The 144,179-nt window shown below is 39.7% G+C and overlaps 3 protein-coding genes and 2 long non-coding RNA genes across 6 annotated transcripts; 3 read left to right on the top strand and 2 right to left on the bottom strand.

Annotated features, from left to right (window-relative positions):
• The first annotated feature begins 5,007 nt into the window (after window positions 1–5,007).
• slc48a1a (solute carrier family 48 member 1a) lies at window positions 5,008–9,197 on the top strand. Its single transcript, XM_034695885.1, has 3 exons — window positions 5,008–5,478; window positions 7,595–7,762; window positions 7,907–9,197. Exons 1-3 carry the CDS (start codon window positions 5,349–5,351, stop codon window positions 8,041–8,043), a joined length of 435 nt encoding a protein of 144 aa, XP_034551776.1. The 5' UTR covers window positions 5,008–5,348; the 3' UTR covers window positions 8,044–9,197.
• A 1,980-nt stretch (window positions 9,198–11,177) lies between these two features.
• LOC117821735 (solute carrier family 26 member 9-like) lies at window positions 11,178–22,721 on the top strand. Its single transcript, XM_034696214.1, has 20 exons — window positions 11,178–11,302; window positions 11,524–11,663; window positions 11,824–11,934; window positions 12,077–12,252; window positions 12,347–12,511; window positions 12,619–12,771; window positions 12,888–12,970; window positions 14,360–14,507; window positions 14,590–14,703; window positions 14,836–14,913; window positions 15,000–15,095; window positions 15,182–15,288; window positions 15,372–15,441; window positions 15,526–15,618; window positions 16,703–16,843; window positions 16,986–17,198; window positions 17,941–17,995; window positions 18,342–18,478; window positions 20,378–20,437; window positions 20,546–22,721. The coding sequence occupies exons 1-20, from the start codon at window positions 11,178–11,180 to the stop codon at window positions 20,555–20,557; spliced, it is 2,277 nt and encodes a 758-aa protein (XP_034552105.1). The 3' UTR covers window positions 20,558–22,721.
• A 233-nt stretch (window positions 22,722–22,954) lies between these two features.
• LOC117822174 lies at window positions 22,955–49,500 on the top strand. The gene is made up of 2 exons (XR_004633135.1): window positions 22,955–23,136; window positions 49,173–49,500. It is a non-coding gene; the product is annotated as an uncharacterized LOC117822174 (long non-coding RNA).
• LOC117822173 (transmembrane and death domain protein 1-like) lies at window positions 39,566–45,395 on the bottom strand. Of its 2 annotated transcripts, none has more exons than XM_034696851.1 (5): window positions 45,232–45,395; window positions 44,644–44,835; window positions 42,624–42,743; window positions 41,690–41,842; window positions 39,566–39,901 (listed from the first exon to the last, which is right to left on the bottom strand). In XM_034696851.1, exons 1-5 carry the CDS (start codon window positions 45,302–45,304, stop codon window positions 39,636–39,638), a joined length of 804 nt encoding a protein of 267 aa, XP_034552742.1. In that variant the 5' UTR covers window positions 45,305–45,395; the 3' UTR covers window positions 39,566–39,635. The 2 variants fall into 2 exon arrangements, with proteins under 2 accessions (XP_034552742.1, XP_034552741.1); XM_034696850.1 differs by having other exon boundaries at window positions 39,566–39,940; window positions 45,232–45,389.
• A 70,528-nt stretch (window positions 49,501–120,028) lies between the features above and the next one.
• Window positions 120,029–138,337, bottom strand: LOC117822175. The gene is made up of 3 exons (XR_004633136.1): window positions 138,229–138,337; window positions 133,804–133,898; window positions 120,029–120,126 (listed from the first exon to the last, which is right to left on the bottom strand). It is a non-coding gene; the product is annotated as an uncharacterized LOC117822175 (long non-coding RNA).
• Window positions 138,338–144,179: the final 5,842 nt, after the last annotated feature.

The following is a 144,179-nucleotide window of genomic DNA, read 5'->3' on the forward strand; positions in this document are numbered from 1 at the left end:
GGTACCAATACAAATACTGATACTAGACTATACAGTCATCAATACCAATACTGATAACAGTACCAATACAGATACCAATACTGATGTCAATGCTGATAACGATTCTGATACAGATCCCTATAGGCCTTCTGATACCCATAATGGTAGACTTATAGTGATACCAATACTGGTACTGACGCCAATACAGTTTCCAATACCGGTGCCAGTACTGATACCAATTTAAAGACCAATATGGATACTGATACCAATACTGATAAAGATACTGCATTATTGATGCTGTTATCAGTGACAGAAGAAAACTATCCATCCATCCATTATCTTGACCGCTTATCCCATTAGGGGTCACGGGAGGCTGGAGCCTATCCCAGCTGGCTTCGGGCGGAAGGTAGGGTACACCCTGGACAGGTCGCCAACCCATCACAGGGCCAGAAGAACACTAGTGTGTTGAAATATTGTGTTACTTTGTTCATACAGAAGAATCAGATGACTTACTTCCCACTTCTCCGGCGTACAACGTCTTGGTGGAGAAAAAATGTATTTCACTAGGTTCTCCATTGTGAGGATGTCTTGAACAGTATCTGTGTGAAACATGGAGAAACATGATATCATGACTTAATTTAAGAGTCAAGAAACCAGCATGGCAATACATTTTCATGCATATTCATCACCAATGGCAAAGTCGCTTAAATTCGCAGACTGTCAAACAAGGACAAGAGACCCTTTAGATTACTTGACTTCCTGTGCACCTCCAGTTATGACTGGATCATGGTCCACTGTGTCCTGCAGGCTGGACACGTTGCGTAAGACTTGTTTAAAGCCCGGCTATTGTTCCTGAGCAGGGCAGCCCTTCCTGTTCTGAACTCAGTGCCTGAGTTAAATTGCCTTGAGTTTCCATGCACAAGAACATACATTCTGTCCTGTTATCATACTTTGGTTTGCTTGTTCCTCCAGTTAGAAAGTCATACACAGGCAGTGTGTTCAACCTGTATTTTTACTAGTCCAGCACCTGTTGCTCCTGTGTGTTACCTCTGTTTCGAACATCACTGCCTCTTTCTTAGCGTCCTCCTCCATTAGTGCCTGTGGTGAGTGAATGGTGGATACTAAATCCCACAGACCTTCTTTTGATTACAACCCTCCCTTTTATTTAAGTTCACAACAGCCGATACATTACTCTCCTTGTACTTTGAAGCTACAATTAAAAGAATCTCAAAGAATCTTTCAGAAAAAACAGAAACCTCTTACCAAGTTTAGACCTCCGTGGAGTCATGAGGTCACTCCACTCACTGCTGTCCAAAGAAAGCCTATTTCAAAGCAGACCACACAGTAACTCCTATTTCGGTCGCCGCTGGTGAGTTTTCTGTGCTCTTTGCGTCTCTCTGTCTCTTCCAAATGCCTCACAGGGACTCAGAGATGCCAAATTAAGAATGTTCACAATGAAGGAATCCAGTTTTACTTCTCATGACCTCCTGAGGGAACGTAAACTAAATGGTTTGTCTGATAAAGAAGAGCACGTTGCACGATAGCATCTGACAGAGTGACTGTCTTGTTTGTCTGGTGTGCATCATAGCTCATCGTTAAGAAAAAGGTGACTGTTTTGACAGATTTATGATAGCTTTGCACTCAATTCGAAACGCTTCAGCCATTCTGATAGAGCAAAAACAACTTGCTCTGAGGCTAATCTACTCTGGAGGGGGATAATCTCAGGGTTCAGAGAAAGTAAAGCCCCCAAAAATGTATGGATGCTAATTGCTTTGTGGCCCTGGGATTGAAAGGAAAGCTCATTAACACAGTTGAAGTGTTGGATGACCTTCTTTTAGGATTTGAGAAGTATCAAGCAAAGAGCCACAAATCACAGGAGAAAATAAATCCAGGCTGCGGACACCTTGAACTCTGCTGTGACTCGGCTCCCAGGTGACTTTTTTTTTTGCAAAGCATGAGACTCACTTCAGACGCCTGTCTGGCATTTTGAAAATAAATGCTGCCCTCTGTTGAGACCAAACATGCCCTGCAATCTGAAAGAGGTGGAGAGACTCTGCATGCACCAACCCTACAATCTAAAAGTATTATATAGTCAGACTGAGGGATTTAGAACACTTGCACATGAAACACTGAATGAAAGCAAGCAAAAATGTATATTTAGAGATGTTTTAAATTAAAGATATGAAAAATATTTAAGCAATGACACTTATAAATGTATTTATTTTGTCAATGTGTATTTGTACACCTATGCTCTTTCTAAGAATTCAAATTTTTTCTTGTGTATTTTCTTTTCTCTCTCTCTCTCTCTCTCTCTCTCTCTCTCTCTCTCTCTCTCTATACCAATATTTATTTTTGTGTGTGTGTTGCTATTTAGGTCCTACGGGAATGGGAGTGGGATTTCCTGCAACACATCTACGCCCAGGGAAATGTGTTATCTGCCAACTGTCTTTGTTGTGCCTGTCTAGAAGAGCTCACACACACTCACACACACATGCACACACACACCTTTTCCTTTTCCTGTGCCTTGGTCAGTAACAGTGACAGACATACTTTATACGTTTGACCCCTCGGTCAGCTAAGGACTGAAGCAGACATGTTGAGAAAAATGCTTTAAAGACAGATGGAGAGAACTGTTGAATCTTGAGTTCACTATGTCTCATGTCTTTGAGCTTCGTTTAACACATCGACCACATGCTGAGCTGTCACATGGTCATGCTTGGTAAAAGAATTCACTTATAGAAGATTTGCATGCAAAATTTTAAACATACAGGAATAAATAACTTGCTCTATCCTGAATTTGGAGCAAAAATTTGATGAATATTTTTTTTATTATGACAAAAACTGCCCTTAAATCTTCTCAAACATATCTGAACTGATCAGACGATCCTCTGTTTTCAAGGCAAAAGACTGAAGTCAATTTTCCATCATATATAATAAAATAAATCCCATTAATATTATAAATATCAGAATACAGAAAATATTAGACATTTTTCTACATTAATCTGATAAGTGATAAGAGACTCACCTCTGGCTCTCGCTTGTCTTCACTCTGTTATCTCTCACTCTTTCAGCTCTCTCTGCGTTCCCTCCTCAGCTTACTCTCCTTTCATAACTCTGAGGATGATTTCTCAGTCATTTCAGTTTATGTGAGTTGTTGGGAGTGTTGCTGGACACGGCTTCCTGTATCATTCTGATTGGTCATGAAGAGAGTGCCCTGGGGCATGAGCTGTGTACAGCACTGAGACTCCATAGTGTGTGTGTTTGTGTGAGAGTGTGTGAGGACAACATCAGAATATAAGCAACTGCAAAGCTTACGGTTTAGTTTGCTTTCATTTCACAGTAAAACCTATGCGCTGTGGTTTAAATTTTTTGTGACATCCTTACTGCAGCAAAGATTAACAACCACAAGAAAGCTTTGAGGCTCAGCTGCTAGGCACACATATCAGCTTGCTTGAAAGTCAAACTATGAAACATACCCCCATCTGTCAAGGGTCTACTTTTATGGTAATAAAATGTTATTTTAGCTAACTTCCACTTATTTTTCTTGTGTGTGCGTCATATTTTATAATAATTTATGATAGTTATGCCAAGTTATTTCCATCTTGCAATTTATACAACTTGTTTTCCCCTTTCACTGACTTTAAGACATTGGATCTGTGAAACATCTTTGTTTATAGATTCCAAATGTTCCAGTCTAAATTAAGCAGCAAATATCTACAAGATTGTCTGTCAATGACTTTCAGTACACAAAAATGTACACTACCAGTCAAACGTTTAGAAACACCTTCTCATTCAAGGGTTTTTTATTTATTTTAATTATTTGAAACCTTGTAGATTAATTCTAAAGACATCAAAACGATGAAAGAACATATATGGAATTATTTAACTAACAAAAAAGTGTTAAACAAACCAGAATATGTTTTATATTTTAGATTCTGTAAAGTAGACCCCTTTTCCCTTCATGACAGCTTTGCACACTCTTGGTATTCTCTCAGTCTGCTTCATGAAGTGGTCTCCTGGAATGGTTTCTAATTAACATGAGCCTTGTCAAGAGTTCATTTGCAGAATGACTTGCCTTCTTAATGTGTTTGAGACCATCAGTTGTGTTGTTCAGAGGGGAGGTTAGTACACAATGGATAGCCCTATTTGACTACTCTTGTAATCCATATTATGGTAAAACCAGATTACTTCATAATGTTGATGTCTTCTGTATTATAATGCATAATATATTGTATTATAATTATCTTGCCATAATATATTATGTTATATTACATGATTATTCTAACTACAACTCATGGTCATATTGCATTCCCGTATTACTTTTTATCTATTGCTTAATCTGTCATTACCAACCATAATCACACCATGTCAACCTGTCACTACTGAAAATGTTTTAATACTGCCTGTAACTACTTCTATTTAATTTAAATTCCATTGTAACATTATATATATCTTAATTGTATTCTAGCTTTATTCATCTATTTTCATTTTTACTTATTGAAACTTTTCTCTTGATTGTACTTATGTCTGGGTTGCTGTAACAACTGAATTTCCCCCATGTGGGATCAATAAAGTAATATCTTATCTTATCTTATTAATCTAGAATGTTGAAAATAATTAAAATAAATAAAAAACATTGAATAAGAAGGTGTGTCCAAACTTTTGACTGGTGGTGTACATTATTTTCCTCCTTTTTTATTTTTAAAACCACAAAATTAATAGTTTTAGCACCTGAGTTCTACAGATGTAGTTCCTAATCCGTCCACTAGGGCGCAGTGTGTTTGAGAGTGAGGGCTATCATCTGTGCAAAGATATTCACAACACAAGTGATAGGCAACTGCAGAGCAAATTGTTGCGCATCCAAATTGTAGATGTACGTTTTCAGACTCATGTAGGCACAGCATTTCAAACTTGGAGTATTTCATCAAATTCAGCTGCATTAATAGTCTGAAAACAGTGAAGTAATTCAGTCCCTGGTGATATTTACTGGTGCCAGCTGAAGACAGATTTACACCGGGGTTTGGTTTCTCGCTCACATCTTGAGATCTTTGCGGTGTGTAGAAGATAAACACTTGTAATTCTGCCTGTTAGCTAGCAAAGCAAGACAGCTTAATTCTGATTCTCGGGGTGTGTTTGCTGCACCGGGCACACCAATTACCTTCAAAGCTGTTTCTAGAGCAAGTTGTGTTCACAGTGGGAGGTGTCGTTCAGCCTGGGGGACTTTCACTCAGTCGTTTTTCCCTGTCATCTAGGATAGTCGTTACATAATGTGTCGGTAATCTGTTAGCCGAGTAACACTTTTTCTATTTTTATAAGTGCTCTTATCTCTTCCGTCTGGAACATCAGAGGAGGCAGTGTTAAATTAAACCATGGCATTCAGTAGAGTTTACATCAGCATAGGATATGCTACCTTTGGCACCCTGGTTGGACTTTCAGCTTTCTTGGTCTGGAATATCGCCTACAAACAGCCATGGACAGCAGCGATGGGGGGCCTGTCAGGTATGTAAACACACCCTCAGGGTTCAATGTGCTTTAACATGTTGAATGTTTGTCATCTTCACATGATGGTGCCTTTAATTTAGGATCATCCTCAGAACAAGGCCTCCTGCACTGGTATCATACAAGATATCTGACATTATTCCTCTGTGCTTTTGGTTTCACTCTCTTGTCCCTGAAGTCTCTGCAGAACATTATTGAGTGTTGTTTATTGTTCTGTGTCTGAGGCACTAATTCTCTAATATAAGTCACATTTCTGCATATGACAGGATTTGGGGCTTACCCCCGCCCTCTGTGTGAATTAATGTCTTTCATTCTGTCCTTGAGAATTATAATTTCATTTCAATGTTCAATGTGATTAATTTGTATCATGTGGACTTCCTTGTGATTCATTAACTGACACATGTTTTATTTCCAAGGCTGATATTGATGTTTCAGACTGTAAGCTTATTTCATATTGTAAACAACAACATTGTTGGTTCAGATCTATAACATTATGTTACATTATTTATCATTTCTTTTAACCAAGATATATAAAGAGAGATGGATTTGGGGGTATAAAACACTTTAAAGTGCTCTACTGTTGACTATCTTGTCAATGGAGATGTTAGGTAACTTGCTGGTTCATCTGTTCTGCAATTTATTCTCAGAGACAATAATAATATGTTGTGATCATTTAATAATAATAATAATAACAATAATAATAATAATAATAATTAAATGAAATAAAATAATAATACATTACATTAATATTGTGTGTTGCTATAATAATAATGATGATAATAATAATGATAATAAAAAAAAATACACTAATATTTTATGTTAATATCACAACAACAACAACAACAACAATAATGATAATAATACAGAAATATAATCATATTTGTGTAAATATAATAATAATAATAATAATAATAATAATAATAATAATAATAATAATTAAAAAATACAATAATATTTTTAAAACATATTTATTAGAATGATATGAGTATAGTTTACTAGTACTACTACTACTACTTCTACTACTAATAATAATAATACATTTGATTCAAACACACATTTTACATTTAAAGCAAATCTCAAAGTGCTACAAGACAGGGCATAAAAAAACAAATTAAATAGCAATATTAAAAACAAAACCAGGGGCGCTGGCGGCCTAGCGGTCTAGGTGCCCCACATACAGAGGCTATAGCCCTCGTCGCAGAGGTCGCCGGCTCGATTCCCGGCCGCGACCATGTGCTGCATGTCGTCCCCCACTCTCTACTCCCCATGTTTCCTGTCTCTCTTCAGCTGTCCTGTCATAAAGGCAAAAATGCCCAAAAAACACAACTTAAAAAACAAACAACAAAGAACAGCTAACTGGTTTTAGAACAATGTGAGTAAAAACAAATAAATGCTCTTTGAAAATGAAAGACTTTAAGTCCTTTTTAAAGAAAAGGATTCAGTGGTCTGTGTTGCCCTCAGATGGTCAGGGAAGGCATTCCACAGGTGTGGAGCCACAGAGTGGAATAGCTGGTGTGGAGTTTAGTCCTCGGGTGATGGAGACAGTAGTTGTTGGTCTGTGGGGTGATCACTTCTCATGAATGCACTGGTGTGTCATAAGGGCGATTTTTCATTCTGTCTTGAGTGAAGTAGGAAGCCAGCGTAGAGATTTCAGGATGTGTGCAATGTGTTCATATTTGCACACTCTCATCAAGATCCTAGCTGCACTGTTTTGGATGTATTGGAGCTTCTGGAGGCTCTTGATGGGGATCCTGATGAGAAGTGTGTTAAAGTACTCTAGCCTGGAGGAGACAAAGTGTGTGGCAGTTCAACTGTAACAAGCATAAAGCAGTTCTGCTGTTATTTTTAAAGTTAGAGCAGAAACAATAAGATGGTAAATCAACGGATCCATGGACAATAATAATTGAAGACATCTGAAGCTTTTAGGACACTGTGGTTCATTTTCCTTGATGTTTTAGAAAGTAATAACTTAATCAATTGGACTGAGAATAAGTCAGTTACTTCCCAAAACAATCAGGTTGATTATTTTCTTAGGATCCAAAATGTTCCTTTTTGCTTTGCCTGATTTTTAAGATGTACTCAGTAAAGGTGTGTTTGTGTGTTTGTCTTTCCTCAGGAGTTCTGGCGCTCTGGGCTCTTGTCACTCACATCATGTACCTGCAGGACTTCTGGCGCACCTGGCTCAAAGGCCTCAAGTTCTTCATCGCCGTCGGTGTGCTCTTCTCTGTCGTCGCTGTGGCCGCCATCATCACCTTCCTAACTCTCGCCATCACACATGAGCAATGTAATCTCGAATTTTACTCTCCACTACATTTAGATTGAATTATTGATCATCAGCAGAACAGTTGAGAAAATATGTGTCATGAGCAACAGATATGCCTTTTGACTCGATGGATTTGTTTTCATCTCTGTGTCTTCTGTCTTCCAGCTCCCACTGACCCCAAAAGCCTCTACCTGGCCTGCGTGTGGAGCTTCCTCACTCTCAAATGGGCCTTCCTCTTGTCTCTGTACTCTCACAGATATCGCCAGGAGTTTGCAGACATCAGCATCCTCAGCGACTTCTAGTCAGTGCAGATTTTTTTAGGCCACAATGGACTTTGAGGGTTTTAAGCTGCCTGCTGGAGCTGGTAAAAAGCTTTGGTAACAAAGAGAGGGGGGAAAGCAGATATGGCTAGATTTAAAAGTCATCTGACTTTCACCACATGGAGTTGCACTTGTTTAACAAGCTCTGTATTTGTATTGTTTCCTGTTCCACTACTTTGTATGGCCCACATAGTATTTCTGTAAGTCTAAACCTCTGCTGCTTTAGAAGGAAGTGCTTGTAGTGATTATGGAGGGGATTTTCCATCAGGTTTTATCTTGGTTTGTTTGTTTATCAACTAACTCCTCTGCAAAAATCACCAAAACAGGCTTTTAATCTAATGATAGGTTGTAAAAGTGAAAGAAAAAACATGCTCAAAGCTAAACTCTTTAGAACCAAACTTAAAACCTCTTTCCTGAGACTTCCCCGATCAGGCTAGATTAACCTCGTTTACTGAGGTGCTTGAATGTTTTTACCCAAATGAGCTTTTTCATAGTTGCAGTTTTTAACCTCGGACTTGTCATTTCTCACTGTCTTACTCTCCATGTAATCAATCTCAGCTCATTCTAATGTCTTGAAGCACTTTGAGGATTGTTTTTTTTTAAAGTCACAGTTTTTGTCCTTCCTTCATAATCTCCTCATGCCTTATTTTCTTCAAACAAACTGAAGAAAATCAGGTCCTGTAGAAATTGTGCTGTTTATCTTTTCATCCACCAGAGGGAGACATCCCTTGTTTTCTGTCAAGAAAGCATCAGTTGGAAAATTCTTACATTCCTCCCATGAGAAACAAATGGATTTGATTGATGATTGCACTTTAGTCTTTGATAATGACACCCTTGTTTTGCACACAAATCCTGTTACAAAGGGGAGGGGAGGGGGGGTCGTGTCGTTTTTACATCTTTTCATCATGTTATCACCCTTTTTAATGATAGAACACTATTTATATGTATCATTGATTTAACAGTTAGTTGGATTCATGTAAGTCAGAATAGACTAGGCTTAACAATGTAGTTCCAGCTGTTGCTTATGTCTACCTTTTACCATGTCTAATTGATTTTGTCAATGAGAGAATGAATGCGTGAATGCTACATGCATAAAGAAACTGATCCCATTAAAGTTGAACTGATTCTTAATTTCAGCATGATGTCTTCTCTTGTGAATCAACAGTAGGTCATTCAGACATTCTTGAGTTGCATGATGCACTGAAGTTCTAAAAAAGTTTTGAAGCGTAGCTCCACCCATAAGGTGTAGAGGGCACTGAGTCTAACCTTAGAAAGGAATCAAACATGCAATTCACAAATCTGGGCCGAGTGCTGGCAGACGTACTTCAGTGACCAGGTCAGTGCTCTCTTTCTATACTCTAATCTTTTATACTAACAGAGATAATTAGAGCTTCCTGATGTACTACTAAAATTAAATGTTTTAACTAGGGTGATGAGTAAGGCAATTTTATTAAGACCTAAAATGTTTGCAGAATATAAGATTGTTGATCGTGAATGACTGTATACATACTGGTGTGTAAAAATGCTCTTTTTTTAAGAGCATTTCTTCTTGAATCTTCTGGAAACTTTAAAAAGTAACCTAAACGTTTTGGCATAAATTCAACCCTTTTTATTTTAAGTTATTTTAAGCTTTCAGATATTACATAGAAACACCATTTCCAAATTAAGTTGCATATTTTTACCAAAGGATGAATTCAATTTCTTATAAAACATTACCTGATATAGACTAGTTCATTATTTTAATCCTTTCACGTTCAATTTCATATCAAAGCCATGCAAAATGAAAATGACACTGCACTTTATCACAGCATTAAATAGCAACCTTATAAGTATAACATTCCACAACTCTTTTCCCTTAGGACCAGGGGCATGTTCAGATGTTGATTTTTTGGGGGTAGAAAAACTAGGACACAGACATGGACAGGGGTGGCCAAGTTACATGTGCTCACAGGCCATGCAAACAAACACAAATTAAAGCATTAACCTTCTTTTTCTTCACTATCTATGATAACTACTATCATTAAAGTACTGTACAGCTGTTAATTGGACTTGAAATGGTTTGATCTTATCTCACTTGACGCCAATGGCTCCATCTTAAATGAAAGACAGACCTCAGAAGAGTGCCTGTGGTTTTAAATGTTGTTTTTGTAATCACAAATTGCACTTTATTTGCAAATTAGTCACACTTTTAAATTATTGATTGTGTCTACATATGGTCTGTACATATGCTCCATGCTGTTGGGTTGTGCTATTTATTTTGACGTGTGCTGCTGACCTCTTGGCCAGGTCGCCCTTGTAAATGAGGTCTTGATCTCAATTGGTCTCATCTGGTTAAATAAAGGTTAAATAAAAAAATAAAAAAATACAAATAATATTTCTGTGTATGATATTTTGACATTAAAAAGAAACAACAGAGTGACATGTTTATCTTCCTTCCATAAATCTAACAATTTAAGATAGTGATAAAATGTGCTACATGAAATGAAATGCATTAAAAGCCACTGCCAGCTTGTTGCAGTACGTGTCAAGTAGTTCATTCTAACATTAGTCTCACCTCTGACAATGCAAAAAGCTATTAGCAGAGGATTTTGGATTGGCCAATCAGATATCAAAGGGGGTGGGGGGGGGGCAGTGCCACCTCTCTGGATACGCCCTACTCGTGTTTCTTGGAAAAAAAAAGTCATCCTTCTGTCTTTTAGTCTTTTAGCATAAAACAAGTCTGTGCCAGTGTGCCAGCGTCATGCAGTGAATCATTCTTTCTGACACACTCCCTGCCTGTGATTTGAGACATTAAAGTACCTTTATGGAGATACTCACTCTTCTTGTTAATGGTCTTGTTTGCTTCTTTCGGTCATAAAAAGGAAGCCTGTCTAATTTCAGTCTGTTTCATAAGCAGCTAAAAACTCCTCACAGGAGCCCTGAGTAATATTACCCTGACGATACCTGAATAAAAACACATTTTCTGCCTGTCTGAAAGATATTTGACATTCAATACACAACTTACTGAGCTGATGGATGTGTTTGTGGAGTTGTCAGATCATATTTCCTTTACTGCAACTTGGGAACATAAAGTGAGTTTTCTGTTGTCTCAATATGCTTCAATATATGTCATAGCCATGCCTGAGAACCGTCCACGTTACGTGATTGACAGACCGGCTTATAACCTCCCAGACTTTGACAGAGAGTTTGACAAGAAGACTCGACAATTCCCTGTCGGTGAGAGAGTGAAGAAACACTTCAGGTACAGAATCACAATCTCTCCACACAGTCAGCATGAACTACATGTCTTCATATCACACATTCTCCACCTCTGAGAAGCTTTTGTGTTGTGATCAAATGGAGAGGAGCCCTGTAGCTATGGCTCCATGTGACGTTCAGAGGTGTTATGGACTAACAACAGGAAAAGCTGAGCTCTTCAAAGACATTTCTCTTGTTCTCTCTCTTCTTGTTTGTCTGTGTCAGATGCTCTGTGAAGAGACTGAAAGGCTTGTTATTCAGACATCTGCCCGTACTGAGCTGGCTCCCGAAGTACAAAGTGAAAGAAAACCTGCTGTATGATGTCATCGGCGGGGTCAGCGCCGGCACCATTCAGGTTCCCCAAGGTCAGCTCAATCTCCTCTTTTAATGCATCTGTATAAAACCCTCTGACTAATGCTCCATGCTGCAGTGCTGGCTCCTTCAACAAAGCAGGTTTTTTTGTATCTATTGTAACACCACCATGGTTTATGTGACGGTTGTAAAGAGGTTTCTGTTTTTTTTCAGGCATGGCATTTGCCCTGCTGGCAAATCTCCCTCCTGTCAACGGGCTCTATTCCTCTTTCTTCCCCCTCATCCCATTTTTCTTTATGGGCACTGCTCCCCAGATGGTCCCAGGTAAATCAGAATGATTTATCTGCAGCGATTTTATATGATGACAGTGATAAGTTGCCAGAGCTGCACAGCGCAGATCAGCTGCCTGACTCTGCCTGCTATGCAGTGAAGAAAAAAGATGTGACACATTTCTTTCTACATCTAGGTACATTTGCTGTCCTCAGCCTCATGGTTGGAGTTGAGTGTCTGAGGCTGGCCCCAGAGTCAGACTTCAGTTATTTCAATGCCACTCTTAATGCTACAGTAGTGGACACTGACAGGATGGATGAGGTTCGACTGGGGATATCTGCAACTCTGGCTTGTCTCACAGCAATCATACAGGTACTCATAGCTCCACAGTCGAAGTGAAATCTGACAGAAATAAAATAAATGTGACAAAAAAGTGACACATTAAATCCTTCTTCTGTCCACATAGATTTGCCTTGCCTTCATGCAGTTTGGGTTTGTAGCAATCTATCTGTCAGAGTCCTTCATCAGAGGCTTCATGACGGCTGCATCACTTCAAGTTCTCATCTCACTGCTCAAATACATCTTTGATGTCAATGTTTCACCTCATAGTGGTCCGCTGGCCATTATATACGTGAGTCAGTCTTTCATACGGTCATTGGTCAAAGTCTACCAAAAACTCTTGTATGTTAATTTTCTAGCACCCATCCTAGTCTCACTCATCTTTTCTTTTTGTCGCAGAGGCTCATAGACATCATCCACAATCTTCCTGACACCAACATCGCATCTTTGATATTTGCTCTGGTCAGCATCGTCATCCTCATCGTGGTGAAGGAGCTAAATACACGCTACCGCCACAAGCTGCCCTTTCCCATACCTGTGGAGATCATTGTTGTAAGGAGTTGGTCATTTCTTTCATTTTATCTTGTAGCTGTTGCTCAGTCCTCATTTGTAGACAGGTGGATGGTAGTAGAAGTCTATAATAGTGGTTGATCTCTTTTTTCCTGCAGGTGGTTGCAGCCACAGCGATCTCAGGCTCTTTGAATCTTCCTGAGACCTACCACATGGACATCGTTGGACAAATTCCTTTGGGGTAAGCATTCTGCATATTCACAGGGCCGCTCTTCCTCTCTGGTCACGCACAGTGTGAGAAGCTCAGGTTCAGGTTCATTTATTTGTACCCATAAGTAAACTTGTTTTGCAGCCAGTGAGACGCTGGGTCATTACAGAATTACAAGACAGAACAAACTACTTAATGTGCTAAACATACTAAAATATCCTTAGACTAATACAACAATATAAATGATAAAATCAATAGACATGAAATGATAAAAGTGCTAAAGGTTCCATTTAAAAGTCATATCAGAAAACAATCAACCAATACAAACTATAAAATCATATGAATAAGTAAGAAAATCTGGACTTAAGTCTTAAAATTGGAGTTTGAGTCTAGAATTCTGAAATTAAAATAACCATGCATATTGCTGTGGTGGTCTAGGTTAGCAAAACATATTAACATTAGGAATGTAAATAAATAAAATGCTATAATTTCCTGCCTTTGAATGGCTCATAAATCATGGTAAGTGACACAGGGCTATGGTTTTAACTTAAAGAAACATATTTGAAAACACTATCAACACTTACGTTAGCTTAAGGGAAGAGGGATCACATCAGCCCCATCTTGGCTTTCCTCCACTGGCTTCCAATTCACTTTAGAATTGATTTTCAATTTTGCTTTTTGTTTTCAAAGTTCTGAATGGTCTCGCCCCACTTTATATAATTGACCTCCTGAGCCCTTACAAAACCTGAGGTCTTCTGACACGGGTCTCCTGGCAGTTTCCAGGTCAAAGTATAAACTGAAGGGTGACCACGCTTTTAGTGTCAAGGCCCTGCGTCTTTGGAACAGCCTCCCCTCCTCAATCAGGGCCGCGCCCTCTGTCGACTCTTTTAAGGCTCGCCTCGAAACACACTTTTATATTTTAGCATTTGAGTCCTCTAGCCCCGAATAGGCTTCAATCCCGAATGATGTGCTTTCCTTGTTGTCTGTTTGTCTCTTTTTGTATGTATTGTATAGCACTTTGGTCAGCTTCTGCTGTGTTTCTAAATGTGCTTTATAAATAAATTTGACTTGACTTGACGTAAAGTGGCTTACGCTGCAGCAGCTATCAACCAGATTCCTAGCAAACAGGGTTATCAAACTAACTTAAACTTGAATGTTCTCTAGCTAACGGTAATGGTGGATTTGCTCACAATACATCAGCACTCATTGAGTCTATATTTTGGCTTCACATCTCACAATGGGTGGACATGGAGGCACAGTGTCCATATAAATATACAGTCAATGGTAAATCAATCAATGCTTTGAGTTTCCCAACCTGTGCCTGAAGTTTAAGGGAAAGTTGCTGCCATGTAAATACAATTTTAGCTTTCTTTTCTTTTCATTTGCGATGTACATACTGTATATTTCTTCTCTATTGACCAGATTCCCATCACCAGTCCTACCAAAAGTGAGTCAATGGGCAGACATGTTGAGCACAGCTTTCTCTCTGGCAATCGTGGGCTACATCATCAACTTGGCTATTGCCAGGACACTCGCAACCAAGCATGGCTACGATGTGGATGCTAACCAGGTAGCAAAACTGCTTCTCTTTGCTTGCTCTTAACTTGTTCATCATTCCTTATTCTAAACACGCATGAATGTTAATATTACAGGAAATGTTGGCTCTCGGCTGCAGCAACTTCTTCGGGTCCTTCTTTAAAATCCACACCATCTGCTGTGCCCTGAGTGTAACCATGGCTGTTGACAGCGCAGGTGGAAAATCACAGGTGAGGGACTTGCTTATTGTAATCCTTCTCAAAAGTAGTTTTTTTCATTAAGAGCACCTCTAGTTGAAAAAATGGAATGGACTACAAGGAAGCAATATCTCAAAGTTGACGTCTGTTGCTGCCTTCTTGTAGTTTGCCAGTTTCAGTGTGATGATGGTCGTATTGGTTACGCTGCTTGCATTGGGCGTCTACCTGAGGCCGCTTCCAAAAGTAAGTATACAAAGGAGAATGATACTTAAAGAGATAAGAGAAGCATGTATGCATTGTCACTTACCACTATAACATTGTTTCTGCAGTCAGTGCTTGGAGCCTTGATTGCAGTCAACCTGAAGATCCCACTCCTGCAGCTCTCTGACCCCTACTACTTATGGAAAAAGAGCAAAGCAGACTGTGTAAGCCTTGGATGCAATATTGCAGCACAATGCAATGTTTTCATTTCCACATACTTGATCTAAGTCTGTTGTTCTTTTGTCTCCAGTGTGTGTGGGTTGTGACATTCTTGGCCACATTCTTGCTTGGCTTGCCTTATGGCGTTGCTGTCGGAGTTGGCTTTTCAATCCTAGTCGTCATATTCAGGACACAGCTGTGAGTGAATTCCACGAAAGACAATGCCGCAGAATGTTAAGTGTAGTGATGTGGTGCTCTATTTAATAATGTTTTCTTTGTAGTCGTAACGGGTCAGCGTTGGTTCAGATTGAGGCTACAGATATCTACAAGAATCCAAAGGTGTACAGCAAGGTATTTAAAGGAAAACTTTCTGGATTTTTTTCTCTGCATACCAGGAGGGGAATTTAATCTTATTTTTTCCTCTCTCCTCTGCAGGTCAATTCCATTCAAGGCATAAAAATATTGAACTACTGCTCGCCACTATACTTTGCGAATGCTGAAATTTTTCGCCAAAGAGTCATCAAAAAGGTACAGTAGAGTTTCTGTCATGATGACCACCTACAAGGTGTTTTTATCTGCAATGAAAGGCTCTTATTTTGCCATAATTTCTAAAGTGAATAAGTAAGTAAGTAAGATTTAATTATAGAACACCTCTCAAGAACATAAGTCACAAGGTGCTTTACAACAACAGCAATAGAAAACATTAAAAGGCAAAACAGAGATTTAAATTAAATCAAACAGGTCTTCAATTGCTTTTTGAACCTGTCAACAGTTTCCACAGTTCTGAGTTCCAGGGGAGACTGTTCCAGAGTTTAGGACCAACAACCTGGAAAGCACAGTCCCCTTTAGCTTTTAACCTGGTACGAGACACAACTAATAAGCCCTGATCAGAGGACCTCAGAGTCCTGCTGGAGTTATAATGCTTCAGCAGCTCCCTAATGTAGACTGGAGCCTGACCATTGAGCGCTCTGTACACAACAACAAGAATTTTAAACTGGATCCTACATTTAACTGGAAGCCAGTTCAAACGGTGTAACATGAGATCTCCTAGATGATTTGGTCAACAGCTTAGCAGCAGGATTTTGGACCACTTGTAGGTGGTTCAAGGATGCATTGCTAAGACATGTAAAGAGAGAATTACAATAATCCAAGCGAGATGACACAAAAGCATGTATAATCATTTCCAGCTCAGTTATGGACACAAAAGGTCTGAGTTTGGCGATATTTCTTAAGTGATAAAAAGAGCAAACCGGCCTTTCAGTTATGGGATGGCCTTTCCTGTATGTGTGTGTATGTTTTTAACGCCTGCCATGGTAGTCGTGAGGGCAGATTCAGAGGAAGTGATTGAAAGCATGCAGCCTGAAAACATCTGCTTACATTTTTCCTTGCAAAGTTTCACAGTAAAAGCATGTTTATTAGCCAGCTAAAAGGAAGAAAGATGAGATTTTTTTCCTTGGATATTTCTACATGAGCATATTCAATGGAAAATCAGCAAAGACACAGAATGTACTGCTTTGTCAAATGGGACTGTCAAAATAAAAGTCCCTCATAGCTGTTTGAGGTTGGTCAAATTTATGATATGTGGTTTAAGCAAAAGCATGTTCATGTTTAGACCGGGCTGGATCCTGGCAAACTCCTCGTGGCCAGGCGGAAGGTGTTGGAGAAAGAACTGAAGAAAAAAGCAAAACAGGAGAAGAAGGACAAAGAGATGAGAAAGAAGAATCAAAGCTCTTCGCTTGAGGTGACAGTTCAGGTGAGATTACTGATCCCAGAGCTGACACAAAGCTCTCTCATGGGTCCAGTTCTATTATCAATATTTTCTGTTAATCACAGTGAAGAGTATCTGAATACAACATGTGACGATTTCTTTGTCTTTATATTCCCTCTTAATCTAGACTATATCTCGACTTGACCTACAAAAGGACATTGATACTAAAGATGGCAGTCTCGACATACCAGTGCTTCCTGTCTTCTATGACAACTTGGGTTTTAGTGAAACTGAGCTGAGTGAGAACGTGCCTGACCCGGAGTTACCCTTCCACACCCTCATCCTTGACTTGGCAGGAGTCTGCTTCATAGACCTGACAGGCATCAAAGTGTTGATGAAGGTTAGAAGCCAGTTCGTAGTACCAGTGGATTCCACTATAAACAAATGGCTGGCAAAAGCAAGCATGTCAACTTGCATCTGTTCAAGTTATCCTGTGGCTAATGTGAATGTGATAGCACGGCATCCATGTTGCATTTGCCTTGTTCCCATTCAGTTACTAGTTGAATGCCAAGCCTATCCTACCCATGACTTAAAAACACGACTTCCATTTGCCGGAGTTTAGATTTTTTGATTGATTTGAAAAAATTATAATTACAGAAATAATAACGGTTAATATTGTCTTTATATGAATACAAATGTGTCTATTTCCTCAGCTATATTTATGCTGACATGGAGTAAAATGATGTATTACCTTCAAATCATGTAGTGTAATTGACTGACTGACATGGCTAATGTTAATTAGCTCGGGCTAGCTTGATTCCTGAATCAAAATTTATTTACTAATAACTGAGAGTGCAAATTCATAAAGCAGCTTTAAATAAAAGAGTTAGACTACACTTCACAGTTAAAAACATACATATTTAATTGTTTTATTTTAAATAGAATGTGAAAAGTTAGGTTTACAGGTACTGTTAGCTAGAATTCCCGAGCTAATGTTTGGCTTCAGCTGACATTAAAATTATATTTAGCTAATGTGAACTCTTTTTTGAATGAGTGGTTATTTGATTGAACCCTGGTCTCATTTACTGAACCTTTTAAACTTTGAATCTGTGAACACTTTATTTTATTTTCCTCCCACACAGATGAACTCAAGTTACACAACGCTGGGCATTAAACTATACCTGGCCAATATTCAAGGTAAGATATACAGTAGATGTAACAGAGAACAAGTCATTTACTCAACATAAAGTCTGTAAGATATATTGAGGGCACTGCTATAAAGAAAATACAACTACAAGTTAAAGATTTAATGTGTTAACAGTTGTCTATGTGTGCACAAGTTTTTTATTTCCCATAAGGTAATGAAATGATCCAGAGTAACTGTATTTTTGTAATTAATAACCCTTAAGCAGAATACTTCTCTTGCAAACACAGATTTTTAACCACTTTATTCTCCTGACACAACACAGACATGTCAAGTTGAAACCACTTGTTTTATTGTGATCCACTCCCTGTGTGGTATTTATTGTTGTCCCGCCTGCAGCCCAAGTGTATGAGGAACTGAAGGCTGGAGGAGCATTTGATGACGGGAACATTGCCAGCAGTAATCTGTTCCTTTCTGTCCATGATGCCGTTCTGTTTGCTGCACAACACTCCAGAGAAAAGCAAGACTTGACAAAGGTGGGTATGAAACAGAATGAAACAATGGAATCATACAAATATTTTACCTATATCATATCTAAACACTGACTGTGTTTGGAGAGCTCTATGAATGGATTAAGAAGAGCAGAAGAGCAAGATCTTCTTATTAGTCACACATTCCTTCCTGAGCTTTCGTCATCTTATCTGGTTCAACAAGGTCGATATGACACGTAAAATAATCCAACACAGTTACGGGTCAAACAAGGTCATGCTGCATTTAAGATGCTCTGTGTGATGCTTACAATTCACATTCACACTGCATTAAGTGATGTTCACAGCAGCTCCACTGTGTCAAAGCAGGAGTTATTATTGTTAAATTTTTTCTGAAATTCTGTTATTGGGACAGCTCTATCCATGTAATAATTAACAGATTGAATATGCACTGTTAGCTGAGAAGATACTATGCATTTTTAATAGCTATTAAAACAATGCCAAATTATGTCTGCTTAGCGTTACCCAGTTCTAAGTCATTACAAAAGTGAAGTCAACATGTTCATCACCTGCCCTCAGAACTAGATCATTGAGAACCCGCACTGAAGTCCTGCAGCTTGAAATGGACAACCATTATTAGTACTGCACACTACACTCATGTTGAGTGTAAACAGCCAAACAGCGGCTGTCAGTCTGCATTTTGATATAGTACACAGTAGTATATATGTCTAGTATATAGGGATGCACTGATATTTTGCCAGTTTGTTCTCAGACAGTCCTCGCCCTTCTTAGTCTCTTTTGTCAGGTTTGAATGTGTCCCTCTGACAACACCCTTGGCCCAGACTGCCCTCCCATTGGTCTAGAACCGCCACTGCCTCAACACCCAACAGCGTGTCATTATTGCTGCCAATAATCACGAAGCTCCAGCAGACCAAACAGCTGATCAATGGGCTGCAGGTGGAGGGAGACTAAGTTGTTACAACTGCAAAACAGTGCCAAATGAAGTAGCTTAGGGTGTTAATGTACAAATAGTATTTACTTACACTGATATTGGTATTGGGGTTAGAATTTGATCAAATGAGCTAAAATATGTGACCTCAAAATACATCTGGCCTCATTTGCAGCGGTGTACAGCCAAACTCACATGCTGTTCTTCAGCCTGTTCCTCAATGACAGGCATCTCCTGTATGTAATACGCTTACTATGAACAAGAACCTCATTCAACCCACTTACAAAACCAAGGGAACCCTATCCCTTTAATGCTTTGATATCTTGTGATTGACAAGGTGCTTTTGCAACCTGCCAATCATGATAGAGGTGTGTTGTGCCTTTGTTCAACATGTGATTACTCCTCGCTAAAACAACAAGGCAAATATGCCAAACTGGAAGTTTAAAATCCGGTCCACGAACGAATGAGACTTACTTAAATCCGCCTCTTATACAGTCTGTTTTTTGTGTGCATGTCTTGATTTTTAAGCTGGCATGAAACCGAAACAGAATGAAATGTGAGTTGCATACTTGTGAGTTCTTTAACAATAGGACGGTACTAAGGGACTTGTTGTAATAATGAATTGGCTTTTACAGCAGCCAGAAGAGCTGGTAAAAAAAACCCAGTTGAAATGATTAAATCACTATACAAGCCATAACCTCCGGCTAACTTCAAGGTCCTGCTTACCACGAGGAAGGGAAATAAAATATGTTTAAAGTTTAATTTGATGCAAAATTAATTATTCCTATGAGCACAGGATGAGTCATCAAAAATGGAATCTGTTTTCCACAAAATTACAAACTAAAATGCCATTATATCCATCCATAATACTGTGTTTTTGTAATAGTTCTGCAAGATACAGCTGTAAAGTTACAAAATCAGTGTAAGTTAGCAGTAAAAAAACAAACATAGTGATTTCTTGGTGACACTCAAATGTACATTTACTTTCTTGTCTGCAGGTAGAGAAGGAGAAAGAGGAGCTTGCCCTCCGTATTGAAGAAGACAACGATCTAGAGCAGGTACAGAATGTTCTTTTTTGCAGATAAAGGTGTTAAAAAAGGAAGTTTCACCTCCTTACTTTTACTCTCCGTGAAGCCAAAATGATAAAGTTTTTATTTCTTTTACAGGCCTATTTTTGATGGCTGAATTTTGCAGTGAAGATGCAAAAAGCAAACGTGCTGAAGACACAAACATTAATCTTCAATGCCACTGTGATTTATGGTTACCAATGTACTTTCTGTGCTTGATCTTCTGTCTTTAAGCTGAATATCTCACCTAAAGAAGTGTATTTTTACTTAGTAGATGAGAACGGTATTCAGTATTTGACTTCAGATAATAAGAGGGAACTTTGGGGGCCCAGTTAACCCTCCCCTCACAGCCAGCATGGAGTGAACCTGCTGACTGTGCAGTCATACTGAAGCAACAGTCTTGTAATTAACTGAGAGTGTGCATGGCCACAGCTGTGAAGTTTAGCCAGCTGAGCAGTCTGGTGCAGTCCCATAAGACCCTAAGAAAGCAAACACAAATGAAATAAGGAATAAGAACTGTCAGCACTTTCATGACTGTGTTATCTTGTAAAGTAAGTTTCCATTATTTCTCACAAGGAAGGAAATCGTCACAACAAACCATAACAAAGCATCAAATTGTTAGCAGAGTGACTTTAACAAAGAAATATGTAGGCCAAACATCTCATGTTTGTATGACAGGTGCCCAAAGACTTGCGGTGTCTGGCGTGGCATGCTGACAGCATGTTGGTATGCATGTGCTGCATGAATGGACTCATTAAGCTATTAAGAAATCAACCTAAGGTATTCTGGCACACATCTGCTCCTCTGCTCTTCCTTCTTCCCCTCTGCAGCAAATTGGCACCACACGTGATTACAAGGTTTCTATGGCCATCAGCTTTAATTTGACGCTTTGGGAAAGTCTCTCATCACTTAATGTGTGCGTGTGTGTTTAATTTCATCACCTGCAGCTCAACCCTTCTGTCTCCTTTCCTTCTTATTGTTTTCAGAGTGTCTATAAAAGCCCTTAGCTTGAGCATGATTCAATTAATCTGAAAACCTGAAGGTTGAAATAAAAAATGAGAGCGTCCTTTGTTGCATGTTTATGAGCGCTGCCACTCTCGTCATGCATTTCTTGTCTTTAAAGTTTCTCCCCAATCAAAAATGTACTTTAAAACATATTTAATTTAGGAGACAGTGTGTGTATTCAGTGGTTTTCCTGAACTCTGGTTATTATTTCTTAACGTGTTAACCAGGGAGGAATTTAGCCTGTTTTTACCTGTTCAATTTTGGTGGTTGTTAGTAGCCCCCAGAACTACTTTCCTCTGAACTAAAAGGTTCCTGTGCCCCCATTGTTGTCTGCGTTTCGACCGTGGGCTGAAGTCCCGGGTAGATTTTGCAAATCAGGCCAATGATGTATGGGGGAAAAAAAATTATATTAAGTAATATTGGAAATCTTAACAAAACACTAAACTAGTAAGCATTCCCAGGTACTCCCCCTGGGTTTCAACAACTGGGTTAACTCCACAAACACAGTAACTGTTAACTGAAAGTTCCAGGACTTTTGAAAAGTACTACCCCTCAAGCAGGGGCTATTCAGAGGGGGGGGAGGGATTATCTACCCCTGAACTAAATTTAGACCCTGGTTCCTCCGGTCGAAACGCACGTAGCTCAGGGATAAAGTCCCTAGATCCGGGGTAAAGTTCCTGAGGTGGAAAAACGCTTGTTGTTGTTTGTCTTTGTTGGGGCCAAAATGTGTATTTTATTTTGCCTTATTTTATCTCTGATTTTGACACAGAGTCACACGTGTTGAGTGTATTTTATTCCTACCTGAAACACGGGGCGGAGCCTTGGCTTGGTGTGCATAAAGCTAAGGCTCCGGGTGACAGGAAACAGGTTTGTATGGAGCAATCAGTTCTTATATCACTACTTACTGTACTGCATTGTGTTGGAGTGCAAGATAATGAGTCCCTTTGAGTTTATTAGTTTCTTTTAATTTTCTTTGGAGTCCAGATATTGGCTCAATCGCACTGTAAATAAATGGACGTGGTATCCAATTGGAAGAGCATTGGACATTGTTGCATCGACTGCAGACTGTGTCCAAAATAGTTCCTCATATCATACCTCATGGGCTCAATTTGTAAAATACTGGGTTGTTGAAATGAGTCTACATCCTAGCTGCTGTTTGTATTAAGTCTACTGTATAACCTGTACATCTTTAGTGACCTCTGCCGCAGGACTACAGATAAACTCTAAATATAAACTTTGTATATATTTTTTTTACTATAAATGTGTTACATTCTCTCTGATACATAAACTGTAAATAAATGAATGTCTATGAAAACATGACTCAAGTGTCTTTTTGCTTGTTTTAAAAACAACTAAGCCACTGAAATGTGTCACTGACCTCATGTGTCTTGTCTTGTGTTTCCTGTTTTATGTTGAACCCCACCCTTGTCTCTCATCCTAGGTTTCTTGACTTCCTGTTCCCCTGATTACCCTAATGTGCTTCACCTGTGTTGTTAGCTCCACTCCCTGTGTGTGTTTCAGTTCAGTCTTCCCTCCCCTCTGTGCCTCTTGTTCCCTTATGACAGTGTACCAGTATCCCCTCTTGTTTCTTGTGGACTTATTTGACTTTGATTCAGCCTGCTGATGTGGATACCTCTGCTGGAACTGTTTGATCACCTGGGACTTCTGAACTTCAGTCATCACCTGTGAGTCTTGCAGTGTTGGTCACACTCTTGGTTCAGTCTGACAGCCATGTCCAGACTGCACATGTCATAATAATTACACAGCTGTTGATCAGGCCTTTACTGTTTTTCAGTGGTAGAGTAGTTGAGATGTGGTAGATAACTTATTTCTCATGTCTCCTCATATCATTTAATTGATATAAAGTAGAACAACATAATATGATCTTGAGGGCCAGAGCGTGATGCTTGAGGAAAATGGCCTTTAGAGGATCTTTTCTTTGTATTAGCAAAATACATTCATCCATAAACGGTTATTTAACCCTTACTCAAATTTCTCAGCTACACATTTTCCACAGCGAAAGATATAATTATAAGTTGCACAGAAATAACACCACAATATTACTTCCACTCTATTTCTATGTTTGCTTTGAGCTTTTGTTTCTCTGGAGATACAAGTTGTGACCATCTGATGTAAAGTCAAGATCTGGAGGAAATGAAAATAACTTCTTATCAGAGGAAAATAGAGTGAATAAGATGTATGGATGCTTGTTTGCTTTGGCCTTCCACACTAAAGAACTGGCAGAAACATGCAAAAAGTGAAGTCTAGCCTTGTTTCCTGTCATTTGTTGTAGTAAAAGGAGGTGATTTTTGTTGTTGATTGTATTGTACGGTATTGTAAGATGAGGGGTCATCTTATAGTCAGGGCTGCCATATATTTCTATATATGTGTGGGGTATATCATCTGCAAACATAGTTTACCTTCCTGTTTGTTCAATAGAAGCCATACATTTGTGGATTAGGCCACACACTGTCTCTGCTCTGTCTGTTTAGGATTAAGGGTGAATCCCTGTTTGCAGTGCCTTGCTCAGGGGCACATTGCTTTGTTTTGTGCTTTTGAAACTCTGCTTTGCCATACAGCTCTTTGTTACTGCTCTTTCTCTTTACCTTTATCTCAATTTATTACATTTATTCTACTGATGCATTGTTTGTTCTCATGTATCTAATTCTCTATAATCTTTGTCCTTTTTCTCTTTTTAATTTGACCTTCATGATAGTGTGACAAATAATTAACCCTTATCAGTAAAGTTATAGGCACGAAAAACACCAGTCGTTCTAAAGGTCATATTATTAAACTATGAAATACTTCAAATTAATCCTTTTCTATTAAGAGACTGTTTGAATGCACAACATTTTCAATCCCTGTAATGGCAAGTTCCCATAAAAATTAATTTTACACCCCTTGCACATTCATCGACCATGATGGTTTAATTAACGAGGCTCCTTTTAGAAATTTGAGATAGGAAAGATTTATGTATTGACTTTGTTTACACGCCCACTGGTTTCACACTATTGAGACTAATTGCATGATGTCGGAGGGTATCTGCATGTTGAGCTGTGGGACCTTGTCATTGATCACTTACCTGCTTTTATGAAGAGCTTTTCCTGTGAGATTATTGAGTTCTGACCTTTCAGAATAAAGATTTAGAGTTGGGGGGTTTTATTATAAGGAAACAGGAAACCCAGTTTTATCAATAAGACTTTAGACTGGGTTCCTTAGGAAATTAAGTTGACAGAGCAACCAAAACCAGCTCTGGAAATTTAAATAACGGCTGCTTGACATTGATCAAGCGATAGCAGTTAGTGCTTTGCATATGCATTTTATAGCCTTACGTGTAGGAATCTGTTGTGCTTCATTAACAAATCGCTTCGCAGCCTGGGAATCATAAATCTTGATTGTGCCGTGTCAGCAAATTGTCTTTGGACAGGGTTTGTTTGCAAATGTACCGAGGGCAAATCTGACCACGATAGCTGGTATTAATTAATGCTGCATATTGTCTCATTGCAGTATTCCAACAGCAATTAAACGCACCAACAATAGAACAGTCTCTGGTAATTAATCATGGCATAAAATTATTGAGTCTGCGTGTCTGACTGGAGGATGGTTAATTATTTATTGTTGAATTAAGTCACAACCCTGTGTCTGATGGAAAACACTGCTCAACCTGCTCGCCATTTTTGTTTTCTCTTTAGCGACTTGCAAATGCAATAAGTTCTTTCATTTCACGGTGCTGTTGTTTCATTCAAATTAATCACTTTGTTAATTTCATCAGAAGATTTTGACCTTTATGGAACGACACAAGCTTGGTACAGAGTTTTCAAATGAGGCTGTAATCAAAGTTTGAGAATATTACATTCATATGCCTCAGCGCTGACTGCGGGCCTGGCCAGAAACATCATGTTTGGATGTCCATCAGTCCGTCCGTCCATCTAGTATAGTGAATGCAATCTCTTCAGAATACCTTGAGGGACTTGGTTTTAAATTTAGATGATTGGATTTTGGTGGTTAAAGGTCAAGGTCTATCATCTCTTAATCATTTTTCACCATAACTTCATTATTGATGAGCGCTATCATGACAACATTCCATATAATTGTGGGCAGGGATTATAGGCATGATATCGGCATTGGCAGATAAAAGCCTGGAAATTAATTATCGGCAATGGCGTACAATGAAAATTTGATATGTACGACCGATAAGGTGATTAATTCATTATGTGATGAAATGACAGCTTCAACGTGTGCTAGAAACAGAAAGCAGACACATTACTGAATGTCTATATTTGAAAAAAGAAAAGAAACGCTGGACTTGAAGATATTTTAAAAGCCATGGCAGAGATCCACTGGTGTTTTGGTTTAAAAAGCGATTCCTGTTGGACTCTAGCTCTCTGAATCAATAAATGTGCTCCGCTAGAGAAGATAACTTACAGCCTGAGAAATAGGAGTAAAACATTTTATAAGATATGGCAACCCTAGGTCCACATGGAAAACCTGCCATCTCACATGATGGACTGTGCCATTGTATAACAAAATTGTATTGAGAATGTCTTGAATATCACCTTTGAGTTGAAGATTCATTTTTGTCTCTCGTCTATTCTTGTAAAAAAAAAATATTAAATGATTAATTATTATTTTGTTTTGTTTTTCTATTTTTATTGTTATTTTGGAACTACCTACTGTCTGTTTTTATTCTGTAATATTAACTCCTCTCATACAGGCTTCCTTCTTTTCTTTTCTGTCCTTTGTTAAAGTCTATTTTCTGTTTGTTTAACCCTGTAACGCCAAGCGTATCATATTTCATACATACGTTTTTGAGACCTCTACATAATAAGTTTGATATATTTTTTCTGAAAAAAACCTGATGTATACAATTAGATACATGCAGTGCACAGATAATCCACCAGGTGTGAGTACTTAATGCACCCAAAGGAAGTCACTTGAGACATCCAAAATGGAAGCTGTGGATCAGTGACCCACTCGAGGTTTTTCAGGGATATTTTTTACCAATTTTGAAAAAGATTGGATGAAAAAAACTTTCAAATTGTTACTGAAACTTCAAGAGGAATAGTTACTGGATTGATGCAATGTTAAACTAATTTATATTTCATAACTTAATTTATAGTCAAACCATTTTGAAAATGTGTCCATCAAAATTGATACCCCAGTTATTTATTTGCAGACATGTCAATCATACTTTTATTAAGTTCCATATTTTGTGTTCCATAAAAGCAACATGGTCTTTTTGTGATATAAGAAAATGTTTAAATGACATAATTTGGTATATTTAGAGTAGAAATGGAGATATTAATATATGTATATTGTATTTTTATATATGCAACTTGCTGTATCATGGTGATTGATGACTAGTTGAATGTTGCCATGGCTCCCTAGTAAATAATTATCTTTTGCTCATTGAATTCCACTAAAAATGTAACAATTCAGAGAAGAAATATACAATTAATTTGTTTTATTTGCTACAAAATATGTATGACGTTTTCATGTAATATACAAAAGAAATATTTCTAGTTTTGAAATTACTTTGGGAAAAATTTGAAGGAAACTCAAAGCTTGATAGGCTAAAAAATGTTGGTTTTGTATGTTTTAGTTTGTTTAAAAAATAAGAAATTTTGAGCAAAAAATGTACACCAAAGTACAGATGTATCAAATATGATACAAATTAAAACTTATATATGAAAATTGCTATTTAGTTTCTTTTTTTGTATTTGTCAGAGGGTCCAGTAAACACTCCATTTTCAAATAATTAGAATTATCTGTCAATTATTTGATGGTTCAGGCTTTACAGGGTTAAATTTGAAAAGCAAAATAAAATATTAATACAAAAAAAAAGCAAGTAATAGGCAACTTCAGCTGCATGCATCCTTTACAAATGTCTTCTGACTATAATTCAATACTAATCTGAAGAGTATATTTTGACATTTTAATAACAAAATAAACTAGGATGAATTCCCAATGACTTCTTCTGTTTTCAAAAGCTGTAGTGAACTCTACAACCACTGACACGTTCAGTTATGTGTGATGTTATTAGGGACGCCAGGTGAATTAAAAACCCTGCGGTTACTCTACCAATCAGAATTGTTCAGAAGTGCAGGACCTGCCCTCCATAGTCCCTGGACCTTTGAAAAGTACTACCCCCCAAGCATGGGCTTTTCAGGGGGAGATAAACAACCCCAGAACTTCAGAAAATTTGACCCTGGTTCCTACGGTCAGAAAGCGCATAGTTCCTCAAAAAGACCCTGGGTAAAGTTCCTTTGGTTGAAAAGCACCTTAACAGAGTAGAGGAGGAATGGCGAGAGAAAATGAAACCAACAATACCACAAGAGTCATATAACTGTTCATGAATTGGTTCTGCTGGGGACTAAGCTCACCTGAGTGATCGTCAGTGTTTATTGGCAGGTTTAATGCATGTTTTCATTATAGCGTTGTGGGTGTGATGTCTGTCCTGTGATGCTACCAACCAGATGGCTTTCGTGCATATCTTGGTTACATCAGTGCATTATGTCAGCACTGTGTAGGTGGTCTTTTGGCTTCAATGCTCACAATGGGCAGAAATTAAGTGTTGTCCATTCTCCAAACGGAACAGGTGGAGACAAATATATGCAAGCTGGTTGCTCTTGTATTCTTCTGTATTATTTTCCTATTAAATGGTGACAGGAGTTTGTTTAAAGTTCATGAACATTGTTGTATAAGAGTAGGAACAAGTAAAATAACACTTAACAAAGATAACACATCTGACCTTCCCTCTGAACATAACCAGACAAAGATGGATTTGCAGCTTTTGTTTTTGACAGAAATGCAAATGAGTGCCATTAGTGAGCTGCTTTTTTTATTTTTCAATCATTCCATCAACTCATTAAACAGAGCGGCAGGTACTGTTTGCTCTCCTGTCCTCCTATTCGATGAAAACGGCAGCGTGATGACTGCAGATAGCAGCTCCTCACTGAGCTGTTCAGTATCAGCGGGGAAATTAGACGAGACAATGCAAAACAACGCAGTGTGGTGCAACGCTCAGGGAACTCATTAGAACAGTACAGCATGGGAGGAAGCCGCATGACGCTTTGCAACATGTCATCAGGGGTGTTGTGAGTGTTATTACACAATCATAATTTGATAGCTCGTGCACAATTACTTCATTAATTTTAGGAAGCTTGCATGATAAACCCAGGGGCGGAAAAAGACATAACTGAGGAAAATTTTCAATACAGTACTGTGAGGAGGAACTCATGATTTTAGTTTTAAATTGATCCACTGGGGTGTTGGTTTGTTTGTGTTCTGAATCATCATTTCAGGCGGGGATTGTGATTCTATGTTGCTCAGACTTTTCTTCAAAGCACTAGTCTGCATTTATTTGACACAACATGGTGAAGTGAACCTGCAGAAATATTGTAACTTGGACAGAGGGTAGAATCTGGATGGCCTTCTTGGTCTTTTGCATTAATGGCACACTAGGTGGCACTGTCTTAAAGCTACAACCCTGAATAACAAATACAAAGTGGTCCTACCTTCTCTGTAGCCTGAAATAATGCAGTTTTATGAGAAATATCTTCTCTCTGTGTCGCAGTGTTGTCTTTCATGAACTGTAGTGGGTTATGAATTGTTGTTTTGTTTGATGGGAGAGGACTATGTTCTACTTTTCCCTATTGGAGGAGGTTAGGGCCCAGTAGCTCCTCAGGCTGCTCTCACATCTGTGAACAGTCATTATTCCCTAGCTCCCAAGACCAGCCATAAGACGGACACTGACGTTTTTTGCCACAGTGTCAACAGGCAGAAGAGGAATGTGCAGGAACTAATTTTCCCAGATTGATTTGATATGGCGTGTGTGATCAGGGTTGTTTCTGGGATCAATTTTGCTATTAAGAATAAATCATGGTTGTAATGGAGTTTTTGACCAATCAGAATCAAGTGTTTAACAAGACTGGAAAATACATTTCTGATTTTTTGTGGCCAATTGTTTTATTGGTGGTTTTTCAGTAAGTTGTGATTCAGCCATTTCACCAATGTACGGTGGCCCTGAAGTGCAATTCAGAAAACACACTAGTCCAATCAGAGACGAGTCATGTCCCCCGAGGGTACCTACTTCTTCCGGTTTGGTTAATGTTGTACTGTTTTCTAAATTGCCGTAGTGTTTTCTTATTTGCAGTTTCCTGATTTGCCGTTGTGTTTTCTGAATTGCTGTTGTGATTTGCACTTCAGAGCCACCGTACCAATGCTCTAACCCCACCCTACCCCATATGGCAGTGTACATAGGGCAGTAAAAGAGGAGGACAGAGGACAGTTTTCTGAATTGTTTTGTTTACTGTGAATGTTGTTGGGTGTTTAGAGATTGCTCTTTGGTATGTTCTTGTGTTTGTCAATATGGTTTTGTGTAAAAATGTTCTTCTTAAATGTAATTTTAATTTAATGCTGTGTTTATTGAAAGCTGTGTTTTGTGAAATGTGATTTTGTTCGGTGGATGTGGTTGTATTTTGTAAGATGCTTACGGTAGGTTGGACTCATGTTTTCTGAAACTATTATGAGAATTGACCTTCGCTTCATGGTCACCATACTTATTGTACATTTCCGGATCTCCATATAATAATAATAATTATAATAAAAATACATTTTATGTATATAGCACCTTTTAAAAACATGTTTACAACGTGCTTTACAGAGTGCAAGACAGAGCGAGTGAAAACACAAAAGCACATGACAAAGGGAAGGAGAGCTAAAATTAGTTAAGTAAAAACAATAATAAAAACCATGCAGAAATTAAAAAGTCAGTGATGAGTTAAGAAGTAAAAGCACATTTAAAAAAGAGTGTTTTTAAAACAGGACAAGGATGTGGCTTGCCCGATCTCCTCCTGCATGTCATCCCAGAGTGACGGGGCCCTGACCGCAAAGGCCGGGCCGCCTCTGGTTTTTAACTTTGCCCTTGGGAGTTCCAAGAGGGACCTGCTGGAAGATCTCAGGCAGCAGTTGGGGACATACATTGTAAGGCATTCACTTAGGTACTCCGGGGCCAGTCCATTTATTGCTTTTAAAAGTGAGTGTTAAAATCTTAAAATCAATTCTAAAACCCACAAGCAACCAGTGAAGGGAGGCTACAATTGGAGTGATGTGTTCCCTTTTCCTGGTGTGTGTGAGGAGTCTGGCAGCAGCGATTTGGATTGACTGGAGTTTTGAGAGGTTGTGTTTGCTTAGGCAGGTGTAGAGTGAGTTACAATAATCTAATCGGGAAGTGATGAATGCATGGATGACAATTTCGAGGTTATGTTGTGAAAATATACACAGACACAAAGCCACATGTGGTCACATCTGCAGTAACCCCTGTATGTAAACATGTTTTTGCAACAGACACGGTTATTCAAAATTATGTTGGAGTTGTGGAGGACCGCCAAAAGACCCATCAGTTCCACTTCAGCTGCATCTTAACAGGTTGACACACTTTATTAATGTCAGGCTTGAAGAATTGACCTGTCAGCAGTGGGGTTCAGCTGACACTTGAATCAGACTTTAGAGACGTGTAGCGGCCGTGTCTGAGTGTCTACAAACGTCTGTCTGACAGAGCACGCTGAGGCCATTAACCACACACGCATTAGTGAGATTGCCCCCTACTTCAACTGCGTAATGCATCAGAATCATTAACACAGACATTTGCAAATTAGCTTTCTAGTGAGCTCCACATAAAAAAAAACACTCCATACAGTTTCCCACATCATACTCATTAACCTCAAAAACAAAGATAACAAATGGAAATGAAAGAAAAGTAAAGGGGGAACAAATGGGTTTGAATTTCAGTGTTTTTGGTTCAGAGTAGTTTGGTGTTCAGCACTTGTTTTGTTGTGACTCACGGGAGCAGAGGAGCCATGCCTGTCTGAAGCTTAAACACTAGAAATCGTCTGCTTGTGTCTCGATAAACAGACAGACCATGCAGCCATTATCCAAAGCCCTTTACTGCTTTTGTTTACCTCTTCATCACATCTCAGCTGTCAGCACGGCCACTCAACCTTGATGATGATTTATTATTGCAACCAATGAAAGAATGATATTTGACAAGAGGCTTATTGCCTGTACAAGAGGTGATAATATGAAACATATGGACAGCACATATTATAAAACATGATATTGATCCAATGGTTGGATTTTAATGAGTTTAGTCACCTCATGTAAACATATACTGCAGTATTTGATGACTTTAAACTTAAACACCATGCAACAGAAACATCCAGATCAACTGTTTAATTCTTTATGACTGAACTGCAGTTAAAACAAATCATGATTAAAAGAAAATGTCTGTTGTTGTGATTGCATGGATGTGTGTGTGCGTGTGTGTATATGTAAATATGTGTATGTGTACTCTGTTCATGTTCACTGTATAGCCATAAGGAAGACATATTTACTAAAGGAAGGAAATTAATCCTGTGCTAGGCTCATCTCATCTAGCTATGTAAATAATACCAACAATATCTATTGACCCTGTTGTTGTTGTTGTTGTTGATGTTGTTGTTGTTGTTCAGAACTGTATTTTTGTTTGTCTGTGCCTTGTTTTCAAATTATTTTAAAATTCAATAAAGATAAAGTTAAAAAGAACAAAAACAAATCATGAATAATAAGGGAAGGATTCACATATTGACATGCATTCAAATATGCAAGAAATTTCACGAACAGGTTTGGTGAGTTTTTTTTTTCAGGCTTGCAAAGTATTTTGGTTTTATTATTATGAGCATAGAAACAGATAAAACAGCTGTTTAACTGCATAATGTTATGACTGTTTACCTTTTTGTGTTGCCTAACAGCAAAACTTCATGCTGTTACTGCTTCCCTACAGCTAAGGTAAAGCAATAAAGAACAACAAATTCTGTCATGGAAAACATTGGACAACATTTTTCCAAAAGTAGAAATGTTTCTCAGGAAATCGATCCCAGTATTTGTGCAATCAAAGCAGAATTGATCATGTACCTGAGGATCTGTTGCATTTCATACACTGCTCTCTACATCTAAATGTACCAATGTGATAATTACCACTAGTAATGTATATCTGGAGGAAGTAGAAAATGAAATGCACTTTTTATTCTACTGTCCATCATATCATGATCTCAGGTGCCTCCTTTTCAACAAAATATCAGAGAACCATCCTGATTTGTTTTCCATGTCTGATGAAGATAGACTTCAGTACTTGTTTACTCACGAAGTGTTTCAGTTTGCTCAGTTTGTGTTGAATGCTGTTCAGCAGCGTAGGAGCACACTCTATGTCTGTTGTCACTGTCAAATGTCTGAAGTGTACCACTTTGCTTTTTAATTACTTTAGGTCATTGCTGGACATGTGCAGTATTGTAACTGCTCTTCTTTCTTCTTTTTCTTCTTATGTTGCTGCTCCTATTTTGTTTTGTTTTTGTAGTGTCTTGTAAGTCCATTTGGGCTGGGCACCTTTTTGGTGAATGACACGATAAATAATAACTAAACTAAACTAAACTAAACTAAACTAAACTAAACTAATGTATAATATTGACTATTAAAAAATACACTGGATGCATTGCAGACACTTTAAACAGCTCAAAAGCAATAAAACTGCAATTTCCAGCTCTATTTTTCACTCAATATCTATGTTGATATTTGTTGTAATGACCAGTCTTGACCACAGGATGGCACTGTGGCTTTACCCATGAACCCTGCTGAGCTGCTCCTGTCTGATCAGCAGAAAAAAAACTTTGAAGAAGTCTCAGATTTCCCGAAGGAACCCATGAAAGACAAAGTTGTGAGAGCTGGAGCTGAGGCGATTAAACAGCAAGTCTGACTGTAAAAAGAGCTAGAGTTGTGATCTTGTTTCCCTGTGATCCATATATATTGAGCAAAGGCAGACTGATGGCTGAGCGGGGACTTTCTGCACCTCAGTGGACCTGCAGATGAATGAAGATGCAAATAGAGGGAGGGGGAAGTTAAAGCCTTTAGTGACACTAAGCGCACCCCAGAGGCCCGAGCACCAGAACGCTCAGCCTCAGCACATCAAGGACTGAGCCCCTCCGTCTGAGCGTCCCCCTGGCACGCATCACATCCCGTCCATCTACATTTTCATCCAGACAAACACTCTACTCCGTATGCTGCGCCAGGCCAATGACAAGAGACAGATGTGCCCTCCTCAGAGAATCCCCTTTATAAGCTGCTGCTCCACAAACTATTAAATAACCCGAAGAAAGCAGCAGAATAAAAACCTGAAAAGGACCTATTTTACATGAGAATGGATACGCCTGGAAACCGTATCCTCACACGTTGGCTTCGCCTTGGCTGTAAATGTCAATTTCATGTCAGATCCATTCTCTATTCAAGCATGACGCCTGTGATTGCTTCATCCTTTTTGCATGAGAATGGCTTGAAATGAACGTTGGCTCTATTCTGGTGCTCATTTACGGAAGACAGTGAATGCATCTTTAAAGGCCAGGGATGGAGACAATCCTGTGATCAAGTCCTGCTCATCATGGAAGATGTTTTGTGCACTGCGCCGTGTACTTTTAAAGCTCTGCACTTCATGCTCCGAGTGTTTAAAGTTTTCTTTATCCAGCTTCCAGGTGGGACCTTGGCTATGCTAAGCAGTGTCACAACCATGATGCAGGCCCCGTGTGGCATGCTGTTTCTGTGAGTCACTCAGGCATACAGTACTCCAGCTTTCCCCTCCACTGGTTACAGAAACACAGGTGAGCCCACAGCAGGTGAACCTGTCACAGTCAGCACCTGCAGGATCCCGACAGCCAGCAGGGGAAAACTGAAGGACAGAGGAAGTTTTGTTGGGAAGAGTTGTGCTGAGCCACCTGGGAAGTGATGAAGGTGAAACACAGTGTAGTCCTAAACACTCACAGAGGGACTGACTAACTGTGAACAAAATGTCAGGACAAGGGCAGCACTGAGCTCACTGTTTAGTCGGTTGAATTGAACTTGGCTGCGGCACCACACCAAACCTCTTAATCAGCTTCCATGAGTGTCATATTTCACCTGTAGGAAGTTTCATCAGATAACTCTTCTCTAAGCTGGCCATTTAAACATTTCTAGCCAGACAGCTTTTTGCATTTCAAGTCACATCACTGTCTTTTCTGCTATATCATCCCACCAAATGAAGGGTTTTGGATAGCTGCTTAAGTGAATTACTGCTCAGCTCTCAGTTCCAAAACCACCAAAGAGTATCAGAGAAGATTTGATTTTTAATATGACACTGCTTTATTCACTGATTTGTAATTACTTGGTCTGTGTGTTTGAGGAGGAGGAGGTGGACCTTCTTTGAAAATAATTTGGCTTGGCATAAACCCAAAGCCTGAACTCATGAGGAATCCTAACCTTAAAATGAAGGAGCGATGCACTGATTGTGCAAATCAGGACTGAAACTTGTGTTCAAAATGTAAATGAAGCCAATTCCCCTTCTGATGCTCTTGCATTAGTCAGTGTTTCTTTTTGTCTGATTTTAAAATGAGCCATGACATTTAACGTGTTTAAATTGTTGCCTGTAGTAGTCCTTCCTCCTTAAAATGTCACTGAAGCATTAGGCAGACAGACTGCATGTCGCTGATCTTTCTCAGAGACGTCGTCTTACTCCCACACCGCCAACTTTTCTTTTCCCATTCAACAATAAACACAAACCAGTTTATCAACAGGCGACTTCTATACAAGTTTGCCAGCATGAAATTCATGTGATAAAGAAAAGATGCAATACTTTATAGATAAACAGCTACTGACATCTGTGCATGGCACATTACTTGCTTGATTGGCTGATGTTGGATAACAAAAGCAAATATTAGCCAATAATGTAGCTCCCAGGAAAGTTCAGGCAAGAAGACGTTATTTGTATTCACAGTAATAGTGTAATTCTGTTCTCCTCACTCACACTTGCTCTCTCCCTATTTCCTGCAGTCATTGTCTGGGGCTGTCATTGGTTGATCAGCTGTTTCATCAATAGCCTTTTCATCCAATAGCATGGTGGCACAGCCTCACTGTTAAGCCGCAGGTTTACATAGCTCTGTACCTACGCAGAAGCCACGAATGCTAGCTTGACTTGCACCTCCTCATAATTGCACTATGCTTCCAAACTACGCAACCTGCAAGCCCTGTGATTGGTCCACTTAGTGGCGGACACTGCCTACTGTGATCCAGTGGCTGATTATTCCATTCCCTCCAACATCTCCTGTCTTTTCTTCTTTACAATAATTAACAGTATGACCAGCTGCTTCTCAACATCTATCAGCTCCATTCCAACATAATACACTCTGATTCAGCTGCCAGAGATTGTAGTGGGGCACAGAAATCACACTGCCGACTAGCATTTGAACAGAGTATTGCAGAGTAATATGGCCACTTCAATGCACAAGTATGTAGTGCTCATGTTTGCCACTACAGCATAGCTACGTTGTAAAGTTAATGCAGAAGTCTAAACCAGGCTGTAGTCTTTCACTTTTTGCTCTCTTTTCTGGTCCAAGCAAGTAATGGGCTGCCACCACTGCCAGTGTCCAGACTCCATGGGGGGGAACTTCCTGCTGCTGCTCAGATCCTTAGATCTCAAAATCGTCCCACAGAGTCCACCCACCAAAGACCGTCTGTTGAGTCACGTTATTTTCATATTTGTTGCAAGAGATAACCTTTCATTCTTCACCTTGTCTCCTGATTGAACTGATGTTTACCTGATACAGAACATGCATTCCCTAAAATTTAGGCAAGGGCCCAGCAATTAGCACTTGGCACCTCAGCTTGTAGACCCTCTTGAGGACTAATGCGTGCTTTATTTCAACATGAAATGTTGTGCAAGCCTTTTGATCACCACATTTGTTTGTTTTGGAGAGATCACTACAGATGAGACTCCTGGTAAAAATCTTAAAAACTGACAACTGAAGAGTCAGTATTTTGTATTACTCTTTGAGATTTACACCCTGTGGTGCTGCTGCTTCTGCTTTGCTCTGTGTACAAAGATATGACTAAAATACAAATACAAAAGACATTTTTCTGGCAAAATGCAGGTCAACTTGAGGTCCTCTTGACTGATTCAAACCATCGACCTTTAGGCAGCAGCACTCGTCTTTACTTCATATCATTGGGTAACTGTATGAGCGGAATATGTGCAGATTCTTCTGAATTTAAGAGCAGTATACATTGTGTTTAATATTTAGTGGTTTTCAAAGTGGAGCCTGTGGACACCGATGGGACTTGTAACAGCTTTCAGAGGTCCCCAGCATTTAATGTTCCCTATAATTTGATCTGTAAGTTACACTATGACAGACTGTAAAACTATTCTGGTGAGGGATTTGATATCCTTCTGGTGATCAAACATTTAAAGGCAGAAATCCAATCATAAGGAGAGGCTTGGACAAAATCCAATCAAATGGAGCTCCCTGGTTTTTAGTCTGTCAGGTTGAAGACTTTTGAGAAGATTTTAAGATCAACTACGCAAGATTATTCCTTTAAGATGTTTCTGATCCAAAATGGATAACTTTGTAAATACACATAAAACAGAACGAATGATGTATTGTTGTCCATACTCAGAATGATGCCCTTTTGGCCTCCTGTATAGTTCCTCCTACAGTTCTGCTTGGCACTTTAATTTGTTGAAATGCTGATTTATGAACTAATTGTCTGTAATTGCTGCTTAGTGCCACTGTTAATCCATGCTGTCTGCCTCCTGAAGCACATTAGGCCAGATTTGTATAATGAACTAATTAGTTCAATTATGAAGAAGAAAGTAGGGGTAGCATAAAAAAAATGGGAACAAGAAGCTGGAAAGTAGTCCCGTGCCACAAAGTGTGTTTACTGTCTTGCTATTATGAAGCACACTCAGCAGACTGTATGAAAATAGCCTTGTTGTGAGCAAATAATTCCCTTTATTAAATCTCGCAGATGTCAGAGCTAATATGAATTTTCAGTTTGGTCTCTGAATGACACTTTCTAGGTTTGAGTAGCTGCAGCATCTCAAATATCAAAATAGTTTGGCTTGTAAAACATCGTTCTTAAAATAAAATATCTCTCTGTTTCCGATCCGGCTTTTAGTCCCCCACCAAAAGTGTCTCATTGTCTGCTAGCATTGTCATTGTTATTAGTCTTTTTGGATTGCCTGTGGAGGTATCAGCAGACTCCAAGGAAGCGAGCGCCAGGCTGGATAATTAGTCGTTCTTCAATGCCAGCCGGGCACATTGCCGTCACTTGGAGGGGAAATGGAAAGTGGCATCACTATCACAGTAACACCGGAACAACCTTTGGTGTGAGGGCTGGGATCCAATGCATCTGTCACACCACTACTGATCTACCCACAGGCATGACAATACCGGGTACACATCTAGAGATACACAGAGTGGATAATTAGTTTATCTGAAACGGAATTATTATCTTGTCATGTTTGTTATAATTTGTTGTGGTGCACTGGGATCAATACTGAGTTCCTGCATTGGTCCTCCTGATCATTGAAGACGACTGATTGGGAGATTTAGTTCTTTTGATCCATCTTTAACCCTCTGAACTCTGCCATTGATCTGTTGTGTTGTTTGTGTCATTAAAGAGGGGCTATTATGCTCATTGTCAGGCTTTATGTTTTCCTTCTGATAGCTTGTAGTAGCTTTACATGATCTAAAGCTTAAGAAAAGTTTATCTAACTCAGAATAGCGTCTTTGAAAACGCTTCATTTCATCTACTGTCTCTTTTCTTTTATTCTGGAGAATATTCTGAAGAGTGTTTGTCATTGTTTTGGATTATTGCAATGATAATAATTATACATTTGCATAATGAAAGCATATTTGTCCACTTCCATGTTGTTAAGAGAAGCAAAAATATGAAAAATATATCTAAGAGACATTTACAAATGCTAAACAAATTGGCAACTCATTTGTAATTAATTATGAGTTAACCATGGAAATAATGCGATTAATCACAATTTAAAAACTGTTTTTGAGCACTAGTTTTTATATTAGATTTTTTCATACACAATTTCGGAAACAACATTGTCTCTCAGTGAGACCGTGGTTACACTCTGCTGCCCATGAACTATAATGACATTCTAACCCGATGTAACACAATAACATCATCGGCATAAGTATGTGTTGATACAACAACCTGACACAAAAAAACAAAAGTGAAAGCTCTGATGTTCTTCTTTTAAGTGTGATTTGGGGGTTTTATGCCTTTTTATTTAGAGCAGGGGTGTCAAACATGCGGCCAGAGGTTCCAATCCGGCCCGTGGAACGACTTTGCAAAGTGAAAAAATTAGAGAGAAGACATTAACCGCAATTTTTCAATAAAAGTAACTACTATTTCAAATTTGTCCTCTGGGGGTCACATAAAATCATAGTGCTGATGGAGCGCACCTTAACAGCACTTTTTTCCAGGACTTTTTTTCACAAAGTGAGAAAATAGATGATTTGCTGTTTGCATAATCTGGTTGAGATTCATAAAGACATTTTGGAGCACTATAAGGTGATCCTTTAACTACTAACACTAGCACTACACCCCTGCATACAACACTGTCCAGCAAGCAAACTGTTCATGCTGGAGCTGTGGGTTCCATAACAGTCAACTTTACCTTATTCATTATTATAATCTTATCTGTTCTTTTGCTGTAAACATTACACTCTGTGTGTCAGGTGACTGGGTAACCTGTGTGTTTGGTGTGTTTGCAGCAGGTTTCAGGGCTTAAAGAGTAAAATATTTGGCCCCACTCATGGCAAAAAATACAACAGCTGTTTCTGTTGAAAGATGGTTAATTAAATGTGAACATTTTCAGAATGTCCTTGTACTTTTTTTGCACTAAAACAAAGGGAAGCATTTAGAGTTGTTATTTACAGGTTATTATGTTGTGATTTTGCTGGTCCGGCCCACTTCAGATCAACTTGGGCGGTATGTGGCCCCTGAACTGAAATCACTTTGACGCCGCTGATTTAGAGGATAGGACCGTAGATGGAGAAAGAAACAGGGAAGAGCGAGTTGGAGATGACTTGCAGCAAAGGGTCACATGCTGGGATTCCTGGGCTTCTTACCTTAAGGACTGCAGCCTCTGTACATGGGGTGCATGATTAAGCTGCTGGACAAACCAGGGCTCTGCTATAGGATTTTTCAGGATAAGTGATATCAAAGTGATCAATCAGAATACTAAAGGAAAGTACAAAACTGTAAATATTTTTCATTTATTTATGATTGCATGCAGTTGCAGTTTCACTTTAAAGGCGTTCAAGACAACTTAAACCCTCAAATTGCCTCTCTTATGGCCCCTGTCCTCCAAGAAGCTCCCCTCTTCCGACGGTTTATCCTCAACAAGCTTATTGCTCGAGCGAATGTTGATCCTGGGTTGACAGGTGTTCTGACTTCGATTAGAGATTTGGACGATGATGAAAAGTATAACAGCACCTGCTAGCAAGGTACCTCCAAAACCCAGCAGGAAGCCATTTAAGATTGGCAGAGTTACGTCCAGAGGTCCTTTCTCATATGGCGGCACAGGAGCCCGCTCTACAATCAGATCCAGGTCACGCCATGTCAGATCCCTCACTAACACACATACACACACATACACACAAATTAATATACAGCACAAACAGGAAGACACTATAACCATCTCCAAGGACTGTGGGAGTATTTCTTTTAAGGTTTTGGCTTGAATGGAACACCCGGGAGTATTTGAAAGGGGGGAAAAAAAGACAGGTGATAATTACATTTTTGAATTTTGAGGCATCCTGGGAAATACTCCTCATAGAGTTAGAAGGCTGATGTTGAGAAGTAATGAGTTGGAAGCATGCCCACGGCCACCAAATCTAATCCGGCATCTCATCTAAACACTTAATAGATTCAGGGCTCAGTGAAACATATCGTTTGTCATTCAGACAGTCTCCAGGGGGAGAGAGACCAAAAATGTCCTCTTGACATCAATAGCCAGAGATATTCTGGGCTTGGATATGGACACACATGCTAAAACTAATTCTAATTTTTGGTGTAACAAACTCATGTGACTCTTTCAAGTAGAATTGTTCCTACAGACAATATTTCCTACAATGCAGTATCAGGAGTCAACAAATATACTCGTCTGATTTTCACCACAACTTATTTACCCCCCAAAATTCTACTGTTTTTTTTAAATATTATCTCATACAGTCATTACAAAAACACCCACACCAAAAGGAGGGAACTAAGTGATTATCAAACACAATTCAAAGCTTTAAAATTGTCAAGTTATATTTAGATTTTTACATATGTATATATTCTTGCACTGGTCTGGAGGTGTACTGTATCAGCTAGTATTTACCATGTGTTTTGATAATGTATTGGCTTTGTATTCAGTAGTTAACCTACACAAAGAGCAGGGGAGAGCTGATGTTTGCATGCAAGTGAACAAGAGTTTGGACCTGAGTGACGTCCCACTTAACAACCAGATATTAAAATGAACGCTTTAGAGCTCCCCCTACTGACTGGCTGCAGTATAGGTCATAAGCCCCGCCTCCCACACAGATGGAACGTAGGTCTAATACACGTCAAATACATTTGTCATAAAATATATCAGCAGGTGTGCCCAATGTACAGAGGCTAGCTAGAGGCCCTCGTCACAGAGGTCCCGGGTTTGAGTCCAGGCCTCGGCCATTTGCTGCATGTCTTCCCCTTCTCCCTACTCCCATACAGGATCGAATTCAATATTTCTCAGCTCACCCATCAGTGCATCCATGGACACGCCCCCACATACCTGAAAGAACTGCTATACCCACAAACCACCACAAGAACCCTCTGCTCCACCAGCACCAACCGTTTCCACTGCCCTCGCACCAGACTCCGCACTATGGGAGACCTGGCTTTTTCCTCCGCTGCCCCACGTCTGTGGAGTGCTCTTCCCGACCACCTGAGAGCATCCACAGACCACTGACTCTTTTAAAAAGGGACTTAAAACGTTCCTATTTCAGAGGGCATTTCCCTAGTTTTTATTTCCCTGGTTTTATCCATAGTTTTTGTCTGACCCTTCCCTGCTGCTTTTACTAGTTTTTATTCAACTACAGTGGTTTTAACAAGTGTCTGCATCTTACTGTTTGTTTTTAACCCTATTTTTTAGCCCTTTGAGATTTGCTCCAAATGTAAAGTGCGTGATAAATAAAATACATTATTATCATTATTCCCAACGTGTCCTGTCTCTCCTCAGCTGTCCTATACTTTCAAGCAGCCCGTGAACAGTATTTGAAGGAACACTTTGAGGCTTGGTCTGAACATAAGAAAGAAGTGAATCCCAACATCTCTAAACTCTCAAATATAATGCCTTACCCTTTCTCTTTCTGACTCTCTTGCCTTCACTCTTTCCAGTCTTTGTGTTTGGTTGCACAGTAGGGACATTTAAAGAGGCGACATATTTGTGATAGTCTTCTACGTAGCGTTTCAGGCTCAAGACTTTGTCCTGGTTGATGTTCTTCCCAACTTCTGTGAAAACACAAGCACAGAGACAATCTGTAAGAACTACCATGTCGTTTCTAGTCCTCAGAAGGTCTCTCCTCCTAAGAAAAATTGTAAATTAGTATTTAATTGTTGTTTTCTTGCTGTGAACATAATTAGTTCTGGCAGGAGAGCAGCGTCTGTCCTTCAGTTCAGAATGAAAGAAGCAAATTTCTACATATGAGTACATCTTGTCAGAACTGCAATCAAGTGCGTGATAATTGCAGCATTCTGAATCCACAAAGTCTGCCCCCCCCCCCTCTATATGTCTCATAACTCATCTCTTCCCATCCTCTCCTTGTCTTTTTTTCCTCCAAAGCTGCTGATGAAAGGAACAGATGGTTTGTTCTGTGGCTTGTGTCAGCTCCACTGAGTCCTCTGTCAGATCATTTACACCTCCTTCCATCCAACGCCGCTCGACTGTGGAGTTGTACGCACACTGGACAGCAACACATGCCAGAGACTGGCAGCGTGCGAAAATATGCCACTTGTGAAGTTCCAATTAAAAAGAATCTGAAAGTAATGAAGCAATTACGTGCTGTTGTTAAAGTCGTGAGGAGGCCTTTTTGACCGAAATAAACCAGCCTTTGAAAGTACACTGCCATGCGCCAAAGTGAGGCTTTGTTCCAATTCTCTTTTGTCAGGGGACGTGCTGAGATGTCTCAAAAACACTTTGCTGTACATAAAAAGTGAGCCACTTTTCATGTTTAGGTCTAAAAGATGAACACCAAGTTCTTCTGTGTTCTCTCCGTCTCCATTTGCATCTTACCAATGGCGATGTCTGTCCTGCCGATGTGCTGCAAGGCGCGGGTGAGCCTGTCGTAGTAGGTCTGCTCTCCATACTTCAGCAGCCAGTCTGTCAGGGCTGTCCGGCACTGAGCCTCGCTATCTAGTAAACACAAAACATATGGCCGTCAGACAGACAGGTCTTTGGCTGTCAGCATGCTGCCAGAAAGTCCCCGAGCTGAGTTGGACGTGTGGGAAACAGACAGCTTTCAGGGTGGACTTCAGCTCTATCTCATGACAGCTTATAGCATTTAAAGAAGAGGTCAGAATACTCCATGTCTTTCTATTGACAAACTCAAGTCCATATGCTGAAAGATTTATGATCTGGGGCTGAATGCCTTCCTGAAGACCATCATATGTAAAGGAAATGGGACAAAATCCACAGATATAGTAATATATTCACTTATATCATGTCATGTGAACAAACCATATACCATATGTGTAATTTACATCAGAATGGAAACATAACCACAAGAGACATTCTTTCTTTCCTGACGCCATTTATAATACTTGGACTAAAGATAACAGTTAACTACTACTGTGGGGATATAATGTGATTAAATATATATTTATTAAAGGTGGAAAAGCATTGAGTGCTGTCATTTTGCCAGCTTTGACAATAATGGATATGGGATATTAGATAATATCAGATGATGATGTCAACACTGGTACAGTATGTGTATCAAAACAACTTCAAAAACCACTTAATTCAAAGATTGATGAATTTATTATCTTCTTAATTATACTTTTTAATAAGGAAGTGCCATTGACTGTACATAGAATAGACAACGGGCCTTCATTCCCACCCATTTTGAGATGTGAAGCCAAAAGACTGCCTTGATGGGCACTGACATAGTGAGCTGATGAAGCCAGAACTACTGTGGAGAACACTTCCCATGTTTTATTTGTGATTGTCTGCTAAATTTTACTACCACTACTTACTGTCTTGTTTTATTTCTACCTTTCTTTCAAATTGTTTCATCTTTTTGTTATGAAGCACTTTGTAACCTTGGGCTAGGAAAAGTACTATATAAATAAAGTTTATTATTATTCTGATTATAAAACGTAAGAGATGGCCTCTAAAAGTACTGTCTTCACTTTTACTGTTGTGCTTTCCAGTCTGAAAACAGTCTATGAGCAGTAGACATTTTATCTTATAATATTAATACATTTTCCTGCACATGTTAACTAGCAGACAATACAGTCCACAGTCCTGGGGTCGTCATTTGCATCAGGAAACGCACAAACACATTTTCCTACCACAAACACATAACTTTTATTTGAAGTCTCTCTCAAGCCAGCTGACACCTAATTTAGGTTTTGAAGTTAAATGATAAAGTCTAACCTTTTTATTACACTACATTAATTGGTTCGTTTTTTTCTAAAGCAACAGGAAGAAGTGTGAAAAAGGCATCTTAAAACTCTCTGCTCTAATTGGCCAATCCTCAGAAAAGTCCAGTTGTAACATCCTGAAGTCAGAATCAGAAATACTTTATTTATCCTGGCGGGGAAATTCAGTCATTAATTGTTGCCCCTAGACACAATAAGTAAGAATATCAAATAATATCAATAGAAAAAAGTAATGAAATAAGATATAAATACAAATACATATAACAATATAAACATAGTAATAATAAAAGTTTGTTGCCCACAGAAGTGCAGAATAGTTTATACAAATAATCTAATAAAATAATGCAATCAGGCTGTTGCTGAGCTGCTTCAATTGCCTTATCTTGTTCACCTTGCATTTAGGAAGGACTCGGCATGAGTGAAACAAACAACCTTGGTCTCTTACAAAGCTACTCTATTTAAAGGAAACATTCCTATTTATCACTTGACTTACAGTGTTGCCATGCTAATCTGTACCTAAGGGAGAGTAGCAACTAGAGGAAAGTTTGTAAGATTTCTGACAGAGATTATCTTTATTTGTCTAACCAAGAAGAAGAACTGTGGACTTTCACCCCTGTCACTTACATCACTTGCAGGTGATGATGAGTACAAACCTTCTGTAGATGAGGTGTCTCTCTTTGCTCGTGGTTTGAGATCCACTCGATTTCTTTCTGGTGAGAGGTGTTCAAGGTGCTTGAAAATATTCTCCTCTGGATGTGAGAGGGCGAACATGAGGTCCTCACACTCACTAGACGTCAACAACTCCACTAAACGCTCCAGCTGATGGACACCAATGTCCTCCGACACTTTAAAACAAGAACACACTTCTTAGTAATCCAAGAAGAATACTTTTTTTTTTTTTAGCAATTATGCAACAGAACTGCAGCTTGAGCTGAACCGTCATGTTGAGGCATGACTACAGTTTGCTGTTTATTCCAGTTAATGGAGCGTGATGCTGACACTGAACACAACATTTCTGCACCATGCTTGTGCTCTCAATTAGCAAGAGCTGCCTGTGTGGCGTGAAGCTGTCATATTTCCCTCCTCAGCTGCACAGAATAGAAACTGAATAATCAACATTTCACAACAGAGAAAAAGAACAATCAGCAGATTCAGCCTCTCTGTGAGTTTGTTTCTCTTTTTTTCCAGGAGATTTTTTTAAACACAATTACTGCACCTGCAGCAGGAACATTTGCTCTCACCTGTGTCCTCCCCCTGCGTTGAACTCAAAAGCAGACAGACGAAGATGAAGGGACATAATTTCCAGACTTTCATGACTGCATTGGAGTATGGACTTTATACAGTTATGCTGCTATCCATGCCTGAAGTTTACTTTCAAACAGAGGATCATTCTGTCTCCATGTCTTCTTACTGCAACAGTCAACAGCAGTCAAAAGATGCTTTTAAGTATATGCATCAGGAGACATCACTTTTTTGACTTACCTGTTCATCAAGCATTTTTTGATAATCAAATTTACATTTAATTTAATAAATGACAAAAATAATTCCACAGGCTATTTACTTTGACATCCATTTTAATTTGAAGTTCTGTTTCATTCAAAGGTTTTATTTGCATGAAACATTCAGGTGCAAATTAGTTTCATTCAGTCGTACATCTTGCAATTCATACAATCTAACTCTAATGGTAGATCAGTTTTACTGCCTCACCTGCTGTCCATTGAGCTCAGACTCTTCCTTCTTTGGTATCCATGACTTTTAATATTCTCAGTGACTGTATCTTTGGTCAGCATTGTTGTGCTGCTGATTGTAAGGGGATTATTTTAGGTGTTAGGTGGTTGAAAGCAGTACTTGTCTGAGGTTGAACAGTATTGGGTGTTGTGTGAACATCAACAACCTAACACTAGCAATATTAAAACATTAGCCCAGAAAACTAAGCTAGGATGACACTAATAAACAGTCATCGGCATTACAGCAGGCTATTAGCTAACATTTTTCTGCTTACACTACTAGAGCATGCTCGGAAAGCGAACATTACCCTTCTTACATAGAGCACACTTAACTGGTTAAAGTTTGCTATCATTAGCCTGCTAAAACTAGAGCAGGCTAGCTAGAGCTAACATGAACATTCTCACTGTAGAGCAGTGAGAGTAGTTTAGGAGTTTTTACTTGATAAAGGGATTAAACAATGTATTGACTATTCAAATTGCTATTGATTTATTTTCTTACAGATGGAATCGTGTATTTACTATTGTGAAGTATTTACAAAATGGAGTGTGAAAAAGGGCTAACATGATTTGAAAAGACATGCTTTTTCTATAGGCCTACTAGTGCATGTGACAGCTGAGCAGGGCCGGCCTGTGCCATAGGCAGTATAGGCAAATGCTAGGGGCGCCGACCATCCATATGGGGCGCCGCTAAATGAGTGAGGAAGAAAATTTGAAGATAACAGGAAAAACAATATTGTTTTATCTAATTTAATTTGGGTTTAAATTGTGGAATGATGCCAGTAAACATTTAAAAGCTTGTGATTCATTTTTGGTTTTTAAAAATAATGGTATGCAAATCAGTTTTTGAAGTCTTTAAGTGTTCGTGATTTACTATTTTTGTTCTGTTTTTGTTGTTTTCCTTTACACTTCGGAAGCTGTTCGCTTAATTAGATAGAAAATGTAGGCTAGGCTTAAATAAGCATTTAGCTTCTGCCTTTTCAGTCATCACTTAATACATTACTTTTGCTTTGTTTAAAGTGTCTACAGTGTGAAAATTATTGTGTTATATAATGACTGAATAAATTCTACGACTATTACATTATTTCCTTCTAAATATCAGTGTTATTACCATTTTATTAATGTTCTTTTAGACGTCATTTTTATTTTAAAACAAAGGAAACCTGTAAAACACAAAGCTGGATGGCAGTTGTCTTTCAGTGCATATGTGATGTGATTGTTGGAGTTGGTTACAATACAAGGGGCACCAGTTAAAATCTTACCTTGGGCACCAAGTCGGATAGGGCAGGCTGAGTTTATACTAAGACTTGCACATCTGGTCAAAGTTAACCAGACCACAAAACATAAACTGAGAATCTTCAGAGCATCTCGGCTTGGACTCAGCCTCCTCCCCTCTAAGCTCTGTTTATGTTATGTTGTCTGGGAGACTAGCATTGCTAGTAGCGCTGCACTTTAAAGCATGACATGTTGCTAATAGCTAAAATATACACATATAGATTATAGGATATAATTCCATTTCATTTAACCGGGACTTTGAGGGCACACTTTTATTTATAGGAAGAACCACATGCGTAACCATGGGGAATAAATTGCTCTGTGGTATTTTTTATTATTATTTTTATATTCTCAGCCCCCAAAGACTAAGAGGGACTGATCTGCAAAAACTACAAAGCTTTTATTCCACATATGGAATCTGTGTTATTGAAAAGAGCTTCATTGTGGAGTAGAAATTAAATAATGATGTTTGAAGTATGGAAACAGAAAAGACTATTATGTTTGTGTCTTCGCCTTTGATGTTCACTTCTTGAGAAAAATACTGAGAGTAGTTGAGATGCATCTCTTTAGCAAGGAGAAACACGTTTAATGACATGATTGTGTGGGCTACAGTGAGGGCATGTTTTAAATTGTTAATAAGCTTCATTTGCCAAACAGTAAAGGTTGTTTGTGTGGGCTGAGTCTTCAACTCTCCATGTTGGCTAATGAAAAAAAAAAACCTGCTCTGGGGCTGAGAAGCACTGAAAGTTGGGCGTGGGTGGTATAATGGCTCTGTGATGATTTGAGATGTTGCACTTGTAGGAAAAAAAAGAAACACAGGCCACAAGGTCGAGGAATTTATTCATGTTTGAAGTGCTCAGTATCGTAACGAAAAAGTCTACATGCATTACACATTTTGTAGTATTTTGCAAGAAAAAAACACACAAAATATCACAAACAACATGATCTTGAAAAAACAAACTCAACACAGTTTGAAGCATTCAAAATGGAACAAATTGAGTTAGCTCTTTCACTTTTTTTTCACTTGCCTCCAGGTTTTGCGAATGTTAGCTTGAGTAGCTTTATCCCCATGTCTCTTACACTTCACACCACTGAAATCTGGTTAAATACAGATACAGACTCCGGTGGAATGAAGGATAGAACACATGGAATAATCTTGCAGTCTGTCTGAAATATAACACAAAAATATGCATAAACAGCCATTTCTTTTCCCATGTTGAGATTGTGTTGTGGCTCTAATTCACATAAGTTCTCCCAAAGTGATGCACCACGATCAGCGTGTTTGTTGCAGAAGTTTTTAAGCCTTATTTTAAATGTTAAGCTTCAGGACGAAGGCCAACTCCAGCACCTGGTGCAGGGCGAGCGGTTGGACTGTGTGATTTACGAGGAAGCCTCCGAGGTTGAGGGGGAGGCGGTGGGTGCAGCAGGGATGGGATCTTGGCCTCTCCCTTTTTTTCTGGGCTGAAGTTTGAGCCTGAGACTGAACGAGACCAGGCCTGCCCCACTCTCTGTGGCTGCAGGCTTTCAGGCTTCTCCTGTTGAAATCCTCTGCTCTGGCACGTTATCACAGGCCTGAGCTGAATGACTGTTTAGTCATCGGTGATGCAACCCCCCCTAAAAAATCCCCCTCCTCAATCCCACCACTGCTGCCACCAGACACCACACAGCCTGCCTCACTATCTGTCTGCCTCAGAGTCCTGCTCCAAGGGAGACACAGAACCAACCAAACGCAGCGCTCACTCCGAACACCTGAGGCTTTCTGATAGTCAGACTTTCCCTTCTTTTATGCACTTACTTCTACACTTTTTCATTCAGCTGCTGCCCTCCTGTGCCCTTAGATCTCTGCTGGGCCATACTGAATCATGACCAAAAAAGCTTCTCCTGATCTTATCGTCTTTAGAAAATCTCTTTTCAGCACATTATTGGTTATACTTGGAGCCCCAAACAAATCTACCCTCTGAAGTATTTGCAAGATTAGACTTTTGTCTTCCTCTGTGCATAGATAAACACCTTACCTTCCTTAAAATGCATTACTCACCTTATTTGCTCCAGTAGCTCCCAGGCGATTCTGTAAATGCAAAACAAATTGCAAGAAGATTCAAAGCAGTCCTCATGGGGACTGAATGCACAGCTCTCAACGTGCTGTCTGTCTCCTCTCTGACTTTTTTCTCTACCTGATTCAGGTATTGTCTTTTTTAGAGAACTTCTTCGACCAATGAGATGCCAGCACCTGAGGAGGACCGCCCATCTGACAGCCTTTAGAGGCCGCCACACCCTGCCATGTGGCGAGGTTTCACTCCCAGGAATGATGAAAAAAGAGTCCGTAAACACAGAAATTAAAGTAAATGTATTCCCAAATCTGTTGTAAACAAACTTGAACACTTGAATATAATCATCTTTTAAAAGTGTGTTTGTAACAGACATTGCATCCTCTCTATTTGGAACGCTTTGAGAGAAAACACTATGGCAGGCATGGTCTTACAAATGAAATTAAATGTAATATTCCTCTAATAAGGGCCTCATGTTCATTATTTGATGAGTCTCTGCTGTAATTTGTTCATTTTTGTCTCGCTCTCCAGAGTAAGCCACATTCTTCATTAGGCCTGAGCATCTCTGAAGCATTTCAGAAGCCCTTCAGACCCATTAACATGAAAATATTTGAATGATAATTTGCAGCTGTTACAAGAAAAAAAAAAGAAGCTTTTGCAGCGAGATAAATAGCAAACATTCTTCCTTCTGAGCACCATTCAGCTTCAAGATCCACATTGCAATATATCCTAACAATGCAATTAACAGAGCAACCATCTGCACAATAATTACTGTACTTTCTTGGGGCAGAATTAAACCCAAAACACGTTCATAAAAACATTTTATTAATGAGAAACTTTGCTGCTCTGTTCCCTTGCTGCGAGCATCTCCTCCTTTCAGCGTGAATGAAAAATGGGGCGACACCCGACATCCCTCTCTCTGAAAGGACCGACACTTTGAAAAGCATTCCTTCCCCTCACAATGGCATGATTTTGGGGGGGGAGTGGGTGGGATGGGTGGGGGTGGATGAAGAGGAACAGCGGCGACACATTCCTAAGGTAGAGAAGCTGCAGCAGCCCTCACCTGACAAGATATTTCTCAGGAGAGTGCATTCATTTGAGCCCAATCTTCTTTATAAGTGATTTTATTGACAAGGACACCAATATCTGTGAGTTATGAGCTGTTGTTCCCCTGAGACAGACGGAGCTCTACCTCTGTGTTTCTGTGTGGGGCCAGATAGCTGCGGACAGTGCCACTTGTTTGAGGTAATCTTTTGGACCTCTGGAAGGTGACAGCTGAAAAACGAGCCTCTAAAAGCACTCCGCTGGAAGGCAGCCGCGCTCCTGCTTTACTAACCACACTGACAGAGATGTTACAGGAGGGGTTACTTTACCTCCACTGTCCATGTTTCTTCTGTGTCCTGTCTGAACTCATGTTTGACCTGCGACTAACTAGTCTTTTCAATCACGATGAATCAGCCAAGTGTATCTATCTTGTTTTAAATTACATTCTATTGATTTTGTATCTCCAAAAGAAGGCTGTATCCCTCATGAACAATCATACTGTAAAACACTAAAGACTCCTGTGATGTGCACTCTGGCTTAGGCTAATTTGACTTATTTCATGTCTTTAAATGTACTTCTAGACTTTCTTTGTACAGATAGTATTTTTATTTTTATTTAGAACTTTGGATTTGTGTTTAGGTTTATATAGTTATTGCCATTACTGTCTTGTTGTGTCCTTACTGTCTTATTGTTAAGTACCAGTGTTCCATTCACCACATCAAATGCCTTGCGTGTGCAAGCTCACTTGGCAATAAAGCTTTCTTGAATCTTGAATCTTGTAAGGGCCATTTAGCAGAACAGACTTGATAGAAATGGAATATAATCTTCAGCAGCACAAAACAGACAAACTAGTTATGTGTTTTTGTGTTTAGTTAGTGGCCACGTGAAATGGATTGGCTTGAAGATGAAGAAGAGTGGTTGTTGTGTGCAAGGTTTTGTGTTGTTAGCCATTTTTTGATTGTAAAAAACATGACAATTAGAGGATCATACTTGTCAAACATCACTGGAGCTTCTTGTCCTCAAAGGCCACCGTCATTTCACTGACTGGAGCGGTGAGCAAGGGAGCTTTTCAATCTAGAATCTGAAAGATACTGCTAAATATCCCCATTTCTACACACTGTACCTTTAAACCATCATTTGATGCAGCTTTAACCTGTAATATTCCCATTTCTGCCAAAAAATAAGAAAGGTAAAGATTAAAATAAAAGTATTCCCAGTCCTAGTACGACCAGATAACCATTTCAGGAAAGCCATAATTTTTCAAATAATTTTCTGAATGGGCAGAAAAACTTCAGCTAAAGATTCATCATTAAGTGTAAACATAGAAAGAGATGAAAATGTTTACTTTAATGAAGTTTTTCTGCTGCGAAAAAAAAGAAAAAAAAAGAACAATTGAATCTAAGTGAAGTTAGTATGCCTAAAATCCTTCTGTGACCAAACAATAGTTCAAGAAAATGTTCTATTTATTTTAAATATGTTGTTGGATCCCACAAAAACTCAAGTATGAGCCTTAAGACTCTCCATTGACTGTGATAAATGACAGAGAAGCAGCAAATCCTCAAGTGAAGTAAACACCCAGCAGATTTAACTCTTTCCAGTAGTGTTGTTTAGTTTAAAGTACCTATGCAAATAAACAAGTTAAAAACATTCACTCTTTCCTTTCACAGCCAGACTTTGTAACACTAGCAGCATGTAATAGCTTGCATCAAATGCATTAACCTTTGTCTCCGTTGGTCTCCAGCAGAGTGTCTGCTTGTTTTGAAATCTTCCTGAGATACGATCAAAAGCCCGTTTTTCAAACAGAAGCTCTTATCCCCCCCCCAAAAAAAATCATAGTTACAACAATTTTATAGACATTACTGAAGCAATATTGTAAAACCTAGACATCAAACACTGAGAACAACAAGGAGTTCACAAAGTGCGTTCAGCTGTTTCACAGGCTCTGCTGAGTAGTTTTGATGCTGCTGTTTTATGATCTGCTTCAGATCAGATTTGTTCTTACATGAGTTTAGTTTTATATGTTTAATGCACTTCATATCCGTGAGGGCTTTTGCAAAATTGACTCTTTAATGTTTCTCTTCTTGCTTAATGTTTCAAAACCGAGTAAGCCTGGAGGGTTTGGAATTTGAATAAACCATAAAGAAAGGCTGTTTCCTTTAGTTCAACATTTATTTTGTTGCAGAAGAAGAAAAATCTATCACAGTTTTATCATTAACATGTATCCCTTCCATTTATTCTTTTACTGACTGATGTTTCTGTTGAAGACACCCAGCCTCTGAGACATGTTTTGGGGTGAGCCCTGACCCTCACACAGACATGTATTGAATGAAGAGGTGCCGTATTTCAGTGACACTCCCTGAAGGCAGCACACAGAGAGAAGGCTGCGTTCAAACACGTCACTGTGAGGAATGTGAGCTTCGACACACTGTTCCCATAAGTAGAGAGCCTGTGTGTAGCACATGCATATCTCAGAGTGAATAACTTCATCACTGGGTTGCTTCACAGAATCCTGATTGTGATCACACGCCTGTGGTTCCCCCTGTAATCAATTCAATCTAAAACACAACAATGTCAATGTACAGTATGTGAAGAACCACTTTCAACTCTGACCCACGGCCTTTTGCTGGATGTCTTTCCTCACTCCCTCCTTCTCTATCCACTGACCTAAAATCACTCATTCGCCAAAAGACATGCCCTGAAGTTTTATGTCACATGGCAACTCATAGGAAAATACATTTAGAGAGGAGATCTCAAAAGGGTTTCATTTATTTCTCCTAGACAACAATGAGATCTGTTTGAAAGCAAAATGAGACTATAGCTTATGTCTCCTGTTTCTCATTCTTGCCTTCAGAAAAAAAGTTGCAAAAAGTCTCAGCTTAGTCTCCCTTTCAGTTCAAAAAGGAGATCTCGTCAAAATCTGAAATGATTCTCAGGTATTTCTCATTTTTTGTGACTCCGTTTGAGCTCAGGTGGAGAAATCAGGGAGCTCTCTCAATTGTCTCAATCTAACCTCATTCATTTTTTTTTGTCAGACTCAGTTTTTGGGTATCAAGTTGAGCTCAGATGGAGCAAAGAAAGAGCCTGAGCTCGTCTTTCCATGAACATTTATAGTGCCAAGCAAAATTAAGATTTCAATGTAATTGTCCACAAACTTACAATTCTCATTAAAACTTTTAAACCACTTGCAAGATCAGCTATTTAGATGTCAAATGGTCTGTTCTTTGACTTCACAATATGGTCATTCCTTTACAAGTCTGTTTGGAACAAAACAACTTCACAAAGATTTAGTGGATTTGAGAGAAATTGCAAAAGATAGAGATTTCATACCAGGTATGACAGACGATTTATTTAAAATATGGACCACAAAAGGGATTATTACAATTAAAGTAGTGGATTCTTTTGGGCCCTGGTGGCCTAGCGGTCTAAGCGCCCCAAATACAGAGGCTACAGTCCTCGTCGCAGGGGTCGCCGGTTCGATTCCCAGCCGGTCGACCATTTCCTGCATGTCTTCCCCCGCTCACAACTCCCCACATTTCCTGTCTCTCTTCAGCTGTACTGTCAAATAAAGGCAAAAAGGCTAAAAATATATGTATAAAAAAGAGAAGAAAATTAGCCATTAATGAGATCTCTCATTTAAGTCTCAAAAAAGACTCATGTCATGGTCTCAACTAATTCTCCTAGTGAATTTTAGGAGAAACTAATGAGTAATGAATGAGAACAATTTGAAACTTGAATGAGGCTGAAGTGAGAATCTCAATTTTGTCTCCGGAGACTTAGAAGAGAAATCCTTGAGCAGTAAAATTTTCCTCTGGGAACTTCTCCCTTTGCAATGTGGTGATGCTACTTACATCAAAGCTCTACGCTGATGACCCCATGATGGTAACTTCAAAATGGCACATTACGGTAATAATTCTATAATATGTATTGGGATAAAAAAGGCAAATGTACATGGAAAAAAACGTAATTTCTATAATTCTGAGTAGCTTGTGAACTAGACCAATCCATGGTGAGTGAGTTGCTCCCTGCTTGCTTGAGGCTCTGCGTAACTTAAGCTTTTGTCTCTTCATAGAGAGCTGCTTATAGTGTTTGCCTTAAGTATAGCCATAATGTGAATTTATACTTGGCTCCACAGTGTTTACAAACCTTCTGAATCCTTCTTTGTCAACCCTGAAAATGTCCGTAGGTCTTTGGCCATATATTCAGCGATACATCTTGTGATCCCAAGAGCTCTATCACTGCTATGGGGGAAAGCGGCTGAGTCTTTTGGCCTGGCTGGATTTTGCTCCTCGTATCTTCTTGAATCTTTTCAAAGGGGAAGATTTGTCAAGTAGCTTCCCATATTACTCCTAATCCCTGACATGTAGGTCACTGCAGTCTGGCAGTGTCTGCATATTGTTTTTTGTTTGTGCTTCACCTGTCCTTGACAAGATGGAACCAAAATGTTTCTCAGAACTCAAAATCATCTCTGTTCCACTCACGCCGGTGTCTGCCATTTTCGCTGTGCTAGATCTCATGCGGATAGCGATTGTCTCATTGTTCCCACTTCCTTCCACTCTGCTTCACTGCGGCTGAAACAAAACAACACTTTTTTCCCCATAAGACCTATCATCTCCACACCATTAAATTAAGACGCTTCTGTTATGTGATATCGTGAAATTGATGATACCTTCTGGGGCTTTTGGAGCCTGCCTCAAGTGGAAAATCAAGGAACAGCACATTTTTTTAGCACTTCCTTATTGGCTTCATTTCTCAAGACTGGAGATTGCCCCTTAGTTAAGCATGGATCCATCAGGATTAAATATTTTTTGTGTGAATATGAAATGATATTCCCATTTTAATTGGATTTATGTTACATTTTATGGAACAGCAGGGAGTGTTGGTCTTTTGAAGCTGTGTTTAGGGAGAGGGGAACAAGCTGTGTTGTCACAGTATTTTGTACATTTACTGTACTTTGTTTGTTTGAATATCAATAAAAGATCTCAAAGACAAATAATCAACTGAAATATCTTTGTGGAAAACAAGATCTCTGGTTAATTTTTCTAAATCAAAGAGTGACAAATTAATCAGGGATTAGGATTATAGAGTTAAATGCTAACCCCTGGGGGTCTCATTGCTTCCCACTCAGCCACATTGATAAAAGGACTACATTTCAAAAATGAAAGTGAGAGTTTGAATCAAAATCAATCTTTAAGATAAATGGCAGAGCTCTGTGTGATGAGGGAGTGTGTGATAAATGCAGACATTTGCATTAATCTGCATTAAGATGCAAATTACAGTATGTTGGGCTATAACACTAATTCAGAAATGTGTACACTAATGAGATACTTAATGTTGCACCAACATCTCACAGCTGCTATAGATACTCATTGTTTATTCATGTCTATAGCATAAAATATGGCACATAAAGAGCACACATTATTGTATTTGTCATCTTCAACTCCTACGCTTTGATACATGAGATGTCTCTGAACAAATGTTCATCATATTCCCGTCTTTGAATAATGAAACAAAGGCGTTTTCATGTTTAAATGATGGGATTGAATCCAGAGGCTTTTGACATTTATTGCAGTGTGAATGTTTTCATGTGAGGATCCTGGGTGTCGGCCCTCTGTCTGCAGGCTCTGTAGCCCGAGGCCGCCCAGAGGTTGTGTCTCCACCTTGATATTCCCATCAGCCCTTTCTCCCTCCCTCCCTCTGATGCCTCATTGGCTGATTCTGTTCTGACTTGCCCGGGCAGGAATGCACCTACCTACTAATGCACTTTTATGTTCAAGCAATTTGACAATGAAGAGTGCCATCGTTTTTGCAGCATAAATATTTCATTCCTCATTTGGATGCAGATTCGAGGTGTCACACCCAGAATACAAATGGGCCATCTCCCTCCCCTAGAACATAACCCGAGCCCTGTGTGAATATGATTTGTGAGAGTGCTAGACAAATATGGTGAGATGTGATTAGGTTTTATTGAGAATCACTGTCACTGTAAAAAAAACAAAGTAACAAATAATAAAGTCTGAGTTATAATCTAATTCTGTGGTTGAAAGTATTGCCAGCAGCTAAGAAATGTAATTAGAGTTGAATGTCCAACACTTTTTAAAAAATCACTTTTAAATATTTTGACATCCACCCCACTCTTTATTAAATTTGATTGGAGAACAGGGAGTTTGAAAGTGCCCAAAACTAAAACACTTAAACAGTTAACTCTTTATTTCTTTAGGGATGACTTGACGGAAACAGACTTTCCTTGCCCCAACAATTTTACTAAATGACTCTAACTGTAGAAGATAATATTTTGCACATTGCACATACATTTTGAGGTACTTAGGTATCCCTGGAGCACTTTCACTTTCTTACTTTAAACTGAGACATACTGCAGTGTTTACTCTGCTTTCACGTAAAACGTGTGATTACCTTAACCAGACATTTAAAAATGCTGTTTAACTCTATAATGCTTAAGATTATGCTAAGAGTCAATTAGTTGAACTGATAAGGTGTTTTTAATAATGTTATTCATGTCAATACAAACGCCTTCTCTAAGCACAACCCTGACATATCATTTTTAAAGTGATATTTTTTTTTGGAAACAGTTACTTGCACATCTAGCATCTAGCACATCGAGACATAGCAAAGCACCACTCATATGGAGAGAGTTTCCACTTTTGGCTCAGTTTTGGTCCCTACCACCCTTTAAGGGAAATTTCTGGCCCTTCAGCTGTTTAAGGGCCTGTGTCCACAGCTTTTATTGTATACAAAATCAGTAGTGTTGTGTTTTCAGTATCCTAAGTGCAAAAAAGCACTCTCAGATGCAACAGTTCATCTTTTGGAAAACCGCTTGTCAATTAAATGTATCCTTCATCAACCAGTCAAGATTTAGAAGGGGCCGAGCTTCTGATATCAACTTTGTAACAATGGTGGAGGTCCATACTGAGCAGAAACTACCCACACTATTTTTTCCTGTGGATATAATCTTGAGGTCTACAGCTGCTGCTACTACTACAGTGTGATTTATATAAATGTTCTTATGTTCTCTTTGTACAATATCTTTGAATGAAAGCAAATATGAAGCATATGGAAAATTTAACAATAGACTTTATGGTGACTACCAAGAGAAGCAGAAGTGCCAAGGGACAACTTTAATAAATGAGCTACAGTAAGCACTGGTGAGAAGCACTCTTGATTCAAGGTAGCCAGTATAAAAAAATGCTGTTAGTGGACACAGGCCTTAAAACTTTATTAGCTGCCTGTTGCTACAGTTGGCTGATTGTGGACTTAATCACTAAATCTAACTCTTAGTATTTGTCAGTGGATTTAGTCCCTAATCCTAACCCTTATTTTTTTGTCATTGGACTACATCCCTGATCCGAACCTTTGGGCTCACTCACAATGTACCCCCGACCCTTACCCTAACCCTAACCACTCGGGGTCATGCCTAACCCTAACCCACCATAATCGAAGAGCTTTCATCGCCCATAACAATGATCCAAAAGATGTTGTAAAGCTCTGTAAAGTTAGCAGGAACTGTAACTTTGTTTCAGTTTGTCTCCACAAGCAAACCCTTCTAATTATGAGAGGACATTTGACCCATTGTGGTTATGAGAATATTGATTATAGCCACTGAAAATAGAACGTGCCAACATTCTTCAAAAACTGCTATCAAGTAAGTCAAATTCTATGTTTTTTTTCATTACCACAAACCCTTGGGGGCCACTTTTGATTGACTGCACAACATAAATGCTATAAAATAATTCAGGAATTGCATTTACTGTGGGCAACTTGTCAAAAGCTGCATTCTAAAATGAATGTAAGAGGGCAGGAGGGAGCTGGATAATTCTCCCATTCATATGAGAGACAGGGGGTCCGTCAGCACCCTGTGTTTATGCACTCCTCTCTCTGACATGGGGTAATGAAACGTGCAGTAATAACAGTGGAGGGATGGCATCGCAGTGGGATTCATTGGAAACGCTCATTTTTGCTGCAACATTGTGCTTTATCTGAATATTAGTGGAGCGTGAATGGCTAGTCAGTGCCATCGTCGCACCACAGACACCAGATCAGCTCTTTCCTTGAGTCCAAACCATCAAGAAAACACATCATTCCTGTTGCCATGGGGATTAAACAGATTAAGGTGCAATAAAAGGCGTTGTTTCATTATGTTTGGCTGCATTAGTAGTCACATTTAGCAGAATGAGCAACATCTTCTTTGCCAAGTATTCTCTCTGAGTGAGATTACAACACAAAAAAGTTCCCAAAACACTCCCTTTTTTATGAGAGTGCAATGCCGCCTCATCAGTGAATGAGTCTGGGCTTGTTTCTGTGCAGAATACCTGTCTGCTTCTTCACTAAGCCTGCACATCTATAGAAACTGGGGACATTCCAGCTGGCTGGGGGTGCTTATTACTGCTGGTCTTGAATGGGAGTATATGAGGCTTCTGTGTGTGTGTGTTGAGGGAGGAGACTGTGGGCAGGCGTAGTTGAGAGGTCAACACTTGTATATTGACAAAGGTGAGATAGACATGAGCAACACCCTTTGATTAGCTTGTCCATTAGTTAACCCAGACGCATGGTGGAATAGACATGGTTCACTGGGGTCAAATATCATTCTGTCGATGTTTTGTCTGACAAAATGGGATGGTGGTGATTGGGGTTGCAGCCACAAATACCATCACACGGGTCAATTCAAGCTCCATATCTAGGTATTACTAAATTGTCTTAGTGCCTCAAACAAACTGCAGCTGTTCTGCAACATTAACTACATTATCATTTTTATTGCATATTATTGTAGCATGACCAAAAATGGGAGCAAAAAAGATAAACCTGGCTAGCATTGTTTTAAAAAATCTTAGCATTTGTTTATTTTCTTACTTTTGATTGCTTTATTTTGAAGGTTAATTTTATGTTGCATAACCATTGCTGCTACATCCCTCTTTCCAAACCCAACTCGGTCGAGGCAGATGTGTGTCTAACATGAGTCTGGTTCTGCTCGAGGTTTCTGCCTGTTAAAGGAAGTTTGTCCTTGCCACTGTAACTTGCTAAATGCTGCAAAGTGCTCTGCTCATGGTGGATTAAGAGGAGATCAAACTGAGTCTTACCCTGTCTTCATGTTGGGTCTTAGTTAATACTATAACATAGAGTACGTTCTAGACCTGCTACACTGCAAAACCTCAGAATCTTACCAAGTGAAATTGTCTCATTTTTAGTCAAAATGTCTTATCACACTTAATTTAAGATACATTTACTTAACAACATTTGAGCAAGATAGAGGGACTTGTTTCAAGACAATGCATCTTAAATATCTTAAGTCAAACAATCTTGAAATGATCTTGTTTTGAATTGTATTTAAGAAGAAACAAGGTTAATTTTACATTTCATACATTTTTCAAGCTGAGATTTTATTTGTAGAAGACGGATATTAATACTTGATTTAAGACAAAGCCTTTACTTGATTTAAGTAAATGCATTTTATTGGAGAATCTATCAGGAAACAACTCCATTGATAAAAGAAAGAAAAGTAGTTTTTTTTTAAGGGTGGGTTATTGTTTTCAGGCTCTGTTTCTTCTAAATCTGATAAAAATAAATCCTCAAACTACATGCACACAATGAAACACCAACTTTTGAGCATAGCTGGCTTATCCTAAAAAACAACATGACTGAATATTAGTATATCCAGCTAATTATGAGAAGACATTATATCTCAAAAGGCTCAAATTAAACTTTGTAATCTTATTAGTACAAGATGGTCTTAAACCTAGAGAAGTGCAGCTATAATACAACTCAAATTAAGGTGAATATATCTGAAATTAAGAAGTTGCCATGACATTTATTAGTGCAAAAATCTTTTTTTGAGTAAAAAATACTAATTGTTAGCATTCCTGGCTTATCCTGAGACACTAAGCTTTAAAATACTGGTAAAATATTGCTTAAAATAGGTTTTTTGGAGGGGCATTTTTTCCAGTGTATGTTTGTAAAAGCTGCTGCTTGTTGAGATTTGGTGCTATATAACTAAAGATTGATGATTGATTGGGGTTCCTAGTCATAATTTGAAACGTATGTTCACTTATTTTGCTACTAAATTAAAAATGTTTGGTGTAAGGATGTGTCAAAATATAAAATTGGAATAAATCGTACATTCATGTGCAGCCTCACTCTGAATTCCCAGCCCATAAAAAGAGCAGAGGGTTGTTTTTTTTCAGGTGTATTCCCGAATCCGTGTTTTGAAAAGCAGATTCACAGCTGGATCGATTCTTTTCCTCTCTCTTCTAACCTCAGAGCGCAGGGTTTGGGTACCTGGATGTGGAAAGTCAATAGCTTGTCTAAGGGGACTGAAAGGGGTCAGTGAGAGGTAATTTAGATTCTTTGGCCTGGAAAGTCAAAAGTTAATCCAGAGACAAAACAAGCTGCAGAAAAAGTGAGCAAAGTGTGACTGTGTGCACGCTGTGTTGGTTTGTCTCTTTTGTAAAGGTTGTGTGGTCAAATCCGGCAGGCAGTATGCAAGAAAGCACTGAAAGAACACAACAATAGCTTCTTCTGAATAGTCTATCTGAGCTGTGTGGATCAATAAGATAGTAAACTGGTCTCTAAATAAGACATAACATATGGCTGATGTAAAGTTAAAACAGATTCAAATGGAATTCAGTCATTTTTTTATGTGCAAACTCTGACAGACTTATTTTTTCATTAATGCTACAAGAGAAAAGAGAGTTAATTAGAAGTTGTATATACTGCTATGTAGATGAAGTGGTACCTTTCATTTTCTTAATTGAATAAACACTGTTTCTGTGAAAATGTGTAGGAGGTGTGATCATAACGCCGTGCTGAACCAACAATTCAGCAGCAACATTCAGAGAGCACGTACATACTGCCAGACTCTTTTCAAACACACCATTATCTCACCTGGAGAAACATAGAGCCTCCCCATAAAGCAGCAGGAAAATATCATGTATGAAAGTTTTATTGTGTGCTGATTATATATATTATATGTGGGCGGAGGTGTCAAAACACAATAACTCGTGTAGTAATCTACAAGCTATCACAATATCTTGAATTTGTTATGAACTTCTCAAACAAACAGCTTCATGCTGTTATCCAGGGCTATTCCAAAACACTTTCAACTGGAGCAGATTCTGAGGACCAGGACACAATAAAGCAGGCTGCACATTTTCAGCAGCACTCAAAATAATTTTTTTCTACCTTTGCTGAAGGAAAACCTTTTATTTAAGGTTACATTTTTTGGCCATTTCCTCCTTTGTTGACGTGACAGCTGAAGAGAGACAGGAAATGTGTGGAGTGGAAAGTGGGGGAAGATATGCAGAAAATCGTTGAGGCTAAAGGCTGATTTATACTTCTGCGTCTCCCCTACGCAGCAGGGGCTGACGCAGACATGAGCCCCACATACTTGTGCGTCGGTGTGTCTGTGTCGCGCAGCAATTCTCCGCCGAAACGCCTGAAGGCAGTGCGGTCTCTCTGATAGCCGGCCGCCTGCTTCCGGTCCCGCAACGATCTCTGTTTACTTTTCCACAGAGATTCAGAGCGTGTTATGTTAATCTACAGCTAATACATGTTGCTGTTTATCATACAGACATGATTCCATGAAGAATAGAGAGGAGGAGATGAAATACACGGCCGATGTCCGGGATCCCGGAAGTGCTGTAAATGCGGGAAAGACAAAGCCGCCGAGCGGACCAATCACAGAGCTTGCGGTCCGCGTCGGCTCTACGGGGAGTTACATTTTGGAGGAGGTGCACGTCAGCTACGTGTGTAGGCCTCGGCGTAGGTACGGGAGCTACACGGATCCCCGGCGTAGGGTACGCCGTTGATTCAACGCAGAAGTATAAATCAGCCTTAAGTGTCACACCAGCGACCTCTGTGACGAGGACTGTAGCCTCTGTATATGGGGCACACATAGACCGTAAGGCCACCATTGGGGCGGCTGTGGCTCAGCGGGTAGAGTCGGTCGTCAATCAATCAGAAGGTTGTCGGTTCGATCCCAGCTCCGGCAATCACATGCTGAAGTATCCTTGAGCAAGACACTGAACCCCGAATTGCTCACTCTGTTGTTCAGAGGTGTGTGAATGTGTATGAATGAGATTAGCTAATACTGAAGGTCCCTCACTACATAGTAGCCTCTACTATCAGTGAGTGAATGAGTATGAATGGGTGAATGTGATGAGTAGTGAAATGCGCTATATAAGTACAAGTCCATTTACCTGTGCCGCAACTAAGGGCAAACTTGAAATAGATCCAAATGGATGTAGTCAAATAGAAACATTTATTAATATTCCACATTTGAAATCAAACCTTAATGTGTGACCTATTTATGCCATATCCATTTTGTCTGTGGATTCATCAACCACTATAGGCATGTGGCTAGTAGTTTGTTTTGCCTCTCAGTGCAAACAGCATGTGATGTTTTCTGGGATGCTGACTGTATCCATCCTTTGACCATTACGACTACAGTGCACCAGCCTACATTTGGAAGTTAGTTTACAGCTGTATGTAGTAGCTGACTGAGCTTCTCCAATATCATGTCCCTGCCAGGACATTGAGATCATCTGGTGAGTTACTATTGGTCACTCCCAAAACGAGGCTTAAAACTAGAGGCGACCGAGCCTTTGTGGCGGCTTCCCCCTCGGCTCTGGAACAACCTGCCCCAACATATCTGCTCTGCGGGATCAATTGAGGTTTTTAAATCCTCTCTTAAGACTCACCTCTTCTCCCTGGCTTTTAATCAAGGTTGAGTGGACATCTGGCATAATCTTAATTACATTTTATTCAATTTTATTCTATCTTATTTTATTATATATTTGCACTGTGTTTATGTATTTTAGTATTGTATATTAATATTGTATTGTATGTTGTGTTTTTCATTTGTGCTGCTTTTGATCTGTACAGCATGTTGGTCAACCCCAGTTGTTTTAAACATGCTCTATAAATAAAGTTTGAGTTGAGTTGAGTTGAGTACGCTAATGAAGTAAAAGGGACAAGCTGTTGCATAGAACACCAACCTAGAAACTATATGTAAGTTGTTTCAGTATTTCTAGATCTCTTTGCAACTATTCTCAGCATTCATTTAAATCCAAAGCCTGTCAGGCCTGCTGCTCCTTGAAGAATGATTGGACAATTGCTGTCCTGTTGCAGGTTCTAGTGAACGATCAATTACAGTAAGAATGAAAAAAAAAGATAACTTTAAGTTGTGACAACCAGAGAAAGATGTTTTTAGAAAGGTCAGCCGCAGCTATAAACTTGTAACAAAATACATCCCTGCTGTCACTGTGAAGCTCATAATCCCTCAAAGGATTGTTGGTGGACCTGTGCAGCTTTTGGGATGTCGAGAATGAAACTAGCCCTTTTGAAGCTGTTTTCCTCAAAGTCTCCACATTTCAGGTTTATATGGAGTTACAGGATTATCCAAGCTAAGCCAGAGAGAGCACATTAGAGGTGACACCAAATTTTTAGCAGTGAGCTGGTAAAGAGCAGATGATCCTACATCAGAGAAGAAAATGGATTCACTGTGGATGTGGACTGCAGTTTCTATCCTGGGGAAATGGAAACAATTCTTTCCTGCAAACAAATGTGAATGATTATGTGACTTAAGTGAATTTAATAAATCAATTAGTGATTTATGGCATTATTCAATGATCTGCAGCTTAACTGTGGAACAGTGAAAGTGTTCTGACTTATTCAACATGTTCAGCTGTGTTGTGGGTTCATGTTGAATATTTCCATCCTAATTATGATAAGACACTGTGATCCACAGTGGATCAAATACTTAGATGGGAAAAAGTTGCTCAAGGAGAATAATCATCAAGGATGTTAAGTAACATTATTCTTAGCCTTAGTCTCTTATACCCTATTTATTAGGTTGTTTTTTTATTACTGAGCATGATGAAGGAACTTGTTTATTTCTAGTATTTTGTTTGTATTTGGTTGTTTTCTGGCTGCTGGCTTGTGTATTGTGTTGTAAATGATGTTGCTCTGAACTGTACGTTCCTTTTGCACTAAATTTCCCCTTGGCAGAAATTAAAGGTGACAAATTCCGCTCTTTTTCATCAATATATATTGGTCTAAGAGGTCCCCAAAACATGTCTTTAAAGTTTATGCTCAAAAAAACACTTTGAAATCAGATTTTGGCATGCCTGAAAAACCCTCTTCTTCAGCCCTGCTCAGAACGGTCGGTTTTCTCTCTGACCACGCCCCCTCAGGAAGTGGATATCCCCTCGGCTCTCCAGCACGTTGATCTAATGTTTACATGTTGGCTGAATATACACGGCTGCTAACAGACCCGCATAACTTCAACCCTCTGAATCTGATCCAGAATCTGATCCTGACGGAGAGGCGCCTGCAGCAGGACCTTTCTGAAGGATTGGTGACAGATTTAGTGTTTCTTGTTGTTTTATTTGTCAGTATGTCGACGTGTGTCTTGGTACACAACGATGAACATGTAGCTATGTGGCTCTGCTAACTAGCGCTAACACTTCTCCATGATAAATAAAAATCATCCACTAGATCTTCAAATCTGCAGACGTGGGGAGTGAAACCGACCTTTGTGTTTATTAAGACAGCCTACAACTAGCATGCCTCCCTCCTAAGCTCCTTGTTACCACACATTTGTGCAGGGAATGAAAAACAGAGGAGGAGTTGAGATGTATTTTATACAGTCTATGGGCTGAACAAGCTCCGAGCTCTGACTCCGTGACAGACCGGATATTGTTGTGACGTAACAAAAACACGGAAGTCTGAAACGGCTCGTTTCACACACATTTACAGAAAGGTGGAGAAATCAAAACAGGGGCAGAATGGATTTTTTTCATTTTCTGGGGGTTTGTAGACATGCCAGGGAAACATATTTCAGGTAGAGAACCATTAAAAAGTCGATTTTGCATGATATGTCACCTTTAAGTGATCTAATCTGATATTCTGAAGTGACTAATATCTCAGTGTTTTAGAGGGAAATTTCAATTCCAGCTAACCAACAAGTCTAAAGGTAAGAAAACACTCAGAACAAAGTAAAAACTGAGAACAGTTAATTTAACACAGCTTAAATCACAGGATCATATAGTCTGCAGAAGTCCAATTGGCTTACCGAGCGTAGCTAACAACTGCTAGCACCACCAAAATCTTCAGTTTTCCTTGCGTGTTACTGTCCATGTCTGTTGAGTAGGGTTGCAAATGGGTGGAAAGTTTCTGATAAATTTCCATGGGAAGTTAAGCTGGGGAATTTGGGAAATATTCCAAATTGGAAATTATTGGAATTTATGGGAATTAACTGGGAATTGAGGGTAATTTAATGGAAAGGTATCATATCCAAGCATAAATATTTGTTTTGTTATAAGCAGACATCCATCCAAAATAATAAAATTAAAACAGATTTATTTGTCAGTAGAACTTTATCAAGTGTTAAATATTTTATTGAACAATCAATTCTTTCATTGAAGACCAAAAACATGAATGTTGAGTTAAATATTACTCATCCCTCTGACCCAAACCATTCAAAAATTAACAAAAATGCAATCCCAACAAGTCCCATTCAAAATGTTAAATGCACAGTGCATGTAGGGGGCGTGGTCTCAATAGCCCTGCAGTAAGCAGTGTGCTATGTGCATGTGATTGAGGAATAGCATAGATATTCAACTGTACTTGCATGAAATCTGGTTGTTTGTCAGGATTATGCTATAATATATTTCCCCCAACTATATTCAAGTTCTGTCAGCTGTGTTCGATTCCATCCGGGTCGTGGAGCATTAAAGCATTATGGCAGTAGCTGTCGATCAGAGCTACCTACGCACTGGCTAGTGATGGGGGGCTGCTCCACAGCTCAGACACAACATATGACCGGCACTTTGGGCCTACAATGATAGAAATATAAATCATTAGTTCAACCAACTAGCTATTCTGGTGCTCACTAGCAAGGGTGCGAATGTTAAATATTTCAGTCAACTCTATACAATCATACATGATTATCTCCCCACTCACAGTGAATTCATATTTTTGAGCTAGACACTTTAACTTTTAACTTTTTTAGGTTTATTTTCAGCCACAGAGGACTCTAAAATATCTTTGTGTTTTGTGGAAAGATGTTTGATATAGTAGGGGATTTATTGATTCTGACTAAAACAGAATTTTCCCTCAGGAGTTTGTTCAAAACAGCTTACAGAGGATAAATGTGGACTTACGTTTATGATTCCGATACCAAAGCAACACAGTGTTTTGTTTCCATCTAAGAGTGATGCCATAATCCTGATCAGTAAATGAACAGCTGGTTTACAAATTGTCAAAGAAAAGGAGTAGATGCTGAAATGTATTACCTGCTTCTCTGTCAACATCCTGTTATTCCTGGGGCTCTAGAATTAAGCAGAGCTCCCATTTAGTCATTATTAAACCAGGTGCTCTCCTGAAACATGAAGTTAAAATGCAGGCGTAACATCAGCAAGATATCAGGCAGTTTAGATGTTCCCAGCAAGGATCGACATGTGATCGCATGCTTCATTGACGTTCTGTCACTCGCCCATGTTGTACAACCTCAGACAGACATGAGGGCACTAAAAGCTTTATTTATAGATCCAAGTTCTGTTGACTGATCGGGTGATAATAACATGTTTGTGCCCATGACTAACAGGGGTGATGTTTGGTTCACATGGAGCGAGGTGTGAATTGTGTGAATGTCTTATGGGATATTTCAGGCGGAGTATTTAGTTTTTCCCTGTAGAAGGGAAATGTAGAGTAAAGAGGTCGGATGTATACATGACTGAGAAGCATAGCAGATATGTGTGTGAGTGCTCTGGTATGCAGCTCACATTTTCATGTCTTAGAAGCTTAAATTGTTCAGACAGTACAAGTCATGTACAACATTTAATAAATAGACAGCATTCTTTTCAAAGTTGTGACCTTTCAGTTAAGACATCTAGATGTTTGCAAGTTTGAAAAGAGTACGACAGGTGGAAATGTACCACTAAGTGTCTTTTCTGCCAACTGTTAAACTTTAAATCATCTCAATATGAGAGAAATACTGTTTTGCATCATCAACACTGTCTGATCCTGAATGACACACTCCGGTCAACATTTTACCCACAGACGTCCCCCCCTTCGTTTTATTTCCAGAAGTCATTGGCACTAAATTGAGAGTTTGTAATCTTGCGTTGGTTATTTTCAGACCTCTGCTTATCTGAATAGAACATGAGCAGCAAAATGAGTTTCTGACTTTTGGAAATAAGAGCCCCGGCCGTCAGTTTTACATATTTATTTGGTAGCAAAGGTTGGAAAACGCAGCTGGGAAACTAAATTATGTATCAACATCTAATGCTGATTCCTCTTCATAGGCCATGCTCTCTGTAAGGGGAGAGGGCAACACTGAAGGCAGATGTATAGCTCAGCGAGTGCCTATTTATCCTTCTGGAGTACGCAGAGCCAGAATAAATACTTCCTGCTTTACATGTGGATAAGCAGAGTGCTCAGGATTTGATTGAAAGTGCTGCTATCTAAGCTGTGATAAATATTCATCCAGTGGCCTTTTTTATTCAGTTCTTGTGGAGCGGAGAATTAATGGGAGTTTATCTGGTCAGCTCCAAGATGCTCTGTAGATTCCTGACATTTGGGAGTCTGCTGTGTGGAGATGATTTTGTAATCTTGGAAGGTTGCGTGACCTGCAGAGGGTCAAAATCTACACAGACGAACTCAGAATACAGCTCATGTTAGTTAGAGACTTAGTTTACTGCTATGCCATTTCAAGGATACATTCAGTCTTCCTTTTTAAATCCTCCTCCCCTCCTCTTTGTTGCATATTTTCTCAGGTAGGAATTTTCCAGAAGTGTTCCTGCAGAGCTGTGGAATGCAGACAGGATGGAGCATGTCACCCTTTCTGGCACCATTTGCAGAATATACACACAGTATGTCCTCGAGTGTCTGTGCAAACTTGCTCAGACATAAAGACACAAGTTGGATAAAGTTCACTCTCCAGCGAGTGAATAAGCTGTGTGTAATGGTAGAGGTGGAAAAGCACACAAATTCTTTATCCAAGTAGAAGTTTCAAAAATGTCTCTGGTCTCTGGTAGAAGTTCTGGCTCAACTCCTTTAGTGAGTTAAAGGGAAAAGTTCAGGCTCTGATAAGTACTCCATGTATGAGCAGGAAACCTGGAGACAGCATGCCGGGTGACATGCATGAAAGTGGCAGCAGGTTGGATCGAACCCTTTCCTCCCACTATAACCCTCCTGTTATGTTCAAGGATTGACCCTTTTCAAAGTAAAAAAAAATAAAAAATGTTAAGTGTTTTTTCAGTATGAAACTTCTTCTACTTAACTTAATTAGCGTAATCAACATATAAAATAAAAATGGTTCCTTTCACATATTTGCAAACCCCCCTTAATGTTTATATTGCATAGATACTGTTCGTGGGTCAATTTGACCCGGCAGTCAAAGTGGAAGCTAAAAGGAGTCAGACATATTTCACCCCAATCACACACACACACACACACACGCACACACACGCACACACACACACACACACACACACACACACACACACACACACACACACACACACACACACACACACACACACACACACACACACAACAAGGGTTGTGATTAGGGTTGTGATTAGGGTTAGGGTTTGGGTTAGGATTAGGGTTAGGATTAGGGTTAGGGTTAGGATTAGGGTTAGGGTTAGGGTTAGGGTTATGATTAGGGTTAGGGTTAGGATTAGGGTTAGGGTTAGGGTTAGGGTTATGGTTAGGGTTAGGGTTAGGGTTATGATTAGGGTTAGGGTTAGGGTTAGGATTAGGATTAGGGTTAGGGTTATGATTAGGGTTATGATTAGGGTTAGGGTTATGGTTATGATTAGGGTTAGGGTTAGGGTTAGGGTTAGGATTAGGGTTAGGATTAGGGTTAGGGTTAGGATTAGGGTTAGGGTTATGATTAGGGTTAGGGTTATGATTAGGATTAGGGTTAGGGTTATGATTAGGGTTATGATTAGGGTTAGGGTTAGGATTAGGATTAGGGTTAGGATTAGGGTTAGGGTTAGGGTTATGATTAGGGTTAGGGTTACGATTAGGGTTAGGGTTAGGGTTATGATTAGGGTTAGGGTTAGGGTTAGGGTTATGATTAGGGTTAGGGTTAGGATTAGGGTTAGGATTAGGGTTAGGGTTATGATTAGGGTTAGGGTTATGATTAGGGTTAGGGTTAGGGTTAGGATTAGGGTTAGGATTAGGGTTAGGGTTATGATTAGGGTTAGGGTTATGATTAGGATTAGGGTTAGGGTTATGATTAGGGTTATGATTAGGGTTAGGGTTAGGATTAGGATTAGGGTTAGGATTAGGGTTAGGGTTAGGGTTATGATTAGGGTTAGGGTTACGATTAGGGTTAGGGTTAGGGTTATGATTAGGGTTAGGGTTAGGGTTAGGGTTATGATTAGGGTTAGGGTTAGGATTAGGGTTAGGATTAGGGTTATGATTAGGGTTAGGGTTATGATTAGGATTAGGGTTAGGGTTATGATTAGGGTTAGGGTTATGATTAGGATTAGGGTTAGGGTTATGATTAGGGTTATGATTAGGGTTAGGGTTAGGATTAGGATTAGGGTTAGGATTAGGGTTAGGGTTAGGGTTATGATTAGGGTTAGGGTTACGATTAGGGTTAGGGTTAGGGTTATGATTAGGGTTAGGGTTACGATTAGGGTTAGGGTTAGGGTTATGATTAGGGTTAGGGTTATGATTAGGGTTAGGGTTAGGATTAGGGTTAGGGTTAGGATTAAGGTTAGGTTTAGGATTAGGGTTAGGGTTATGATTAGGGTTAGGGTTATGATTAGGGTTAGGGTTAGGGTTAGGTTTAGGATTAGGGTAAGGGTTAGGACTAGGATTAGGTTTAGGGTCAGGTTTAGGTTTAGGGTTAGGTTTAGGATTAGGATTAGGATTAGGGTTAGGGTTAGGATTAGGGTTAGGATTAGAACCAGAACTAAACTTAAGCAAACAGAACCAGAACCAAACTCATGCAAACAGAACCAGCACCAAACTCAAGCAAACAGAACCAAACTCAAGCAAACAGAACCAAACTCAAGCAAACAGAACCAAACTCAAGCAAACAGAACCAAACTCAAGCAACCAGAACCAAACCAGAACCGAACCAGAACCGAGCGAGAACCGAACCAGAACCGAACCAGAACCGAACCAGAACTGAACCAGAACAGAAACAGAACCGAACCAGAACCAAACGCAAGCAACCAGAACAGAACCAGAACAGAACCAGAACAGAACCGAACCGAACCAGAACCCAACAAGAACCGAACCAGAACAGAACCAGAACAGAACCGAACCAGAACAGAACAGAACCAGAACCGAACCAGAACAGAACCAGAACCGAACCAGATCCAAACCAGAACCGAACCAGAACCGAACCAGAACAGAACCGGAACTGAACCAGAACCAGAACCGAACCAAACCAAACCAGAACCCAACAAGAACCGAACCAGAACCGAACCAGAACTGAACCAGAACAGAACCGAACCAGAACAGAACCAGAACAGAACCAGAACTGAACCAGAACAGAACAGAACCGAACCAGAACAGAACCAGAACCGAACCAGAACCAAACGAAAGCAACCAGAACCGAACCAGAACCGAACCAGAACCGAACCAGAACCGAACCAGAACCGAACCAGAACAGAACCCAACAAGAACCGAACCAGAACCAAATCAGAACCGAACCAGAACCAAACTCAAGCAAACAGAACCAGAACTAAACATTATGAATGTCCTCAGGTTGGCATTTAGAAAAATCAGATGCTTCAGCTTGGATGGGCTGGTCCAATTTCTCCTCTCAGTGAGTATTTGCCCTGTCTTTGAGAAGAACCCTAACCTGAACCCTCTTAGAAGGAACAGATGTAGCCGATACACAGCCTCCCCTCCATCACCTGTATCCTATATTCTCACATGTGATTGGCCGCATGGCTGCCATGCTGACCAATCACATGTGAGGATATGTGAAGTTCTGCTGTGAGCAGAGCTGGGGCTGAGCACTGAGAGAGCTAAGCAGCGAAAGGAAAAAACTAGGAAGCGGTTCTTGATGCGAGCCTGCTCTTCTGATTCACTATGAAGCCGATGCTTTGGATCATGACACATCACTAATGTGCTTAATCTGTGTTACAATTATGAGGGGGTCCTTGGACAATTTTCTCACCTGTAATGGGTCCCTGGCTCCAAAAAGTTTGAGAACCCCTGGTGTAACAGACATCAAGTCAGCTTTTGAGCAGGTCATGATAAATAGTAAATGGTAAATGGACTTGTAGTCATATATCTCTTTTCCAGTCTTCTGACCACTCAAAGCTCTTTTACATTACTCGCTCACCCAATGATGGTAGAGGCTGCTATAGTAAGGGACCATCAGTATTAGCTAATCTTATTCTAGACATTCATACACCGCTGAACAACTGAGGGAGCAGTTTGGGGTTCAGTGTCTTTCCCAAGGACACTTCAGCATGTGACTGCAGGAGCTGAGATCGCAGCTGTCAGCCATTAGAACAGTGAGGGACAAGTGGGAAGAGCAACTTCCACTACTCTATAACCCAGGCCCTAATGTCACAGTGGATGAAAGGCTAGAGGCATTCAGAGGTTCCTTCCATTTTAGGCAATATATACCTTCCAAGCCAGCTAAATACAGCATCAAAATCTGGGCAGCATGTGACAGAAGAGGTGTCTGCTGTTAATTTATCAACATCACTTCACAAAAAAAATTAAAAAAATTAAATAAAAATTAAATAAACAAAAATCTGTCATGTAAAACTATTGTATGTATATTTGGGTCTTTCAAATGTACATTAAAAAAAGCTTTAACATGAAACATGGACCATGATCTGTGAGGATTAAAGAACACCATTGCACTAAATATTGACTTGAATGGTTAGTAGTGGAGTTAATAATGAGATTAAAGAGTTCTGACACTTCTGGATAATTAAACATCCCCCGGGTCAAGTTGACCCCCGAACATTATTGCTGTCCCTAAGAAACAAACATAACAGGAAGGTTAAGACTATAGCCTCTGTACATGGGGCGCGCTACTTAACCACTTAACCAAATCGGCGCTCCGTGAAAACCAATCTTGAAAAGGCGGCAGTTTAGCTCTGCAGTTAAATCATGCAGCTCAGCAGCCTCGGCTTTGAATTCCACCCTTGCCCTTCTATCTTTCTTGTTTCCTACTGTAACTACCGTCCTACCTCTGAGTAAAGGGATGAGGTCCCTGAAATGGAAAGAAAACAAAGATCTGGATGTGTGGTGCATTGACGCAAATAGAAAATTATCTGTAGGGATTTACAGATTTCACAGAATCACAAGGACGGAAATGTCTCAATACTGTTGTGGACCTGTGATGGTATGAAACGATGGGTCCTCCAGGCAAAAAGTGTAGTGCTGTTAAAGCCGCAGTGGAGCAGAGCGGAGGGAAGTGTGAACTAAGGAGACCATCATTCTATGCATGCCTTCTATTCTTTGCGCGCCATTCTTGCTGCATCAAGCTAAGCTTTTTTATTTTTATTTTTATTTTTTTAAGTTATATTTTTGGCATTTTTGCCTTCATTCGATAGGATAGCTGAAGAGAGACAGGAAATGTGTGGAGTAGAGAGTGGGGGAGGACGTGCAGGAAATGGTCGACCAGCTGGGAATCGAACCGGCAACCCTTGTGACGAGGATTTATAGCCTATGTATGTGGGGTGCTTAAACCGCTGAGCCACCAGCGCCCCAGCTGCTTTTAAATCTGACTGCTGGAAGCATTCAGTTTCATCTCGCTCACCATGGATGGGTAGTCCTGCGATATCGTACAGGGCACTTGTTATTGAGGTATTATTGTATTTTGAAACTTTGTTCTTTGTTACATCCTTAACAGTTCCTATAAAATGCGTTACAGTAACAGTGCCTGTCTTGAACATGTAAGGAGAGCACAGCTATTTGCATGAAAATGTAGAAAATAAAAGAAAGAGTTGGTTGAAGATTAAAACCCAAGTACATGTACAGGTCCGGCTTCAGTACCACAAAGAAGTATTCATACTTTGTTTTTTTGTACCTCCAGTGTCTGTGAAAACTTGCTCAGACATAAAGACACAACTTGGATAAAGTTTACTCTCCAGCAAGTGAACAAGCTGTGTGTAGTGGTAGAGTGAGTTAAAGTTAGTGAGTTAAAGGGAAAAGTTAAGGCTCTGATAAGTACTCATTGTATGAGCAGGAAACCTGGAGACAGCATGGGGGGTGACATGCATGAAAGGAGCAGCACGTTGGATTGAACTCTTTCCTCCCACTTTAAGACTATAGCCTCTGTACATGGGGCGCGCTACTTCACCACTAAACCACTAAACCAAATCGGCGCTCCGTGAAAACCAATCTTGAAAAGGCGGCAGTTTAGCTCTGCAGTTAAATCGTCATCCTTAACAGTTCCTATAAATGCGTTAAAGTAACAGTGCCTGTCTTTTTTTGGGCTTTCTGCCTTTATTTATTTAGGACAGCTGAAGAGAGACAGGAAATATGGGGAGAGAGCAGGGGAAGACAAGCAGGAAATGGTTGCGGCCGGGAATCGAACCCCTGCGACGAGGACTGTAGCCTCTGTATGTGTGGCGCTTAGACCGCTAGGCCACCAGCACCCCAACAGTGCCTGTCTTGAACATGTAAGGAGAGCACAGCTATTTGCATGAAAATGTAGAAAATAAAAGAAAGAGTTGGTTGAAGATTAAAACCCAAGTACATGTACAGGTCCGGCTTCAATACCACAAAGAAGTATTTGTACTTTGTTTGTCCTATCACGATGTAGTGGTGGGAGGTTCAATACCATTTGTCATTTTAAAGCATGTTTTGTGAATACCTGCCCTAGGTTGCAAAAAATCTAGCTCACTTAGCAGATGCAGCAGCAATAAAAACAAGTCTTATTGTCTAATTAGCTCATCATTATCTCTGATGGGTTCCTGATGAGGAGTGTTGACAACACTTCACGCTGAACACCAGCGAAAGAGATGTTTCAAACTGAGTTTTCAGCAGAGAACTCAGTGAAAGCTTCAGGCTGACTCAAATAAATGTTGAGCCTCCACCTTCATCCCTCACCAGCTGAAGTTTCCTACTGAGGTTACTGCAGGAATTCAACAACACTGGATGATGCCTTTATTTTCTCCTGAAACGATGCTGACACAGGAGCAACTTGAGCTGCAGCTTTGTGCTGCCTCTGCTCCTCTCTGATCACTCCTGGTTAAGTCTGTGGACCTCCCCGCCTGTGAAAGCTGATCCAGTCCTGAGATTCTCTTTGAAACAGAAAGGTAATATAGTTTACCTGCCTCCAGCGGAGATAACCGTTAGCCGCTTCTTGACTCTCTTTCTATTACGTGGGAGGACAGTCAAAATGCATCAGTGCAACACATCTCCGCGGAGGTAATGGGATCTGAGACCCCGATAATGGTGGGCAGTTTGAAAGCTCATTTTAGCTGCGTAGTTAAGCTTTAACACCAGCATCACCTAAACCATTATCGGATGGGGTGGTGATAAGGATTAGCAGAGAGTTCTGAATTAGACAAAGGTGTCCTTTAATAAGGAAAATACTGAGTGAAAGCTCCTCCTGGATTCACCCCATTTACTCTCCTGGATGAAACAAAGTGAGTTACAAAAGCACAAAAACAAGCTGAGCTGCAGAACTTCACTGAAGACCTGCAATGAGATCATCAGGCTGACAACTGGGGGGCTGAAATGTGCTTGAGCGCCATCTACTGAGACAAAGAGGGAAATGTAAGGGGGCAAAAAAAGTATATTACACAAGAGGGCAACAAACAGAAAGCCATACTTATAAATGCTCTTGCAGATAAATATGACCATATGTATTTTCTGATGTATGACACAAAAGCACAAAATATGTTAGCACTGATGTATTGATGTTAAAATGCCATTTTATTGTTACATTATGGTCAAAGTAGGGTTTTATACTCTTGCCATGAGCTAAATCTGAGGTGTCAGAGGATGCTTTTTTGTTTTAAATCTCTATTTAACAAGGACAGCACTCTACACTTAAAATGAATACAAATAAAAGGCAGCAGACACAGAATTCAGACTTCAAACAAACAAATAAAGATGATTTAAAAAGCATGAAAGAAGAAAACCAGCTTCTGCCTTGACGTGCAGACATTTTTTTAATGTTTTTCCAATCATAGTGAGTCAGACTTCAAACATCAATGAGACAACAACTACCACAATATCATCTGTTGCAGCTAACAATGATTATAAGTTGTCATAGTTAGTATTGAATTAGTGTTGTAGTTGAGTCCTCAAACCTAGAATCTGAGTCAAGTCAAGTCCTCAGCACTCAAGTGTGAGTTGAGTCTGAGCTGAGACCAAGCTGCAACCTCCGGTCTCAAAGTATGAAGAAGAAAGAAGAAAGAAGAAACGTACTTTATTAATCCCCATGGGGGAAATTCAATTTTTCCCCTTGTGTTGGTCATGCTACACACACAGTTTGGTATACAGTATACATACAATTTTTATGCACAAACATGCAATTAAGGAGAGATGTCTGAGTGAGGATGCTGCCATCCACCTGCGCACCCCGAGAAATTGGGGTTTTCGTGCCTTGCTCAAGGGCACCTCGGCAGTGCCCAGGCAAGTGAACCAGCACCTCTCCAGCCACCAGTCCACTTGCCAAACTTCGTCCATGCTGGGACTCGAACCGGGGATGAAGCCCATGTGGAAGTGGTATAAACTGCAATTCATGGAGAATCCACTTGAGGCTGGCTGCAGAAACACCGGAAACCACATACACATCAATTCAAAAAAGACGATCTTTGCAGCAGAAATAAACATGTTTACAGCCTGGTTCAAAAAACAGCTTGGCTCTACGTAGCTAATTTCTCTATCGGCACACACTGTACATGGGGTGAATTTTTTTCTAACATGACAGTTCAGAAGATATTAAGATTACGATTTTTTGCCCAAATAAGGACATGACTGACTTGACTCCCGGATGGGAACACATAGCTGTTGGCTCAGAGGCTCAAGCCCCGCCTCTTACGTCACACTCTGCCTGGTTGAGTTCCGCATTTCCAATGTGGCTGCCGCCAATGATTGGCTTCAAAACTGCGCTCAGGAACAGATGGGTGATGTCACGGATACTATGTCCATTGTTTATTGGGGATGCACCAATCGGATCCTGGTATTGGATATCGGCCAGATCGGACTCAAAAAGCTAGATCGGATATCGGGGACAAGGGACCGATATATAGTGCCGATCCATATGGCAGATCTATTCATCTCAGCTCTATGCTTTTCTGTGTTTACAATAGCCATGTGCGTCCCCTACGTCATCAGCGCCGGCCGGTCTGTGCATTTTTGCCCAGTTGAATTGTAATTGTAATATCTGTTGGTTATGAAGATCTACTCACCAAACTGCTGGTACACATTTATAATCTCTTGAATAAAGATACTGTCAGTTTAATAATGTTTATTTTATTTTGGTTTACAAAGTCAGAAAAGCCTGAAGTTGCCAAAACATGATTCTATCCTCACATTAAGGAATAGAGATTATTAAATCAATACCAGGATCGGATCGGCTAGATACGGTATCAGCAGATACCAAAGCCCAGGTATTGATATCAGTATCGGGACCTAAAAAGTAGGATCAGTGCATCCCTATTATTTATACAGTCTATGGTTGAGACACCGCTACACTTGAGTCCAAAAATCCCAAATCTTCTGTCGCAGCCAAAACAAATTCCCATTCATAAACACAGCAACGTCTGAAGTTTGACAAAGTGCCAACATTAAACACAGCATTTGTTGTGGGATTACAAGCCTAAACTTTTGGCCTCTTTCAGCTAAATCTGCAGCAATCCATCCCATCATGCACTTTGAAATTTAAGTCCAGGTTTCACTGAGTGCATTGACTACGGCTGTCACATAAAGTGTGAGGAGTTCAAAGTACATTTCACTCTGCAATGTAGTGAAGTAGATTTGGATAGTAACCACAAAGTGTGAACGTTAAAGTACAGTACATGCACCTAAAGCTGTGTTGAAGTACTTATGTGAATTGCACATTATATCACTGTGTTCTCTTCTGAATAACTCCTCTTAACTGTTCATCTCTGGAAGTTATATCTCTACTTTCTGAACATCAGAAACTCTCTTGGACCTTTCTTACCTCGACTGTCTGCGGCCTCACTTCAACTTTAGAGTTTATGCTTTATAGGACCACAGAAACTCACTGTTTCTCTACACTGTGCCTGCAGAGCTGTGAAATGAGCAGCCTATACCGCCCTTGTTAATAGGAACCATGTATTTCTTCCATTTTTTGACATCTAATTTAGTTTTGCTCTTTAAATCACCCTAATACACACTTAGCATGGAGTGTGAGCACAGTATAAAGCAGCTCAATGATTACACAGTAAACCAGGAGAGGGAAACCATTCAGGGGAAATGTCTTGAATAAACAATATTACACAACTCCAGCACGTTCCATTCCATATCATACGCTTTAATTTATAAGGACTACAGAAAGTTCCTGTGCGAAATATGGATGTCTGTGTAATTATTTAGGGTGGGAGGACTCTCCTGAGTGGTATGTTTTAATATACTGACTCTTCCCACTATCTGCCTCCCTCAGAGTGTTCCCTTCTCTCCCTCCTGAAATGTTCCTTCCTGCTTTTGAAAACTCAGATATGGATTTTTTCCGACGAGAAGTGCAGAAACTAGATTTTTGTAACTTTTGAAACGTACAAATGGTTTTGTTCAATCTCTTCCCTCCATGTGAGAGTGGGCGAGCCATGCAGAGGTATTTTCTCCAGCCCAGGGAGCCGCATGAAGAAAAAGAGGAAAAAAAAAAAGGAATGTTGGCAATATTATTTCTGAAAAGCGAGCTGACGTTATTGCAGTTTTATGTGTCATGGGAAATCATTGTGTCCTGGGCTGCAGCAAATGATTATTGAGAGCTAATAGTGTGCGATGTTTAATATAAGGGAAAGAGGAGACAAAATCACTCATAGCACCTCAGGGAATAAATTAGGGCTGAGGGAGAGTGAGGGTGTGAGGTATCTGTGCACAGAGAGGATCTTTATTACCACCTGCCTGGCTTTGTGTTGTGTCATTACAGGGGCCCAACAAATTTCATACAGTACAGCTGCTTGAGAACTCTATTCCCACACTCTGCTGTGTTTACTGAAGCCAATACATCCAGCAAATATTGACCTGTGAAATGTAGTGGGATGCCATCGTGCCTGCAAACTCCTGAGGCAATCTGCAGCATTACTTCCATTTCTTCTGCCATATGTTTGACTTAACAAGTCCACACTCCTTTCATTATCCTGCTCGTGTTCTCCAGTGTAAGAAGCCAAACAAAGATGAATTTGCTGTCTGCAAACTGGATGTTACATAATTTACTTCTTTAACTCATAGGACTCGTGTGTAACTCGGCGGTCATGGATGTCAGGTCACAGAGTCTCCTCTGCATCACGGTCGGTCCCCAGGCAGGTTTCTCTCTCATTGACCTTCTGCAGGGCACTGTAGCGCTTGTGTGTTTGCAGCGTTGTCTCAGGAGGCCTGCCTGCGCCCGGGTGTGCTTATCAAGGAGTGAAGAAGAGGAGCTGCCCACCCCCCACCACCACCCTTCACTGAAGGGCACCTGGAGAGGCTGCAGCTCAGGAACGACTAACCAAGAAGCACGTGTGAATACAGACTGCAGAGAGAAGGAAGAAATGATCATAGCATATATTTCCTCATGCTTGATTATTAAAGTCCATATGAGGGACTTTATTTTACTTTGATTTGATGTGCGCCCCTTTTAGACAAAGCAGGACCACTTTTATTTGCAGATTTTGTCCTGTTCATCCAAGGAGGGTTTTAAACAGAAAACCTCCTCCTGCTGTCTAAACAGTTAACAGGGCTTGAAATTGCTACCATTTTTGTTGCATATGCACCAAAAATGTAATCTGTGCAACCTCAAAATGTCGTATGAACATTTGTGCGAGTGCAAATAATTGAGGTGTGACCTTTTCTTCCCCCACTTCTCTATAAAGCATTGTTGGTTAGTGATGTCTGCTAAGCACCAAACACTGTTCCAGTAAATCTAGCGCTTACAAGAATAACCAGGCATCAGTTTGACACTATTAACTTTTCATGCTGAGTTTAGGTTTGTTATCATCAGTGTTTAATCACTCCCTTTCACTGTGCTGTATTGTCTTTGCTGCACCAACAGCAAAGAAGGCTCACAGTTTTCAGATGGCAGAATACACTGTGATCACTGTAAAGCCTGCGGGACAGATGTTGCAGGTGACACTGTGTTTGTAGCTTATTGTAGTTGTGATGCTCCTAAAGTTTTGCTTGTGTCCCCAACTTCAGAAAGCTGGAGCACCTATGCTACAAAGTAAAGTCCGAGCCCTGGTTCATTGTAAAACTCACTAAAAGTGGGGCACCGTTGGCCTATAGGTCTCAGCGCATGTCCCATGTACAGAGGCTATAGATCCTCTTTGCAGAGGTTGCAGGTTTGATTCCAGCCTCGATCGTTTACTGCATGTCCTCCCCCTCTCTCTACTCCCCACATTTCCTGTCTCTTTTCAGCTGTCCTGTCCATTAAATAAAAATAAATAAAACCCACTAAAAGACTGCGATGGAACACTTTAAAAAGCTGGGTCCACAGTCTCAGTGCGGTGTTGATCAGATGTTTTATAGCACCTACCCTGTTGCAAAGAAAATTTATGTCACAGAAGTAGTCAGTCTTGTCCCTGATGGTCTTATTTGCTTTTTGAGCTCATAAAGAAACACTAGTATTAATTTCAGTCTGTTTCCTAACCAGTGAAAATCTCCTCACAGGAGCTTTAAAATAATTTGCCATATGTGAAAACAAAATGTTCTGTATTCCTCAAACGTAGTGCTGAGCTGAAGCCGAGGTTTACTGAGGATTACTTAGTTTTGCTTTTAAGCTAAAATACCTGTAAGAAAATAAAGCGTGAAATCCTCTTCATTCACAGGAGCTGATGTTCTCCTGAGCTGATACTGACAGCAGTCTGTGCACCTCAGCAAAATACAGCAACAGTGTCAAATGAGGCCACTGTTCTGGTCCTCAGCTAGTTCTCACCCTGCCCTGACCTCTGTTCTTCGTATTACCTCAGCTGACACAGAAACTCCATTCAAGTCCTCCACCTGAGTGAACAGCAAAGGGATGAGACGCCTATCTTTTTAATTAAACTTTCTTCATTATGAAACAGAATAATGTATTACTTGCAATACGAGCGTATTGTTCTGGATTAAGGTGCATTTTCATTCTTATTCTGTAGATTTTGATATATAAGCTATAAATTCACACCATGCAGTGAATGTGATTTAACTGCAGAGGAATGAACCACCCACTCTGCTTTTATAATGATCTATAAAACATAATGATATCATTTACTGTAATATCAATTATCTTTGAAGTCATTCCCATCAGACTGAACAGCTTAATGTGTTGTTTTCCATTAAGAAACTGTAAATTATTTAGAAGTTTTAAAAATCATCACACAAGTAACTGCTGCTCTCTTCTTTGGCTCGTTTAAATTTCTGCTAACACACACTTGATGAGCTTGTTATATCATTTTCAAGATATTGCTAAATAACAGAGCAGTTAACCTCTAAAGTGCATTACTTTTTCATAAGAACAAAATCATAATTCAGAAACCATCTGACACCATGACAGCATGAATATCAGCTCACACCTGTGTTTGTGAGCCAGAAACTATAAAAAACAAAATCTGTAAAATAAAACGATGGTTAACTTTATCATGCTTGTCATCTATGTACTCTGTATAATGATGGGAGAATCGGATCATAAGGTTTAATCTCTAGAGATGAGCAGACGGTGATGGTGGCGGTGTGGAGAGGTGTAGGATTACTCTATATTTAGAGGAACAACTAACGTTTGAAGTAACGATTCCAAAGGGAAATGTGACACTTTGACTGAGCTAATGTGAGCAACTTCATCTCTACCGGGACACGATGGAACTGATTTAGAGGTTAGACATGTAAATAAATAAAGAATCCCAGCGAGGAAGCAGAACTAAAAATATGAGATAAACAGGCTTGATTTGGATAAGTCAAACAGTCTTAGTAAACAAGGTCTACAGTAATGAATCAATCAACTGCCCTCTGTCTGTTGACAAATTATAACAGTGCTTAGATATCCCAACATCCTGGAATGCATCAGGAAGGATCAATCTTAAATTCATTCAACAAAGATGTAAACGTGTTTTCTTCCCCTCCTGAGGAGAGGGAAAGCTTGACAAAGATTTCTTTTTTCATTTAGAAAATCTGCATTATGTTGATTTTTCAGCACAATTAACCCTCCTGTTATGTTGCGGGTCAAATTGACCCATTTTAAAGTTCAAAAATCTAAAAAGGAATTGTTAATAAAAAAAAAATTTAAATGTAAAATAAAATAAACAAAAATCTAAGTAATGTTAAACTACTGTATTTATATTGAGGTCTTTCCGATGTACATAAAAAAAGGTTTAACATTCATTTTCATAAAAAACAAGTGAGTTATCCTCATTGAACTTTGATCTGTGAGGATTAAAGAACACTATTGCACTAAATATTGATTTTAAAGGTTAGTAATGTAGTTAATAATGAGATTAAAATAATGTTTATTGGGATTGTTTTAGGTTCTGACAGTTTTCTATAATTAAATATGCCCTGGGTCAAGTTGACCCAGGAACATTATTGCTGTTCCTGGGAAACGAACATAACAGGAGGATTAAGTTTCATAAATTCCATTCCAATTAAATCACAAATAAAGTGATTTCTTTTTGAGCTTATACCCCTGAATCAAGCCAGAGTGAAGCTTCTGTGTAACTTATTATTTACAGTGAAACTGAGACTTACCAGAAACAGATAAACAGGCTCTACACTAGGAGGTGTAATAAATCCAATATTGATGGTTTGAACAAATTAACTCACTTTTTATATTTCTAATTGAACTGTAATCAAAAATGTATTCATCACTAAGCTTCGGTTACAATAGAAATACCAAGAAGTTTGACATTTTTACCCAGAGGTAATTATTGTTGTCGGACAATAAAAGCAGATAGCGATGTGTTCTAAGCTTCTAAATCCATCTGCATGTGCATTACAGTGAAGGCTAAATCAAATGTATTTAAATGACATTATATATTTGAAAAATGCAAGCTTGAAAAAAAGGGATTACTCTAACACTTTTTGTGGATTTGTTAGAGTTTTATAATGTCAAACATACAAAGAAAATGTGGGCAAATTCCAAGAGTAAGACTAAAGTATATTTCTCTAAGACTTCATGAAGAAGAGAGAACCCTCTATATTTGTTAAAGTGTTGACATACAGAAGAAACCCCTCCATCAGTTCAAGTACTTGTCATAACAATGAATACATTTCAGTACTAATGAAACATGCACATTTAATAAGTTCATTAAAGAGATATCTGAGGGTTGTGTATTTCAGCTGGTCTGTGTGTCTTCAAATTATCCTCTAAATGCTGAAATGTCTGGAAATCAGTTTGAGGGACTTATTGACTCAGACGCTGCTCTTAAGAGAATCGGAGATGCTCACTGTAGCTGTCTGCGGTGACTTGTGGCACTCCGCAGGCCTCGCCCTCTGCTTCCTCTCACAATGCTGCAGGTCTCCACAGAGTGGCGGTGGAGCGAGCAGTGATTAAGTTGGAAGGTCAAGTAGAATTGATTCTCTACCCCCCTGCGGTACATCCTCACAGCACTAAGACTGGAGACAAGGACCAAATTGTTTAGGGGACCTCAGATTGTTTCGGAGACATTTTACTCCTCCTTTTTTTTGCATTCTATCCCTCCCACTCTCTCCTCTCTGCCCCTCTCGTAGGGTTTATTTTTGTCTGCTCTTCCTGCTCTTCCACTGGGGTGCTCTCACCCCCCCAACAGGACGACTCCAGCTGGAGGTCAGACAGGCGGTGGTCAGAACAAGGCGAGCCCTGCAGAGATTGGCTTAATTGAGCTCAATTACTTCTTGAGATGCATTCTCTAACCCGCAATGATCCCTTCTAATGATTCATTAGTGCATTAATCACCCATTTAGCTAATGGGAATTGCCCTCTCTGTTTTAATAGCTGCTACAAACAGAAATCATTTGCCTTTGGCGTGCAAGGTTTTTCTAATCTGCGTTCATTATGAGAACACCTCACAACTTTTGAATAACAGATTAGCAACAGCTTCTTCTTTTTTCAACAACCGAGCATCATTTGACACAAAAATTGTCTTTTATTATGTTTTTGTACCGAGATGTGTGGCCTGTTTTGTGCTTAACAGAGGAATGAAAGGCAGGCGTCGTGTATTTCATGTCATGTAGACAATATCTGAGCAGCGGGAGCTTCAATCTGACAACTCGTTCTGTTGTCTTAATGCTTCATCAAACAGTGACGGCGAGCTGTAATTGAGGGCCGAGCGTTTTTGTTTTGATAGTGCTGAGTGACACAAAGCTGACAGCACACATAAAGCTGCCATCAGTTACGAAGACGCCAACATTGTCTTCGTGTTTATTTGGATGAGCCGATTCAAAGACACCTGAGTGATTTCACAAAAGCACAGAAAAAAAGGGCGTCTTCAAGCGTGGATGTCTTTAAAAGGGTTAAAGAAGCAGAAAAACAGTGAGCACAAAAAGCAGGAGGTGATGGTAATTCTCTTCAATGTAGACCTATGAGCAGTTTAAGAAGCTTTACAAAGTGTATGTTCATAGAAAGACTGTATATAAGGGATTGGGGGTTGGCTCTGGTTTCATATGTACTAACAAAGCAGAAATGCCTCGCATTCTTCCCAGTCGCCAGTAGGGGGACGCTCTCATGATTGGAAAAATGTATTAGATGCAAGCAGCAACCTCCGGCCTAAAAATATGAGTCCAATGCGGAAGTGCTAAAAACTGCAGTTCATCGAGGATCCTCTTGAGGCTGGCTCTGGAAGTACTGGAAACCACATACACACCAATTCAAAAAGCCGATCTTTACAGCAGAAATAAACATGTTTACAGCCTGATACCAAAGACGAGTGTAGTCTGGATAGCTCATTTCTTGATCGGCACACACTGTACGAGGGGCGAATTTTTTTGTAACACTGCAATTTCAAAGATATTGAGATTACAAGTCTTTCAATGAGAGGCACAGCTGACTTGATTGACAGACGGGAACACTGTAGCTGTTGGCTAGGAGGCTCAAAGCCCACTTTCTTACGTCACAATCGCTCGACAGCAGCAATATGGCCTCAAAACAGCGCTTCAGAAACAGATGGGTGATGTCACGGATACTACGTCCATTATTTATACAGTCTATGATTGGATGGTATAAAACAAGATGAGAAAATTTGCCTTCTTCTGACTTGTGTCATTACCTCGGTAAATTAAATGTTCCATGTGATTTTTTTGGTCTAGATCCATACGATGTAAATCACACCATGCACCTAATCTTAGTGACATCACCAAGTGGTTTCCAAGGAGGTATTATGAAGCCCAAAAAGGTGGTCACCATTGGAATGTTGACTCCAGCTGACAACCTGTCACCTGGAAAACTGCTACAATGCACCCTCCTGCCAGTTAGATCAGCCATTGCTCTCATTTTGCTCAAATCTGCATGTCTTGTTGTCTTCTTGGCTATCAACACAGCCAATTTATAAAAACAATGCAACCCCATCATAGTTAGAACGATGTCTTGTACCCGGCTGAAACATGTTGAAATCTGTTGAAATCTGAATGTTTTACAGGCTCTATCAAGGCTTCCTTGGCTTTTGGAGCCTCAAGTGGACACTTGAGGACTTGCAGTTTGTTGCACCTGGCACTCGACACTAGATTAGCTTCATTTTCATCACCTCAGGTTGGTGCTTGTCTCATTTACTAGTCAGTCGTTATCACAGGGTGGTGTTACATGGGGACTGACCCAGGCATTGACAATAAAGTTTGGTGACTTTTACAGAGTGGATACTTGTGACTGACAGGACACTTAGGGATTTGTTAACCAGAGTATAGACTAAGAAATGCATGTCTATCCTATCATCAAAATACGGTCACTTCTGTTCCCTTGCAGAGGTTTCTACAGACTGAGTATGTGTGTGCCCTTGCATTATTTCCCTGTGCACCCCTGAGAGTGTACCAGAGATGTGTTTATATAAGAGAGGGAGAGATGAGGCCCACTGGGGCTGCAGGTTTTCTTCCTTCTTCTTAGCTACTCATCCTTTTCCACCTACAGATTGCTGTGCCATAGCTGGAAGTCAGCTGCCCCCCACCACCCCACACACACACTCACACACTATCGTAGGTGTTGGATTGAGGCACTCTGAATGTAAAGAACAGGTGTGAAATGTGCTGCTGCTGAGGGCCTCTCCACACACATCCCAGAGGACATGCAGACACTGAGCTCTCCCTCGGCGGGGCTTGGTTATATCCGTAAAATATAGGAACTGGGGGTGGAGTAGAGGTTTATTGGTGGGTGGGTTTGTTGGTTGTTTGGGTGGAGGGGCTGGCAGACCAACAAATGCAATCATGACGCAGGTAGTGGCTGCATGGAATGGTAATGCTATTATAATGGTTTTGAGGGAATGTCTTCATAAATGTCTGCTCTCTAGGGAGGCAGAGGGGGAGACGTGGGGGGCGTTTTTTGCGCAGCCGGGCACCATGAATAAATTCATGTCCACTCTTGTGTGCCGCTGCAGCCTCTGTTTGCTCATCTAGTATGCAGCCGCTTCTGCGTCCCCTCCCAAGAGACCAAAGTTTGTAAACATGAATAATAATTAGGAGCAGGTCGACGGGCAGGTAATCTGCATGTGGGTTCCAGAGTCGTCTCGCCCAGTGTGCAACGTTCGGGTGGCCCTCCATTAGCATTTTGTTTGCACAGAGACGCAGGTAACGTTTGATCTCTTATCCAAGCAAACAGAAGAGATGTAATTTTCTAATTGCTTTTAAAGGAGATTAAACTTTATATAAAGAGGACACTGAGTGACTAATAGATTCTATGACTTCCAGGCATCCTTGGTTTTCTTCCTGACTTTGTTTAACATTTATGATTCAGCATTTTGAGTTGTAAAAAATCAATACAGCATATTACTGATATACTCAGCATTGCAAAATTCTAAAGATAGACAATACAAGTAAATAAAATAATACTGTATATAAAAAAAGTTGTAATTGAATTATTGAGATTCAAATTAGATTTCCTCTACTGAAATGATAAAGTTAACTTGTCAGGACCCTTTTCAGTCTGTTTAAGGGACTTAAGAGGTTACCATGATAAGTTCCTCATAATAAACATAAACAAAATAATTCTGTTCAAACATTTCAACAGGTAACATCAAATTGTAAATAAACTAAGAGTTAATTTGCAAAAACAGATAACTCTGTTTTTATACATTTTCAAAAAACATATTTGTTTTTTATATATATTCTTAATAAAGTTACATTTTCAAGAAATATCTGATTAGGAAAGTCATTTTAACTCAGTCAAAGCCACCCAACCTCAGTTGATGATCATACCAAAAGCTGGTATTAGAAAAAATATGTTTTTTGAACATTTTTCAAATTTTTCAAAAGTGAGTTAACTGTTTTTGAAAATGAACTCTTCAAACTTATTCCTACAAAACAAAAATGAATATGTCATCATGGTCTCAAAGGCCAAAATGATATACAATAAAATAGATCTTAAAAGATCATCAAAAAGATAGAAAAATCACAGCCTATCAAAAAAAGAAACTCAAAATTTCTGGCTCCCTAATTGGCTGTCAAACAGGAAAAAAAAAAAAGTAAATAAATTGGTAGGTATTCTGTGCACACAGACAACGATGACAGTGACTACCCGAGCTTTACAAAATATGTGTGAGGAAAAGCAACTGTTAGACAAAAATAAATCCCTGAAACACAAAGAAACACTAAATCAATACGCAGCCCTTCATCAAAAGAGAACAAGTCGGAAAGCAAAGGGTTTAGTTGCTTAGGATGTTTGTTCAAAGAAAGATGACGTCATCATTTTTAATTTCAGTTTATTTACTCTCAGTGTTTGAAAGTTCAGCATGACATCTTGGTATAAATTGCTTTGCTTAGAACACCTTCAATAATCAAGCTCTCCACAGATATTAACATTCAGTAGAGTAGTATGTAGTCTGTACAGTCAGTCAGTTATATGCAGTGTTGAAGACATTTTAATGACAGAAAAAAATGACTTGGAGTATGATGAAAAGATTGAGACTTCATATATTTAGATGGAACAGAAGGGTTTGTTTGGACATCATTTTGCAGTTGGAAGATGTTCACAGATTGTTGTTAAAAAGCTGCAATTTTATGTAAGTGTATTAACTTTGTTAGAGTATACAAGTCCATAATGCATCAATCCTCAGTTTGAGCTCTGGCTCTTTGCAAAGGGGACAAAAAGTGTTGGCACAAAAATAAAGACAAATAAATAATCAAATAGGATCATGATACTCAGCATATTCCAAAATGGTGTTTTGTATTTTAGCCAAAGTAATGTGATAGTGTATCATGATGAGATTGTATCGTGACTGAAGGTATCATGATATTACACCGGCACATTGTGAAGATATTGTATCATGATTGAAGTAACATGATGATATTGTATCATAACATAAGTATTACAATGGGATTGTATAGTGGAAAAAGCATCATGAAAGTATTGTATTGTATTGTATTATTCATTTATTTTATTTAACCTTTATTTAATAAGGTCGGTCCCATTGAGATCAAAGATCTCTTTTTCAAGGGAGATCTGGCCAAGACAGTCAGCAGCAAAAAACACAGTTACAGATATAGACACACAGAGAACCAAAGTACACTTTACAAGCACAACGTTTGCCGCAGAAAGAGCAGTTACCTAGGAGGCAGTTATAACAAGATACACTAAAAACAACATCCATAATATTCAACTTCAAAGTCTTTCATTTTAGATTTAAGACCATTTAGTGACACCTGCTCCTTGAGTTTAAAGCCACTCTGCAATAAATTCCAGGCTGAGGGTGCAGAATACCTAAAAGGTCTTTTCCCAATTTCTAGGAAAGCTTTAAAAAGTCCTGGGAACGCAGTGAGTACTGCCCTGCACTTTTCTGTGTGATAAAGACACAGAGGTAGTGTGGCAGCAGACCAAGAATAGCCTTATAATTTTAGCGATTGTATTGTAGGGAATGTGCCATGGTAGTGGGTGGACAGAGAATAAATTAACTAGGGCAAACGTATATGTCAACAGAGCAGTATAAGTAGAGTAGTGCTAGGTGGGTAAGAGGGTCAGTAAAGAATTCAAGTGCAACAGGAAATAAATAATTTAACAACGCGTGAAAAAACACTGAACAAAAAAAGTGGTCAGTGAAAGTAAAACAACAGTAGACTAAATAAACAAGTATGCAACAGCTGTACGGTGTAACTTACACTGAATGAATAAAGTGGTTGAAGTGTGTGTTAACAGATACTACAAACAAAGGGCAGTTCAGGTGCATGACATAAATATGCATAGAGTTCCCAGCTGAAAGAGTATGAGTTGGAGATGAGGGCCGTTGGGAGTTGAGGAGTTGGATGGACTTGGTGATAAAGGTGGCCGTCCTCCTCTGTGTCCTGCAGCCAGGGCAGCGAAGCCAGCGTCCAGAGGGGAGCCACTCAAACGCTGGGAAGAAAGCGTGTGAGGGGTCCTGAATAATCTTGTACTGGACTACAGTATCGTGATGATGTTGTATGTGACTTAAAAATCATGATGGTATTAGGTTGTTGTTGTTTAAATATTAGGGGTGGCAGTAGCTCAGTCCATAGGGACTTGACTTGGGAACCGAAGGGTCGTCGGTCCCAGTATGGACGAAGTTTGGCAAGTGGACTGGTGGCTGGAGAGGTGCTGGTTCACTTGCCTGGGCACTGCCGAGGTGCCCTTGAGCAAGACACCGAACCCCCAACTGCTTGGAGTGCGCTGGTTGATGGCAGCATCCTCACTCTGACATCTCTCCCTAAGTGAATGTCCACTGCATGTTTGTGCATGACCAAAAAATAACAAGAGTGAAAAAAATTGAATTTCCCCCATGGGGATTGATAAAGTAAGTTTCTTTCTTCTATTGTGATATTATATTGATACTTAAGTATCTTGATAATATTTTATCATGACTCATGTATTAAGTGAAATATTGTGATATTTTTTCATGATTAGAGAATTAAGTTTATACTTTATTGTGATTTAAGTGTTCTCTATCATTGGATCATTATAAAGGTATCATAATATCATCTCACTGACAGTATGACGATACAGGTAGGGTATAAATTATTATCACCAGAAGCCCAGTATTTCTCACATGGGAAAAACAGTTTGTCTTTTCACTGGGTTGATACACACAGTAAGTCTCTACAGTAACAGTCTGGTAGTAAAATGTTTTAATTTCCAAACGTCCTCTGGTGTTAGTGTTGAAAATGTGTCCATTGTAAGAACAGACTGGTACAAGCTGGCAAACATCTGGGGGACGACTAAATGAGAACACATGGGTTTTAAAGATTTGATACACACCTCTCTGGTGGCACCAGGTTTCCTGACTTGTTAATAAAATGACAGGATGCTAATGATTAATTAAAATCCTGATTTTCATTATTACTGTGGCAGGAGAGAGGTTTGATCTTGAGGTGACTTTGGTGGAGGCGGAGAAATCAAGGCTTTTTGCTATTCTGCAGACATATACCCTCTCCTGGCACTAACAAGCCCCTGACAGCAAACAAATCTTTGACAAGTTCCCCCCTCATTGCCCGACCCCCTTTTATAGATAGTCTTAAGACTTTAATCCGGATCCAGTGACAGGCTCATCCTCGGTCAATAGGGTAAAGAGAAGCTCATGCGAGGGATGTGTGCACTTGTCCAAAGGCTGGTTCAAGCGTACATGCCCCGAATCTTAAACATGGGCTCACCTCAAGTGAAGGGTGTTGGAGAAGGGATTGACATATGTTTTATAAATTAGACCGGCTTTGATGTATTATTAAATACCCTACAGTTTAATCTCCTTGAATTTCAAACACTGAAAATGACCACCCAACCTATTGTGACAGAAGAGAGTTAGAAAATAAGTTTCCTCTCAGTTGATAATTCACTCTGTATTCAACCTTCAACCCCGTAACTCCTTTCTTGCTAACCCCTCTGAACTTCCAGAGAAGCACACTGTCTGGTGTATAACTCCTTTTGTTTTATATGTGCAGTATCTCCATCCTGTCCTCAGTGATCCATGCACAGTCACATTTCAGAGCCGTAATCTGCAGTGTGAGAGAGGATCTGCTGGTTATAGCGATGTGCCCTGCAGGTCCCAATCTGTCTTTGTTAGGCCTGCTGCGCGACGCATCACACCTGCCTCGGCTAAGACTGATCACCACTGTCGCCACCCGCCTCTGCAGCTGCAGCTAATATAACAATTCACGTGCACTTTGTAATTGTCACAAGTGGCACTTTAACTCTGTCTCCACAGAATAGAGATGACTCCCACCTTCGCAAAATACACTGAAACTCCCACAATAAAGGAGATTAAAGGTGTTTATGGGTAACATGTTGTGTAAACACAGGTGGGTGAGTTATAAGTGCATTAAATCAGGAAGTCTACGTAAGAACTGGCACCTCATTTGACTGTCTTAATTCTGTGAGACTTTATCACATAGAAAAGGAAGGGCACAGGTGTTACCATTACACATGGCTCTGTTCTACACAAATGTCCCACTGTGGATGTGAGCCAGAGTGCACTACAGAGAGACACTGACACTCAAGAAGCTGAATGAAATCCAGCTGTTACTGTCTTTATCACACATTTGCCTTTCCTATTGTGGTGACAATAGATGATTTGTTTTGAAAACCAGAAGACTGAAAGTACGGGTGCAAGATTAGTTGACATGGAAAAAAAAACATTGACAATATCAACATGTTTTTCATGTTGTGAGAAGACAAATAATTGTTTTCTGGAGAGGAGTTGCTGAGAAGTGAGCCATCTTGCATCTTAACTATCTCTGCTGAGAGTTGGGCATGCTGAACAGCGACCTGCACGTGACCTAGCAAAGTCATGGCCATAAACTTGAGCATTTTACACACAACGCTGCATAGATAAGAACTGCCTGTAGAACTTGCAAAGTTGAACTTACTAATCATTAGGGGCACATCAGCAATGCGCAACAAAGCATGTTGGAACTCAGTCTTTTAAACATTACCTGTGTTTTTAGATTAAAAAAAAATGTATTTATTTATTTAAAAAAAATGTTTGATTGAAATGTTTAAATAATACAATGACAAACACTAAGACATGTGCTCAAACAAATCCAAATACCCTAAAAAAAAATGTAAGATACAAGGAGATCTTGCTAGTTTGGAGATCAGGACAACTTTCTTTGTGATTAAATATTTCCCATAAGAAAGTAGGATTGCACTTTTTTTTTTAATCCAATGGCATGCTGTGTCAAAAAGCATTTGCTAAATCTGGAGCTCTGATTAAAAATGCTCTAGATAGATGATTATGTCACTAACAGTCCATTTTGCAATGTGCAACTGCATGTCTTCACTCCTAGCTTCTTTTGTCTTGACTGGAGGTTGTCACTTGGTTACAACTGTTAGCTAACATTACTATTCTTGTTCAGGTGTGTTAGCATTGATCTGATTGCTTGTAGTTACCACCTCCTGGCCAAAATGTCTGCTATTGGTTCCAGACTTGTATTGACAGATCTTTTTTTTAAAAATATTTTTCCATCATTGCATAATTTCAACCGCTCCTGTCAACACTTGTAAAACAGCAGGACATCTTGGGCTTTTTTTGATCATTCTAACCTGCTGTGCATTAAATTGAACAATTGCATGTTGTATATCACACACTGGCTGCCCCTCATTGTTTAAACATGGAGCACCTCTATATTGACTAGTTGTTCTCTTTATCAGAATGCCGATACTCATTATTGCTTATCTTGTCTTGATTATCCTCTGAGCTATAAAATCAATTAGGCATAATCCAAACCTATTGAAGGGTCAAGAGTTCATTCTGTATGATGATTTAATGTACACTGTTGGCCCTCTTAGAATCACATCTCTCACACATGTTTTCCCCTCTTAAGACCAGCAGGGGTTATTAAATTTTCCGAGCACAGCGAGAACAAATCTAATGTGCTAAATAATGGCATCACTTCACCTGTTTCTCAGTGGGAGAGTACAGGTCACCAAATGCTAATCACAAGGCTAATAATGTTAGATACAGTTGTAAGCAGGAGCTACACAGAATGGCAATGATCAATACAGATGAGCCAGTGTGAGCGGAGCAGCAGAAAATATTCACAGCAGAGCGTGCAGGTGAAAAGGTGGACTGCTTGACCGTGCTCACGTGGGATAATTGTAAATTTCCATATCCAAGGGCAGGCTGATTCACAAAGTACACACACACACACACAAAAACACACTCATACACCAACCAATCTTCATGAGACATCTTCAGGTTATTACTCTGTAAGCTCTCTGAATGACTCCATCTTTCCTTGCTTGGTTACATGATCAAATACAAAAGTGGTGAAAAGCAGTGTAAGAAAACAGAACACTGGAGTGGTAATAATCCCCTTATTTCCCCCTCGCAAATCCAATTTGAACAGCATATTGTGTCTGGATAGGTGTTCATCCTTGACTGAATTTGATGGAAACCCACAATAACATGTGGTCATGGCTGAGATAATGCAAAGTGACATTGCCATGAGTGGCTTTGTTTTCCACATTTTTCTCCTGATGTAATTTAATCACCTGTTGCAGAGTGAGAAACTGATGTGTTCATGAGAAAAAACATCAACACGTAATCTTAACAGTTTTTGGTAATTATATGCGTACACCTGTGAATCAGTGAGACACATCTCACATTATAAAAGACAAAGTCAGAACAGATGCATGTAGAGCAGCTACAACACTTTTAACAGTTTGGAAGTTCCTCTGTTCCTGTGTTGTCAGTATGCCATTCAGTTCATGGATTCTTCAGTATAGCTTGTAGCTCAAGGCGAGGCCTGAGGGGTGGAATGAGCCCTGCCTGAAATCTGGTTGGCCACCCAAAATCTCAAACAATGATTGGCGTAATGCCTTCTCAGAGGGCAGATTTAATGTTAGAATCTACTATTTGATTGGTGATGCAACAGGCTGCTAGTTATTTTCTGTAAATTTAATTGGAGAACTTTTCCCTTTTTTAGGGCTTGAGATTGTAAAAAAATAAAATATATACTAATACATCTATTTTAAAAGACAGATGTATAGGAGATGAATCATTCCATTAACAACTCACTGCACTGTCAATTGTATTTCTTGTCATTACTGTTGTTATTATTACTGTTAATTTCATTTTTAATTATATTGCTCCCTGACCACTCTTCTTTCCCTTTCTCTTCCTCTGTTTGTGTTTTTTTTTTAAATTTCATTTTCTCTCTGTTTTCCTCATTTTCTGTTGTAAAGCACTTTGGATCAACTGTGTTGTGTGTAAAGTGCTATATAAATAAACTTGATTTGATCTGATTTGATTTAAATTTGAAAAAAATTGCAAATTTCATGAAGTTCACTATTTTGTAATGTTATTTCATTAATGAATGCAACAAATTGCAAGCAAACTCTTGCAGCCTGTCTGCCAAAAATACATTTATTGGCAACGTTTGGTGCAATTAATTTTTTTTTATTTGGTCCCTTTGGACAAAATTTTGAGGCCATCAAGATTTAAGCTTATAAGATAAATGTGCTGACACTCTGCCGTTACTTTTAAAGTATAAAACCAAAGGTTTTATATGCGTATAATACCTTGATGTTAGTATTTGCCACCCCTGCAGAAGTCAGGCAATCCCAGTCCACAGAAAGTCTTGACATGCCCCTGTTATGGCCCCACAAAAAAATGACATGTTTTTTTTTGTTTCTGTAAAACCATAGGCTACATAGCTAAAATATATATGGTTGTATCCCTTCCAATTTTAACTTGTGTTTAGAGCAGAAAAGAGGATGAGCTTTCCTCTGTCAAAGACACCACAGCATAAAAAATGTCAGCAATAAGTGTTTTCCTCTGACTTATTTTAAAGCTTTATTTATTCAAAAGAGGAGATAAATTAAACTAGTCAAATAACACTCAAATAAAGCTCCTCCACTCCACTGCGAGTTGAAGGACTCACAGTTGGTACTGGTTTTGGTGCCCCTTGTTGATAAAGTGGGATGATTTATTCCTTTGCTGATCTTCTTCGTTCACTTTCAAACAGGCTCTCTTGGCAGTGTGGTGTGAGTTCCCTTGTCTAACACCAACCCTGCAGCAGGAGGGGCAGGCAGATAAAATGACTATAAATAATTGGTCTTCTCTTTAGTGTTCTCTTCTGTATTTGCAGCTCATACAGTGGCATCAGATTCAGTTTGAGTCTGTTTTCAACCAGTAAAAGAACTCCTCACCGGAGCTTTAAGTGGTGTAATGATGAAATGTTAGTTCTGGGGTGCTGGTTTGGCTCCGTTGTTGGAGCAGGCACCCCATGTACAGAGGCGACCGGTCCTTGTTGCACTTTTTGGAGGTTTGACTACGGATCCTGTCGCTATTTGTTGCATGTCATCCCCCACTCTTACCTCCCCACCTTTCTTCTCACTCTTCAGCTCTGCTATCAGATAAAGTCCAAAAGATTGACTTAAAAGAAAGTTAGATTTCCTCCAACACAGTTTAATGAAGACTAGACCTCAGAGGGGCTGCTAGCTGAGCTACCACAAGGACAGCAATCATGACACATCCATACAGGGTTAGATGTGCAGACTACAGCTGTTAATTTATGATGATATTTTTGTTTCTCTTGCATTGGACAGCTCTTGGCAGTGGTCAAGGCTCAAGCCTCGATATAAGAATCTGCATCTGTAAGGATTCAAATTGTTTTGTAACACCTCTTATTGCATGTCTCCTATTTGAATAATCAACAATCTGTAGCTTTCATGTGGTGCTGAAAAGCTGCAGGTTATTGAGGAATTGTCCCCGCCGCAGCCCTGGCCTAAGCCCTCTACGTCTCTGGATCAGAGTACACTAATTTGATTTCACGGCATGCCGTTGAAGATGCATTAATCTTTCCCAGACCATCGCATGCCCCTGAGCAGCTGGGGAAAGAGGGGGAGTGAGACACAGAGGAGGGGGGTAGAGGGGTTAGAGCGACGTGCATCCCATGCTAACAATGTTCTCCTGCCAACACAAGCACATCCCTCCAGGCAGGCCGTGTAAACAGTGCACACCATCTCTAAATCACATTCGCACCCTCCGAGTGTTTGTCTGCTCCGTCCCTCTCTGTACCAACCCCTCCCTCTGTCTGAGGACACTGACAACATGGTCACTTCTTTGTGTTTGGGTAACAAGTGTTTTGGATTGAACTTGAAGATTTGATTTCTTTCATGTTTGTCTCTTTCTGTATTGTTTGGATCTGTGGCGGTGAGTGTCGTTTCACAGAAATGATTCTACCCACCTCTAAATATGACAACGGCATTGTCTGAACCTTGGAGGTGGTGGTTGCTAATTTATGAATCAAGATAAACATCAGGTACATTTCTATACCCTGACCTGTGCTCGATGAGTGAAGGAATATTGAATGAGCAATTTTCCAATTAATCAACAAAGTGATGGCAAACTGTTGCCATGGTAGCCCATTGTTGGCTTAACAGATAATGAAATATTAAACAATTAAGATCTTTATCAGATAAGACGCCTTAATTGGTGTTGCAAAATGTCACAAGTACACAAAATGAAGCTAAATGTAGCTTCAAAATGTCATTTTGGTAGAATAATTGAAATACACTGTAAACATCAGGCGGGCTTACATAAGAACCTACCTTTTACAAAGACTGAGTCAAGCAATGAGGTGGAATAGAGCAGTAGCTTATGCTAATGAGTCTGCAGACTCTGCTCGCAGCAACAGTACCGGAGCTGCCCTGCTCCTGTGCAGTCACCACATCCTGGTTTGGCCCTGATCCCGAGGAAGCCAGGGAGTTGTTCAATCTACGAGCCTGTGAGGCTAAGCACGAGAGGAATACTAGTGGGCATCAGCAACCTTTAGAAGCAGCTGTGTGTAAGTTCAAACTTAGTTAACACAAATTATTACAGGGAAAGATATAATTCATGCATGACAGAATTATAAAGGTTTTCACTGTAGGTTTAGATACAACATGACTGTAGTTGACGAAGGTCTTGTTTGGTGGTTATGGGTAGTGTTCCAAGAGTATAGTGTGCAGGCTGCCATACTGAGGAATTAGATCAGAGATCATATTTAATTAAAAAGAGAAGCACAGAAACTTACATTTGTTGTTATTCATGCAGGCAGCGTGATAGATTAATATCTATGTGTATATAAAGGTTATTTTTAAGTTGGCACTATTTTCAGACGCACCTCGCAGACCGGTGTTCTTCCGCTGCATGAGCACGGATACACGCCGATCAGCTGTTTGGATCAACAAGCACGTAGCAGGATCAAGTAGCAGTATCGGTCTTTAGAGTGAACTAAACTCACTGTTCTGCCAATTTAAAAGATGGGACGTACCTGTCTTTATCCCGGCTGTTCAAACAAGCAAACCTCCTGTAAGGCAGGGAATTCTGGATGATGAGTGATGCAGACTGGACCCGTATGTGAGCCACTGGTATCCTCTGATTCAGAAAGGTCCTGAAGTTGTCACTAAGTCCCACTCCTGACGTCAGAAGCTCTCTGGGTTCGTTGGCATGGGCTCACAGTTTACACACGGGCCCCACCAGGTAACGTGGGATCTCTCCTGCTCACTCGTTAGCAGATAACTTTCTCCCCTCTCTTCTTCATTGGTATGCTGGGTCTGCATCTGGAATTCTTCCTCTGTAAACTCTGGTTCATAGAGGTATCCTCTTGTGTCCACAGTAAACGGCATGTCATCGTCACTGTCGGAATCACTCATTTTTGCAGTTTGTAGTTTTTGATCCTAAAAGTGCAGGCAGAGCCAAACCGCTGATCGGCGTGTATCCATGCTCATGCAGCGGAAGAACACAGGTCTGCGAGGTGCGTCCGAAAATAGCGCCAAAACAAAGGGGGTTTCTGACGGCAAACTGAATAGCTCCAATTTTTTCTACTGGTGCATGCATTTGCACCGTTATGAGTGCCTGGACCATATTTTCTTAGCTTTAGCGAAATTACGCGAAATAGGAGGCCCTGTCCACAGATAATTGTAGCCTAGCTTGCCAGCCGGTCCTCTGGGTATTTTCTCATTAAAGGGGGAGAGCTCACCAGCACTCATTGTGGCTAGCAGGAGCAATAGTGTACTGTAACCCATACGACCCCACTTCAAATAAACTGAAATATCCCTTTAAGACAATCACATTGTTTGATTGAACATTGGATATGTTGTTTTGTTTTTGCTCTATTCTCATGATTTGCAAACCAACAAATTCATTTTTTATTAATATGCTACACAGCATCTGAACTTTAATATTTTGAAATATAGTCTGATGTGCTCGTAGTTCCATTTCCAGGTGTGCATGGATCAAAAGCAGTGAAATGATTACTTTGTCAGATTCCTTTTGTTTATACAGCTTGCAGCCTCAAACACAGTGGTTTAACAGTACAACAGAATGAAGCTTATCTTGGCGTCAGAGGAAAGTGACCCCCCTCTGAATACTGCATTTGATATTTGAACTTTAAAAAGTGTGATTTTCTGCTTTGGTCCAAACAGTGCTGATGACATTAGTATTCCATGCAGTCCAGTTCCCTTATACATAGTCTGGAGCTTATGGTTTGGCCTCCAGACACTGCACTGTTTCACTGATAACTTCTGTCACATAATCAAAGCTAATCCATGGCTCTGAGGCGACTCCTCATATCTTACTTTAGAGCAGAGTGGAAATAAAAGATCAACAACCAGCAAATGTCCCTAAGTCCATTTTGGTCAACAGAAATCAAAGCGAGAGAAGAAGAAGAGAGGGAGGAGATAAAGGGGGACAACCACAGATTCATTCTCACTGTTAACCCCCGCCCACCTCCTGTCCCATTGGCCCACCCAGCTGTCACCTCACTCTGGGGTACAGCTCGGCACTGCCAACGGCTTTCTTGTTCCGTTCCATTGATCCATTCTAACACACAGTGGTGGAGGCATCAAACGCTGCGTGCCATGCAGGATCCATACCCCTCCCTGCACGCTTTTCAAAGGAAGCGATGAAGGCATGAAAATATGAAAATGCTCTTCACAGGGGTCTGTGAAGGAGGCAATTTCCATCATGCCCGTGTCTATTTCCTGTGTAGGGGAAAATAAGACATTTCTCTGATGTTCCTCCACACTGAGCAGCAGTGCTTCTACTTCTGCTGAAGCTTACAGGGAGGGGAGAACAGATTGGGGGAGTATTAAATTACAGAGGAGGCTGACATTTTTTTGAAACTCTTTATTTGGTTTACACCCCCCGGGTATGTAATCACAGCCACAGCAAATCCTTGGATTGGCTTATTAGCATATTCATATATCCTGAGTTATTTGCTCACATAAAACTTTGTGGTTGTCCTTGATAAGCATTCTAAACTGGTTGTTTGATTACAACACAGTAGCATATAGTCTACATTACACTGGGGAGAGGCAACAATATGGAGGAAGCATGATTTAAAATTCTCTCCCTGAAAATAAGAGAATTTAATGATTTAATATAAAATGATGGAGGCAGCTAACAGGGATTTTTCTTATACATTGCACTTTTATGATAAAATGGTCATTGCTTAGTCCATAAAATTTCAGAAAGATTTAAAAAATAATTTTAATAACAGCTTCCTAAAGCCCCAAATTAAGTCTCTAAATCTCTTTTTATGTCAAACCAACAGTTCAAAACTCAGACTTTTTCTTTTCTTCAGAATCGCATCCTAAGAAGCATGATATGTTTTTGACAATTTAAATTGAAAAAGGAAATCTAATTGCAACACTATTTGGCATTTAAATCCCTTTTGAACTCTTTAATGGATTAACTGTTGCAGCTGAGTTCACACAATGCGACATATTATAAAAATATTTTGTTTATTGAGTCCCATTGCATGTATCCTTGGCCGTCACTGAAGTTAAGAGGAGTGCTTGTGAGATTTTTTCTCATTTTTCCTCCTTTTTGTTCTCTAAAGCTTCAGCGATTCATTGAACAATCATTAGTTGATTATTTTGATTATCCATCAAGTTGTTTTTCAAGCAGAAATATAAACATTTGCTGGTTCCAGATTTTTTAATTTGTATAGGTTTTCATTTTCTTATTCATTTTTGATACTTAATGATACATGTTATGATCTTTGGACTCTGTGATTAGCATTGTATATATTTTTGGGGACTTCTAACATGCCAAATGATTCTTCAATTCATTAGGGGTGTTTAGTGATTATTTCTCAGTATGGTAATTAATTGCTGAATTTCAATAGTTGATTATGGGTAATTACATTTTTAGTTGCATGTTTCATATTTTTTTTATTTTGCATTTGAAAGCAGTTTTTAAGTCCATATTAAGAATGTAACACAGTTTTTACCCATTTCCTGTAAACAAGCATTTGCAATGCTAAAATGTCCCCATTAAATCAATGACGTTCCTCTTATTCTGAAATGTGAGTCATGAAAACCCCCCTCAGTAGACTGAGCTGTTTGTGTTTGTGATATGATTACATTTTCATGCACACGTTATATCTGTGTTTGCACCAAAGACTTTATAAAAGATGGACATAGTCTCCATGATGTCACCCACTGGTTTCTGAAGTGGAGTTTTGAAGCCTTTCGATGGTGGTTGTCATGTTGAAAATGCTGACTCAGCCAAACTTTCTGTTAAACTGAGGCAAATTGAGGCTTTTAACCATGTCTCTTACAGTGTGCCCGCCTGTCAGTCAAGTCAGCTGTGCCCCTGATTATGCATATCTTGTAACTTCAATATCTCCACAACTAATGAGTTTCCTCTAGCAGTGTTTGGGAATGAAGAAATTAGCTTGGAAAGTTGGAAACTTTCCATGGGAAGTAACGGGAATAAAGCAGGATTTGAAGGTTGGCTCTTAATAGGGAACTTAAATATAGTTGGGGAAAATATATTTTAGCATAATCCTGACTAAAACAACCAGATTGCATGCAAGTACAGTTGAATATCTCTGCTATTCCTCAATCACATGCACATAGCACACTGCTTTCTGCAGGGCTATTGAGACCACACCCCCTACATGCACTGTGCATTCCTCCATCACATCACACAGATGATTTCTAGAATCCTGCAGAGGCTAGGCTTGAGAAGCTTGAGGGAAGATGCTTTTTCATTTAACATTTTGAATGGGACTTTGTTGGTTTTTGTTAATTTTTGAATGGGTTGGGTCGGGGGGATGAGTAATATTTAACTCAACATTCATGTTTTTGTTCGTCAATGAAAGAATTGTTCAATAAAATATTTAACACTTGATAAAGTTCTACTTACAAATAAATCTGTTTTAATTGTATTATTTTAGATGGATGTCTGCTTATAACAAAACAAACATTTATGCTTGATACCTTTCCATTAAATTACCCTCAATTCCCAGTTCATTCCCATAAATTCCCATAATTCCCATTGAAAGTTTCCAATTTGGAATATTTCCAAAATTGCCCAGCTTAACTTCCCATGGAAATTTACCAGAAACTTTCCAGAAATTTACCAAAACTTTCCACCCCTTTGCAGCCCTAGATATGAGTAAGTATTAATGAGTGATATTTCAGCACTGGAGGATGCCGCTTAGTTTGCATTGAAAGCAGGAGAGACAGTGGACAAGCAGACTGACATCAGTCTGTTTAGCTGCACCTGTATGCTCAGCATTAGCTTAGCTATGCTTTTGCTTTACATGTAGGTGGTATCTCAAACTCAAAGTACTTCAGTGATTTTTTAATTCTGTTTGACACAAAGTGCACATTACTTTGGACTTGTCAACTCAGCTGTCTAGTAGTTTTTTTTTAAGTGAATTGAGCCTCTAAAGCTCAGTGGTGTTAATTTCTTTCACAGCGGCGGCAAGAAAAACACAGCAGCGGCTCAACTATGGTGTGCAATAATGGACAAAATAGTGCATGATTAAAATTAGTAACATGTTAATTTCACACTTTAATTCCATCCTAATTAACATGTTCATGCTGACAGCACTACTTAAACCTGAAAATAACCTGCAGCTTAATCGATACTGAATATAATCTTGCGTTGCAGCCCTACTGCTCTGCAAATGTTTCTTTACAATGTCAGACTTCCAACAAAGATAACTCCTTCCACATTATCCCCAATGATTAGTCCCTTTGAACAAACACAGGGCCAAAGAGGGATCACGGTATCACACAGTTAAGTAAGCTATAGTGTTGCAGTGATGAGCCATTTGCATGAAGCAGACATGGTGGTATCAGCAGCTGATGAACTGCACTTGCTTGGTAAATAAATGAATTAATCCCGTCTATTGTCCTTGAAATTTATTCAGCTGCTGTCCTCACAGGAGAGGAGAAGTTAATTAAGATCATGGGGAGGATGTGCTTCTGTCTGAGTCCTCAGAAAGATATAGAGCTCGAGTGGAGCGGCGGTCCTTGGGCAGTCTGCAGTGTACACAACACTCTTTCTGATTTAGAGGGAGCTTCCTTTATTAAGAGTTTGATAGATATCAGTCAGATCTGTCAGTAAACAAACTGATTTTTTTACTCAGTTTTTACTCAAATATAGCTCTTGGAAATCGACATATTCAGTGTTTTCAAAGACTTTAACCTCCTGCCTGAGTTTTTTTGATGAATTGACTGATTAAACTTTGGTAAATGGAGGTTTCAAAGGAGAAAACTAAAACCTCTGGAGGTAATTGAAGAAGAAAAACTCCCTAGGATTGGAGTCTTTCTGTTTGCTAATATTTATTGTCAGCTCTGTGTTAATATTTGTTCAGTTTGATAAGAAGACCTCCACTGTTCAAGGCAGTGAAATGACTTCATTTCAAACATTAGAAATGGTTATTTTATTTACCTCATACTGTGTGGCTACTTGCTTGGAGCAGGAAATGTGTTATCAGGGTTGAGGACTGGAAGAGTCTGTGTAAGGAGATTAATTCTTTTTTATTTCTTCTTAACATACAGTGTATCCTTGACACTTTTTGATCAGTTCAACCTCTCTATTTAAAAAGGTTTTTTCCTATTTACTGCAGATTGTGAAGAAATCCTTTGACGGTTCCCAAAGAAAAGTCTTTTTGATAAGTAAATGAATTTCCTTCTTTCAGTTCCAAGCCATTTTTTAAAGACATTGGCAACCTTTTACATTTCTAAAATACAAACTCATGCTGCATTTTCTCGCTGTTTTCTCCTGTTTGTCTTTCGTCTTTGTGTGCTGAGCTTTTATGACAGACTGTGAAATCAGCACCTCAAGCAAAGTGTCAAATGTCAGAGGTTTCCACAAGCACTTGAATGCAGCAACAAGAAAAATCTGAAAGCCAAAGAAATCATGCTGTCAACCATGCGTTACAAAAAAGACATGCAATGTTGTGGCAGTAAATATGACATCCAAGAAAAAGCTGCATTATGTTTACTGTAATTTCCCCTCAGAGTCAGTGTTTGAGGAATGACAGTCATTCTGTGACTAACATGAGCCAACAGTGAGAGGAAAAATACATCTGACACTGTAAAAAAAAAAAGATGCGGCACAAGACAACAAAGTAGGCAAGGCAGGCAGTAAACACAGTGTGTTCTAAACCGTCAGTGTGTTCTCTAAATCTTCCTCAGACTTCAGACCCGTTCAGTCCCTTTTAGCAGCAGCAGAAGAGTAAAGACTGAAGCCTGCCAAACAGTGAAACTGAGACTCCAGGGAGCTGACACCTCAATATGTCATCAGCATTATCACACTCTGCAGCACACACACTCACTCAGCTTTAACCTGATCCCATTGACAAATACTGTTCTCACTACTCAGCGATTAAAGGTCGAGTTTATTCCTATAAAACATTTAGAATGGCTGTAATAAATATTGATTAACAAAGACGAGTGCTGACTGAAGTTATAGATTGACATGATGAGACTTTTTCTGTACAAAAATTTGACAAAACCAGCAAAGAGATGAGAGGTACCACTCTTTAAAAAGTTCCTGCCATGAGCTTTAAAGCTGGGGTTGGTGGTCAGATTTAGATACACTTTTTGTTATACTAGTTAAAATGATCTTTATGTCCCGATGGCAATCAATACATAATGTTTTTTTTAAAAAGACAGAAAAAGAGCTGCTATCTACAGACAGAGTAAACCTGGGAAAACGCCAACCAATCCCTGCCTTTAGGGTCCAATTTTTTAAACAAATCAAATCCCGTCCTGCCGCTCTGCCCGCCTCCTGCGCGTACATTTCCCCGGTGGGCACTCCCTGTCCCCTGCCTCTGCTTTCCCTTGCCCCTCTTGCTCGACCTCGGGCCTGTCCCCTCTGACCCGATGAGGTGCTTTGCTCAGGACTGTAGTCTGGATCACAGTCTAAAAAGCTCTCACCACGGGGGCTCTGACAAGCAAAAGAATTAATGACATTCAGTAAGTCCTACAGAAATGTATATGTATTGTAGCGTACGTCCGGACGCTGTAGGGATGACGAGCCGATTCGTGAACATGTTGATCTTTAATAACCGGTCACTGTCGGCCGTGACAACGCCAACCAACAAAGCAACAATCAATGTTTAAATGAATGAAAAACTTCTCCTCTTGTCTCTCCTCTCTCCCGCTCGCACACTCTACACCTCTCCTGATGCCTTCACTGTCAACACTGTATGAATTAAGAACATCTACACTGAACAGGTTTAACAAACAGTAGATCTGTTACAGTATTATATGTGTTATAACTTTTCTCCTGCTATGTTACAATGTTACAATGTCATTTAGCAGACGCTTTTATCCAAAGTGACGTACGTACGAGAACAAGAACAACACAAGCAAAGATCTAGACAAGAGGAAACAAGATCAGTAAGAGTAACAAAGTGCTTCAAGTCAATTTGGGTGCAGGTACTGCCAAGCAGTGTAAAGGCAATGCACCAAATTAAGTAAGGATTTATTTTATTTTATTTTTTTCAAAATAAGGAACATCTACAATGAAGCAACCAAACAATTTAAGACCTTCAATTATCATCATCAACAATTAACTTGTCATCACCACAATAATGACCAAAGTACCAAGTGCTGGGTCACTCAAGAGCTGAACACAGATTCCCAGAGTAGAGCAGGACAGTGTGAGTCAACTGTAGCTGGAAGACACGATCTGCCACTGGGGACAACGGTGGAGAACAGTCCAGCTAAGTGCATAGTGCTTCCTAAAGAGCTGGGTCTTTAACTGTCTTTTGAAAGTAGAGAGGGACTCAGCAGATCGAATAATGCTAGCATGACAGTTGTGAGTACTAACAGCAGCCATGTTTGTTTGTGTTTTAACTTTCACTATGATAATGTTTTGGTGAGGACCAGTTTTGAATCAGTCACGATCATATGGTCGCGGGGGCGTCGTTTTGGAGGAGCTCCGGGTGGAGGGGTTAGACAGAGTCCTGAGGAAATGCTACATTCAAACTCATGCTAGTTTTCCGCGACTACCCTAGCTTTAAATTAGAAACAGACTCATAAAAACTTTTTCAAGCTTATAAACAAGCTGAAAGCAGCTTCTGGAGATCTAATAGAACAAATCATTAATCTCAGGTTTCACACCAAAATGGAGCTCAGGCTGTAGTAATATGCTGACATGCAAGGGGGAAAAAAATCCCCTGTATCTCAACACCTTGTATAGATGTGTTAATGCCGTCTCGTCTGACACCATTATCTGATGAAACTAACCTGACAGACATTAATGCATATCATTAGCTTCATTAAATCTGCATAAAACTCATTCTGGTTTAAACCAACAACACTTCCTGATAGATTTGGAATAATCCTAATACAATATTTGAATTAGCATATATCATAAAGCAATGTTTACATTCTCCACCCGCTGAGATGTGATTACTGTCAAACTGTGGTGGGACTTTTATAACTTTAAATTGATGCCACTTAGTGTTTCTTGAAACCTAAAGCAGCACGCTCCCACAGGTCCTCATTACTGCTTTTTTTGACTTTCTAGAAGCTCAGAACAAGATGTCCCTCAAGACGTTTCTGAACATTAGTGTGTATTTAAATCATTTTTATATTTTCCATTACAAATATGTGTCGGGACCACTGTCAGCTATAGCCCCTCTAGCAGCTATTTATGCGACCTAATAGCCCGGCACTGTAGCTATACTTCACATTAGATTTGCTCTCTGTGTACGTATAGGGGCATGCAGTGGAAGCACAGCAGTGATTGAAGTGAAGCCCTTAGCGCTGACAGTCGCAGCCCTGATATTAATGGAAACCCACATAATTGCGTATGCCATTAAGGAAGTACAGATGCTATCAGGGAGCGCACACGTCGTTATTTCTCAGTGTAACACCTCATTAATATTTGTTGTTTTTTAATTTTTCCTCACCAACCTCCCTCCCACTTTGTAAGGAGGAGGAGGGCTCGATATGCAGGATAGAAAATGACAGAGAGATGAATCTTCCTGACTATGAGCAGACGTTTCCTGCTCAGCATCCAAATTACATGAACACACACACACACACACACACACACACACACACACACACACACACACACACACACACACACACACACACACACAAGAGGACCAACAGCACAGTCACCGGAAAGAAGTGAAACATTTCTGTAGACAATGAAGTAGATTTAGGCACCTCTGTCGCACGCCAGAAACTTCCCCGAGTATTTAAAGGTCAGATGGCTGAGAGCGAGGTGTGATCTATTCAGCGACGTGGACAGAAGCTGCTGCGTCCCTCTGTAACCTTTCGCTGCTCCGGTCCTCGCTGCGTTTGTTGTGACCTGCGGTTGTCACGGACTGTGGGAGAGTTTCAGACATGAAGAGGGGGGAGACCGTAAAACATGGTTATACCATCATTACAATCACAGTAAGACCAAGTCAGAAACACAAGAGTGAACCTTTTTTTCATTATTTTTGGTTTGACTAATGAGTCACCTCATTCTTCATGATGAAAGGATGAATTAGACATTTTTTAAATCCTGCTGATCAGAGAACCATTCTCTGTTCAGCACCTCTTATTTGGAGCACAAAGGGAGTCAGGTTTTGATGGGGATTTGGTCAAACAAGCTCAAGCTGATTTGTGCCCCTCACCTTTAATACTTCCAAAATTTAATCAAGTGAAATCATTGTTCACAAAGTTCAACACAAGAAAATAATAGGTAATTTTCTATTTTGTAGGGCTTATTCAAGCCTCAGCAGATTTTTTTAACAACCCCAATTCCATAAAAGTTTGAACACTGAAATTTAAAAAAACAGAATTCACTGGTTTGGAAATCATTTAAAGCCTAATTGAAAATAGTGCACAGACAACTTATCAAATGTTGAAACTGAAAAATATATTTCTCAATGGAAAATATCTATGCTCATTTTAAATTAGATTCCAGCAAAAGTTGGAACAAGGACATCAAAACACTGAAAAGTTTTGTAATGCAAAAGAAAATCACCTAAAGAAATATCTTCAAACTTATTTGATCAGTTTGCAAAATAATAATTTGGTATTGTTTTTGGAAATCATGGAAGCCACATCCTCCAGTCTTGAGAGGAGAAAGAGACTACCCGGCTTGTTTTCAGTGCACAGTTCAAAAGCCAGCGTCCATGATGATATCGGGATGCATAAGTGCCCATGTGCACCATTAATGCTGAACAGTATATACAGGTTTTAGAGCAACATATGCCGCCATCCAGATAATGCCTTTTTCATGGAGGACCTTTCATTATACAGCAAAACAATGGCGAATTACATTTTGCACATATTACAACAGCATGGCTCTATAGTAGAAGAGTCCACCTGCCAAACTGGCCGGCCTGTAGGCCAAGCTTGTTACCCGGTGAAAACATTTGGTGCATCATGAACAAAAAAAGGAGACCCCAAAGTTTTGAGCAGCAGACATTTTATATCAGGCAAGGATGGAACAACACTTCCCTTTTAATACTAATCAAAAAAAAAATCAGAAACACATTATTTGGTGAACAACAATAGCAACAGCATAAATGCACAGTAAATGAATAATGAAAATGCACAGAAATGGACAAACACAGAAAACATGTGCAAAAGAAAAACGCTGCAAATTGAGATATGACAGTGGAAGTTCTCCAGGCCTGCAGGGTGCACTGAGTGCTCCTGTAACCTTCCTGAGGTCAAATGTATTTCTTTGAGACAGATGAGCTGAAAAGCTCTGCTTGTAACTGGCCTGAACATTGTGTCGTATTATCTTTAAAAAAAAAATCAATGATAGAAAATTCTTTCATACCCGCTGTATTCTTTGCCCCAGCTTTGAAATGCAATATTGTGTTTCCTCCAGAATCCCCTTCTCATCCTGCCTCTCCTCATCCCTTCCTCTTCTCAGCTTAAGAGATAAAACCTATTTCTGTGAAGCAGGAGTGTGGATATTGTCTAGATCCCTGTCGTCCATGATTCAATGATCTCTCTATTATTCTGTCTCGTAGAGCCTGTGAAAAAAAGAGATACCCGAATATGTCCTTATTACAGAACAAGTCTCAAGCTCAGCCTCTAATTTTGCGTTAGTAGATGTAAATGAAATGTTTTTTCCCCATAACTGGGAAAACTAGAGTATTGAGCAATGTGTACTATAAAAGAACCTACAGTTCCATTATTGTAACATGGTACTGGACAAAGGAGACGGTCATTACAGCTCATGTTTCGTGTTTGATGAAGCTGCTTTGTCTTTGTGGAATTTGTAGTTTTCTCACGCAGAATCAGTAAACTGTGGATATTTCAAATAATCTACAGTCAGGCATCGTGGGAGTAGATGTGTTCCAAGCACTTTCTTCAGCTCTCTCTGGCATTTGGGACCAATGTAGCAGCTGAAATAAAAAGTGACTGTTAAAGTCACTGGAAGCCTAAATTCAACAAAATGACCATTCATCTCTCCGTGTGAGGATTACAGCTGCTTTGGTAGCACACTTATCTTTTCACAGGGAGAAATGAAAAGCTGCAGACTGTAGTTATTTTTTACGTTATTGTCAGTGATTTGTTTTAAAGTGTATTTTCCAAACCTCTTGAAATATAAACTGCTCAACAACGAGCTAAGTGGAAATGAAGTAGTACTAATAAAATCTGGTGCACTAATAAATCAGCCAAGTGTTTATATTAATGCTGCATTTCCTTGGATTCAGACAGACTGTAGATGGCAATTTACCTTTGAGTCCTCTCCAGTGAACAACCAGTTGTGAAGTTGAAAACACAGGATATCTGAAGATTGTTCCTGCAACAACACAGCTTATGTCAAATAAAAGGGATACACCTACGAGTAGTGCAGTTATCTTTTCACTGTCCATGTGTGTAATGATAGAATCACCTTAAATTCTGGAGGGAATTTTAAAATAATTTTAAATTTGTGACAAAAACTAAATGTGTTTAATAATATGAAATAAGAGACTCCCAATTTCTCTTAAAAATACTCAATTTCAGTTTCAGAATTTTTTGGGGGAGTGGCAAAATTGGGGTACCGACTCATACAGGAGTGGTTGGAGCGGTGGGTTGGATGCACATGCCAGAACAGCCTTTCTTTACCATTTCTGTTTCCACTAATCTAATTTTCTTAAACTATCAACATTAAGATATCATGCAGATGTTATATTCCTATGTAAACATTGTCCAAGCTTAATTCTTAGAGGATGAAAAGCTGTGTCCCAGTTGGGGGGTAGCATCCCTTGGAGGACCAAGTCTGTGTGGACTAGTGAGGCTGACCTGAAATGAGCTGGTCTGGTGAACCCTGTTGCATTGAAACATTTAGCTAGATGGCTAACTGGCTAATACAGCTAGTGTGACCCAACTTAACCACCATCACCATCATTTTAAAGATGATTTAAAGTGTCAAGGCATCTTTCTTCCATTTAACATTGCCCAGTATTCCAGTGAGTAAAAACCAATTATGGTACCAATATTGTATGTGTGTTAGTCGGTCACTTCAGAGTCCATCATTTTGTTGAATTGTTGCACAGAGAATCACAAGATTTGTTGGGCCGCATCCTTTGTGGCCTGGGAAAAGTGGGCTGCATATGGAGCGGCTTTTAAATGGGACAGCCAACGACACACCACTGTGATGCAGTCAGTCTTCAAATTCCTCCTTCAATGGATGCAGCCCCTGAACTGGGACATGGCTAAAGTTAAAATAGTAAGTAAAAGCAAAAAGAAACTGTGTTCCATCCAAATGTTCCAAAAGCAACTGGCAGCCTGTTGCAAACAAAGCTCATAACAGCAAATCATGGTTTGGGATTATGGGGCGGCACCTGGGTGGTGAAACAAATTTCAGGGAATGACATTTTTCTAAAGCACCACTCCCTCAAAAGAACAGTAGTTAACCAGCATGTATTTTCTCAAATAAAGACATCACTGATGAGTAAAGAACATCAAACTGTAACACACCGTATGTACACTAAATGCTGCACTAATTGTTCCCTCACTGATGACTGAGAGCAGGGCCAGAGACTGAGTGTTCACCCTTTAATGACCTCACTTTGAGCGTCCTTAGTTCTTGTGTGGCAAACCCACACAGAAACATTACTGTAATATATGACTTTGTTTACACTTAGAACCCTTTGTGCCACTACAGTTATTCATCTCCACCACCTTATTACTGTTATTTGCAATAAGGTAACAATTTCAAGCCAATTTCCCTGCATCTAACTAGACCAGCTGGGAATATGTGTGTAGAGAATGATATGACTGGGACACATCACCATCACTCCTCCCTGTATTACTGTCATGTTAAGGCGGTCCAATATAATTACTGTATATGAATAATGCCACGCAATATCTCTCTCTAAATGAAGCAGGCCCTAAATTGGCCCCGGAAGGAAATCTAAGTCCTTCAGATGAGAAAGTATTTGATGAAGTGGTTGAAGTTTTATATCATTTCCACTTAGAGATTCGGTTTCTGTGTTTATTCTCCTCGACAACAATTCATCCCGGTCCACACTGTTGTGTTGTGCGTGTGATTGACTGTAAACACTATGAACTGCCAAAATCAGATTAGAATAAATCAATGCCTTGATGCTTAATCCTTTAATATGACTTCAGAGGGGTGTTCTTTACTCTCCATTTTTCATTCAAGTCACATCTACCCAGCACTCACACTGATAGCATGGTTTCATTTCTCTTATTTTCTCCTTGGTGCCCTTGCTTGCATCTTTTATTTGATTCTCTGAACAGCATTAAGAGAATTGAGATGTCCATAATGATGGCGGAGCTGATCGATTTTCAGGTCAAGGGAGACAAGAAGGACAAAGGACAAATGAAATAAGAGAAATGAGATGCAGTGATGGTCTGACTAAGGAAGGAAGGCAAGAGTTTGCAAAAGTTGGTCTGGACGAAGGCCAATCCCCCTGCTGTTGTTCCATGGTGACTCCAGTATCAGAAATACCTCTGATACGGCTTAAAATGAGGGATCAGGTGTCAGGAAATCAATTCTTCTTCTCTGCTTCAAAACAGCAGCACACTCAGCAAGACGTACTCCACCCACCATGGAGATGTCTGCATGTTAACTACTGTTTTTACAGAGGCAATGAAGAATTGATTAAAGGTAATTTACCACATGACAGTAGCAAACAACACTGCAGTGCTAGCAAAGGAGAAACATAAGCCAGAGGTATTAGCTCTAAACATCATAAATCATTGTTTCTTCAACATTCAGGTGGACACAGCAGGTTAGAGGAGCTGTTAGCATAGATGCGGCAGAGAAGCTCCCCTTGTTTCAGGTTAGGACCATCAACCATCTTTTATTCCCAGAGGAAACTTTTACTGCTTAAGGCTTTCTCTTCCAAGTCTCGGGAGACAAAATTGAGATTCTCACTTCAGCCTCATTCAAGTTTCAAATTGTTCTCATTCGTTTCTCATTAGTTTCTCCTAAAATTCACTAGGAGAAATAGTTGAGACCCTGACATGAGTCTTATTTGAGACTTAAATGAGAGATCTCATTAATGGCTAATTTTCTTCTCTTTTTTTAAATATATTTTTTGCCTTTATTTGACAGGACAGCTGAAGAGAGACAGGAAATGTGGGGAGTAGTGAGGGGGGAACGACATGCTGGAAATGGTCTACTGGCTGGGAATCAAACCAGCGACCCCCGCGACAAGGACTGTAGCCTCTGTATGTGGGGCGCTTAGACCGCTAGGCCACCAGCGCCTAACAGAATCCACCCCTTTAATTATAATAATCAGGCTAAATCTGGTCAGCCCTTTTGCGGCCCATATTTTAAACAAATGGTCTGTCATACCTGGGATGAAATCTCTATATGTTGCAGTTTCTCTCAAATCCACTAAATCTTTGTGAAGTTGTTTTGTTCCAAACAGACTTGTAAAGGAATGACCATACTGTGAAGTCAAAGAAGAGATCATTTGACATCTAAATAGCTGATCTTGAAGTGGTTCAAATGTTTTAATGAGAATTGTAAGTTTGTGGACACTTACATTGAAATGTTAATTTTGCAGGGCACTATAAATGTTGATGAAAAGATGAGCTCAGGCTCTTTCTTTGCTCCATCTGAGCTCAACTTGAAACACAAAAACTGAGTCTGACAAAAACAAATGGATGAGGTTAGATTGAGACAATTGAGAGAGCTCCCTGATTTCTCCACCTGAGCTCAAAAGGAGTCACAACACTTGAGAAATAACCTGAGAATCATTTCAGATTCTGACCAGATCTCCTTTTGAACTGAAAGGGAGACTAAGCTGAGACTTTTTACAACTTTTTTCTGAAGGCAAGAATGAGAAACAGGAGACATAAGCTATAGTCTCATTTTGCTTTCCAACAGATATCATTGTTGTCTAGGGGACATAAATGAAACACTTTTGAGATCTCCTCTCTGAATTTATTTTCCTATGGGTTCTTTCAACAGCAACATGAAAAACTGTCATAGTACACCCTGTAAGGTTAATGTTGTGCAGCTGTTACTTTTTAAGTCTAGATCTGGTCATATATTGATGCACAATATCAGCAAATGAACAAATTAAGATATTGGAATTGGCAGGGAGGAGGTAAACACTGCACAGAAAAACTCAGAATCTGTCTTTGCTGTGATATTGTAAAGTATGACCCACATGTGATGGAATCAATACTGGATATTGTCGGACCACAGCAATGTAAAATGTCATATCTGTAGCTTACCTGGTCTCTGGAATGAGACCACTTTGATATGATCAGAATATGGAGTGAAGATATTTTTCTGACATGGCTGATGCCGTTTTCTGAGTGCCACACATTTCTGATGTCAGCTCAGTTTTTTATGCTTCAATGACAACAAGTGATGGTATGTTACAGTTTTGGTAATACTCCAACCAAATACTGAATCCATATACATGAGTGTGGTTCTGCTCAAGGTTTCTGCCTGTTAAAAGGAAGTTTTTACTCACCACTGTAACTAGCTAAATACTGCGAGGTGCAATGCTCATACTGGATTAAGGTGGGGTAAGACTGAATCTTACCCTGCCTTGGTGTTGGGTCTCTGTTCATAATTTGACATAGAGTACGGTCTAGACCTCCTATGTTTGTAAAAGCGTCTTGAGATAATGTTTGTTGTGATTTGGCGCTATACAAATAAAGATTGATTGACTGATGATATACGTCAAGATAGGGCATGGGAGCATATTTAGATATTTTATTTGGCATATTTTGACAAACTTTATTACAAATTTGAGGGACATTCTGCTCAGTACTTGTCTTGATATAAAGTATATCAATAAATCTTCTTGTTTGTTCTGGACATGATCTAGATCCATTAAGAATTGGGGGGAAAAATCCAGGTTCTTAGTGTAAAAAAGGGTATTAAAATTCTTGGTGGAAGAGCACCACCAAGAGTTTGTAAAGTTTTTGGGTCATTCCTCCATCACACAGCCTTTTTTCTGTAACCCTTAGCTTTAAACTTGAAGGAGGCTTATATTATCATCACAATATGTTGTTAAAGTCTGTGTATTATCTTTGAAAATAGAGACTTTTAGAGAAAAGAAAAAACCTGCCTTTAGCTGTGGGGTAACTGAGAGCACAGGGGAAAAGTCCCAGAGGATTGGCTGGACTGGCCTTGTGGTGAATTCAAAATAATTATTGGCATCACTATCCCAGCCAAAATATTTAAATTATGTTACTTTAGAACTTGCTACTCCCTGAGGATATCACACCACCTGTGTCTCCTCCCCACGGCTCAATCCCCTGCGGGACTGAAGCCTTTTCCAAACACAGGACGGCCAAATGCAAACACACTAATGAGGGATTTATCTACTTCCCTTCCCTTTTGACTCACACATCCTGGCTCCACTTCTGCCCTGCATTAGCATAGTTTTTGTCCACATTGAGATCATAATCCATTCATACGTCCTTGAATGTAGCACAAGTCTGTAATTTTCTGTCAACAGCCCTGAAATCATCCCAGTGTTCAGTAATCCAATTAAAAATATTCCTCTGTCTGATTTAAATAGGGTTCCTTCCTGCAGCAGTACCAGCAGATCAGCAGTGTGGGGGGTTGTTAAGCTTGTATTACTCACTGTGGGTGGTGTGCCACAAAGAGACAGCAAGGCCCCATCAGAAGAAATATTATCCTGTTCCTTCATTACCCTCTGGACCTGGAAATGTTCCCACAGCTATTAACAGAAATATTTTTGGTTTGGTGCAAATCTGTTTTTGCTGGTGGTGACATGTTCTTCCTGTAGTTTACATGGTTCCTTTTCACCGCCATCCTAAAATATGACTGCTGTCACAACCTTAGCCCAAGATAATTTTTCAAGCAAACATCAATTAGGATCCATAATGAAAAACCCACATGAGCATCCTGAGAGGGGACGCAGAACTCTCTCCACAATCATCCTAAATATCTTTGCACTATTTATCCGCTCCCATTTCCTCTCTTTCCTCTTTATTTTGTTCATCTTTTCAGAGATCCGTTCTTTCTAATTGGAGCTGATGAGGATTGGGACTTCATTACCGGCTTGCTATGAATTATTATGTGGTGTAATTGGCCCTCCAGTCCCATAGGAGGTGCCCTGCTCCAGCTGGTCTAACTGGAGGAGGCTCTTCTGGCCCAAGTGGAGGTCCCTTATACAGCTGAGGTGTGACTTTGGCCCTATCCCAAATTCCTGCATCACGTTTCCATACCTCTTGAGTGCCTCCTACAGGGTTGAAGCCCTTTGGAGCAGATAACAACATTTGATAGGTGTTGAAATTCGTACCTAGGAAATGGAAAAATAGTCATTATTAGATAAAACCTCAATTCCAAAAAAAGTTGTTATGCTATGTAAAATGTTGTTACGATCAAAATTTGATGGTTTGCAAATAATTTAATATTTAATATAAAAATAGTGAAATAAACTTGAACTGTATTATTTTTTAATGAAAAATACACGCTCATTCTTTTTTTTAATGATAGGACAGTTGAAGAGAGACAGGAATCGTGGGGAGTAGAGAGTGGAGAGTGGAGAGTGGGGAAAGGCATGCAGGACATGGTCGTGGCCAAGAGTTGAACCGGTGACCTCTGCGACGAGGTCTGTAGCATCTGTAATCGGGGCGCTTAGACCGCTAGGCCACCAATGCCCCATACGTGCTCATTCTATATTTAATGTGAGCAACATGTTGCAAAACATTGTTTACTCAAGGCTGTAAACAAGTTTATTTTCGCTGTAAAGATGGACATTTGAATATGAGTTTTGATAGGGATAGCTTGGCTTTTGGAGCCAGCCCCAAGTGGACACTCAAGGAACTGCAGATTTTTGCACTTCCACATTTGCTTAATTTCTCGGCACTTAAAATGCACTTCTTTCTTTTTCACTGAAGATATGTTTCATCCTTTTCTTTGCTGTTGTTTTTTGACATGGCAAATAAGCTTTGTTTAATCTACTTAATACTACTCATTTATGAAGAATCATTTGATTTGACTAAGGCCCAGTTCAAACGTATGTGAATATATTTGAAAACATAGTTTTCAATGTATAGTGCACAGTAAAGTCAAATGTTTTGGGAAACGCTGATTGAACCTGCGCATGGCAATTGTTGTTGGTATGGTAAATGGTTAATGGACTTGTACTTATATAGCGCTTTTCTAGTCTTTCTGACCACTCAAAGCGCTTTTACACTACTTGTCACATTCACCCATTCATACCCATTCACTCACTGATGGTAGAGGCTGCTACAGTAAGGGACCATCAGTGTTAGCTAATCTCATTCACACACATTCACACACCTCTGAACAGCAGAGGGAGCAATTCGGGGTTCAGTGTCTTGCTCAAGGACACTTCGGCATGTGACTGCCAGAGCTGGGATCGAACCGCCAACCTTCCGATTGATAGACGACCGACTCTACCCACTGAGCCACAGCCGCCCCGGTGGTGTAAGCACTGAGCATGCACCAAAATGGCGTGCCACTGGTTTGTTAACGTTTGCTCTGTCCTAATTGGTTTAATTGCATATTTACAAGGAAACTTAGCTTGACTGCATCATCATACTGTGGCTTGGGGGCGAATTCAATTTATCACCTGTATTAATTTTTATTTTGGCGCTACGTACACAGTTTAAAGAATGCTGTTTAGAATTGCAGCTCACCTAAGAAGACACTAAATATGCATGCTCACATTGCTCTTATATGGTGTTTGTAGTGACAGACTGATTACACATTATCCCCACCCACTGGCCTGGCATGCTTATGTGAGCTTTTCCACTCCATTGTTGTGTGGACAGAGAAAAAATCAAAAACACCTCTGAAGTGGACAGAATATTTTTTGAAGGTACAGAGAAAATAATCTGTATTCAAAAATATACATATATGCATGGTTGTACTGCTTGGGGTGCGCTGGTTGATGGCAGCATCCTCACTCTGACATCTCTCCCTAAGTGCATGTCCGCTGCATGTGTGTGTAGGATTGCATGTATATACCAAAAAAAACTGTGTGTCCAAAAAAAAATAAAAAACACGAGTGAAAATATTAAATTTCCTCCATGGGGATTAATAAAGTAGGTTTCTTCTTCTTTCTTCTTCTTCTTCTTCTTGTAACCTAAGTCCTTAAGTCTATATCAGAACTGTGTCTGCTGTAAGAGTCTTTTATTAATAGCAGTGGTCTGTTATTCAGAAATAACAGACCACTGCAAATAACAGACTGTAGAATGCCAGAATTGACCAATCAGAATGAAGCAGTCAACAAGTAGACATGTTCCTGCTATGCTGCCTCAGTTCTGAGACTTTTCTCTTGACACCATGTTTGAAGGATGAATCTAAGAATATTGTTTCCAGGGCATTGGAGGGCAAGATGACCACTACCTCTTGATCCCTGAAAGAAACAGGACACTATATCTTACATGGAGGAGAAGGGCTAAGGATTAAAGAGGAAATAAATAACAGCAGTTCTACTTATCTAAATGTCAGAAAGTGCAACAGGCCCCGGCTGGAATCATTGGATTCTGTGCATTTTAATTCAAACGACTTCAAACAGATGCTTTCGAATTGCCTGTTTTTATGGCCCCACTCATAAAGCTGATGTTGATTGAAATCTTTCTGTTCCATAATCATGAGTTAATTAACATGTGTTAATGACTGCTGAGATGCTAATTGAGAGCCAGTGTTTACAGCACAATAAGCGATGCATTCAGGCTGCGGAGGAGAGTTCATGACTGATGTGTGGCTGGCTAGTACTGCACGGCCCGTCGCTTTTTCAGTCTTACATTTAATAAATCATGTTGTCCCGCCACAGTGACTGATAATTACCCCAAAGATCTCACGATGAAACATTTCTAAAGCGCTCTCCAATATTTTCCTCTTTCACCCGTTCCAGTTACTGCTGTCTCCTCTCTCATTCCAGCAGATTAGCAAGTCTGACTGTGATGTGGTCTCAGAAATAATCTAATGTTGATTGCTAATTGAAAAATTAGAAAGTCAATTAGAGACTGGAGATCTAATTAAACCGGAATTGAATGGAAATCTAGCTACAGTCTCAATTGCTCTTTCCAATGTGTAATCTCCTGAAGGCTCTGATTTGTGTGGTGAGTGAATGCAGCACTCCTCTGTGTGTTCGTGAAATGCAATTGGCTTTTCTAGCGTGGCCATCTGACAGATTGATTTGGATTCAATCACGGTCTCTTCCCTGGCTGTGAGAGAGATGAAAATAATAATGTAAAGTCATTACGTGGATGGGAAGTCTCTAAACAAAGACAGACCTGTGTATCTGCCCCTCCCCCGAGACACCCTGCTGGAGTCATTTTCTAATCCAGGGCCTGAAGCTAACGTAATAGAGTAACGGTGGAATCTGCTTTGAGCTGGCATGCTCGAGCAGAGCTTCAAACGTCTCATTTCAGGACACGGCTGTTATTCTTTAAGGAATTGACGGCAAAATGAAGATGTCACTCATGACAAACTGGTCTGTGTGCACATGCTCGCTGCTCATCAGTTATGTTGTCAGACTCTGGGGCTAGCTGTGTCTCTCTTAGATATATTGCACCCCACAAACACTGTAGCCTGAACTCACATCATTGTTCACCTCTCAGGTAGTCCACCTCATGGACGGGTGTGGGCAAAACTGGTTAATTATAAATAACAACAGCCTGGGGCATCTCTAGATAAAATATTGATATGTCCAGATTGTGATGCATGAGAGCAAAACAACAGTTTGCGGCCTCACAGCGGGACTTCTTTGACAAGCAGCTGTGTGAAAAATGAAATCTGTGCTGGCTAACTGTAATCTATACTTTTCCCTCTGCTTCAATGTGTATTTTAACCTAATATTTCACAAGACTTTATGGGTCCTGCTGACTGCTGCATTTTTTTTCCCTCTGCTCTAAACATTTTTCCTGGCTCTTGGGGACGTCTGTAGAGATGTATTCAAATGATTGATGGTGCTGTGTGGTGAATATCTGAATAGATGGAAGCTGGACACTTATCAGACTCAGATACGCCACGCCAAAGCTGGAATGTCTTACCCTAGATGTATATTTGACTACTGAACATGTTGCTGTTGTTGGTTGAAAATAGGGATTTAAGGTTTAGACATCATCTCACTAGTTGGCACCATAATTACTGTTTGATTATATAAATGATGATCATTTGTATTATGGGCGATCTGAAGTACAGGTCATATGCTGTATCTAAGCTGCAGTTCAGCTATCTCCCACTAGTAGGGTCTGCAGCTTGGATTAACTGGTAAACCCCAAAGTGCTATAATGCTCTACGATCCAGATGTAAGCAAGCGCAGAGGACAGTATTGTGAGCACAGGCATGCAGACTCTGTGATCCTGTGTTTAGCTGTGTGAAATACACTGTGCTTAAGTTCTTCAGGCTCCAGTTGATATGGACGTGCTGGACTCTAGCAGCAACAGCAACTACTGCTACTACTATTCGTCTCATCACTATCATCTCTCTCTTTCTCTTATTCTCCTCTATGCCTCTTTCCAACCCCAACCCGGTTGAGGCAGATGTCTGTCTAACACGAGTCTGTTTGTGCTCGAGGTTTCTGCCTGTTAAAGGAAGTTTGTCCTTGCCGCTGTAACCAGCTAAATACTGCAAGGTGACATGCTTATGGTGGTATTAAGGTGGGGTAAGACTGAGTCTAATCCTGTCTTGATGTTGGATCTTTGTTAATAATATAACATAGAGTAAGATCTAGACCTGTTGCGTTTGTAAAAGTGTCTTGAGATAACGTTTGTTGTGATTTGGCGCTATAGAAATAATGATTGATTGATTGATTGATTGATTGATTGATTCCTAACCTTTAGGCTAGTCAGTTAGTCTGAATTTGAATTTAAAAAGCAAGGGGATTAGTTGCTTCGAAAATTTTCAGTTTCTGACGTTTCAGGTGAAAACACAGTGTTTTTTAGAGTTTTTTGGGAGATGTCTTCTGATGTCACTAATTTGATTGCGTATAGGGGTTTTATAGCCAAACAATGACGGTCGCAGTTACAGTCAAAGAGAAGGAGCTGAAGCTGCCTTTAGCCTCCTGGCATACAGGTACATCCCACCCACCGGTTAATCAACTCAGCCAGGCTCCTAAGAAGCCAAAGCTCTGAACAACTCTTAGTTTTAAATTATCAAAGCTGATGAGTTATAAAACCTTCAGCCCCTGAACAGAGTGCTTGAATGAAACAGGAGCTATTCAGACCAGTTTTATTGCACCAGGCTGTTTGCTGTAAAAATGTGCATTTAAACATGAGTGAGAATGAGGTTTCCTTGAATTCTGGAGTGGGACACTTGAGGACCTGCAGTTTTTGCACTTAGCATTGGCAATTTTTTAAACTCAGAAGTTTTCCACTTGAATATGAGCCACATTCTTTGGCTTTATTTGGAATATGAAACAAGGCTTAACAACATGATATTGATGTTTTTATTGCAAACATGAAAGCATTGTTGACTTTAACATGTAGCACCAATCCATAAAAAACAATCACTCCATAACTGTAGACTCTTGTTTACTGTCACTAAAGAGCTCATCCGCTGCAGTGAAAACCATAAAAAAATCCCCCCACTTTCAGTGATATACACTTTGTGTCTAATTGGCTATGAAAAAACAACGGTCTGGGATATTATGAGTTGATATCATAAGGTTGAGTAATATTATTCAGATAGTATCTAATCCCCAAATGGAGCTCGTATCTCTCTGTGCTTTATTATGTTAAAAGCTCTTTGCAAACAAACTGAACAGTCATTTGTTCAGTTTGGGTTTGGCTCCACTAAGCCATTTATCCCCTCTCATTATCTCAGGCATCCTCTCTCACTGACGGGGAAGGCAAGGACAAACGTTCACCTTCGCTTCTCTGCTTGATCTACTTTTCTCTTAGGTTGACAGAGACTGCTGAAGCAGGACGGACTGGATTTTCTCTGCAGCATTTCTTTGTAATCCCACTTTGAAACTTCTAGGATGATGAATTGGACTCGTCTTTGAAAAGCAGGGCCGCAGATTTCAGCTTAAATCATTTATTAGAAAAAATACATATATATATGTACAGTACATATTCTGATTAGTAGCTCCTTGGTTGCACATTCATCCTGAGGTTCAGTTCTTCATGGTTTGCTCATCCTTTTCTGCAATTTGGACTCCGCCTGAAGACGTACTGCAGTTATAGCGCCTAGACATTATATGGAAAAGAGAACACACAGATTACCCCTTTAAATCAACGAACAGGTCGATAACAGAAACTTGTGATTGCACTGCTGATCAAAGTAATTTCTGCAGCAGTAATATGAAAAGAGAATAACACAGAGGACATCTTTAAAACCCATTAAAACTGCAAGATATACCCACACACAGTTTTCACTCCCCCCTTTATTTCCTCTTTGCATTCATGTGTGTGTGTGAGTGTGTGTATGTGTGTTAGGCTATAGAGGCTGCTTACTGTTTCTCATTCAGCTATTTTGGCCGCACTGCTATTTTATCTTTCTCCTTACAGAAACTGAGTCCTAAATGGCCTTCTAAAAATATTTCATATTTGGCACCGCAGCCTCTTTAGTAGATTGGCTTGTGGCTGTTATAGAAAAAGAATAGCACAGTCTCTCTGTAATAGTCCTTTAAGAAGCCATTAGGGAGTCAACAGTCGTAAATTATGAACAATACTGTAATGAGCTTGCAGGAGAGGGAGCCCCATAGAACTTATTAATGATGACTGGTCACAGACACTTAATTCAAAGCACTGAGTCTGGTTCATTTGTTAATATTTATCAGAATGGGGGTGTTTGAGAAATGACTTCAAGGAGCTGAATGTTATTAGGCTGAGAGCTGAAATTACTTCTGCTGCCTTTTCAGGGCGCAGATGACTCAAAGTCCACAAATGAACTCCTCTTGTCGAGTGCCGGTAGGAGTTCCACTTCTTAGTGCAGTACGTGCGACCGTGAGGCTTCAGCTCCTATGACGCATGAACTTTGAGGACCCAGTCGCTCTAAAAGTTAAATCTGAATCAAAGTTATGCACATTAAAACATCCTATTTTTCTTCTGAACAAAAAGAACAGATAAACCTAATACAGAAACAGACTTTTAAAGGCTTCTAAATCCTGATTACTAGTGGTGTAAATTGGAATACGTGCTGAATACATTGTCCACAGGGGGTGCCAAAATCCACACATAAAAATAATTATCTTTCGTTAGCATTCAGCCACTGCTTAGTCAACAATTACGTTTAAAAATTACACAGATGTTGTGACAATATAAACTGTTTCAAAAGCAAAACTCAAATCTTATTAATGACTACTATGGAAGTGCTTATGTTTACGTTGCTGTCTTTTTTTTACATCATCATTACATCAGCTAGCCAGCAATACATGACCAATTCTCAAGATTTAATCCAATCCAATGGTTTTAGTCTGATCAGATTATTTTGAGTGACCTGGCCCTGACACTTTCCACACAACTTAAGGACATGCAGGTCCTGATTTTCTCCTAAGATGCCTTAAACGCATGCATCTTGCTGCAGGGGATTGTCAGTGTTGGATGCACTCTCATAACTCAAAATAGTCTGTCTTGTTTACATGTGGAGGGGCAGCTGAGTAGGGGTAATCTTCAGTAATGGTAGCTGTGTTTTTGCTATCACTACAAAATGTTCAAAGACGTGACCAAAATACAAATATGGTGGTTGAAAACACTATAACTGAGGCAAGCAGTAAAGAGTATAAAGCAGAGAGTGTCTGGTTAATATGAATACTTGCAGTGAGTGTTTGAGGCTATTACATGCTGCATTCACCTCAACTCCCCACTGCCTTTTTACCAAGAGACTGACTCGGGGAATCCACAGGATGCGTGTGCGCCGCGTTACGGCTGCGACACGGCTCTGCTCCGTCCCGGGGCTTTCGCCCTGGTCCATAGGATGCGTGTTTGGAGCGGCGCGCACTCCAGAGCAGGAAACTCAAGATCCCTCGAGAACTCCAAAACGCGCGAGAACAACACAGTATAAACTTTTCCTCGTCCATGGTGTCGGATATCTTTTGAGACTGACGTCTGGCCCGATGCCACAGGTTATGACGTAATGTTGAAGAAGTGGTGAAATTTACGATCTTGTGTTTGCACATGGTGTTTATTTTGAAAGTGAGCGGATGTTGCATACGATCCTCGTGCCTGACTTCCGGGATAGTTCGATCATTTCTGTGTCGATTGACGCGTGCTGGGCGCGGGGAGCGGCGAAAATAGACTCCCCGCGTATCTCTGGCAGAGCGGCGCGGCGGAACGCTCCAGAGACGGAGCTGAGACGCGCCGCAGCGCGCCCTGTGGACTCTAGAGCATTGACTTGAATGGGAACCTATTTGCTGCGACGTGCGCGGCGCAGCCGTAACGTAACGCGACGCATCCTGTGGATCTTGGGCTTAAGAGGAAGTCTGCATACAGTCAGGGTGAACAGGTAGATTTTTCAGTTTTGCATTGCATGCTTGAAAGGAGCTTTAGAGAGGAAATTAAAGCTAAAGAGAGAGTGTGAAATAGAACAAAAACTCCCCCAAGGGTGCAAGCGTGACTCCCACAACCTTGGCAAAGGGGTAGGAGGCCACAGAGGCGACCCTGAGGAAGGGCAGACTCTCCGACACCCCCAAGCACATTTCCAGCACCTCAACATTCAAATTATTTCCAGGAAAAGGAGCAGGGCAGAGACGGGTGATGGAGACAAACAGTCGGTGGGGGGGTCACAGTCTGAGTACCCTCTCTGGTGGCTCATATCTCCACGTCAGTGTGTCCTGTGGGTGGACCAGCCTGCTCTCCCCCCCCAAACCCTGCTGCTCAGTCCCTGCAGCTGTTGGTGACAGGGCCTGCAGAGAAGGGCGGGGGGGTAAAAGTCACTCCCATCTGGTACAGTTGGATCAGCAGGGTCTGAGATGGGGGCGAGGGGGGTCATGTGTCCCTCTGCATCAGTGACAAGACTGCTCTGCCAGGGATGACTCTCTATCCACCAGGGAGAGACGGTTTTCCATGCTTTATGGGGGGCTTTGTTTTTCCTTGTAACAAAGCATTTCTTCAGTTGGTGCAGAGAGGCAATTAAACCTCAATAACAACTCATGTTGCCCTCAAGCTACACTGGGTTCAAGTCTTAGGGATCAGCTGGTTATGCTGATATTTACATGTCATTTAACAATAATGACTTGAACTGAACATTACAAGTATCCTGATGTTCAGATATCCTTGTTTGTTTTGCCCCTTAAACAGTGGACATCAGAGTTAAAATATGTGAGTTGTTATTAATAATTCTTTATAACTAAAGCTAGCTTAGCAAGAAAAAAATTATTGTTTGTTTCCCTTTTGACAGTCTACCTCTGGACATAAACTCTTAAAGGTCAAAGTTGCATATTTGTATACACCTTGTTTTTTTCACAAACAACATACAGAAATACATGCAAACAGAATTTCCTTAGCTGCCATCCTTAAATGACAAACCCTCAATAACAACACTAACAACTCTACCTGTTACATTAGGTAAGGGTCCAAAAAGTTGTTGTTTTACACACAACAGTGCATTAAAAACTACCCACCTGCATTTTTCTGGCAGTCAAAATCAGTTTACAGTTCTAAATATAAAGGATGAATGGGGGTTTAGTTGCATTTGTTGCTATTGCAACATCTGGATGCCCTGGAGGGCTGCGGTAGTTAGCCTAGCATAACATAATGGTTCATTTTAACCCTTTTGATAGTCAACATTACCATTAAGTCTGTTAAAGGGAAGGGCTGCATGGTAAAAAAAAAACAAAAACACATTAAAGGGTATTTCCTTTGTTCGTTTAGAGTATACATTAACTCTTCCTAACAATGCTTATTGTCCTGCCAGTTCCTTTAGGTTAGAGGTCTAAAGCTTTGTTGGAAATGTTTATTTGTACTACAGGTTACCTGTTTTTTGAATCTGTGAAAACTACCTCAGTCAAACTTTTAAAAGAAGCTAAATCTACCCCAGGTGCATCTTTGCTACATTGCAGGGATAATTTGCTGCTTTTACCAAAGCAGGGCAAAAACTTACATATTCTCTCTTACTTGTTTTATGCAAAACATTTAAGTTTTTAACAAGTCACATATAAACAAATATTTATTATGTTGGTTTAGAGTATCCATTAACTCTTCCTAACAATGCTTATTGTCCTGCCAGTTCATTTAGGTTAGAGGTCTAAAGCTTTGTTGGAAATGTTTATTTGTACTACAGGTTACCTGTCTCTGCTAAGTTCTTCTTTTTTGCCCTGTAGGTCAGTACTTCATATTAATTCACTTTCTGCTTCATTAAACAAAGCATTTCTTTTTCTGGTTCAGTGGGATGATTAACCCTTTCTAACAAAACTGATTAGCTTACTAGTTACACTTGTTTAAAAAAACCTTAGCTGGTAATGCCTGTTTATAGTTGTGATTTAAAATGTTAATTTCTATACCACTACCACTACTACTACTGCTGCTACTACTACTACTACTACTACTACTACTACTACTACTACTAATAATAACAATAATAATAATAATAATAGTACTACTAATAATTAATATTGATGATGATATTGATAAAAATAAAATAATGAAAATAATAATATAATAATAATAATAATAATAATAATAATAATAATAATAATAATAATAATAATAATAATAGCATTATCATTATTTTTATTATTATTATTATTATATTTTTTTATTATTATTGTTAGTTTCATTATTATAATTGTTACAATTCATATAATGCACTTTACAGTATTAAATATGAATGTCCCTTGCAGGACTACCTCTAAGTAGATTATTGTTGCAGCTCCAGTGAAGACACTCAGTAAATTACAGACTCAGTTTGCTTGTTAAACCAGCCACAAACACACAGCCAGCTCTGCCTCATATTTCTGATAACCATTGCTTGCTGAGATTGTTGTGGTTATTTTGCATCTATTGCTCATCCATCTGTATATGCCGTCTTTGCATCTTGCAAGTTGTTTTTTTTCACCCACACATAAATAATAATCTGCAGGCTATGCATTCTGCCAGGAAGATCCTGCCGCCCACTTTTGGAGATAATGGATGGGATGTGTTTGTTTTGTTGAAAAGTACAATGATCAGACAGTATAGAAACTCTTTTAAAAGCACTTTAGATGAAGAAGCAGGGAGTGGAATTAATGGACTGGCATCAGTGTTTGTTATTATACTCTTAGTATAACAGAGCCCGCAAGCACACATATTCTTTTTCATATAAGAAAAAATATTCTTTGCATATAATGTTGCTCACGCCATTACCCACTAAGTAGTCTCAAAGTAAAGTCGAACTTTTTTATTTAAAGTCCTTACTTGCCGCCACTGAGGGTGTTTCTCTGAATTTTTGAGCAGTTTTTCCTCTTGTGATTTGCATCATCCTCAGTGACTCAGTGTGTTTAAGTCTAATTACTTTAAGCTATACATTTCTGCCACTCCCAAGACTGGAACAGCTCTAATGTAAGTTTGGGGTCATTGATCTTTTGTATTTCCCTCTGAGTTTGTGCCTGTTACCACTTCATTTGTCAATTAATCCAATACAATAAAAAATCCTTTCAGGGAAATTAGACTATTGTATTGTTTATAATCATATCCAATCTCTATCTTTTACCTTAACTTGTTGTGTCCCATTTTGATCATATTGCCTTGTATGCTATCAAAATGTCATGTTTGGTATCCTTTCATATCGTATTGTACAGTAGTGTATCGTATTTTATCGTATTGTGTTGCATCCATAGACAGTATAAAATATGGACGTAGTATCCGTGACGTCACCCTTCTGTTTCTGAAGCGCTGTTTTGAGGCCAATCGTCGGCGGGAGCCATACACTGCTGTCGAGCGTTTGTGAGGTAAAGAGGCGGGCTTTGAGCCTCCTAGCCAACAGCTACAGTGTTCCCGCCTGTCAATCAAGTCAGCTGTGCCTCTCATTGGAAGACTAGTAATCTCAATATCTTTGAAATTGCCGCATTATAAAAACTTCAACCCCCGTACAGTGTGTGCCGATCGAGAAATGAGCTATCCAGACTACACTCGTTTTTTGTACCACGCTGTAAACATGTTTATTTCCGCTGTAAAGATCGTTTTTTTTGAATTGGTGTGTATGTGGTTTCCGGAGCCAGCCTCAAGCGGATCCTCGATGAACTGCAGTTTTTAGCACTTCTGCATTGGACTCATATTTTTAGAACGGAGGTTGCCGCTTGGTCGTATCCTATTGTATCAGATAGTATCGCATTGATATCTTATGGCACTAAAATGTATTGTATCATATTATTTGGGGGCGGCAGTAGCACAGTCCATAGGGACTTGGCTTGGGAACCGGAAGGTCGCTGGTTCGAGTTTGGACAAAGTTTGGCAAGTGGACTGGTGGCTGGAGAGGTGCTGGTTCACCTGCCTGGGGCACTGCCGAGGTGCCCCTGAGCAAGGCACCGAACCCCCAACTGCTCGGGGTGCGCTGGTTGACGGCAGTATCCTCACTCTGACATGTCTCCCTAAGCATGTTCACTGCATGTGTGTGCATTCGTATGTATATACCAAAAAAAACTGTATGTGTAGCATGTCCAAAATAGCATGAGTGAAAAAATTTAATTTCCCCCCTGGGGATCAATAAAGTACCTTTCTTTTCTTTATTTTTAGTCATACCTCATCGTATCGCATCGAAGCATAATTCCTTATATCATGTTGCATTGATTTGTATGGTATCGTTATTGTTCTGTACGGCATGGTTTAATCGTATCCTATCGTACAGTATCATATCGTTACTGTATTATATTGTATCGTGTCTAATCATTAATCTATGACTGCCAAGGCATTGGTTGAAACAGGAGAATAAACATACCATGCAGCCAATTAGAGATCTAGAATAAGCAGTTAGGCTGTGATGTCCTGATCAGTTAGCTAAGTTAGTTGACTTTTAATGAATAACACATTTTGATATTTCGGATGCTAACAGCTTGTTTGAGGTCCAGTAAGCAACTGTTTTGTAATTTTACTCTTTTCAAACAAAAAGAAGTCAAATATTTGCTGAAACCAGCCTCTAGTGTGAAGATTTGCTGCTTGTCCTCTTCGAGAACAGATGTGAAATCCTTAGTTTTTTAATGTTTGTTGGCATAAAAAAGACGTTCCTGCACATTGTGATGAGCATTTGTTAAAACTTTTTGACATTTTATAGATAAACAATTCAATTAATTGTGGAGATAATCATGAGGTTAGTTGAAGGCATAGTGACAAGCTTAAGAATTTGTGACATATTTCCTCTCTGCGGCTGCAGCCATCTATTTCTTTTTAACTAACTGGATTAGCGTGGCTATCATAATTATCGCTGGGATTTATAATTATTAAGAGACGGCTCTCTGAGGATTAATTTGGGGGATGAAAAGTGAGTCGCAATGAGAGCTCCGCGTCTTCTTCAAAGCATAAATCAGACACTGATATTCATTTCCCCCCTTTTTTTGACCTTCTCTCTGTTTGGTTTGCTTTACCTGCGTGTCTAATCCTCCTCCATTCGGTGATGAGGTGGTCAGTAATTGCTTGATGAGCAGTCATTGAACATGAGCTTCACTTCCACCTTGTTTTCAGAGGGATCCTGGTGTGAAGGGCACAGACAGACAGGAACTATAAGGTGACTTAAATGACTAATTATGGCCGTGTGCTTGTTAGCTGCAGGGTCAGTGGAGCGTGCCAGCTGTCCTGCCCTCTGCCCCCCAAACTGCCTCGACTCTTAATCACAATGTCACAGAGACTGATTACTTGGCAGCACTTGACTTCACATTTTCACATTGAGGGGAAATGGAATTACAGAAGAATATCCAATTTAATGACACTTTTATTAATCACAGGAAAGAGAGATTTATCTGCTGAACATAAATACTGCGACATAAATTTTACAAAGAGATAAAAGCATCATGAGGGTCACTGCTAACCACCATCCATCATATGTATTCAATTCTCCATTTACGCAGGAAATGTCCCTGATTTCTTTTCTCCTGAGAGTTTAAAAAAGTAAGCACTGTGAGAGATGATGACGGTGGTTTTTCAGTTGCCATTTCAAATCGACGTCTAACTTCCCTGCACGGCAATTCCAGTAAATCAAAGTGAATAACAGTGATGAAAGTGAACAAATGAAATCAAATAAAACAGGGTCACACATCACTGGAAGGGCAACAAATGGGCACTGAAATGGAAATAATGTTTTTTTTCCTTGTGTCTCGACAAAAACGGGGGAAAAAAAGCCATCAGCTCTGGTCAGACAGCAAGTTGTCATTTTCGCCTAAAGCAGCGCCAACCGCATCAACAAAAATATAGGTCTGTGTGGAACTTTGGATGACAGAGGAGGGTCACTCATTTTAATGTAAAAGGACAGTTCTTTTGTGAAAAAGCGCTGAGCGATCCAGAAGAACCCAGGAGAGGGACAAGCAGTCTGAATAACCTGATTCTTATTCATTTTGATTTGTTCATGCTCTGCGGTGGCAGAGGGAAGCGAGGGCAGCAGGTATTCCTGGAATTTGTGTGCTTTCTATGAAAAAAATATTGTCTTACATGTTGGCATATTTAAATGTTATTCACTATTTATTCCATTCAAGGTTAAACTGGTGGAATTCTATTAGTTTCAATGAAGTAATAGAAATGTAGAGGAATGAATGAACTCTAAATGGAAAGGTCAATTTAGATACATTCTTTGCAAATGAGTTAAGGTTGTAAATGCTGTGGTGTGTGGCATCATTTGACAGTGTATGTGTCTTACATGTCCTTCCACAAATAAGTATCTGATGAATGAATTATTTTATTCTATTTTTCTTATTTAAGCAAATTAACAGACAGAAAAAGAAACATGTATGATGAAAGAAAAACGCTGTACTCTAAAAAATGAATGTTACTAAAACCCTGTTTTTTAATTGACAACCTAATGTTTTAAAATTAACTGTTTAATAACCACCGCTATAAATGAAGGCTGCCACAATATCAGATTTTCACCTCATGACCTCATTACAGAAACTTCAAACGAAACAAAAACTAACTGTCTTCTTCTTTGTGTGATCTTGTTACACACTATCCACAAACACTCGTCTTTATTTACAAACTCCAAAATAATCCCTTACTGTCGAGGAAACCTCTTTTTGGTGCTTTCTTTCTTTATTTCTTTTTAAAACAAAGTTATAGTTTTTGGCTTTTACACCTTTATTGATAGAGGAGAGGAGAGATGATAGAGTAGGAAACCGGGAAAGAGTGAGGAAGTGACACACAGGAAAGGGGCCACAGGCTGGAATCAAACCTGGACCACCTGCTATATGGGGATGCAACTTAACCATTAGGCCAAATCTGCACCCTTTTTAGGTGCCTTCATTGGTTATCTTGTCTGACATGGGTCATCTACTCACTCCTGTCCTCGCCAGCTCACATTGGCTGCCAGTTTTTTATCGTGTAGATTTTAACATTTTATTGATTACTTATAAAATGTTAAATGGACAGGCCCCAAACTATTTAAGCGACCTTTTAACCCCCTATGTGTCTGGGCGGCCCCTCAGGTCTGTGGATGCATCTCTGCTGGTTGTGCCAAGATCCCACCTTAAAACAAAAGGGGACCGGGCCTTTTCAATCAGAGCTCCAAGTTTGTGGAAGTCCCTGCCACTGACGATTAGACAGTCCACAACCTTAACTGCTTTTAGATCCTCACTAAAAACATTTTTACATAAGAAGGCATTTCTCCACCCCTAATTCTTGAATTTGCTCTGCATTCAGATGTCTTGTTTTGCTTCTGTCTGTTGTGAAGCACTTTGTAGCCTTGTCAAGAAAAGTGCTATGTAAATGAAGTTTATTATTATTATTACTCTGATCTATGCTGCAGTAGTTGCCACATACTGTGGTAAAGGCAGGCTGGCTAGCTACCTGATGATTATCTTCTTCTTCTTCTTCTTCTTCATCTTCATCATCTTCTTCTTCTTCAACTTCATCTTCATCTTCATCTTCATCTTCATCTTCATCTTCATCTTCATCTTCTTCTTCTTCTTCATCTTCATCTTCATCTTCATCTTCATCTTCTTCCTCCCATTTTATGGCATGGCAACCATAGAGTGTAAATATGTTTCTTGCTTTAAAGCTGGGCAATTTTTAATCGGTGTGTATGTGGTCACCAAAGCTTTTGCAGCCAGTCTCAAGTGCAGGCTTGATGAACTGTAGTTTTTAACACTTTTGTGTTGGCTTCATATTTTGAGACAGGGAGTTGCCGCTTGGTGGCAACCAGTGTAAAGATCCACTACCATCCCCTGTTATGAACCAGTTGGTTACTAGGTATTACCGTATGCCTATTTTTTAGCACAATATCAACATTTAATTTCCTTGACAGACAGTTACTACTGAAGATACCACAAAATGAGCTATAGCATTAAAAATAACTAAAGATGTTCTAACTGTCTTTACAGATAACTTTCAAACTTGAGATTATAGAAATAGGATGTCTAACTTTTTCTAACTGCTGTTGAAGGGCAACATTTTAAAATGTAAATAATCATTTTAAATAATAGAAATTGATACCACAGAGGACATTTTTAATCTTCTAGTGTTCTGATGACATTATAGTCTTCTGCCTGTCATCTCAATGAACATATGCTATTTTGTTGTCTAGATACAAATCTATCATAATGAGTGCTTATTTTAAAATGTATAAACCAGTGTAAATGTAAATCAGAGCACAAATTAAGCACATTTGCCAATGTTTATGTGAGCTTATTCCCACCAGAGTTTATCCAACACTTGTGACAGTTTGAAGCAGCTGCTGCACAACCACATCTGTTCTGAGCTGACAAACAACAACCCAGTCAATATGTAAGATAGAATAACTGAGAGATTATTCTCATTTCAGCTGCAACCGAAAGAATAAAACTGACATTTTTTTAACTTTGCATGAGTAGTTTCACTCATAGCATATATCTATACACATGCCTATAAATTTAAGAGTCACAACCATATTACCTCTATCAAAAAATGTGTCCTTGAATTTTTATTTTAAAGTGTTATAAATTATAATTAGACTAAAAAGACTCTGAAGTAGGATTCTCATTGGGACTAAAACAAACAGAAACAATGATGTGCTTTCTTTAAGAACAAACAAACCAAAAAAAAGCATCATCATTATCGTGACGCATTCTTGTCTTTATAAGTGGGGACATGTGTTCTTCTGCTTCCTCATGTGGACTCAAAGCCTTGGCCCTGGAGAGCACAGGGATGTACAGTTTTTTGCTCTGGCATGCAGTTTCCTCTGGGGGGGTATGAAACATGCTGGAGCCCATTAAGAGTCAATGGCCACCATGTTCAGCACGGAGAATGTGGCCTCACCTCGTCTCTAATGATGTAAATGTGTGCTGACAGCTTCCCTGCACACAGCTAGCATGATGAATCACACAGAGCGGGTAAACAGTAAGTATTACCTGTCTCACTGCTGACGTACAATTACATGTATGTGAGCGCCTGCAGCCAGGTACAGATAAATGTGAAACAGCCTGTATTTAGTGGATGGAAAGTGAGACAATGATGGTGTCTGCAGGATTTGTTTGTACAACTTTTGGAGCAGACACAATACTTTTTTGACTCTTCTCTTACTTATTAGCAGGATGAGTGACAGTGTAGCTGCCAACGCCTCAACCATTATTTTCCATGAATTTCCACTTGATTTCAGACTTTTTTCCCAATTTTGTCCACAAACTGACTGACACGTAGTGCTGACAGGTTGTATTTGACTCATCTGTGCGCAAAAAAAGCAGCATGGCGGTGTCTGAAGGCCAGGTCCCTGTAGGGAGCCCAAACCTTCAGCATATTTCAACTCTGCATTTCTTTCCCCTTCTCCTCCCCATGTCTCCCCTCCGCCCCTGCAGGGCTGGCACATGTGTGACATATAATTGATTCATTAATAATGTGAACAGATGTTCCTGGTCCAGTCTGGCATCATGCCTGCTTGCCTGCATACTTTTTTACTGCCACAGACTCTGACTGCTTACCATTAAATGTGCGTTGACACAGAATGGAGGAAGGTGATGTATTTTTGATGCTTAAGAGAATGCAGGGAAGGAAATGATTACCAACTGTTGGTTAGATTTATTATGCATCTAATGCATGAGCATGTAAGTGAGATGTATAACACACCCACAAAATGAGGCCTGGCTCTTATGGAAATTTTAAGTGTGACAGATGCGTTCAATTCAAGGTTTTGACCCTGATGAGTTTCTGTGTTCCAGGATTACTGACAAAACGACTAAAAGGTCCAATCTAAAGTAAATGATACCGAGGTGTTCTCAACATCACATATATCAACTTGGTTCATATGACATTTTTAATGATGCAGGGTGTTACAGACCAGTGCACTCAGATCGTCAACACTGCATCATTGATTGTGGATTTGGATCTGTGTATTTTTACACCCTGTTGTTTGTGCCAATGTTCAGAATTAGTGGCTAAAAACAGAAAATTAATTGTAGCCCACCCATGTCAGTAACATGAACAGCAATGTTGGTAGTTATCCAAACCCGAAACTCTGATCTGTTCACCGAAAATGACCAATTGCTTTCTGTGCTCCAAAGTAACCAATCTTTACCGATTTGCAAAGTTGATTGTGTGTAAATGATCTATAATTTAATTTGAGAAAGACAGTAACAGAAATGTCAGACAAAGCAGTTAAATCATTGGATCTGGATGAGGAGGAATAATATCAGTTGGGGGTTAGAACAGAATGAGGAAAATGTTCTGTAGGGGGGAGGTAGAGCTCACAAGCCTAGATTGGCAGGGATGCCTAGACTGCCTAGACTGGCATCTCATCTTGGCTCTGCCTCCCCTGTCTTCTAATATCTAGCTACAGACTCTTCTTGTTGTTTGTTGGGTGATGGGGGCTGCTAGGGTCCGTCAGGGTGGTGGAGTAGGTAGTATCAGTGTTGAACTACCTGGAGCTTGCATGTACGGAGCCTGGGTCCGTTGAACGTGCGAATACTGTATGGGATGGGTTATTAAATTGGGCGCTGCTGGCCTAGCGGTCTAAGCGCCCAACATACAGAGGCTATAGTCCTCATTGCAGAGGTTGCAGGTGCGACTCCCGGCCGCAACCATTTCTTGCATGTCTTCCACCACTCTCTACTCCCCACTATTCCTCTCTCTTCAGCTGTCCTTCTAATAATGGCAAAGAGTCCCAAAATATAACTTTGAATTGGGGTGTTCTGGTAGTGGATATGATGGAGAGCAGGAGCTGGCATGGAGGGGGGTTGCTCTTGGGCACCAGAGTTAACTGTTTAGCCTCTAAACGATACATCAGTGAAGGGAGGAGCCCAATTTATAACCCCAGTGATGTGCTGGCTCTCGCTCGCCATCTATCCTTTCTATCTCAGGCTCTGGGGGACATCTGGAGCCATGGGGTGGGCTACTAAATTTTCAGGGTTTTTTCTCTGAGCGCTCATCCTTTCTTTCAGCACAAGTACACTGTGTTTGTCTCAGATACAAGTCCACATGTCATGCAATCAGATTTTTTTTTTAACAGGACCATGGTCATTCACTCGTTCTGACTGGACCACAGAGGCCAAACCATGCTAGATTGGTACCTGAAATGTAAAACTTTAAGCTTTTGGGCAACAAACCAAGCAGCCGCATTTTGATGTGTTGAGGGTTGTGACATGTTGGTGATACACAAGCTTAAATGATGTTAGCTTGCATTTGTATAATAGATAAACTCGGGAGATTGTGTTAGCCTGAATCCACTCAAGAGCCGCAGCTAAGTTCTACAGTATCAGTTTACAGATTGTATTGTAGAGTTATCCAGCTCTATCAGTGTAAGTGAGTAAATGTACGTTTGTGTGGAGTGACCATAATGATTATCACCTCCTGCTGTAGAGACCCACAGACCTGTCACACCTGCTCAGCCTCTGGTTCTGCTCTCACCGGTGGAGTATCGGCTCACCGTTAATCAGACGGAACTGGGGATGAGAGAAAAACACAGTAGTGAGATGTGTGAAGGAAATGTCATCACCATCCACGGCAGCAACACCGTACACTTAAATCTCATCATGAGGCGATTGTGCATGCAGAGAATATCACTCTGCAGCTCTCCGAAAGGATAATAAGTATTGTAGCTGAGATGTGGGGGCTTTTGTTCTAATGAGATGGAAAGGAAAGGCTTTAGAGCTCATGGTGAAGGTCTAATTAATCAGTCTCTGTGGCAGTTTCCCACAGCTATCCATTAGGGTTTCATTCAACAAGTCACTGGAGCTTCAATCTCACTTTCATTGTTGGAAATGGCTCCATAATAATAACATGATTGCAGATTGATCACAGGAAGGCTCTGAGGGGAAATGCATGTGGAGAGGAATAATGATGCCCTGCGTATATCTGTGAGGACGGCCCTCGACTAAAGGACTTTATACGAATTCTGGATTCCAACCAATCGGAAATTGTTCCAAATCAATTATGTTTTTCCATCAACGTGAAGCAGCATGACAGCAGTCGTAAAGCTTTTTCTTCAGGCTTCCCCATACCGTGCATATGGAGCACCAGGGAGAGCATCAATTTTTGTTTGAGCTGTGAACTACCGCTGAGAGCTATCTGGGCCGTCAATGTAAAGTCTGAGCTCCCTGTGGCCAATACAGCTCACACAGGACTGGAACAATCTGCTGTAAATTAAAGATGGATACTAGAGTCTGTCAACATCCACTGCTCTGTGAGGTCTCACTGTGGTGTCGGGGTAGGGGGTTATATAATGACCTGATTTCAATGGAAACCTAATGAGTGCAAAAGTAGTTCTTTAATGATACCCTATTTTATTTATAACATCTGCTAAACTCAACACAGCAGTTTTTAGGTTATTTTCTTGCAACGATTATCAAAGTACAGTACATTCTTGAACTCATAAATAGTTAACAACATTATGCTCAGTCCTCACACACTGTATCTCAGTGGGATAGATTATAAAGGAGTGTTTCTTGTAACTGTAATCAATTTCCACCCACTTTGGAAGATATTAAGGCTTCACTGAAACCTTACACATGCTGAATTCATTCAAAGGACTCTTGATTTTCGGCTTCAGAACTGAATATTCCTCCTCCAGGGAATCAAAACGTCTTTTGAACTACAGGTCTGTGTCCTCTCACCGTGCTTTTTTTTCCATTTTATACACTAATGACTGTAGAAGTACTTGTAGAAATAGGTGTCTGGTGGAATTTGCTGATGATAGTCTTTTTGAGTCTTTCAAATAATGATGAGATTGGGCATGGTTCTGTAGATGATGATCTTTGCAGATGATGCAAATATCTATACCTGCTGATAAATGTGTCCAAGACTAAAGACATGATTGCTGATGTCCACAGCCCACTGTCACACAAACTGTCATTCAGGATAAGGATGTTGGGATTGTGTCTCGTTATAAATACCTGCCGTTATCAATAACTTTCAACCCCACACTGGCGGAGTTTGTAAAATGGTTCAGTAGTCTGACTGTTCTTCTTAGGAAAGATGAACTCATTCAAGATGTGCAGCGTTTTGGTGACTTTGTATTATCAGTGTTGTATGGAGTCCATTCTCCCTTACCTGAGTGGCTTGGTTTGGCTGTGTCAAAGTGTTTAGTAAGAATAGGCTGGCAAAGCTTGTTAGCACCAGGTATGATAGGGGTGCAAGATATTTTACAGTGAGTAAGTAAGATTTATTTATAGAGCACCTCTCAAGAACAGAGGTCACAAGGTGCTTTACAACAACAACAACAATAGAAAAACATTAAAAGGCAAAACAGTGATTGCAAATACATACAAAAACATGACATAAAAACAGACAGATTAAACAAAGGCAAGTCTAAACAGATAGGTCTTCAACTGCTTTTTAAACATGTCAACAGCAAGCGTGTTATAAGTAAGGCTATAGACAAATCCTAAACTCTCCTGACCTCCCTCTTCTTGTTGGAGTTTGATCTCCTTCCCTCTGGATGTCATTTCAGAATGCCAAAAACAAGATGTTCCAGAGCTTCATTTATTCCTCTTCCCATTGAAAAGCTTGATTTGCTCACCTGATATGTTGTTCTCTATTCTAAGCTTTTGTGAATCAGGCTTTTATAGCTCCATGTTCTATTAGGATTGTATGGATCTTAGTTTTAGATTGTATACCATAATTATTTATGGTTCTATCTATTTGTCCTACCTTGACTGATAATTACTGTTTCTGTATTTCTGCACAGCACTTAATCTGACTTGTTGATGTCCTTTATTGTGCTGCTTTGGTACTGCTTAAGTGTCTGGTTCAGTGTAGCAGGAGTATCTTTGTCTTCCCTTTAACAGTGTTTTTTTTATATGCTGCACTTTATGTGGTTCCTTTGTTTTTGATGCCAGATGCAGATCAGATTTACTTCTGGATAATAATAAACTTGAACTAGAAGTTGAACGGATTGTCAACAGCATTTTAAGGAAATAACTCAAGAAAAATGTGGCGAAAAATCTGAAAATGAAAGACTCGAACTACGACGGTTTGTCTTTATGAGCTTTATTCCGGCCTTCAGTGAGCTTTGCAAAGCGGTCAGCTGGCAGAGTGATCTAACAAGCGAGACAAGGTCTGCTCAACTGACCCAGAGTGAAGATTCAACATGTTACTTACTCTCTTCAGAGTATAAGATTACCACATCCTTAAAGGTGACATATCATGCAAAATGGACTTTTTAATGGTTCTTTACCTGAAATATGTGTCCCTGGCATGTCTACAAACCCCCCGAGAATGAAAAAAATCCATTCTGCCCCTGTTTTGATTTCTCCACCTTTCTGTAAATGTGTGTGAAACAAGCCGTTTCAGACTTCCGTGTTTTTGTTACGTAACAACAATATCCGGTCTGTCACAGAGTCAGAGCTCGGAGCTTGTTCAGCCCATAGACTGTATAAAATAATACTGAATCCCCCCTCCGTTTTTCATTACCTGCACAAAGGCATGCTAGTTGTCGGCTTTACTCCCCACGTCTGCAGATTTGAAGATGTAGTGGATGATTTTTATTTGTCATGGATAAGTGCTAGCGCTAGTTAGCATAGCCACATAGCTACATCTTCATAGCTGTAGCTGTGTACCAAGACACACGTCGACATACTGACAAATAAAACAACAAGAAACACTAAATCTGTGACCAATCCTTCAGAAAGGTCCTGCTGCCTTTCCGGATAGAGGTCGGTTTTACTCCCCACGTCTGCAGATTTGAAGATCTAGTGGATGATTTTTATTTATCATGGATAAGTGCTAGCGCTAGTTAGCATAGCCACATAGCTACATGTTCGTAGCTGTGTACCAAGACACACGTCGACATACTGATAAATAAAACAACAAGAAACACTAAATCTGTGACAATCCTTCAGAAAGGTCCTGCTGCAGGCGCCTCTCCGTCAGGATCAGATTCTGGATCAGATTCAGAGGGTTGAAGTAACGCGATCTCTGAGCAGCCGTGTATATTCAGCCAACATGTAAACATTAGATCAACATGCTGGACAGCCGAGGCACATCCACTTCCTGAGGGGGCGTGGTCAGAGAGAAAACAGAGTGTTCTGAGGAGGACTGAAGAAGAGGGATTTTCAGGCAGACCAAAATCTGATTTCAAAGTGTTTTTTTGAGCATAAACTTTAAAGACATGTTTTGGGGACCTCTTAGACCAATATATATTGATGAAAAAAGCGTGATATGTCACCTTTAAACACAGTCAAAGAGCTGTGAGACAAACCAGAGAGCTTTTTACGACCTCTCGCTTCCTGGTCGCCTTCTTGACTTCTCACCCCTTGGTCTGCTCCTCAGCCATGCGAACAGATAACAATGTGCAAATCACAGAAGGTCTGATGTGTGTGTTTCTAACTTCTAATCAACACAAGAATAACATTCTATCATTTCTGTATTTTTTCCCATTACCAAAGTCAACAAAATTTGTAGATCAGATCAAAATTATGGCAAGTTTGCAACCATACATACCAAGCCTACCTACAGTTGCCTTTGAGGCTAAATGCTAATGTCAGCCTGCTTACATTCTCAAACTTCTATTGTTAGAGGTACAGTCTGTATGAATGAGAATATTTTGTGATATCTAACAGCCAGATTCTAGATTGAAACACTTCCTTGCTCACCCCTCCCATCTGGGAAACAAGGGTGGACAAGATGTTCCTGTGAGCAAATTCATCTCTTTGTCACCTTTGCTATTGCCTTGCTAGCTAATCACATACTGCCTGTTATCTGTCTGTCTTTCTAGCTATCTAGCTATCTCCCTCTTTGCGCCAGAATGCTCGTGTGTGCCATCTCTGACCGTACATCCACTGGTGAAGATGATAATCTTGACATCTTCTATTACCCAACTGCAGTGGATTTGGAGAAACAGTGGGCTGCGTTTTCTGTGAGCAGTGGTCGAGTCTTGCTAAAGCAGTCCTGCCAAGTTGTGTTCTGACTGTTGCCATGGTTTAGTTCAGGCATGTCCAAAGTACGGCCCGGGGGCCAATTGCGGCCTAAGGTCCATTTATTTATGGCCCCAAGCTTCCATCTTAAAGTGTGTTATTTATAGCATTAATTAATAGCATTATAAATTAATCACATTCTGAATCATTTGTACATTTGCAGTTTCTTTCAAGCGCACACACAAAACTAAAATCAATCCAGAAACGTCTCAAAAAGCTTCACATGGATTACTTATATAAAGCCAAAGCTCTGGGAATTCTGCAAGATAGCAATAAAGAAGAAACACAAGAACTGTTAAAGTTGACAGGTCTTCAAAATAATGATTTTATCATGATGTGAAAATGTTCTTGATGAACACTAAAAGTTCAGAAGACACAAAAGAGGACACGACAAAATCAAAATTATGAAATTGTGCAGAAAAGGCTAAATTTGGTGTATACAAATAGTTCAGAATGCAGGAAGATAATTGTTTAGTTCTTAAAATGTTGTCTGCTGGTCAGACAAGTCTTAAAAACAACATGAAATAGAAGTGTGATGAAATCCAGATTGTGATCCTGCCATAGAAAAATAATGATACAATATTTTTCCCATATTCCCCGACCATTTTCCTCCAGAAGAAAATAAAGTTTGCTAATGTTTCGTGGCTTGTGGAGAACTTAGGACTACCTAGTTACTGATTTATTGAGAACAAATGTAAAATAATTGTTATTTAATGGAGATTTCATCTATAACTTTTATGATTCCTAAGTCTCAGTAGGAGCCACTGGCGCTAAGGTATTCTGACAACATCAAATGTGGCCCTCTTTGAAAAAAGTTTGGACACCACTGGTTTAGTTTGATTGACATCAATCAAAATGTGAGCTACCACGCCCACACAGTCCTGAGAAAGAGTCCTAACTGGGACAATTTTGAACAAGGTTTTCTAGATATGGTTGCTTTTTCCAGTCAGATTTTTTTTGATGCTTGTGGACGTACTGAACTTTGATATTTGTAATATTCTAACTCATATGACCAGAGGCTTAAAAAAATCATGCTGCCCATGGTTTTCCCTCATACTATACCATCTAGATATTTCCAAATAAAACAAGACCATCATCAAGACCCTTTCTCCTTCAGTCGTCCTCTGCCTCGGATCCTCCTGTGCTCAGTCAGTCGAATGCTTGTGTCAGTAAAAGTTTGTGGCTTATTTTGCGGCAGCTGGTGATTCGGCCAAAAGCCACCCCTCAGGCTTAACACTGCAGGCCTCATTAATGCAAATCTAGCTTTAACAGACTGGTGGGAAATTGGCTCCCCTCACTCCATGGTGAGGCTGTTGAAAAGGCAGGAACAAGGCGAGAACCACCCAGAGGTTAAGTAGCCAGGGCAGAGGATTTAAAAGCAAAGGTTTGTATCAATCAACCGGCGTGGACCTGGAAACACTGAATCTGTGGAGGCTTGAAATTTGAATTATGTGGCAAAAGTTTGGCAAACGTTTGTGAGTGGGCAGTTTTGTGAACCAAACCGTTAACGTGTCACTGCTCACAAGATGCCGGGCTCTTGCCTTGCATGGCAGAAGAATTGGGAGAATAGTCGTTCTAATAAAGGAAAAGACATGAAATGTTTCTGTGTTTCTAAAATTACCAAATATTAGTCACTCTGGATGTTCTTTTCTTTTTTGTTGTTTTTCTTTCTTGTCAATTCATGGATGTTGTCATGTCATGCTCTTCAGCTGAAGCTAAGACATACCAATTAAATTGACATGGCCCAAGAGTTTTGCCATCTCTTTGAGTATTTCATAATGAGGAGAATTTGGGACAAAAAGTTATGCATGCGCTGTCTGTTCAGTGAGGGATTCTAAATTTCTGGGACAAATGCTGTTATTTCATTTCTCAGAATCTTTGGATAAATCTGTATCAAAAAATGTCAGAAGTTATACAGATTCACTTGGCTCATTAGAATCCTTCCTATTAGCATATTAGTGTTCTGTTATTTATTATACGCACTTCTACAACTGCTGGGCAATTAAGAAAATAGTTTTACTTTTATAATTTCATTTTTTTTGTGCTTATATATGTAACAGGGTTAAAATGCAGTATTAATTATTATTTCTTTATAATTACACAAAGTATACCTGTGTGTGTGTGTAGAACCTCTTTGTATATTTCTTTTCCCAAAAGTATTTTGAAGTGCAGCCTTGTCTTCCGGTCATTTTCTTCTTCGTTGGTATCTTGACCTTTATATTTGATTTGCCCCCTTCCCTCTCCCCTTTTGTATGTTATCCCTTGGGGAGAGGTAGGTGTCCGTCACTTTACTTTTCTGTTTCCATATATTTACTTATTCTATGTGTGCTTTTGTCCTGTATAGTGTTCCTATGTGTATATTAAACAGAGTTTACTTTTATTCCTTTTTAAAGTCATGTTTAAGCAGACTAACTGAACATGCACGTGCTGGTTTACGTGCACTGAAGGTTTAAGCTAGTCGAAATGTGCTTTCATCTGTGCAGGAGCGGAGACGGGCTGCATACTTTATAAAACTCTGAGGTTCTTGTCTGTCTGTTTAACAGGTATGATTATTGTGTTTTATATCCTTTATGTGAGTGTAATGTTTATGCTTGTTACTCACCCTTTTGTATGTTATCCCTTGGGGAGAGGAGCGGAGGCGGGCTGCATACTTTATAAAACTCTGAGGTTCTTGTCTGTCTGTTTAACAGAATAAACGCAGAACAAACGAAGTCCTGGTGTTTGTCGTCAGTCAACTTTAAACAAACACAATGCAGATTTCCACCGGTTACATATATAGTAATTAATGTTATAATTTTGACTGATTTAAAATCTTTAAATGCTTTGCATAGTGTTCTGCAACACTCTCCTTTTAAGGCCTATACTTAGCAAACCATATTAAGATGATAAATGTACAACAACGTCCTTACTAAGCGTAAAAAAGTATTTACTAGTTGGTATTTGAGTGGATATCCTCAGCTAAAAGAATTGAATTTTAAGTATAAGAACTCACTGCAGTCAGGTTTTTGGGCTAAAGGGTTTAAGTTGTTCGACTTTCCTTTGTTTCAACAAAGTCCACAATGTGCAGTTTTTGTGCAACTGTGAAGCTCTTTCCAGTACCAATCTTTCTTGCTTTTCTGTTAGTTATTTGTACAGCAGTTGATCACAGTAGAGTCTGTGTCATAGATGTGAGGTACAGATGAAGCATATGTTAGCTTTAGCTCGTGTAAGCAGCATTAGCTGTGGGGCGGATCCACACCCTGCAACCAATTTGTTGAGATTCGCTCTTCACTGATCACCATCTTGCAATAAAATGCCTCTCTCTGCATTTTATACTGTTATATCAGTCGCACTAGTGTCCAGAATGCAACCAACTCTTTGGATGACAAAAAAGGTTTTAAAAGTGCATCTTTTATATACCAAATATTACAGTATTAATGCAGAATAAAATACTATGTGCTTATAAATGTCAAGTCAGTCAACTTTATTTATATAGCACATTTAAAAACAACCGCAGCTGGCCAAAGTGCTGTACAAGCTTAAAAAACGCAATCAATAAAAACAAATAGCAATTAAAAAAGAACCGATATTAAAAACACAATAGATAACACTAGAAAAGGCCACAATAAATAAAAACAAAAATAAAAATGTACACAATATTATCTACATTTGCTTTGTTTCAAAGGCCTCATTGAATTAAAATGTGCCTGATTGTATAAGTAAGATAGTACACAATGAAAATATCTGCTTTGGAGCCATTTAAAACATGTGACTCTAAAAGGCTGCGTTTAGTAGTGCACCTTCCTTTGTTATTGGCATGTGATGAGCTGAAACCTGATGAAGTCAAACAGACCGATGTTGGCAGAAAATTAGATTTAGGATATGCTCAAGGTTCCAAGGAGAAATTAAACAGGATATCAAAGATTAGCACAGAAGGCAGAAATGTGCCTCAGATTTAATGATATAAGGTATTATTGTCAGCGCAGCGGTATCATGATCACTGTGGATATACTGAATATTACATAAGAAGGGTTTGATGGATCACTTCTATAATGACAATGAAGATAATAAGCAACTGCACTGAGTCCATTAAGTGAAACCTAGTGCAGACTCTCATCACCCACTAATGTGTCATAGTTTTACCTCAGGCACTGCATGCATGTTTGCGCTTATTGTGTTTTTAACACATGGATAAACTGCTCAGACAGTGATCTAAAGGAAATACAAGCAGTCACATGATTGTTTGAGGCAGCGGGATGCAGTCAGTCGTCCAGCCTGTGTCCATAGGTCCCTGCCTCTCTATAATGAGGGGACACAGCACGCTGCAGGTTAACATTCTGCCCATCTCCTGCAGACACTATGTCAATATGGATTAGGGGACCCAAGTAGCCCTGGAGGGGGAAAAAAAGGCCTCACCCATCTTCAATTACAAAAAGCAAACAGCTCCTGGGAATGGAAAGGAGAGAGGGAGGAGATGCACTTTTAGCAGCACCGGGTTCAGACCACACAAGACAAAGTCAACATTATTAGCTTAATAACGTTTTCAATTAGCTGTAACCCGCATAACCACAAGCTAATGGAACACAAAGACCAAAATTAATTAGAAAAAATAATTTGTTATTCCACAATGCTTTGAAGGCCCTCACAGGTCCAAACGTGAATAATGGTACACAGAATTTGGCCCTAATTCTCTGCAGTCATCCATGTGTGAAAACTGTGCATGAAAACACTCCTCAAAGTATCTTTGCACCGTGCAAGACAATGCAAAAGGGATGCTTTCATAGATAATAGTCCCATTACCAGGTCTTCCTTTACTTCTCCTCATATGTCATGGGCTATTACCACTGCCATATTGAGGATTGTGCCCCCATGATGTGTTTATAGCACATTACAGTGCAGACACACTTGTCTGAACAATAACTGTCGACCCTGCGGTGTTCTAAATGATAAAAGGAGATTGAAACTGTTTTATGATCTAAGAAGAGTCCAGGTGCTGAATCTGAGGCGTCGCTTACCATCTGCTTTCACAAGCCTCAGCTGCTTATTTGTTTTTCTGTTTGGTTAAATACATGCTGAATTCGGATTACGCTGTCAAGAATTTTCACACTTATGTCAGAAAATAACTTTTGATTACCACGTCTGGATGTTTCATGATTCTTGCTGATGTTTTTCTTTATGGATGAGCTTTCCACACCTCATCTCTGACTCATCTCTGACTCAATCTAATCTCACACTCAGTCATTCCATCCTTGAGTCTTTAACTGATGATCTTCATACTGTTTGTTCAGTCCTCTGGCTACTTTTTATAGGATGGAGGAATCTAGCAAATGCAATGGAGTAGTCAGTCAGCCATGATGTTGAATAATGAAACATATCTCACTCATTTTTTATGGAGTACCTTAAAGCTCCTGCAAGGGTTTTTAAACTGGTTATGAAACAGACTGAAATTACCAGTGATGTCTCTTTGTGACCTAAAAAAGCAAATGGGATTATCAGCAACATGACTGAAAATGATTACATCATAATTTGGAATGCCTGTAACTGCTGCGAGGGGGTAGGTGTCAGAGCAGATGATTGACAGCAGATATTCACAATGAGTGACAAAATTCACTGTGATTTAATTGGCAAGAGTTTTCATCAGAAAATACAGCCCTGGCATGCAGAGGAGAAAATCAGCTAAGATATTAAACGTGCATTGCCATCCAAACATTTGACACAAACATTTTTTGTGTGATTGATGAGATTTAGGCCGACTTCATGTTTTTCACATTTCAAGCCTCCATCCAGCAATGTTGCACAGTTACTGCAAAAAAAATGATGTTCAAATAATTC

Source organism: Notolabrus celidotus, chromosome 11 (assembly GCF_009762535.1).
Source record: "Notolabrus celidotus isolate fNotCel1 chromosome 11, fNotCel1.pri, whole genome shotgun sequence".
Lineage (NCBI taxonomy): Eukaryota > Metazoa > Chordata > Actinopteri > Labriformes > Labridae > Notolabrus > Notolabrus celidotus.

Excerpts from the sequence above, each read along its gene's own strand:
- slc48a1a (XM_034695885.1), top strand. The coding sequence starts at position 5,349 with ATGGCATTCAGTAGAGTTTACATCAGCATAGGATATGCTACCTTTGGC. Across the intron at positions 5,479-7,594 it reads AGCGATGGGGGGCCTGTCAG|GAGTTCTGGCGCTCTGGGCT; the intron begins GTATGTAAACAC and ends GTCTTTCCTCAG. Across the intron at positions 7,763-7,906 it reads CGCCATCACACATGAGCAAT|CTCCCACTGACCCCAAAAGC; the intron begins GTAATCTCGAAT and ends TCTGTCTTCCAG.
- LOC117821735 (XM_034696214.1), top strand. The coding sequence starts at position 11,178 with ATGCCTGAGAACCGTCCACGTTACGTGATTGACAGACCGGCTTATAAC. Across the intron at positions 12,772-12,887 it reads TACCTGTGGAGATCATTGTT|GTGGTTGCAGCCACAGCGAT; the intron begins GTAAGGAGTTGG and ends TTTTTCCTGCAG. Across the intron at positions 14,704-14,835 it reads GCGCAGGTGGAAAATCACAG|TTTGCCAGTTTCAGTGTGAT; the intron begins GTGAGGGACTTG and ends GCCTTCTTGTAG.
- LOC117822173 (XM_034696850.1), bottom strand. The coding sequence starts at position 45,304 with ATGAAAGTCTGGAAATTATGTCCCTTCATCTTCGTCTGTCTGCTTTTG. Across the intron at positions 42,744-44,643 it reads AGACACCTCATCTACAGAAG|ATAGCGAGGCTCAGTGCCGG; the intron begins GTTTGTACTCAT and ends TGTGTTTACTAG. Across the intron at positions 39,941-41,689 it reads GAGAGTCAGAAAGAGAAAGG|TGAGGGATCTGACATGGCGT; the intron begins GTAAGGCATTAT and ends TATGTGTGTTAG.